The sequence below is a fragment of the Trichosurus vulpecula genome, chromosome 2 (assembly GCF_011100635.1).
Source record: "Trichosurus vulpecula isolate mTriVul1 chromosome 2, mTriVul1.pri, whole genome shotgun sequence".
Lineage (NCBI taxonomy): Eukaryota > Metazoa > Chordata > Mammalia > Diprotodontia > Phalangeridae > Trichosurus > Trichosurus vulpecula.
This window is the reverse complement of record NC_050574.1, coordinates 371,917,789-372,061,967: the sequence shown is the minus strand read 5'-3', so window position 1 is coordinate 372,061,967 and position 144,179 is coordinate 371,917,789. Positions and strand designations below refer to the sequence as shown.

Genomic DNA, 144,179 nt, shown 5'->3' with positions numbered 1-144,179 from the left:
ATTTTTAAACATTATTTTTCTTGGGGTTTTTTAAAAATTTGGTCTGTTTTTTCTTTCACAACATGACTTATATACCAAATTGCTTGCTTTCTCAGTGAGGGGGGAGGAGAAGGAGGGAGAGAATTTTGAACTCAAAATTTTTTTAAATGTTAAAATTTTGTTTTACATGTAATCGGGGAAAAATAAAATACTAAATAAATAATTTTTAAAAATAAATTGCCACTCACTTTGAGTCTTCTTTTTCCTTTTTGTTTAGCATGCTTTTTAAAAACCAATATCATTGCTATAACTGCTAATAATAATAGCATGTATATAGCCCTTAAAGATTTCAAAACATTATATTTATGTTATCTCATTTTAACCTCACAATTGTGAGGTTGTTGCTTTTATCTTTCCCTTTTTGCAGATGACAATTGAAGCTGAGATAGGTTTACTAATTTGTCCTGGGTCACACAACTATTAAGTGTCTGGAGTAGGATTTGAACTTATCTTCCTAACTCTGAGTCTAGCACTCCTACCCACTGGGCCACCTAACTACTGCTGACAGTACTAATAGTCTACTGCCACTACTTCCATAATACATTGAAAGTGGAGTCCAAGGAATGGGATAATTCCCTACACATAATCTGTTAGACCTAGTACAATATTCCAGCAGCCTATAAATTATTCATATAGAATGTAAGATATGAAAATGTTGTTCCACTGATAACATTTATGATAATAGATGTTGCTTTGGGTTCACTGGAAAATATTTCTGATAAACAGATTGAAATTTTCTGAAATATAGAAGGATTAAACATATAACTGTCATATGCTTCTGCACTACATAAGAAATTTTATATTTTAATATTAATTTTAATTTCTTCACATAGTAACAAATTTTTACTAAGTCTATACCTCAATCTTAATCCAACAATAACAAAAATAAAACCACTATTCATTGGTTTAGAAAATCTTGAACTATTAATTACATTCTAAACTTTATTGTTTTAAGCTAAATCATAATCTAATATATTTTATAGGGTTCATGAGGTCATTATGTATTTGGAAACGGTAGATATTGTTTCATTCAAGTATCAAGACAAATGCTATACATAACAATGGATGAGAAATAACATAAACTTGACCCTAATGAATTGGGTGGCAGTTAATTACTGATTACTAGGGAGAGGCGTACCTCTGAGATCAAAAAGAAAAAGGACTAGATTTGAAGTCAAAATATCCCAGTTCAGATCTGAGCCCTGCCATTTATTACCTATAGGACTTTGGGCATATCTCTTGGGTTTCAAGTTTCTTCTTCAATATTATAGGGATAGGGTAGAACAGACGATTTTAAGGTCCTCTTCAACTACAAATCTATTATACTATAAAGAGTATGCATGATCATAGAAAGTTGGAAGAGGTCTAAGAGGACATTTAGCCCAAATCCTTCATTTTACAGATTCGGAAACTGTAACAGAGAAGTTATGTGACTAAGTTACGGCACAGGGTGGAAGTGACATTCAGGATTTTGACAGAGGGTATCTGACCCCAACACCTGCTGGATTTTTTTCTTTCCATTACACCATTGGATGAAGGAAGAAAGGGAGAGAGAGAAAGGGGAAGATAGAGAATGAGAAGATTATGTGTCTTGAAACTAATAAAAATTTTAGAACAAGGTACTTGACCAAGACCGATGTGGCCGCTAGGTGGCGCAGTGAATAGAACTTTGGGCCCAGAATCAAGAAGACTCCTCTTCCTAAGAACAAATCTGGCCTCAGACACAGCTAGTAAACTGTGACCCTGGGCAAGTCATTTACTATTGTTTGCCTCCGTTTCCTCGTCTGTAAAAATGAGCTGCCGAAGGAAACGGCAAACCTCTGCAAGTATCTTAGCCAAGAAAACAAATGAGGTCATGAAAGAGTCAGACACCATTAAAAAGACTGAATGACAACTTGGTCTTATGTATAAGAATGCAGGTTCTCTGTAAAAGAAGTATATAGAAGGTAGTAGTAGGACAATCATGTAGCTTAAAGAAAACTTTCAACCAAGAATGAATAGTAAGGGTGGAATCACCCTCACCTAGGGATCAAAAAAAGAACCAAATATTTTACTGACAAACCATCTATTATATTGCCCTGCTATGGGATTTCTTACCTTTTCCAAATAAGCAGGGAATTTATATTTCCCTTACTGGACTGACCAAATCTGTTCAATATTTTTATGCTGTATTTTGGGAAACTACCCTTTTTCATTCCATCCTAGCAAGCTTCTCAAATCACTCTCCATTCCTTGTGATGGGAGAAGGTAGCTAAAAAGGGAAACTTTTCTTATTTATGCGCTAAATTGTGTGTTGACTGCCCAAAGGAAGAAAACTTGCTTTTTTATCTCTGGCATCTGTAGGAGGTCAAAAGTGATGGAACACACACACACACGAACAAACTACTGGATGAAGCTGAGGGCAGAGAAGAACGGAACTTAATTGACTCTAGTCCAACCACTCTCATTTTAATTTTAAAGATAAAGAAACTTTGGCCCAGGGAGGTGTGACACAAGGAGCAAGAAACATAAGCAGAAGTAGAGCCCGTATCCTTTAACTCCAAAGGGAGTGTTTTTTCCATTGTAGCACACTGACTAGAGCTTCAGGCAGTCTTTGGTCCTCTCCTCAACTTGTGCCCAGAGTGGACATCTACTGAGACTGAGTTGTCTTAACGGAAGTTAATTAAGCCTTCAGAAAGCAGAAAGCCCTGCTTTCCCATCATTATCCAAACATGCCAGTGCTCACTGAGTTAACAACGCAGCTCAGGCTTTCGTCTGTTATTTCCCCGAGGCATCCCCAGGTCCCAGCCCCAGCGGGACTAGAGGGGAAGGGAGGGAAGGAGGAAGGGAGAGTGGTCATCTCTAGATCTTACTGCACTCCCACTCCTGCGCCCTGGTCTTAACCTGTAGTCCTCATTCCCACCCTTAGATCTGTCCCAATCTTGTTTTCTCTCTCAAACTACTTCAGTCTGACTCCAGCCATCTGTCAAAACTTTTTCCTTGCTCTTACTACCTAGGGGTGGTGGGGAAGGAAAGAGAGGTGAAGGGAGGAGGGAATGGAGAGGGAAGAGGGATTGACATGGCTTAACTGACTTCCCATCATGTTGCGGGTAGGAAGAAAGAGTTGAAGAAGAGAGTGAGAAGAGAGACAAGCGGGACTTACCACCGGGAGAGTAAAGACCTGAACAGAGTGAAGAGCCGAGATGCTGCTGCAGCCGCCCTGGGAAACATTGTGGCGGCAGCCAAGGCGCGGGCCGGTGGGTTTGGAGGGGTTGGGTGGGGGAAGTGTTGGCCCCGGGCTCAATGAGTCTCTTTCTTTCTCCAATCATGGATGAATGCAACGACCCAGACTCTCAACTCTTATTACCAAAGTGTAACTTCCAGGGACACTCTGTGTGTGTGTGTGTGTGTGTGTGTGTGTGTGTACCCCTACATGTGACAACTTGCTATATGCTCTATTAATAGCTCAGAAGAAGAAAAAATGTAACTCAAAAATCTTCCAAATAATAGTAGCGAATCTTTTTATCTCTGAAAGGGATAAGAAAGGAAAGAGAGACAGTCTGAAACTGAAATCAAAATTTGAAGGTTTGAGAGGAAGGGGAAGGGGGGGTGGGGAGTAGAGGTGTGGAAGCTGAAAGAAGAGGTGTTGACTAATACTAGTGTTATATGATGTGTTTAATTAAGCCTGAATTTCTTCAATCTAAGTGGAAATCATTAGAAAATAACCTGAATTCCTGAACATAAAGTTCAAAAACTTACAATTTTTAAAAATGTAGATAAAAATGAAAAGAAGCAGAAAAGAAAACAACCAATTTTAACAGGATAAACTATAACCACCTCTTGTTACAGTTGTGTCCATAAAAGGACTGGTGATAGGGGAAGATATAAGTGTAAATGTTTTCCTTCGAGAAGGAAAGGAAGAAAACATGTAGGAACACAGACATATATGTACATATATTTGTAGATACAGGAAGTGTCTTAATGGTATCAACTTTTCTGAGAAGCGGCTATGCACATGCACACAGAATTTTTAAAAATGAAAACATAAGAAGTCAAACTACTCAGATTATGAAAAATTTCCAAAGAACTATCCTCATTTTAAGATAAATTTTAATTTTACAAGCTTGCTTACCTATATATATCTTCATTCATTTTCTGGGTGATGATCATATGATTCTGAGTGATATCCATATCAGTAGTACAAGTTCCAGATATTTCACATTGTCCACCTTCCCGTCCTGACCAACTGAAAAACTAGCAGTGCTAGTATCTGGACCCAAAAAGCCATTAATAACCACCAGAAAAGAAAACTAAAGGGAGAAAAAGAAGGGAAGAGGAAAATTAAGCACTCCTCTAATATAAAGAAATAAAAATAAAAATAAAACTGCTTCGACTTTTAGGCAGAGCAGCATAATCTATTAATTGGTTACTATTAACATGCCTCTTTTTTTTACCTTAGTACATAGAAGTCTGATTGAGAGTGAGGAATGTTTTCAATGAAAGTAGAGTTATTTTAGCTGCAGACATGTTTACATTTCTGTGGTTTAGTCTATAACTTTCTCTTTTTCTAGCTTACGAATTCTGCTCCATGAAGCAAAGCCCTTAGCTCCCAGACATTCCAAAAAGTCTGCCAAAATAATAGAAAAAAAGAGAGAGGAAAAAGCACACACACAGACCCCCAAGTCTAGGTCAAGATCAGAGTTGATTTTGAGTAGTGTGAATAGGCCTCCCTCTCCACTCTCTTTCCAGTGAAGAAAATTTTCAGGGCTCCATTTCCTGTTTGCAAGGGAAAAAAAATAAAGTGGGCCTACATATTGACTTTTTTTAGAATGCCTTTTCTGGGACCTATAGTTCTAAAGAAACCTTTAACACTATAAATGCCAAATATACATGTTAATTAGAAATTCTACTATGCCCTTAAATTCAATAAACATTTGTTGAAAGACTCACTAAGTAAAAAGCCCTACACAGGATACTGAAGACACAGGCAGGGGGCAGGGGAGAGGGAAACCTTCCTTTTTCTAATCAAGGGCTCTTAACCTGTCTGTGTATAAATTTGAAGGCCTCTATGAACGTGGATGAAAAAAATACATTGTTACTTTCACTACTATCCAACTGAAAATTACTATTTCCTTCCATTGTTAATACAACCAACAAACCGCAGTAGTAATAGCAGTTCCTGTGACTTTGTCACAATAGAATCAGAATTTTCATGTGACATCATAATTAAAAACAATCAGATGTCCAATGTGATATGTCGTTTGTCAAACACCACTTCGAAGTTCAATATTTTATTCAAATTAAGTAACAATAGCGTTGAAATCAATGTTTTAAAAAAATAAAATTTAACTTACAATTATCTGCATTTTAGATGCATTTAGTTTAGCTATTTAGTGAAGTAGTAAAGAAGTGAATTACCATATCACAAATTTGTTTTCTAAATATTTTTATAATTATGTATCAATAGGGTTGGTTTCCTTTGCAATCCTAAGCATTTTATTTTTATAATACCAGAGAACTTAAAGAGAGCATCACACAGAAAAGATTAAATATGCCTACTTTAGTTGGAGGATCTCTGTCAATTTTGTAGTCCAGGTGGAATTACTTGAAAGAATAGGAATAGCAGAGTGCTATGAAATAATGTGGATCTACAGCATCTTGGGAGTGTATGACAAAAAGACTAGTTTTAAATGACAAAAATAATAGCTACCTGGCAGGTAAAGTCAACAAATCAATAACTATTTACCATGTGCTAGATACATGTTAACTGGACACCAGGGATACAAAGAAAAGCAAAAACAATCCCTGTCCTCAAGGAACTTGTATTCTAACGAGAGAAGTAACATGCAAACAACTACGTACAAAGAAGATACATAAAAGATAAATTGTACATAATCTCAGAGGGAAGATACTAGCATTAAAGGCTGTTTGGAAAGGCTTGTTGAAGGTAGGATTTGAGCTTAACTCAAAAGAAGCCAGGAGGCAGAAGTGAAAGAGAGCATTCCAGGCATGGGGACAACCAGTGAAAAGGCCCAAAGTCGGGAGATGAAATGTCCTATTCAAGAAACAGTTAAAAAAAATGTTGATCGAGTTGATAAGGGAGGTATAATAGAATTACCTAGTGTCAGTGAGGGCCCAGTTGAGGCTGTGTAACATAAACGAGTAGTGGATCCAGTCAGAACAGTTGCACAATTTTCTCCACTTTTGTTTAGCAGCATGTTTGTAGGAGTAAAGGTAATGAACTGCGAGAATGATCCAAGACTAAGATTTGGTTGGACATAATTAACAATACAATAAAAGGGGTTCAAGAGGGGAAAACAGTATAGAGACGAAAAAGGGTAAAGTGATGAGAAAAAAAGAGAATGCTAGTGTAGAGGAGATGTCCTAGGAGAGATTAGAGGTCACAGTGTGGACAAAGATTATAGTTTTGTAAGGGAAGGCAAAGAAAGAGAAAGAAATCCAATAGATTGTGGTGGGATAAGGGGATTTCAGAAATCTTGAACATAGTGGTAGTACATTTGTGAGTGATAGCAAGATAAGAGTATGACCACCTTTGTGTGTTGCTGAAGTAGGGTAGAGGAGTAGTTCAGGGGAAATGAGTAGGTTGAGGAACTTAGTGGTTAAGGTATTTGAAGAAGAAGAGGCAATTTGCATACTGAAGTCCCCTAATATGAGGGCAGGAGTTGGTGAGGAGAGAAAACTATGATCCGGGAATCACGGAACCTGTGGAGGGGAGTGATGCATAAGAAAAGGAAGAGACCAGCTTGTGAAGGATTTTAAAAGCCATACAAAAGTAATAGGGAGCCACTGAAGTTTGAGTAGTGGGTTGGCTTATACTTGGAGATGATCCCCAACAACTGAAGTGAGAATAGACTGGAGTTGGAAAAGACCATAACGGAAGCAAGGCGATCAACTAGAAAGCTATCATAATAGTGCAGGTATCGAGTGATGAGTGTTCATACCGTGGTAGTGACTGCATAAGGGAAGAGATGTTTTGACAGCAGAATTGATAGGAATTGGAAACAGACTAGATAGGGGAGGTGAGTAACAGTGAATTGAGTTTAACGCCTAGGTTGTGAATTTAAGTGACTGGGAGGATGGTGTTGCCCTCAATAGTAATGGAGAAGTTGATAAAAGGGAAGGGTTTGGGGGAAAATATAATAAGTTCAGTTTTGGGAATGCTGAGTTTAAAATGTAGAGATATCTAACAGTCCCATAGATCTAACAATCATTTGCGTAAAGGTGACAATTGAATTCATAGGAGTTGATTAGATCACCAAGGGAGTTCATATAGAGAAAGAAGAGAAAAGGGCCCAGGCCTTGAAGAATAGCCACAGTTAGAGGGCATGACCTGAATGAAGCAAAGGAGACTAAGAAGCAGTCAGTCAAGTAATAGGACAACTAACAGAAAGAAATGGCATGAAAATATAGAGAGGGAAGAGTATTCCAGAAAAGAGGGTGATCAACAGTATCAAATAGAAAATAGGTTAACTTAGAAAAGGCCATTAGATTTGGCAGTTAAGAGATCATTGGAGAGAAGAAGCCAAGATAACAGTAATAGGACATGTTTTGTCCCCAACACTTCTATAAGTAGATCCAGAAATTGCACAAAATCAAATCTTGAATTGGATATCTAGGACAAAGTCACAGTGAGTCATTTTTCCAGCCCATTCAGCATAGGGAGTCAGAGAGGTCACACACAGAACACACCAGGACCTAGGGAGAGGTTGTAAACCAGGGTAAGAAGGCATCCCAAACCCGTACGGGGTACCTCCAAACCCATACTGGGGAACCAGGATGGAGACAGGTGCCAAATGACAGGTGTGTTGCCCACTCCCCAGTTCTAAATCACAGATCTAAGTTGGACTGACAAGGGGAATTGTACCCTCTTCTGCCCTCCCTCCTAGGGCAGAGCAGGTTCAGACTCAAGCCATATCTGAGTGAGCCAAACTCCAGGAGCAGATAGTGGCCTTAATTCCAGCCTCTTGTCTAGTTTTAAGACTGCAGAGAAATAACCAGGGCAAGAATCCCAAATCAAAAAGGAACATGCAATTCTGTAACTGAAACAACCAAGCTTCCCAGATGGCTGATAGTGGCTAAATAAAGCAGCAAATTATTGTTGTTCAGACTCAAAACCAGATCAGGACTTTTGCAAAGATCAAACCAGGGGAGTAGCAGTCATAATTCACCCTGGATCAGACTACTTTGGGAGCACTGAAAGCTTGCAGGTCCCAGGCCTGGGCCATCTCTGAGATCCTAGAACCACACAATACCCAAGAAAGCAATAGAAAGACCAATCCACATATTCTCTCCAGAACTACACAGTGGGTGGCTCTAACACGAAGTCTTAAGGCAGAAAACAGACTGGAAGAGTGAGCAAACAAAAAAAGAACCCCATCATAAAAAGCTATAATTTTGACAGACACTCAAGACAAGACACAAACCCCAGAAGAACAGAATGATTCTAAAACATCGACAGGCAAAAGCTCAAAGAAAAGTATAGCTTGGGCACAAATTCAACTAGAATTCCTGAAAGAGATTTAAAAAGAGGAGAGACAGAAACAGAGAGAAAGAGACAGAGATCATTATTGATATCTGGAGAGAATAGTTTCAGTTGAATTACGAGACCAACAGACAGACTATAGAATGTATAGAAGATGGTAAGAAAAAAAAAGTAGAGGCACCAATAGTAGATGATTTTCTCAAGGAGTTTAGCCATGAAGGGAGGAGAGGCATATAACAATAGCTAGATGGGGTAGATAGATCAATAGACATTTTTTAAAGAATGGGGAAAACATGGATGTGTCTGTAGGCAATAGAGAAGCAGCCAGTAAACAGAGAGAGACTGAAGATTGGTGAGACATCAGGGAGGATAAGGTTGTAATCTGTCAGAGAAGATAGGATGGAACAGGGTCAAGGGTGCATGTAGAAGGGTTAGCCTTGGCAAGAAGCAAGGCCACTGCTTCATGTGAGATGGAGTAGAGGTGAAGGGTAAGACAATTGGTGTAAACATTTGAGTGATATGGGATTAAGGAAAAGAGTGAACTGTTAGTGAATGACCCTATTTTTCTCTGTAAAATATGATGCAAGGTTCTCACTTGAGGGAGTATGGGAAAGGGTGCCATGAGACTTTTGAGGAAGGATGGAAAGGTGTGAAAAGCTGCCATGGTGAGTGGGATAGTGAATCAATTAGTAAGGTATGAGCTTTGCCTTGATGTAGTGAGGTTACTGATGAGATTATGTTACAGAGATCATAGTAAACCTAGTCCGCACAATATCAGTTTTCTCCAGCTCTTTTCAGTAGTACACAAGTAGGAATTAAGGCAGGGGGTGATGGGAATAATACAAGGTGGGGCTTTGGCAAAGCATAATCAGTAATGGGAAGAGCAGACAAGGGGCTTGAGTTTAGAGGATACTGTAGAGTTTAACTGATTCATCAAGAGTTCGAGATAAGGAAGGGAGGAAAACGTAGAGAATGTTGGAGTGATGGTCTGGGAGAAAATTGAGAAGTAGAACTGGAAATCACGGTGAAACAAAAAAAAAAAACAGGTTTAGAAGTTGTAAGATATGGCTCTTCTCAGCAATGCAAGGTTCTAAGACAACTCCAAAAGACTCATGATGGAAAAAGCTATCCACATCCAGAGAAAGAATTATGGAGTCTGAATGCAGATTGAAGCAAACATTTGTGGATGATAGTAAGAACAAGGGTATGACCATCTCTTTGTGTAGCTGAGATGGAGCAGAAGAATAGCTCATGGGAAATGAGTAAAGTGAGGAACTGAGAAGTTTGGGTTTTTGAAGAAGTATTAATATGTATGTCGAAGTCCCCAAGTATAGGGGCAGGAGTTAGGGAGGAGAAAAAGACCTACCTAGGCATTGAATTCATTGAGGAACAAAGGGGACTGATAGATAACAGCTATCAAAATCTTCATTAGATGATAAATATGGATTGAATGAACAAAACCAAAATTATGACTAAAAGATGGTAGTAGAGGATGAGCCTGGAGTGGCAATAAGTATTCTAACTCCCCTACAAAGACCAGTCAGTTGGGAGTATGAGTTAAAATGCTACTGGTATATGCAAAATGCACAAGGGATAGCCAGGGATTCCATATCATTAGGAGAAAGCTAGGTCTTAGCAAGTAACATAAGAAGGAAGGAATGAGAAAAGAAAAATTAAGCTTGTTATCTATGGAGAAGGCATTTCAGAGAGTATCTAGTGGAGGGCTTAGGTAGATTTGGAGTGGGACAATGAGGGGATAGGGCTGCAGGGATGGAAATAAGGGAGTGAGTGGTGGGAATTGGGGAATAGAGTGTACAATGATAGGGAGGAGTTCGGAATCACTGAGATGGAGGGAATATGATGGGATAGCAATATACTTACCATTAAAGAATGAGTTCAAGCAGATTATCAGCGAGTGGAAAGAAATCCATTGAAGGAAGGAAACATGTAAATTGTTCAATGCTTCTTTGTAGAAGGTGATGACGTTGAGTTCTGTGAGGCCCAGGAGGCCCTATTCTCAGTAAGAGGAGCAGACAAAGGTATAGTCTGGAAGAGTCAGAGCAGAAAACATGATCTAGAAATTTAAGATGGATCTAAATCAAAAATAGCTGTTGGAGCACTGGATATGGCCCTTGGAAAAAACATAGACTCCAGAGGCCTGAGATCTGCATCCAGGGCTGACAAAAGGTATCCTGGGAAGATTCAAAAATGAAGAGGCCACAGGAAGGCAGTCTGGTTCACTACACCGAAGCAATTATTTTATACCTCATACACTACAGCAGCTTTTCCAAACTCCATAATACACTTAAACATTTCCAAAGAAGACTCTACAATTTTTTCTGTTAAAACATATTGCAGTGTTTTAAAACCCTTGCAGTTGAGAAAATCTTCAAGTTATCTAATCTAACATCTTCTTTCTGCAAGTGAATCATGTTCCCTCTTGTTTCTTCTAGTTGTTAGCTCGTTTTTAGTGTAAAGAAAAAGCAATTTTTCACCATCTTCCAGGTGGCCAAATAGTCATTCATGACCAAATGGAAGGAAATTGATTTTGATTAGTTAAGTCAGTGGAGATAATCAAGGAGCCTGGCATCAGACAGTTCATGAGAGTACTACAAGTTCTATTTATTTGGAAAATAAAAAGCAATTTAATTCTATTGCTCCAAAATAGCCACAAAAGAAGATGAAAAAACACTTTATGCATTTAATTACATTTGGATATTTTAAGTGTTTCATATATGAGGTCTTATTTCTATAAGGTATTGCAGCATTCCTAAAGCTTTTTTAAAGTTCCCTTTATCTGAAAGATGGTTTGTATTAATTTAAGTATTTATTTCTGGACGGTGTCAAGCTCATTCTCAATGAAATGTCTTCACTGGGTTGTCACACCTGTTAAATATGTTTCCTTTTCTTTTGATATCCTGAGAAGAGCCTTTAAAAGATTATATGGCTACATAACTTTACCTACAATAAAAATGATTAATACATAATTTTGGATTGTGGATATTTCAAAGATGAAGAAACTATTGAAATAAGATATGAATGTTAGAGTTCAAAAAGTATTTACTTCTAATACAACATAAGAGGCATTGTGAGTTCTAAAGCCCCAGCTATTTTGCACATTGGTGAGCAGTTTGGGGGGAATTACTTTATGACTTGGCAGTTATGTAAATGTTAAAAAATTAAAAGAGTAATGTATTTCTCCACAGTAAAACCTCCCTAGGGAGGAAGTCACCAGTTCTGTTTGTATAGGATATTGGAATGTGCTTATACACTGTAACATGCTTAAATCTTCAATTACAAAAAAAAAAATGTCACATGAAAAGGTCCTGAAAAAAAAGTCATGCTTTGAGAAGTAAAGCATCATAAAATGTTTAGGCTGTTTTGAATCATCTGCAGCCAGGGCTCATAGTCCCCTCTGCTACTCAGGACCACAATGAGACCTGATTCATTATTGTGAGGGATAAGTGGGCGAGACAGAATTGGAAGCATTAGATCGAAGACAGATTTGCACAGTTCTCCTTCACTTTCTCCAATTTACTGCCAGTGTTAAGGCACACGAGTAATTTAAGACTGTGTGTGTGTGTGTGTGTGTGTGTGTGTGTGTGTGCGCGCGCGTGTGTGTGTGTGTGTGTGTGAAATTAGTGCAGCTATTAAAAATGTGGGACAGTGGTCAATAGTTGCTCTCATATTCAACCTTACCATACCTACCCCACACCCACCACTATTAAAGTCCTCCGCTAGAGGCTATAAATTGAAACTAAATGCTGCTGAGTTTTTTTTTCAACTATAATGACCATTTTACAACTATTCAGCTATAATGATGAAGCTTGCCACTGAAGAATGTTTAGAAGACGTACCTCTCCATACCTAGAAGAAGTCAGGGATTTGGGGCATGGAATGTCACATATAGAATCAGATTCGGTTAATAGAAACATTTGTTTTGTTGAACTGCTTTTTCCCTTTTCCTTTTTTTAAATTCTTTTTTACAAGGCTTGGTTTGATGATGAGGGGAAGGGGAAGGACATATGTAGAAATGAAGATGATATAAAACAAAAGGTGCACTCCCCTCAAATTTGAATTTCCATATCACAAACATTTATTAATAATATTACACATTTTGGCCGAATTCCTGTAGGCATCTCAAATTAAGCAAATCCCAAACAGAATTCATTATTTTCCTCCTAAAACTCCCCCCTCACTCCAACCAATACTCTACATAACTACCAAAATGATTTTCCCAAAGTGCAGTTCTTAACCACATCAGTCCTTTATTAAGTAAACTCTAATAACTACTTTCAAAAATCAAATATTAACACATTTGGCATTTAAAGTTTTTAATCAATTTATTTATTTTTAGTTTTTAACATTCATTCCACAAAATTTTGAGTTCCAAATTTTCTCCCCATCTCTCCCCTACCCCCTACCCCAAGATGGTATGCACTCTGATTGCCCCTTCCCCCAGTCTGTCCTCCCCTCCATTACCTCCTCCCATCCCCATTCCCCTTACTTTCTTGCAGGGCAAGATAGATTTCCATACCCCATTGCCTGTACATCTCCTCTCCCAGTTGCATGTAAAAACAATTTTTAACATTTGTTTTCAAAACTTTGAGTTCCAGATTCTCTCCCTTTTTCCCTCCCTACCCACCCTCATTGAGAAGGCAAGCAATTCAATGCAGGCTATACATGTGTAGTTATGCAAAACATTTCCATAATAGTCATATTGTGAAAGACTAACTATATTTCCCTCCATACTATCTCACCCTCCCCCCATTTATTCTATTTTCTCCTTTGACCCTGTCTCTTTTCAAAAAAAAACCCTCCCCCAATCTGCCCTCCCTTCTCTTATCCCTCCTTTATTATCTTCCCCCCTACTTTCCTGTAGGACAAGATACCCAATTGAGTGTGTATGTTATTCCCTCCTTATGTCAAATCCAATGAGAGTAAGGTTGATTCATTCCCTTTCACTTCCCCCCTCTTTCCCTCCATTGCAATAACTTTTTCTTTCCTCTTTTATGGCATTTAAAGTTTTTTTTTACAGTTTTGCCCCCATTACTCTTTTCCAGCGTTACTATACATTTCTTTCATCCATGCATTCTGCTGGTCAGCCAAACTGGTCTTCTTGCGGTTCCTCAAACAGAACACAGCACCATGCTCCCATCTTTGTGCTGGCTGGTGCCCTTGCCTAGAATCCCCCTCAGAATTTTTAGTCTCCTTTAAGACTCAGGTACCACCTTACCTATGAGTTTTTTCCTTGTCCCACCAGCTACTTGATAGTTTTTTTTTCTTTTTCAGTTACCTTGCATCAATTTTGTATATATGTACATATTGTCTCCTCTGTTAGAATGTCAGATCCCATAGGCAAGGGATGTTTCATTTTTGCCATTCTAGCCCCAGTGTCCAGCACAGTAACTAAAATGTAAAAGGAGTTTAATAAATGTTTTCTGACTGATTAATTTTTTGAAAAGACTGTGCAACACAAAAGTATTTACAGAATTAAATATCACTATTTTGACTCTCATCACTATAAACGTTTTAAAAAGTTAGTATTTGGAGTCCTTTTTCCCTAGATGAATTAATTTCATCTAAATTTTTCCTTACTGAAGCACTTTCCTCGCATGTCAAATGTAGTTTAGCTCTTCTGTACACACATCAATTCTTAGTAGCACATGGTGACTACAAACATCTCCACAAAATTGCATAATTCCTATCAATTGCATAATGCACAGAATAAGATAATATAATGTACATTGTAATCTGTCACTGGGCTTTAGCAACAAAGTTTATGCAGAATGTATCGATAAGATTATAGTTATTCTATTTTGTTTTTCACAGATGAACATGCCTTTCTTCATTTGTCTCAAACTGTTCTCCCGACAATGAAGGGTGGCTATAATGGTTGCATTCATTTGTTTAATTCAATAAACACTTCCACCAGTCTAGTGCAGGTCCTTATTAGCCCATGCCTACACTATTGCAATAGCCTGCTGGTGGGTCTGCCTGCCTCAAATTTCTCCTCACTCCAATCTGTCCTCCATTTAGCCATCAAAATGACATTCCTAAAATGCAGGTCTGACCATAGCACCCCTCCTCCCACTCAGTGAACTCCAGTGACTCCTTGCCTCCAAGATCAAATACAAAATGCTATGTTTGGCATTCAAAGTCCCTCGTAGCGTAGCCCCCTCCTACCTTTTCAGTCTTCTGACACCTTATTCCCTGCTATGAATTCTTCGATCCAGTTACAGGGGCCTCCTGACTGTTCCACAAAGAAAAACAATTCTCCCAGGTCAGGGCATTTTCTTTGGCTGTCTCCCGTGCCTGGAATACTATCCTCAGCTCTGCCTACTAATTCCATCTTTCTTTAAATCCCAACTAAAAGCCCATCTTTTACAGGAAGTCTTTCCCAATCCTTCTCAATTTTAGTGCCTTCCCTCTGTTAAATATTTTCTATTTATCCTGTGAATAGACTGCTTTGTGTATATTTGTTTGCATGTTGCTTCCCCACTAGATTGTAAACTCCTTGAGGGCAAAAACTGTCTTTTGCCTCTTTTTGTAAACCCAGAGCTTAGCACAGTGACTGGCATATAGTAGGCACTTAATAAATGTTTATTGAGTGGATGAACACAGTCATTCCTATGGTCATCCGAGGCTCATATAGGCAGGTATGGGGACATTATATTTGCCTACAGATACTGGTCTCTAGTAACCCACTATATGAAAATCTGACTGAAGAATCCTTAGGCATTTCAAGAGTTGCTCCCAGCATGTAGCATGACGGTGTCATTTTGTGGCTCAAAGGAAGGCAGAATAAACATCTCTAGCCCCTTCTCCCTTCACACTCCTCCAAAGGAGTTTTTCATTCTTGGCAGGAGGGTAAGCCAAGATGGCTAGTTTAGCTGTTCTGCTCTCCTTAAAGAGAAGGGGGTACCAGGCTAGAATTATATCTATCTGCTCTCTTAAACTTTATTAATCTAGGCAATGCAGTTTTCAGATTTGATCTAACTTCTGAACACAGCTTCATTACTGGAGGAAAGAGTAGGAACCCCAGCTTTGTATCCCAAATATTAGTTCCACAATGAATATACATAGCATTTAGTCAAGAAATCCATTTATCCAAATCATAGCAAGACAGAAATCAGCAGGAGAATATATACAAAACAATACAGAGTGAAGGTGCTCTCCCATTGGGAGTGAGGTAACTCAGCTCAACCAAAAGAGTCCTAGATCTCACCCAATAGGAAGTTCCCCGAAGTCTCTAGTAAGCTGGGGATTGGGACATGATGCAAACTACCAGCTCCTCTCATGTTGGCTTCTTCCCAGAGTCTTTTCCTTCAACAAATTACCTAAAGTGGGGTTGATAATGTCCACCTTCTGTCTCTAAGCTGGAAGCCAGAAGCAATTCAACTGAAAGCTTGATGAGTCCCAAAGGGGACTGGCACTTGAAGAGTCCCAAAAGGGGACTAGTCTTGAAGAACCACAAAAGGAAACTGGCCTTGAAGAGTCCTAAAAGAGCCCTGAAGTCCTGAAGGAGCCCTGGTGAAGTCTGGAGCAAGGCAGGTCCTTCATCTCCACCAATAAAGGAAGAGTTCCATACCAATAGGCTTTGGGACAGGGATTGCATCTATAAATACTTATTCTACTCCAATCCTAACTTAATCCAGTTCAGTGATTCAGGCAAGGTTACAGGTTAGAACACAAAGAGGCACTCATGGACTATGCAATGTGAAAATAAAACAAAAACAATTTTCCTGATATTAAAAGAATAAAGTTTCTAAAGTTAAAAAAGATATTGACCTGGATTAAAATTTCTTCTCCCCTCTGCCTCCATCATCAAGTAATTTTCTGGTAAAAAATCTTTGACTCCAGGCTGGGCCTCAGTTGGCAAGGAAGCCTCTCATGTCCTTTGAGTACCAGCCCAGCCTATATAAAATAGCTGTCACTCCCGCAATAACATAAGTGTATGTCTGTGTCCATAAATACACACACACACACACACACACACACACTCACACACACACACACACACACACACACACACACACACACACACACACTCTTTGAGGTTCTTAATAAATGCTTTTGAGATTCAAGGGTGAGCCTGCTTGTTATATTCCACATTAGGAAACTAAATAAAAACTGAGATAACCTACTTACTTTCTCACCTTCATAAAACTTTCTGGGGATGACCTGCACTTATAGTGAGGATCTCCTTGATACAAATATGGGAAAGTTCAGACAGAATGTCCCAAATAATTTTATGTAGCAGATCATATGTTTGTAGTTACATAAATGAAAGGTACAGAGACTAGAGAGCCTGCCCTGCTAATTTTCAGTTGAAAATGTTCTTTAAAAATTGACTTGGTAAAAACAAAGCAGACTGAAGGACATGCCTGGCCAAAGATAGACCTCAACATAGTTTAAGATGCATACATCTATTATGTATATGTGTATGTTGTACATAAATGTATTTGCCACTAAATAGTGCTACTAGCCAATATCCTGATCCTATTAAATAGGAGAGATTTTGATCCCTCTTAGGTTGTTTCATCTCTCTGAGAGATATGTAGTTACCACACTGGGGAGATGTTCTGATTAAACTACAAACTGTCCTTTTCAGAGAATGGATGGCTTTCTCTCCATCAATGCCACCTCTTTTTACAGAGTAATATCTACTAATTATCTATGGGGATCATTATTTATTTAACCAATCAGAAATCAACTGTCATGTCCTCACTGTTGAGAGACTCTGCTTCTTCCTTGTACTTACTATGTTCCCTGAGCCCTAGTCAAGTGGTATTGGAGTTGACATTGAAGTAAATTTCCCATAGAAACAAAGATCAAAGAATCAGTCACAGACTTTTAGAAGTGGCAGAAACCTCAATGATGATTTTGTTCATCTTGTACAGCAGCAAGTGATCATCTAATCTATTCTTGAAAAGCTTCAAGGAAGGGGAATCCACTTTCTATCAAGGCAGCCTATCTCACTTTTAGGCAGGTGTAACTATTGGGGAGTTGTCCTGCCATCATGCCCACATTTGAATGCTGGTACACTCAACAAATTCGTCCTGTTTCTACCCTCTGGAGCCAAACAGAGCAGAAAAACAGAAAAAAAAATCCAATACCTCTTCGCCTAAAGGTCCTTCAAATACTTGAAGAAAACTGTCATCTGCATCCTGAACAGTCTCATATGCAGGTTCTTATGTTTTTATATCTAGAACACCTTTCTATACAGATGCACATAAACAGCACCTAATAAGAAAACAATGCATAAAATAGCTAACTATTGACTATGTGTCAATCAGTGGCTCTCCAGAAGTCCCCAGAAAGCTCCAAAAGCTGCTTTGAACTCAGGAGTTCTAATACATATAAAGTTTAGTCCTCATATGAATAGGTAAAAGATGGTACACAATGTAACACAGTTTAAAAATAATGTTCACTCTTACATCCAAAGAAGTAGTCATAAGATAAACTTATTTAGGAGTCTGTAGGAAAACTGTGGTCTCGGGATCGCTCAACTCATCCTCCAAAATAAAGACATAGATTTTAGAGAATATGGAGGTGCTTGTAGTTGGTGTTTTCCTCACTCTTTGCTTTCCCAGAAGATTATCTGACTTCTTACCTCAACTAATCCAGCAGGTGAACGAGTCAAATAGCTATACTGTACAGAGAATTCTGTCCCTTCCAAGTGAGCCTGGCACCTCTTTTATCACTGCCCTACTTGTCATGTCATGTCTTATGGTCCTCAACCAGCAGCCTTCTCCCAGATTGGTAGTTCTAGAGAAGGGAAGATGGAGTGAAACTCTTACATGTCTACCAGAGAGTTCCTTGATCAACTTGATGAGTTGACAGGGTGGCAGGGTGGTGAACCTTGTTCTAAGACTTTCTGGATTTTGGTGCCTTCAGGAGGATGGTTCTCAGTGATTATAGATTCATTGGTCTTCTCAAATGGTTATAGAAGCAGTCATCCCTTCCTTCAGTTCTATAAAATTGAATTTTCAGTTGTAGAATGGGACTTTTCCCTTTTCAGAAGACAAGCCATACACCCGACCACCTTTCCTTCCTAGAATTTCACAGTATAACGCGTACCACATTTGTTATCAAAAGATCAGAGTTTGAGTCCTTGTTTTGCTTTTTAAATAAATAGCCATGTCACTTAGTAGCAAGCTTCGGCCCTGCCATATACCATAAAATCATTTTCCCTCTCTTAGTCCAGTCTCCTCATTTGCAAAATGGGATTAATAATATTACCATATGAGGAGGTTCTGAGTAGCAAATGAGACAATAGATTAACCCCAAAATGAACTCAAGGCAAAGATTATGCCACATGGGAGATTAAGAGATGGAATAAAATTTTGAGTGTAGTCTTGCAACTGGGACGTTCTCTCATAACTGTTAATGTATTTTATACTAAGAGAAACATACAATTTGACTATTTCTGTACTACCAGTAAGATGGTAGGTTGTCTGGCTACTAATTGTTAACGGCTTGTTGTGTGATGCCTCTGCCTCAGTCATTGCTGCTGCAGCTTAGGTTGGGGAGAGAGAGAAAAGGAGAGAAAGAGAGAGAGACAGAGACAGAGAGAAGGAGAGACAGACAGACTGACAGACAGACAGAGACAGACAGAGAGAGAAACAGAGAGACAGAGAGAGTGATAGAGAGAGAGAGAGAGAGAGAGAGAGAGAGAGAGAGAGAGAGAGAGGGAGAGAGAGTGAGAGAGAGACAGAGAGAGAGAGATTTGTGACAGAACCTGGGAAACTGCAGTGGTAAAGATGGAGACAGAGTGAAGACAGAACTATGACATTACAACGACTAGTACAGGATGAGCAGAATTGCATCGTATTTGCCAAATACTCCAGCACTGCTGTGTGAGACTAGTGTTTTAAGACAGACCATTCAGTAGCTGTCAAGCAATTTCAGATACTGGTGAGATAAACTTAGGAGACTTAATTTTACCCTCTCTGCAGTCTCACACCCTACTTCCCTTTTACCTCTCTGATGACATGCAAGGTTTGTGTCTGAGAGCTCCTAATTTGCCATTCCCACCTTTTATTATTTTTCCCACCAACATATTGAGAGTTTTGGAGGAGGAGATTATCAAGCAAAGCATCTTCTTTATACTTATGTTACACTCTGACTTCTTTATAGTTTTTCAATGTGACAGCTTTTTCTAGCTAATTTACCTAATTTTAACAAATCAGATTGCTATACAAACTTTAAACATCTGGGTATTGTGAATGAGTTTAGTCCAGTAAGTGCATATTTCACAAATGAAGGGAGAAGACATAGAAACTTAGAAAAATGTATACAAATTTTCATCGTTCTTATATTTAATAGAAATTCACATTTCTTTTTCACTGGGATAAGTTTTTAATCTTGCCAGCATCATGTGATGGTGCTTACAAGTTGAGGAAAGTGACTACTTGTGGTGAACATTTAGGAATACTGCAACCATTGGGAAAGACTGTGCATACACATTAGCTACCAGCCATGTGACTGGGCTGTGGGCAATGCTACCTCATAGCCAAATTTTATAATACATTCCTTTCCTGATAAATTAACTATTGACAATCTATTTATCTGTATGTCATAGAAATTTGGAAAATGAGCCAATATGAGCAGCTATTTTTGTTGCATCACCAAAGACACTTACCAAGTGAGCTCTTAGTTCACACGACCTGCCACAGATGTAAAACAGTTTCTAAACATCAGTTGTTATGACTGTCGTTGCAGTTAATAACATATTTTTATACTTCCAATTTTTATTATTTGCATAGCACTTTTTATTGAATTTACCCTGCTAAAGGGGAGGGACAATTCAGCATCAGGCACTTTTAACATCGCTTAACAAATCATCCTTGGTCCTTGCATGGAATAATAATAGCTTCTCTGGTTGGCAGAGCAGATTGCTCACAATTTTATTAAATAAAATGAGTTTGAGGAACAATCCTTATAGGATTCCAACCATTTAAGCGTTTCAGTATCTATTTAAATGTCAAAGAGGAAGATAAAGTATATTTTGTGAAGATGCCTGTTAAGTCTAACTTTTCCTGAGCATCCAAATTGGGATATCTTGGCGATGTTGAAACAAGATGAATGCCGAGGCAAACACAAGCACTTAAGGGCCACCTAAGAGTCATAGGGATTAAACTGTTTTCTATAGCTGTATGACGCTTCCCTTACTGTAAAAAAGTGGAGTATTTTATGGTTACTAAATAGAGTAGAGCAACTTGTTAAAAAGGAAAAAGCAAGAAACTGGGGCTGCTTCAAGATTAACGAAGAGTTTTCAGAATGGAAGGACTTAAGCTGGCTTCTATAGTTCTTTGCTAAAGGAATTATCAAGTCAATTATTAGAAATTCTACTTTAAAATAATTGATGCTGAATTAATTTTCTATGATTTCTTCAGTGACATTTATACGGTGTATCTTCAGTAGATGCTATTGATAAATAAACTGCTTCTAGAGTATGAATTCTTAAAAGTTGTGTGTCATGAAGCCCTTTAGAAGTTTAGTAAAATCTATGGACCATTTGCAGAATAATGGGGGGGGGGGTTTTGGAGGCAATTAGGGTTCAGTGACTTACCCAAGGTCACACAGCTAATAAGTGACTGAAGCTGGATTGAAATCAGGTCCTCCTGACTCCAGAGCTGGTGCTCTATGCACTATGCCACCTAATTGCCCCAGAATGCTGTTTTTAAATGCATAAAATCCATAGGATTACAAAGGAAAATAAATATATAAAAATACATCAAATACATCAAAATAATTTTTAAAAAACAAACTCACAGGTTAAGAACTACTGTGAATGTAAAGGATTGATAGACCCATTAGAAGAGGGGAAATGTTTAATACCAACAGAATTATGTATGTTTTTATAGTAATATCTCCCAAATAGTTTGCAATAAGTTCTTATACTTTCAAATGTAAATTTTTTATTTTAATAAGAGGAGTTCATCAGCACGCATAATCCTATTATAGATTGTCTAAAGACAGGAAAGGCTGGCAGGATTTTTTTTTCAAAAAGGAGGAACAAATAACATTATTATCATTAGAGAACTATTATTTTCCTTGAGTCGCTTAACTAAAAACTTTATTCTCTCAAATCAATGTCTCCCCCGTTTTCCTTTTGATTCATTTTGAACATTTAATCATCTTCAGAATTTGAGGTAATTTTGGATTATCATGGAAATGTAGTAAAGACAATAATATTTTTCATTCTTCAATCTCTCCATATTTATTATTCTTTTTATTTGCAAATTACATTTATGGGCAGCACAGAGAAATATGCCTCTCTCCAAATGACTAATGAATTCTATAAAATTAAGCAAAATGATAAGTACAAGTTTAACATCCGCTCCCCAAAATCAGCACTGTTCTTTTTTATTCATACACTTTCACATAAATTAAATCATTTTTGGGCTCTCATCTTATTAACAGAGTTGAAATAGATTTAGTTGTAAGATATTTTTAAAACCAGAAGGTGTCTGAACCAGCAAAAATAGGAATCTTGGTGAGGACAGATCTCTAACAGATGATACATATAACTTATGAAGACAGAGTGAAACAATTTCAACATGGATTAAAAATAGGAATTGTGTAAGAAATCAATGCAGATGACTAGAGAATTCACCAACCAATTTAAATTTTAGAAATATATACCCGGAAGATGGAACAAGTGCAGATGCCAAAGGATCAATGTTAACAAATATTAAGTAAAAGCCTAATATTTGCTGGGTAGTGTGCTAAATGCTGGAGATTCAAAGACAAAGAAATGAAAAAAATCTTTAGATTCTCAAGAAGCTTATATTCTTTATGGAGGAATCCACATATAAATATATAGAGAATGGAAGATATTATTAGTTGTGGGCATCAGGAAAAGTTCTGTAGAGAAGGTGGTGCTTAAACTGAGTCTTAAATTAACAATTTTATGAAGCAGAGGTAAGGTAGAAATGTATTCCAGGTGTAGCAGTCCTTCTGGCAAGGCCTGGACTAGCTAGTAGGTGGAGAGGGGTCTTTCACGGGGGCCTAAACAAATGGGAATTATATTTCCTTGAGAGTTGTATTTCTTCCTAAACCCAGTCTTTTGAGACTTTATCACAGTACTAGTACTGAAGGGCTGAGTTTTCTGCTACAGTTGCAGTTTTTAAAACATCTCTAACTAAAGACTCCAGAGAAGTTAAGATGAGAAAGAGACAGAAAAAGAAACAGAAAGAGAGAGAGAGAAAGACAGAGACAGACAGACAGAGACAGAGACTTTCTTGGAGACTAACTCTAAGATTTGTAATGTTTAGAATATTTTCTTTTCCCTAGCTTTCAGTTTAATTTTTTAAAAGAATCCAGCAGACAGTGACTGAATTCTGACTTCTTGAAGAAACCACAAGAATAATGATGAAGCTACTCTACTCTCCATCTCTCTTTTGTTTTGACATGTTCGGCGGGTGGCAGTGTTTGCTAAGAGTTTACTATTTATTGCAGCATGATTATTTGTATTTTTAATAATGGTATGCTAGATAAAGATAAGAATTTTAATTATATTCAGAGTTTCTGTTTTGTTGTAGAGAGAATTATGGGAGGGGGGACAATCTGTGGATGATTGATTAAATTAAAATAGCTTTGACAACACCCCCATTGATTGGCAATCAACAGATTGTCTGGGGACTGAGACCATTTTATGAATGATATTTGCAATTTGTGTTTTTAAGCTTATTTAGCTCTGTAGAGAAAGAAAGCAGGATGGAACTGAAATTTTCATCCTAAATTAAAATTTTCGTTAATCTTATTATCTTCATGCTGACAGATCCCTATGTTCCAGAGGCCTTTGGCCTTTCTTCCACCCTCCAAAGAGTAGGAGAGGAGAAGTAGAGACCTCAAGAAAATGCCATTTCCAGTGGCCATCACAGTGAGTGGAGAAAAGTGTTGTCAATTTCTTTCATTTTCCCTGAACCAAGAGGCTGGAGAATGTGCTTTATCCACACTGTTCTCCAGTGACCTCTGCTGGGCAACACAGGAATAGAAAATGTCCACTGAAAATATAGGTGACTGGAGATTGAGTACCATATGTGAAGAAGAGAAAAAGTCAATTTCACTGAACAGTGGAATGAAAGGGAGCAATACGTAATGAGACTAGAAAGATAGTTTGAAGCCAGGTTGTGAAGGACTTTCAAAGACAAACAAAAGGGTTCATTTTCACCCAGGCAGCAACAGGAAACCACCAGAATTTACTGGGTAGGGGAGTAACATGGTCAAATTTGTACTTTAAGGAAAATAAGCTTGGCATCTATTGTAATAGTCCAGATGAAAAGTGACGAGGGCTTGTAGGACTTATAGGTTGCAAGTAAGATTGCTGCAGAATAATGTAAAAATAGTTCCAGGAGTACTAAAGTTTAACAATACTAACAAGAAATTTTGTTTTCAACTATATTAGGAGAATGAAGAAGATAAAAGAAAGTACAGGTGTGATGTTTAGGTGGATGGGATAATGGTAATTGATAATTAAGGGAAAAAAAACAGTGATTGCCAATCTCCTGTGTGTGTGTGTGTGTGTGTGTGTGTGTGTGTGTGTGTGTTTCTTTTCTTTGCCAAGGAGAATAACCTTTGTACAGAAATGATGGTACAAAAATGGCTAATAAGTAACTGATACCCAAGAAAAGTGAAGAGGTAGTTGCCCTTGAATTCAAATCATTTAGTTCAGAGGCCTACATCCTCAGTTACGGAAAGAATTTAGAATTAAGATTAAGAAAATGATTGTTAAACTATCTTCAGTGATCTTTGTTTGAAAGATCAAGGGAAATGAGAGATGTACCATAGGACTGGAGAAAGGTGTATCTGGGCCTGAGAGAGAGAGAGAGAGAGAGAGAACAGAATCAATAAACTATAGACTAGTGAGCTTGACTGAATCCTTGGAAAATTCTAGAATGGATCAGTAAAGAAATTGTTAGTGTATGGACTTCACAGCCTGAAAGTCAAGAAGGTTACATTTTGCCCCTTCCCCAGGGTTCTCTGGTACCCTTAAGGAGATTTGGAGTGTGTATTTAGGATCTCTGCAAATGGCTCCAGCCCCTATTGATAGGTGCAGGTCCCCTGAAACCCAGTTCCAGTTAGCCATTTAACAGTCAAATTAGAGGAGTATAAACTTCCAGAAGATATAATCACAAATATACAACTTACTCCCCCAACTTGTGAAAAGCTATAATCTACCTCCTCTCTTTGTACCACTTCAGTCTCTGGAGAAGGGAAGGGGATTATTAGGTTCATAACTTGGCTTGGTTCCAACAGAGCACACAGTCCCAAGTTCCAAGTACAAAACCCCTTTCAGGCTTGTGTCCTAGGAACTCTGGCTTCTCCACGCTTCAGTGCTGGGCTGGCTGGCTGCAATACCTCACCTGCAATCCTAGCTCCAAAGTTACCATGGCTCAAACTCCCAGGTCTGATGGGGATCATCACTGGCACCTAAAACTGAAGACAAAAGAAACAGTGCAAGACAAATACTCATACAACATTTTTTGGAGGCTGGGTAAAAGAAAGGGAGGGCAGAAGAAGGAAGTCCTTCCCCTTTATGTTCCATTCAGGGCACTCTGAGTGAACTATGATCTTCACCCTCTGGATACAGCAGGAAAGAGCATGCAGGCAGGAACACTCTACCCAGAAAAGAGAGACTGTCTCTTAGTCTCACCATTTTTAAGGTAGTCAATCAAATGAGTCTATCTCTGCCTATGTGGTAAGGGATTCAGAGATCTTCCTCCATGTTAGGTAATCTGGGAATGCTCCAAAGACTCCTCAGGGTGGCTCTATGATAGGTAATTTTGTCATGCTCCAAAGGCCTTGTTACACTAGCAAATTCCTAGGTAAGGAAATGGTGAGCCAAGATGGCTTTGTATATATCCTATATATATTTTTATATGTACTTTTTTTTCCTCTTTTGAGATAATGTAAGTTTTTTGAAAGTAGAGACTGTTTCATTTTTTGGTTTTAACCTTACTGCTTAGCAGAGTTCCTGACACATGGTAAGTGTTTAATAAGTTGAAGAAAGTCTACTCTGGAGAAAAAAAAACTTGGTGGGAATGGGAGCAGTGGGGAGAAACATGATAGCTTTCTCCAAGTTTGTGAAGGGCTGTCATGTGGAAGAGGGATTAGATTTACTCAGTTTGGCCACAAAGGAAAGAATCAGGAGCAATGGCTAAAAGTTTCAGAAGCAAATTTAGTCTTCATGCCAGGAAAAAAAAAACATTATTTAATAATCAAAAGTCTCCAATTGCCCAAAGATTGGGCTCTCTTGGAACATGGTAGCTTATTTTTTCTGAGGTAGGGGGTGGGAGGGTGGGGAGAGTGTGGGGATGGGGGTGGGGGTAGGCGGGTAAGGGGAGTGAGGAGTTGGCGGGGAGGGGTGGGAGGGTTCAGTCTTCAAGCAGAGGCTGAATGACTACTTGTGGAGAGAGTTATAGTTAGGACTTCTTTTGGTTATGAGTTGGACTAGATGATTTCCTAATCTCCCTTCAAACTCTAAAATCATTTGATTCTATGACATTTTTAACCAAGGGTATGTATAACATAAGAATCTCATTGTTTTATTATATGAAATATCTATACTTTTGCTTGAATTATAAGCACAATGAACAAGATACATGCCAGGTAAAAAAGTATCACATAAATTTTTCACTCCTCAAAGTAGTCTTACAAGACAATTACACTTCAAAATTAATGACATTTAAGATAACTTAACTAGCTTTTGTTTCACTTCTTTTTCTCCTTATCTTTTCCTCTATCATCTGCCCATCTGACCTGAACAGTACCTCTCTAGAAATACTCATTTTCTTAATGAAAGCCACATTTAAAAAAAATTTACATGCCCTGATGAAATGCCTGCACAGTTTTCCATGTCAGTTTCAGATGGTTCATGTCTTATTGGAAGTCTGGGACCTTATTCTTGTCTGGGCTAGAGAAATCTGCCTCACATCTTTATGAGAGAGAAGGACAAAACTTCTGGTTTGGGTAATTTATATTGGATTCTGTTTTAAGCTAAGAAGGGAAAAAATAGCAACTTAGTCTAGACAGAAGAGACTGGGTTGAAATCTGGAAGCCATTCACCCAGGCTAAGGCAATGGAAGCCCCAGTGAAAGAAAGGATCAAGTTACACTACTAATTACACTCAAAAATGTTTGCATCACTTTTCTAAAATGCTTGGGAAAATAGTTGTTTGGATGACAATTGTGAACATACTGAAGTAGTGGCATATATTGTATATTTTGCATATGTTGAAATGAACAAATACCATTTCAAAAGCATAAGTGTATTTTATAATGTTATGGGTAAGATGGGAGTGCTTTAAAGGGTTATTCATAAAAAAAATCTCAAATTAAATTCTAAATGTAGCAAATGTTCACATTATGAAGAAGATATTTAGATGTTAAAATGGAACATGTGGGATAAAATTATGCCCTCACATATGCTAAATTCTGTATAGTTATATACAATATTAGTGTTAAAACACATATACCAGGTAAGAAACATCCTGAAAACCTCCACCTCTTGAGTTCTCTATCTTTTGAGTGGTTATAGCTTTTTTGCTCTGAAATTACAGATAAGACTTCTTGATAAATAAATTAACAGTTATCTGCTACAATCCCACACTTCTTTTTTAATACAATGTAATCAGTTATCCATTTTATTTCCTGTATTCCTCTCTATCTCTTCTTTTGTCATAAATTCTTCCCACAATATGTTTAAAATGCGATGGGGAAAGTTGTGATGTGGAAGATATAACTATATGCAATGGATAAACCCTAGGAACATTACCAGTGCAAATAGGGGTAAAGCCAGAATAACCCCCCACTTCTATTATTTGACATAGTTCTAGAAATGACAGAAATAGCAATAAATCAACAAAATTAAAAGTATAAACTTTTGCAAAGAGGAAACAAAATTATTCTTATTCTCAGATCACATGATAGTGTATTTATAAAATCTGAAAGAATGAATGAAGAAACTATCAGTCAGTGATGATTAAAAGTTTTAGTAACAACCAAAACAGAAAACAAATATGCAAAAATCAGCAAAATATCTGTAAAGTACCTGTAGAAATCCAGGGAGAAATCACAATAAAATTAGTCTTATTCAGAATGAGTATGAAATTAATGAGTTAAGAATTAGCTAAATAAGACATATACAATAAGTATACAACTACATACAATAAACAACTACAAATGTTCTTTAGAGAAATAAAAGATTTAAAAATGGAAATGTTTACCATTCATGCTTCAGCAATTTCAATGTAATTTATTATGCCATCTATATTAATTTATTAATTTACAAATTTAATGCTATACCACTCAAATTACCTTGGAGTTTTGTTCTTTTTAAAAATAGGACTAGACCAAACAACAATACAATTTATTTGGAAAAACTAAAGATCTTTAATAATCTCAAAGGAAAACATGTGGTGGGGGAGATGAAGTATGCCTACAGAGGGAATCACATTACCAGACATTATACTATATTGTAAAGTAAAAAGTATCTAAAATATTCAGTACTCATTTAAAAAACAGAAGAGATGAAAAGTGGGAAAGACTAGATAAACAAGAGTGAAATCAATAGATAAGTATTTCATAAGCCAAATAACATAAATTACTGGGAGAAGACCTCATTTTTTTATAACAACTGTTAAAAATAAGTGTGGTCAAAATTAGGTTAAGACCAAGAAATTATTACATATATACACCACAATAATTTCAAAATGAAAATATGACAATGACATAAAAGATTGTATTATTTTTAAAAATAGAAGGCAAGTAGAGGTAACTTTCACAACTTTAGTTAGGGAGAGAATTCTAGTTTTTGAAAATTTATTATTTATTCATTTTTAACATTTTTTTAAATTTTAGGTTCTGAATTTTCTTCCTCTCTCTTTCCTCTCTCATTATAAAGACAAGAAATGTGATATCAATTATACATGTGAAATTATACAAAAAAATTCCATATTAGCTATGTTGCAAAAAAAAAAGAAAAGATATTTTAAAAATTATGCCTCAAACTGCATTCAGATGCCATCAGTTCCTTCTCTGGAAGTGGATAGCATTTTTCATCATAAGTCCTCCAGAACTGTTTCAGGTCATTGTTTTGTTAAGAATAGCTAAGCCCTTCAGAGTTGATCATCGTACAATATTGCTTTGACTGTGTACAATGTTCTCTTGATTCTGCTTACTTTACTTTGCATCAGTTCATATAAGTCTTCCCAGGTTTTTCTGAAACCATCCTGTTCATCATTTCTTATAACACAAGAGTATTCCATCACAATCATATACAACAACTTGTTCAGCCATTCCCTCCATTTCCAAATCTTCGCCACCACCAAAAGAGCTGCTATAAATATTTTTGTATATATAGATCTTTTCCTCTTATCTTTGGTTTCTTTGGGATATAAACCTATTAGTGGTCTTGCTAGGTAAAAGGATATGCACAGTTTTATAGCCCTTCAGGCATAGTTAAAAATTGTTATCTAGAATAGTTGGATCAGTTCACAACTCCACCAACAGTTCATTGATGTCACAATTTTTCCACATCCTCCGTAACATTCATAATTTTCTTTTTCTGTCATATTAGTCATTCTGATAGGTGTGAGGTAGTACTGCAGAGTTGTTTTAATTTGCATTTCTCTAATCAATAGTGATTTAGAGCATTTTATGTGACTACTGAAAGCTTTGATTTCTTCTTCTAGAAACTTCCAGTTCCTATCCTTTTACCATTTACCAATTGTGGGATGGTATTTATTTTTATATGTTTGGCTCAGTTCTCTATATTATTGTAAAATGAGATCTTAATCAGAAAAACTTGGTGTAAATCTCCCTTCCCCTGCCCCCAATTTCCTTCTTTTTGCCTAAACATGGCTGCATTGGATTTGTGAAACTCTTTTTAATTTAATGCAATCTAAATTATTCATTTTACATCCCATGATCCTCTCTATCTCTTGTTTGATCATAAATTCTTCTCTTGGTACATAGATCTGACAAATAAAATTTCCCATGCTCCCCCAATTTGCTTATGACCACACTTTATGTTTAAATCATGTACTCATTTTAACCTTATCTTGGTATACAGTGTGAGATATTGGTCTATTCCTAATTTCTGCCAAACTCCTTTCTAGTTTTCCCAGCAGTTTTTGTCACATAGTGAGTTCTTGTCCCAAAAGCTTGGATCTTTGTGTTTATCAATCACTAGATTACTGTGGTCATTTGATATCGTGTATCTAATCTATTCTATTCTAACCCTAATCTATTCTACTTCATTTACTACTGTGCATAATGTACCTAATCTATTCAGCTGATCTACCATTCTATTTCTTAGTCAGTACCAGTTTGTTTTGATGATTAGCACTTTGTAATACCATTCGAGATCTGGTACTGGATTCATCATTTTTAATAATAATAATAACAGCAACTGATTGCATTTTTAAGTTCACAAAGCATATGCTTCCTCATTTGAGCCTCACAATAACTATAGAACAGATACTATGTCCAACATAATGCAATTTTGTGGATAAAGACATTGAGGCTCAGAGAGGTCCAGTGAGATGTCTACTTTCAGGTAGGCAGGGAGCAGAAGAGTCAGGATTTCACCTGAACCTCCCATCCTATCCACTATGTCATGCTGCTTCATAGTTGCTTACAGCGGTAACATATTTTTGCTTCTAACTCCAACATTTAAATGTACTCAAAAAATTTATTTTTTTTAAACTAACCTGAAAGGAGCTGAGGTGACTGAGAAATTTTCTAGATCTAATAAAACCTCCCTTGCTCTGCTCTCCATATTCCTTTCCTGTACTTTTGACTTAGGGAAAGGATTCCAAAATCAACTTTTTGCTCTGGGTGGAGATTTACAAAGGGAGTAGAATCTTACTGATTTACCATTAAGGTTAAAAACATTTTCTCTCATATGTTTCTATGAGCTTATGATGTACTAACTGTCTCTGAAAGGCAAGAAGTTAGGCAGGTTTCTGAAGAAAATCAAAGTTAACAAATTTAAATTCTTTTTTCAAAATATAATAGCTTTGTCATATAGATCAAATTCTCTTACAGCCAGTTGTTGTTCATCCTTCATTTTCAAAGAGGACCAATGACATTATGACAGTGATATCTTGACTTGCATATGAATTGACTTTAAATGAGGCAGAGTTGCACAAAGTCAGCAGCCTCACTCTTCCAGAGTCACAGAAGTCTAGTGTCAGGACAAAAGTCAAGATGAGAGGAGATAGCCCAGGATGCAGTGAATGACCTTGGCATCTTCAATGTCTGACCAAACTCTTAAGCATTACATAGCTTCTGCTTCAGCTGCCTTCATGGCCTTTGGAACAAACTGTTCTCATCAGCCCATTCCCCCAGGGGAAGGTTTCGCATGCTTCGGATAGATAACTCCCTAATTTACCTGTGGGTTTGAGGCTATTAGTTTAAACCTGGTTTAGTCAGTCTGTGGACATGGCTTTACCACAATGTGGTCATTGCACATCCTATAGTTTCTTGAAGCCACAGGTGAGAGGTGGAAACCAAAGGTGGATGAGCAGCCCTAAAAAAGCAAGCCTTCATACCAGAGGTGCTAGTCCTCCCTGAATACCCCATACACTACATAATATTATTATATAATTATATCTATATGTAATTAATAACATTACAATGAAAACTCAGCAAAACGTAAAGATTTTTGAGCCTACATGTCCTTTCCATTTCAAAATTTTCCTAAAGCCAAAGAGTCTATTCAGGCCCTCTGAGTGATCATTGCAATGAGGTTTGAATTACATTTAATTCATTTCTCTTTGGTGTCCTTCCTTCCCCTATACCAGGATTAATGATATATATGTAAGCTGTATATGTATGTAGTTACTGTCTAAATATAAAGATAACACAGCTTACAAGTGGTAAGGATAAATATCTGATGTAACATCTGTCCCACCTCTCTTCAAGGAAGAATGTAATTTCTGCCCATGTGGGGAACAAAAGGCAAATTGTAGTGAAATACTTCCCCTTCCTATCTCCAAAAGAGGTATTGGCTTAGAACTACATTTATCTACCACACCTCAAATATTGGTAGTCTAGAGATACAATATTTTGGGAAATGTCCCTGATCATTCTCAAGAGTATGGTTGGGTGGGGGGATGTGGGTAGAGAATACTTAGTTTATTATCACCACTTTAGCTTCCTTCCTCCAAATGATGGTTATACCAGCAACCATCACAGAAATCTAGTAAACCTCTTTATCAAAGTAAGCAATAAATAGAAATTAAGGAAGTTACACAGATTAGAATAGAACAAATAGGAGTCAATTGGCTTTTGATTGGGGAATGGCTAACAAATTGTGGTACATGAATATGCTACAAAAAATGATGCATATGGACACATTCTCTCCACACACACACACTCTTTTGCAATGGTAGAGTTCCAGGGGTATAGAAAATTGCACATATTTTAATATTTTTCAATCAGTTTTTCTGATTTTTTTTCTCTTCCTTTTTTTATTCTTTAAAAAAAATCGGTATATGGGATGATTATCTGGGAAGATGCATTGGGAGAAAGTAAGGTGATAATAAAAGTCATCAATAAACATTTCTTTCTAAAAATATATATATATTTAAGAGAATAAATGGGCTTTTTGGCTGGGAACAAGATAAGATCTCAGCTCAAACCAAGAAAGAGAATGATATTATTCAGGGGAAATTCACTCACAGCAGTCTCTAGGGTTGCAAGCACTGGAAGTTAAGCAACATGTTGGGGGAGTGGTAGGAGGGATCGCTTCCTCTCTGTGACCGTGAAGTCTCCCACTAGACATTCAAAAGTCAGCACTTGTCTCTCAAAGTCTTCCAAGTGATCTGACAAAATCCTTACTCCAATCTTGTAGGTATGCAGCTTTGCAACTCAGCTTTCTCTTAGCCAATCAGAAATCCTATCTCCCTCTGAGTAAGAAGATTAGAGCACCCAGAAAAACCAGCCCAGGTTTTCATAGATGTGGGATTACATATATATTGGGTAGGGGAAGGAGGTGTGGACTATAAAAATAACAATGTTATCTTTAGAATAATTCTGGAAGTGATTCTTAGACTATAAAAAGACAAAAAGCATCCATACTGAATAACATAGACAGAGGGTCTACATTTTTATGGAATTCAGCATGTGAAAGGCACTGTGTTAGTCTCTGGGAACTAGAAAGACAAAAAAAAAAGAAGTATGATCAGTGAAATAAACTAGATAGGAATGATTCATAAATGATTGGATATTGCAGTCCTTGTTTGACAAAACAAAGAATATAAACAGGAGAATAGCTTCTCTCTGAACAAGCACTACTGGATAAATTGGAAAGTAATTTGGCATCGGTGAGATTGGGACCAGCTTTTACACCATATAGCACAAAATCTTGAAATTGATATATGATCTTAATGTAAAAAGTTACATCATATTAAAAAATCAGAAGGGAATTGAATGAAAAATTATTTGAAATTGAGGGGCAAGAGGATTGTTAACCAAAGAAGGCCTGAAATGGATCTATGATTTATTCATTTGGAAATTCTTTCTGATGATACACAGATTATAACTCATCTATTTCTGCCCATACTGTGAAATTCTTTTCCATGTACTCCCATAAGTTTGTCACAAGAGGTGAGCCCAACATGCTGAAAGCCTTCCTATACATGATGACAAAAGAGAAAATAGACAATTTCAAATACATAAAATTATGTTTTAAATTTTTCTTTATTTTTTAACTTTTTCCAATACAAAAATCCACTTATCACTATCACTAGGCTACTGTGCTCATTTGTTTCTGCATATCGTGTATCCGATCTGTTCTACTGATCAGTCTCTCTATTTCTTAACCAATACCCAACCATCTTCATTATTACTGCTTTGTAGTGTTATTTGAAATTTAGTATGGTTAAATTCCCTTCCCACTTTTTTCATTATTTCCTTGAGACTCAACCTTTTGTTCCTCCTGATGAATTTCATTATTATTTTTTCTAGCTCTACAAAGTAATCCTTCAGTAGTTTGATTGTTATAGCCCTAAATAAGTAAATTAATTTAAGTAATATTGTCATTTTTATTATATTGGCCCAGCCTACCCATGAGCAATTAGTATTCCTCCAGTGATTTGTGGCTCCAAGCAGTTTATCCAATGATTTAGATCTGTCTTTATTTGTGTAATGAATGTTGTATAGTTGTATTCATATAATTCCTATGTGTGTCTTGGCAGGTGGACTCCCTGTATCCCACTCCCCCAATTCCTCTTCATCCTTCTCTCCCTCCTGTACTGTGGCACCTTTAGTCACTTCTGGTATGTGGACAGTGCTCCCCACACCTGGAGTAATCAGCTCAATGGATGCTAGAAGATGCTGGCAGGGAGCATAAAGCAAGTACCAGATCCGGGACAGTCTCATTGTTGGCCAGCCAGTAGACTCTTAGAGTGTCAGCATAATAAGACTGAAATTTGCCACTTAGCAAGCAGAGACTGAGCTGAGGAACAATCAATGGAAGATGAAGGGGAACTAATGGAGTTAGTTAGAATAAAATAAAAGGAGGCATGCTGATGGGAGTGGGAACTGACAGACCTCAGGCAGAAACCAAAGTCTCCAACTCAGAGATTTGGCTGAAAATAATAATGATATCTAAGTCATAAAATTTGAAAATGAGAACAAGAGTAAGGACAAGACTTGAGAACATTAACCAAACATAAGAAAGTCTGGAGTTTATCTTACTAGCTAGACTAGACTAGAGGGTGATTTGTTCCACAGAGGGAGCAGGGAGGGGATGGGTGGGCTTTTATAGTTACTCAGTTGTTTCAGTTGTGTCTGGCTCTTTATGACCCCATTTGGGGTTTTCTGGACAGAGATACTTCTCTAACTCATTTTACAGATGAAGAACTGAGGCAAAAAAGGTTAAGTGACTTGTTCAGGGTCATAGAGCTAGTGTCTGAGGCCAGATTTGAACTCAGGAAGATGAGTCTTCTTGACTTCAGGCCTCTCCATAGTGCCACCTAGCTAACAACAACAAAGGCAAGTGATTTATTCCACAGAGGGAGCAGGGGTGAACTTTTACCAGCAAACAATTGACAAGGTTGAAAGAGTATTTCAGACAGTAGCCTGAGCAGTTGCTGTTGAAGTTTTAGTTCAACAGGGTCATTTCAGAGACACACTCCATGACAAAGTTCCATAGACTTGAGGAGGGTTCCAAAGATTTATTTTTGCAGTCAGCTGAATCAGTTACGTGCTCCACATGGAAAATGCCCTTTGTTGCTTTTTAAGTGGGAACTGTGCATACCTAGTACCATAAAAATGAATTTCCATTGTAACAAGTTCTCTCTGGAAATCTTCTAGGGAGTGGATGAAGCTCCTAAAAAAAAAAAGCGTTTGATAGATTGGATCTATTCAGCTCCACCTCCCCAAGGTTTGACACACCCTATTACCTATTACCCATTACCGACCTGTGAGGGAGGAAGCCCCACCTAAATGGCTGGAGGCTTTAGATTTGGATCTCCCAGGACACACTGCTATACAGTCTTGGTTAATCAGCCGATAAATTTGAGCAGAATAGAATATCCCTGAACAACTGTTGTCAATGTGAATAGGCTCTATGAGGATCAGGGAAGGGAGTACAGAGCCCCCAACCCTGTTCTGTGGGCTATAACACTCTCTCTTAGAAGAGTGAGTTCTCTTTCCTCTGTATCTAAAACAAAAGTTTCATAACAAAGCCTTAACAAAGAAGACTGATGGCCAGCCTATAGGGGTACTAACAAAAGTGTACAGTGAAATCCAAGACCCAGGCAGTTAAAAACTTTTAGCCCCACTCAAGTATAATCCCCTAAAGACCTATCTCTTTTGGATTATCCACAGAGGGATGCAGTTACAGGAAAAAAAAAAAAAGTTAGCTGCTTAAAAAAAGACAGTTCACAAAAATATGAGGGTAGAAGCTGTCTCCTCCTTTTGAACTTTTTAAGCTGATGCTGCCCACTACAGCAACTCAGCTGTGAAGCATTTGGTATATTTGTCCCAATCTTTACTTCCAAAAATATCCCTGTACTCTTAGAAAAGATCCAGCATAGTCCTTTCAAGGTCTTCCATTAGTACCTTGCACCAAAGAGCCCCAATAAAGTCCGTATTGTATATAGTGGCCTCCCAAATGCAACATAAAAAGTTTCTAGCAGTCTCTCTAGCCACAGTTCTCAGATAATTCCACAAACTGAGTCTTTAGGAAAGGTCAATGCCTGCCACAACAAGTGGTACTGATGATCACTGTCACTTCTGTGAGAGATGGGTAAAAATTAGGGAAAGTTAAGTTTCCACAGAAGAGTTAATTTAGTTCCACAGAATAATTAATGAAGTGTCAGCTTGAACAAAGAAGAGAATAAAAATCAACCAGGTTGAGGGTCCCCAGCCAAACAGAATAGAGTTTGCAGTTTTGCAGAAACCGCAGATTCAGGATGTTAGGAAAACTGGTCTAAAGTAGCCAGAGAATGGTCAGGGTTGAAGAGAAAACTGGGTCAAATGGCTACCACACATGCTTAATTGGCTAATTGAATATCACCTTACATACCCACAGGGAGGAGTTTTCTGCCATTTTTGAACATGGGACGTATGTTAAGGGGGGAGAACATACCAAGGAGTTGCATGTCGGGGGTGCATGGGGAAGATTACAACCCAGAATGGAGCAGACCAATCTGTTCTCTGAAGGGAGGTACTGAGCTGATGGTACATCAATCTTCGTCAGCCTAACAGAATAAAGTTGGTCTCACTCCTGTATTCCCCACTCCCTCTTCCTAGAGAAGGGCAGAGTCCACTCCTGGTCAGGAACATTTACCAATTCCTTTGGATTCCTCAATAATAATAAATTGCCCTTGATACCCAAATTTCAGTGTCAAGCATATTTCTAACACTTCCAAATACAAAAATTATGCGAATTCAACCAATAGCAATCAATCTCCTTACTTTCTATGTATAATAACCATAGTCCATTGACATGAGTTGACTCACAAGGAATGAGCAGTTAGATGGCACAGCAGGAAGAGTGCTGGGCCTGAAATCAGGAAGACTGATCTTCCTGAATTCAAATCTGGCTTCAAACAGTTACTAGTTGTGTGACCCTGGCCAAGTCACTTAACCCTCGTTGCTTCAGTTTCTTCATCTGTAAAGTTAACTGGGGAAGGAAAGTATCTTTGCCAAGATAACCCAAAAAATGGGGTCATGAAGAGTTTGACACGACTGAAATAATTGGTCAACAACAACAAGTAATATGTACTGAACCATGAGAATTATAGCAAAAGTCCCTTTGTCAAAGAATATGCCAAGGCACTTAAGCCATTGCTTGATTCTGGTATACTGCAGAGGGATCTTCTTGACAGCTTTCCAATATTATTCTTAGAAACTGGACTGTGTCACATAAGGTAAGACTCACCTGCCTCAATATTCCAATATTCATTGAAAATGAATGGCAGTTCTGTATCTTGCTTCCCTGTAAAGCTGGGCTAGGACTCTACTGGGAAAGAATGTTTTCCTGTCCATGGAAATGACTTCACAGAGAGACAGAGAATCTACTGTGATATGGGGCATTTATTTGACTTCACGTATCCTGCCATTATCAACAAAGCATCAAGTTCATTAAGTTTCCATTAACGTTTCTTTGCCCAGGAAAGATCTATATAAAGGAAATGCTTCCTGTCAATTAATGGAGAAAGAAAAAAATATAATTAGAGTGAAAATACTCACAACTGGAAGATTTATTGTAATATATTAAATCCAAAGAAAGAAAAATAGTCTTGATGAACTACAATTTTACCAATTGAATAGCTTATCTCATAATAAATGGTTTCCCCTTGTATTCACAATATTCAGTTACTAATTAGGACAAATTGAAGAAGTCCTCTAGATGTCCCATACCACCCTTCCTTGTAGCATCAGTCTTCTCCTTGTGGTTGGCATTCCATATTTCAATTGGAATGAAACCATTGAGTTCCATACTAGTTACTTTACTGCAGCTTTGAATGTGCTTTTCCTTTTCAAGAATGTGTTCTTTAGTAAAAACAGATAGGTTTGCTATGGTTCTATTAGATAAAGAATCTTGAACATCCATGTAAAGATCTCCTTGCTTTCTATGTTCATCATCTCTCTTTCAGGAGGTAGACTGTGTTCTTCACTATCAGTCCATTGGAATTTCATTTGACAATAGCATTCATCAGAATTCTTAAATCCTCCAGAGTTGTCTTTATAACATTGTGGTTATTTTATAAATTGTTCTGATTTTGCTCAAATCACTGTGCATCAGATAACACAAGTCTTCTCAGGTTCTTATGATACCATCCTTTTCACCATTTCCTATGGTACAAAAATATTTATTCTGTCACATTCATATACAACAATTTATGTAACCATTCCCCATGTAATAGGCATCCCTTAGCTTTCAGACACTTGCTATTGTAGCAGCTGCTATAAATATTTATATAAGTCCTTTTCTTCTTTTTTTGATCTCTTTCAGGCTTAAAGCTGGTAATGGGATCGCAATGTTGAAAGTTGTGCACAGTTCAGTGACTTTGGGGCAAAGTGGGCTGAGGGAAAGACTAGGTCTTTCTATCTTGTCTAGGTAAAAGTGCAGCAGATACTCACAGACTGATAGCTCTGCTGATCAGTATGGGAGCATTAATCTGCTCCATTTCCAACCTAGGCCAGTTAGCCCCTTCTTAGGCAGCTTAGTGGAACCCCTGCTTCGAGGCTCACAGTGTTGATAATAGGCTTAGGGCAAACACTGATCAATTTTAGTCCAATTGCTGACATCATAGCTCAGGTGATCCATCAGCCTCTACCTCCCCCAGTAAAATGAATTACAGATATGCACCATTATAATTGTCTTATACTTTCAAATAAAACATTCCATAGGCAGTGTTGGGCAAAAAAAAAAAAAAACTTTTAAAGCTATTTTAAGGAACTAGAAGAAAACACATAAGATATTTGCCCTGTATTTCGAATCATATCTCTTTCCAACTTTCATGTTAAAACAACACCCACAATCCCCTGAACTTGCATGAATCAGGCCTGCCAAACTTTACAAAATCAAGATAGTCCTTAAATTAAACATAGTTGGGGTAGAGCCAAGATGGCAAAGGAACGGCAGGGGCTTGCCTGAGCTCTCCCAAATTCCCCCAACCAACTTTAAAATAATGCCTCAAAATGAATTTAGGAGTGGCAGAACCAACAAAAAGATGGGGTGAAACAATTTTATAGCCCAAAAGAACTTGGAAGGTTGACAGGAAAGGTCTGTCTCATTGAAGTGAAAGTAGAGTGCAGTCCAGTGCTAGCCATTCTCAGGCAAACCAGCAGCAAGCCTTGGGGTTTGGGAGGGGTGGGGCGGGAGGGGGGAATGAATCAGTAGCAGCAGCTTCCAGAGCTCTCAGCCCACAGATAATAGGGATAACTGGTCAGAAGGAAATTACAGGGGACTCATTGTTGGCACTGGGTAGGACATTCTATTGCATTGCCCATATGTGGTTCCAAGTTGCAGTCTCAGGGCAAGGAGAAGCAATAGTGCCCTAGTGCTTGTGTCCCCAAGGGATCAGAGACCCTGGTTACATTTCCAGGGTGGAAAAGAGTTCTTGTGGTCACTCACAGACCAGAGCACAGGCCAGCAGAACAGTGACAACCACTCACCCCAGATCAAACCACCTTGGAAGAACTGAAAACTTACAGATGCCTCCCAGAACTAGCTCTGAAAACAGGAGCATGAGAAACCTGAAGCTTGGGACAATGCCCCTCTACCCTGGGAGCAGAGCCTAACTTTAACACAAAGTTAAAAGTCAAGAAATAGGCTGGAAAAGCGAACAAACAATAACAAAAAAGAACCTGACCATAGAAAGCTACGATAGTAACAGGGAAGATCAAAATACAAACATAGAAGACAACAAGGTCAAAACAGCTACCTCCAGAGAGGATTCTGGGGAGATGTATAGTAGGACAGAAAACACCAACCTCTCCAAATTTCTCCCACAAACAAAATGAAACAACACCTCAAAGTAAGCATTGAATGGCAGAAATAATCAAAACTCAGAGTAAAGCAGTTGTCCTCCTAAAACAGCTTGAGAGGACCTCAGAAAAGACCCAACCTCAGGGCAGAGGTTTGGCCCAGGCAGACTCTGCTGAATCAACAAACAACAAACCCTGGGGGCAGCTGGGCTGGGGCAGTCTGGGCCTCAGGAACTTTGGTGTGGGGAGCATGGAAAGACCCTCCACTATTGCAGCATACCAAGCCCAGTTATACTAACACCTAGGCTGTGGCTGTGGACAAGGAGGTGCAAGTACATGCCCAGTGAGTGCGGTAGCAGAGGGACAAGGACCCTACTGACTATGGACACTTGGAGTCCCTGCCTTCCGTTCCAGGCCACAGGGAAGAGCTGAAGTTGCAGCTATGGGAGGGACTGCAGGGAGAAAGAGAGTTTGTACTCACAGTGGTTAGAGGCCCTGGCCATGGCTCAGGGGCAGAGAGAAGTGCCCAAGGTTGGGCCTCCAGACACTGCTTAGAAAACAACAGTACAAAAAACCTGAAGCCTGTGCACATTTGGGACTAGAACCTGACTATAATATGTCACTAAAAAAAAATAATGATAAAGTAAAGAAGAAAGAACCTGATCATAGATAGCTACTATGGGAATAGAGAAGATCTGGGTTCATACTGAGAAGAAAAAATTGAATTTGAAAAGGCTACTCCTGCTTCAAAGAAAACTGTCAAATGGTCACAAGCCCAAAAAGAGTTCTTGGAAGAATTTAAAAAGGACTTTCAAAGTCAGATAAGAGAGTCTAAAGAAAAACTAAGGGGAAAAAAATGACAGCGATTCATGAAAATAAAAAAAAATTATCTGAAAAGAAAGTCAACCAATTGGAAAAAGAAATCCAAAAACTTAAGGAAAAATATACTCCATAAAAACTATAATTGGGCAAGACACCAAGAAATAATAAAACAAAATCAAAAATGTGAAAAAAATAGAAGGGAATATGAAATATTTCATTAGAAAAACAACTGATCTAGAGAACACATCGAGGTCAGACAATAAAAAAAATTTTAGACTACCTGAAAGTTAGGATTAAAAAAAAGTCTAGATACAATATTACAAGAAATCATTAAGGGAAATTGCCCTAAAGTTCTAGAACAAGAGGGTAAAATAGAAATAGAAAAAAAAGTTGGGGTTGCAACCAAGAATAATTTACCCAGCAAAGCTGAATATAATCCTGAATGTTTGAAAAAAAAAAGGATATTTAATGAATTGAAGGACTTTCAAGTATTTGTGACAAAAAGACCAGAACTCAATGGAAAATTTGACATTTAAGATCTAGAAGAAACATAAAGTAAACATTAAAGACCAATTATGAGGAACTCAATAAGGTTAAACCATTTACTTCTCATATAGGAAATTGTTATCTGTATTCTGCAGAATGTTATCATTACTCTGGTAGTTTGAATGAGCATATAGAGATAGAAGGCTTGGGATTGTGTTGAGTATGATGTGTAGGGGGAGGTAAAATGGAGCAATTATACAAACAAGGTGTGAATGGAAGAACTGTTACAGCAGAAGCATGTAAGAATGGAGGGCTGGTAGTGCTGGAAGCTTCTTGTCTTCAGAATCAAGATAAGGTAAAAAAAAAAGTCTTCTAAATTTATAAATAAATAGGAGGGCAGAAATGGAAGGGTGGGGGAGAAGATAATCTAGGAATTCTTAAAGGGGTGAATAGAATAAGGAATAGGAAGGTAAGGGAACAGGATAAGGTAGGGATTCTTTTAAAAAGATGTGGATTCAGGAGGTTAGAAGTAAATCACACCTGTGAGAGAGACTGAGGATAATAGAGAAGAAAAATAGGATACAGAGAATACCCAACTAGTAATTATAATTTTGAATGTGAATGGAATGAACTTACCCAATAGATAGCAGAAAGGATTAAAAATTTAAATCTGATAATATAATGTTTATAAAAAACACATATAAAATGAGAAACACATACAGCAAAAATAAATGGTTGGGGCAGAATTTATTATGCTTCAATGGAGTTTTTAAAAAAGGCAGGCATAGCAATCACGATCTCAGACAAAGTTAAAACTAAAATAGATTTAATTAAAGAGATAAACAGGGAAACTACATTATGGTAAAATGTGCCATAGAAAATGAAGCAATAGCAATACTAAACTTATGTGTACCAAGCGCTATAGCATCTAAATTTTTTAAAGAAAAGTTAAAAGTAAAAAATGTTACCTGTGAAAATAGATATTAACACTATAATAGTGGTGGCTTTAACCATCCTCTCTCAGAATTAGATAAATTTAATTTAATAAATAAATTTTATTTATAATATAAATAATAAATAAATAAATAAAAATAATAATAATAAATAAATTTAATTAGATAAATTTAACAAAAAATAAACAAGAAAAAAGTTAAGGAGGTGAATAGTATCTTAGATAAGCTAGATAGGATAGATATCTGGAGAGAATTAAATAGGAAAAGAAAGGAATATACCTTTCTCTCAGTGGTACATAGTACCTTTACAAAAATTGACCATATATTAGGGCATTAATACTTTATTGCTAAACACAGAAAAGCAGAAATGATAATTAATAAAATCACAATGTAATAAAAATTATACTTAATAAGGGACCATGGAAACATAGATTAAAAACTAATTGGAAACTAAACAAGCTAATCTTAAAGAATGATTGTGTTAAAGAACAAATCATAGAACTGGAAATCGAGGGGATATCCCTCAAGTGGGGAGTGGCTAAACAAGTTGTGATACGTGATTGTGATGGAATATTACTTCACTGTAAGAAATGATGAGTAGGTTGATTTTAGAAAAAACATAGAAAGATTTGCATGAAATAATGAAGAGTGAAATGAGCAGAACCAAGGGAATGTTGGATACAGTAATAAAAATATTGTTCAAAAAATAACTGCAAATAGCTATTCTGAGTATTATAAATATTCAAATCAACTACAAAGCAAGACTCCAGAAAACTCTGTGTGTGTGTGTGTGTGTGTGTGTGTGTGTGTGTGTGTGTGTGTGTGTGAGAAATGTGAAATGGTGGCCTTCTCTAGTGTAGGGTGAGGAAAGAGGGAGACAATTTGGAACTTCAAATGTAATAAATAAACTAATTTAATTTAACTTTTAAAAAGACATGTTAGTTCATGATTGACTGAATGAATATGAAAGTTCATTGGAAGAGACCTTCAATCTACCTATTTGTCTTCTCTTGGAATTGCTTGTAGCTCTGTTTTCCTTATGTTTCCCTTGTGAGGGAAAAGCAAAAAACAGAAAAACAAGTTTTGCAGTTACTTCTCAATATAAGAATTAATACTGAGATTTGCAATGACATATCTGGGCTATTCTTTCTTGTTCAGAGGATCAACCTGAACCACTTAGTTATGAGATATTTTGGCTATAAGCTGATTGGACAACACAGCATTTTGATGAATGATTAGCTGGCTGGGCTTGCCTCTATTGCTCAAAAAGAGCCTGATGCATTCTGGAGTTTTTTGGCTTACAGCAGCTGCTGTAACAATTTTCTAAAACCTTTTTAAGTGTGATCATGAATTTTAAACACTGACAATGATTCGTTGGTTCAAGGCTAGAAGAAAACAGTAATGATCAGAAGGGGAGCAGTCAGCAGAAAAGTATCTCTGTGTGGTGTAGATGTTCCTGAAATGGAATAATGTCAATCAAAGCCTACAGTCAAATTTTGACCTACCTTGAGCACACGCATTATTTTCCCGGTTTCTGTAAGTATGTATCTACACTCTCCAATAGAAGCTAATTATAAGAATAGTAGAAGATGCTTCATCAAAAGTTTTGCTAAAATCCAAGTAAACTTTCTACACATGATTCCTTACATCTACTAGTTTGGTTGTCCTGCCAAAAAAAGGAAACAATATTAGTCTGGCATGATTTGTTCTTGATGAATTCCTGTTGGTGATTCTTCATATTCATATGTACATATTCACCAATCCTTTTAAAAATATTCTGTTGTACTAATGCATTGTTGGTGGACTTGTGAACTGATCCAATCATTCTGGAGAGCAATTTGGAACTATGCCCAAAGGGCTATAAAACAATGCATACCATTTGATCCAGCAATACTACTTCTAGGGCCATATCCCAAAGAGACCATCAAAAAGGGAAAAGGACCCACATGTACAAAAATATTTATAGCAACTCTTCTTGTGGTGGCAAAGAATTGGAAGTTGAGGAGGTGCCCATCAATTGGGGAATGGCTGTACAAGTTGTGGTACATGAATGTAATGGAATACTATTGTTCCATAAAAAAATGATGGGCAGGAAGATTTCAGAAAAAACCTGAAAAGACCTACATGAATTGATGCTGAGTGCAGTGAGCAGAACCAGGAGAACACTGTACACAGTAACAGCAACATGGTTAGATGATCAACTTTGATAGACTTAGCTCTTTTCAACAATGCAATGATCTAAGACCAGGGCTGTCCAACCTTAGGTTTTTATTGAAACAGTAGACAATATATTTTGATTTGCCATTTTAGTGAGAGCTCTGCAGTAGCTCGGCTTCGTTTACTAAAGCATTTATGTAAATTTCTATGCTTGTAGGCGGGTCACATAAATGGCGGGCTGCATTTTGGACAGCCCTGATCTAAGACAATTCAGAAGGACTCATGAACTCAGGAAAATGCTATCCACATCCAGAGAAAGAACTATGGAGTCTGAATGCAGATCAAAGCATACTATTTTCTCTTTTTTTTCTTTCTCATGATTTTTCTTCTCTGTTCTGATTCTTCTTTCACAACATGACTAATGTGGAAAAATGTTTAATATGATTATACATGTGTAGCCCATATCAGATTGCATGCCATCTTGGGAAGGGGAGAAGGGAGGAAGGGGGAGTAATTTAGAACTCAAAATCTTATAAAGGCGAGTGTTGAAAACTAAAAATATTCTGTTTTAAAACTGTCCCAGGTATGAAGGTGATTTTCACTGGCCTATATTGTGCATACCTAGTTCTCTTCCCTTCTTTTGAAAATTAGGACATTTCCTCTTCTCCAGTCTTGTGGAAATTTTCCATTGATCTTTCAAATATCATTGACAGTGATTTTGCAATAACATCTGCTAGTTCTTTCAGTACCTAACGACGTAATTTATCAAGGGTTCCTACATGCTCTCTTATTATGTCCTTACTTATTTGGGATATTATCTATTATTCATTTTTGTTTGTCATTTCTAGCATAAAAGTCATTCTACTTTATAGAGGAAACAGAAAGAAAATAAAAGTTTTGCCTTCTCCCTGTTGTCACTTAACATCATCCTACCCACCTCAAACAAATAAGGATTCCCTTCTTTGATTCTCCTTTTTCTCCCGGTATGTTCTACTGTTTAACTTGATTGCTATTTTATTAAAGGTTTTTGTTGTTAACTAATGCTTTTAATGTCCTCTGGATGACTAGCAAAAGAAAAACACACAAGTGGACTTGGTCAGCTACGGTTGGGAGAGAATTCTGATCAAGAAAGTGCTACTTTTGTGTCTCATCCAGATTATTAATTTTGGAAGTACGATTTACTTCAAGGATTCATCTGAGGATTTTTTTTAGACAATGGACAGCAGAAGAAACACAGTAGATGTATCTGCATTTATAGAGGCCAGGTCATTCTCTTTAATGTAAGTACTGCTTGTGTAAGCCAAAGTGGCATTGAAAAACTACTTTCTATTTTACTGTTAATTAACAATCATAAAAAAGGAAAAAAAATTAGTTATCTAAAATACTGGTGTGTCTAATAGTGCACTTAGAGCCACACATTAGATTGCTAAATAACAGGAAGGATAAGGGCAATGAGAGTGCCTCATATAATACTCTAGATTTTAGGGAGATACATAATGTGCTTACAACATAATACAAGAAAAGAGAATAAACTTTGTGTATTTTCTGTTAATTGTCTGAATTTATTGACTACCTAAAAGACCTGGTAAGAACTGAGTTGAGGAAAGTTTCTTAAAGCTGGTCACTCTAGAGTGTTAGTAGCAGAAAGAGGAAACAGACACAGGAGATATTGTGGCCATAAAATATATAGGAGTCATCAACTGATTGGATGTGAAGATAATGGAAAGGGAAGAGTCAAAGATAAAGAACCTAATTTCCTGGGAAAATGTAGTGTTATTAACAGACACAGAAAAATTATAGAGGAGTAAATTTGCAGGGACAGATGAGGATCTCGGCTTTGGAAATGTTGAATTGAACATGACGGTGAAACATCCAAATGGAAATATCCAATGGGTAATTGGACTAGACTATTTCTAAGGTTCCTCCCAACTCTAACACTATATGATTCTATAGATCACAGGGTTTTCTAGAGCTGGAAGAGACATCAGAGTTTATCTAATCCATTCACTTCGTTTTACAAATGAGACAAGTGAGGTTGGAGATGATAATTGAAATAATCATGATAACTTGGGTAGTAAGTAGCAGAACTAGCAAGGATTTATGATTAATAGGCATATGACATGATTTTAATAGGTTCTAGGAAGGTCACTAGCACCACTCCATACAAGAAAATACCTGAAATTCCATCAGTATAGGTTCATTTATCTGGAATACAGTTTTGTACTCTGCTCAAATGGAAACACCCCCAAGGTATATTTTAATCTTATCAGTGTTTTATATTTTATTACTATGCATAAGCATAGAATATAAGAATGTTAAATGCTCCCCTTCATCTGTGTCCTCCCACTCAATAAATTCCAATAGCTCCCTGTTATCTATAGGACCAATATAAGTCTTTTCTTTGACATACGAAGTTCTTTACAACCCAGCCTCTTCCCATTTTCCAACATTCTTACATTTTACTCGCCTCTACTCACTCCACAATAATAATAATAATAATAGCTAACATTTATATAGCACTTGTTATGTGTCAGGTAGGGCAGTTAGGTGGCACAGTGGATAGAGTGCCGGGTCTGAAGTCAGGAAGACTCATCTTCATGAGTTCAAATCTAGCCTCAGACACTTACTGGCTGTGTGACCCTGGGCAAGTTGCTTAACCCCATTTGCTTTAATTCCTCATCTGTCAGACACAAATGAAACGACTGAACAACAACAACAAATGTGCCAGGCACTGTACTAAGTGCTTTACAATTACTGCTATCTCATTTGCTCTTCACAATAACCCAGAGAGGTTGTAGGTGCTAGTATCATTTCCCCTTTTACAAATGAGGAAACTGAGACAAAGCGAAATGCCCCGAGTCACACAGCTAGTAAGTATCCGAGGCTGGATTTAAACTTAAATCTTTCTGATTCCAGAGCTAGTGATATATCTATTGTTATCTTACATGAGCAGCTAGGTGGTACAATGGATAATGCTCTGGGCCTGGAGTCAGAAGGTCCTGAGTTCAAATTCAGCCTCAGACACTTGCAAAATATGTGACCCCGGGCAAGTCATATAACCCAGTTTACCTCAGTTCCTCATCTGTAAAATGAGTTGGAGAAGGAAATAGCAAACCGCTCCAGGGTCTTTACAAAGAAAACCCCAAATGGGGTCACAAAAAGTCAGATACAACTGAAACTGAAATGACTCAACAGCAGCTACCCTACAGCTAAATTGATCTACTTGCTGGTCTCATCTCTGTGTCTTTGTACTGGTTGTCCTTCATTCCTGAAATGTTCTCTTTCTCCCCCTATGTACATATTAGTTTCTCATGGTTGTTTTTCAGTCATTCAGTCACGTCCGACTCTTCATGACCCCACAGACCATAGCATGCCATGCCCTTCTATCTTCCAGTATCTCTCAACATCTGTCCAAGCTCATGTTTTTTTGCCTCCATGACACTATCTATCCATCTGATCCTCTACCATCCCTTTTTCCTTTTGCCTTCAATCTTTCCCAACATCAGGCTCTTTTCCAATGAATCCTGTCTTCTCATTATGTGGCCAAAGTATTTAAGTTTCAGTTTCAGTATTTGACCTTCCGGTGAATAGCCTAAACTAATTCTTTAAGTATTGACTGATTTGATCTCCTTGTTGTCCAAGGGACTCTCAAAAGTCTTCTCCAGCACCACAAATTGAAAGCATCGATTCTGCGGCACCTAGCTTTCCTTATAGTCCACCTCTCACAGCCATACATAGCTACTAGAAAAATTATAGCTTTGACTATACAGACCTTTGTTGGCAAGGTGATGTTTCTGCCAGTATGCTGTCCAAATTTGCCATAGCTTTCCTGCCAAGGAGCAAGTATCTTTTAATCTCATGGCTACAGTCACCATCTGCAGTGATCTTTGAGCCCAAAAATCTAAAATTTGACACTGCTTCCATTTCTTCGCTCTCTATTTGCCAGGAAGTATTGGGACACTTGCCAAGATCTTAGTTTTTTTTTTAAGTTAAGCTTCAAGCCAGCTTTGACACCCTCCTCTTTCACCCTCATCAAGAGGCTTCCTAATTCCTCATTACTTTCTGTCATCAGAGTTAGTATCATCTGCATATCTGAGATTGTTGATATTTCTCCAGGAAACCTTAATTCCAGCTCTTTATTTATCCAGCCTGGCATTTCACATGATATACTCTGCATATAAGTCAAATAAATAAGGTGACAATATACAGCCTTGTCATACTCCTTTTAGTTTCTCTGGCTTCCTTAAAATCTCAACTCAAATTCTACCTTCTCCTGGAAGCCTCTCTTGTTCCCCCAGTTGCTAGAACTTTCACCTCTGGGGTTCTCTTCCATTTCTTCTATATGTGTCCTGCTTGTATCTCTTTATTTACATGTCTCTCCCCACCCCCATTTGAATGAGAACTCCTTGAGAAAAAGAATATTTTTACCTTTCTTACATCTTAACACTATGCCTGGCATACAACAAGCATGTACTAGATGTTTTTTGCCTCACTGAATATGAAAAATAAATGCACATATAAAAATTCAAGCACCATTTAATACAGTGAAGACTGAATATAGTATGACATCTGTTTAACTCATAAAAAGGAATCCTAACTGTCCACTGAACATTGATTTTGATCTTTAAGTTAAAAAAAGTTATCATGTGGCAGACATCTTTCAAAAAATGTTGACTGGCAAGACTCTATCTAACCTACTTTTCCCCCCTTTACTTCATATTATTTGTCCCCTTAGTTCACATTATTCTCCTTTGTACTTTATATATTCCAGCCAAATTGGCCTTCCAGGTCTTCCCTCATTTTACCTTACTTCTCTTGCCTCTTTATATTTAATTGGGCTTCTGAAAGCCATAACTAGTTATTTTTTCCACATTGGGTAAGAAACATTTTCCCTGAAATGGGAAGGGTAACCAAAAACTTCTCATTTTAATTCATTATTCTTGCCAACTGGATGCTAGTTGGGCCATTGGTTGTCTGGATCAAGGATGTCAAATACATATGTATGGGTGGGAGTAGGTCTCACACTTTAATCCTAACTTAACTTCCTACCTGTCTTTCCTTCTTCACATTTATTGTGGGTAAGGCAAAGGTGTCTCTGAGATGGTTCTTGACAAAGGACCTTATACCAAGGTCTATAGGTAGTTGAGTTGGGAATACCCTGTCAGACCTGATGCATGACAATGTGGTATTGCCTCACATAATATAATTGAGAAAGGAATGGCAATAGGGAGCTTCAATTCAGGAGTATACCCTCCTTCAGATGTCTAAGTATCCTTCAGATACTTACTTGCAGGTATCCCATATGATCCTCCAAAATATTAGTGGATACCACAGAAAGGGAGAAAACATTTACAGCAGCTGAGCACCTATTTCATGGACCATTTTAACCCACCCCTGTTTGGTGGCCAGGCAAACCTTCTTTTTCCCCTTCTCTCTATACTCAAGCTTTCCAATGGAGAGGTTTGAAAGAGACTACTGGCCATTCTCATTCCCATTCCCATGTCCCTCTTTTAAGCCTCTGCTTAGGTGGGCCCACAGGAAAAGGAAATATCTGGCTCCAATTTCCCAGATCTCAGTGGTAGTGGTCCTTTAATAGGCAAACCCAGAGGAGCCAGGCAAGGTCAAGAATGTAAATGCAAGGCATAGAAGAGGCATGATGGCCATTTAAGTCTGGCCCTAACCCTCTCTGCTGTCATCCTCTCATTCTATGACATTTCCTCTTCTGGTTAGAAGTCACTAAATCATGAACCTCCTAAATCAAGCACTTAAGCAGAATCCCAGTCCCCTGATGTGACTCTGAGATTTCTCCCTGAACCTGAATCACACATGTGACAGCTCTGTATGTTGACATCTCCAAGGTCTAGATTGGGTGCTACCTCCTCTATGAAATTTTTCATAATTCTCCTGTCCCTTTTTTATTTTTCCTAGAGATTTTATCTGAATCTTTTTCTTGCCTGTATCACATTCTACTTTATATTATTCTTATTTATGCACATGTCACATCTGCCTTAATAAACTAAATAGTTTCTGAGGACAGACTTCTGTATATATCATATTTGTACACCTGGTGAATAACAAAGCACATATAGTAAGCATTTAATCATTAAGTTGTTGGGTTTATTGATAAAATCTGGATTTTTGCAATACACAACTAAACTTTTTATCTTTTTTCATCTTTTACATTTGTACTGTGGATGTACATAAATAAATATTATATTATTATATCCTTTTGAAATTTTACCTTTTTTCTGTATAAATATTTACATATTGAAGAAGAAAAGAAAGTTTTGAAGCTCTTAAAAAATTTTATCACTACATCTCCTTGCCTTATTCATATGCCTTCCAATTCTTAATTTGTTTCTAGCATCTCCAATTTTTTATCTGAAAGCACATTTCTATCATGTTTAATTTAGTTTACAGTAAAACACAGCGATACTTACGACCAGGGGCCAAAATGGTCAATGATCACAGAACTTCTGTGTATGAAACACAGAGCTTCTATAACAATCAAACAATATCAAATGACAGGTAATAAGAAGAAGATGAATGTTAGGAAAGTGTGATATTTCTTCAGAAATGGTTACTAATATCTAATTAAGGGCATTATGGAATTTTTCTTTTTTTATTCTTTATTACAAGGGATAGATCTCTAGGAAGGGAAGAGGAGAGGAACATATTGGGAAATATAGTTGATATAAAAACAAAAGATATCAATATTTTTTGAAGAGCATATGGCATGACCATATGCCATATGGCCTCAGAATATAGACTGATACTTTTTTTTAACATGGCCAATACCAGAACTTGTTTTAATGAAGGTTTTGCTTTTCCTTCTTTCTCAGTTGGGGGAAGGAATGGTGATAAGGAGAGAAGGTGGATTTATGCTAATGGAAAAATTAGTTTAATAAAAATTTAAAAGAACAAAATAAAAAGAGCACATGACAGCAAAACTTGCTTAGTGTGGAGGCTTCCAGAGGCAGTTTATCTTCATAGAATCACAGAATTTGAGATTTGAAAGAAACTGTCTAGTCTAACATATCTAGTTCCAAATACAAATAATATAGAAAACCTCCAAGGAGAGAGCATCCACCAACCCTCCAGGTAAACCATTCTCTGGCTGGACAGCTCTTACATTTTCACTACTGAATTTCATCTTAGAGTCACTCCAGTGCTTTAGCCTTTCAAGATCCTTTTGGACCCATATTGTCATCCACTGCATTAGCTACTCCTTTCCAGATTTCTGTCACCTACACATTTGATGACCATGCCAACTCTGCCTTTATTTCCTTCATTAGGAAGGTTTTCTTGATATCAAGTCCAATTTGCTGCAGCTTTCACTAGTTCTGATCTCTGGAACCAAATGAAACAAGTCCAGTCCTTCTTTATATGACAGCCCTTCAAATACTTGAAGACAGCTATAATGTCATCTTTTCTCCACACTAAGCATGCCTCATTTCTTCACCTAATCCTCATATGCCAGGTAGTCAAGGTTCTTCACTAACCTTGGTTACCTTCCTCTGGATACTCTCTGTCTTATCAATGCCCTTTTTAAACTTTGGGTCCCAGAACATAACACAATTCTCCAGGTCTTAATAGGGTAGAGTACAAGGGGGCTATCACTATCACCTCATTATTCTTGGAAGTTATGTTTCTCTTAATGAAACCCCAGATCACATTAGTTTTTTTGGCTACCACATTACAGTTCAGACTCATATTTACCTTTCGGTCCGCTAAAGCCCACATGTTTTTCATGTTTTCAAAAAAACTGCTATCTACCTGTGTTTCCTCTATATTATATTTGTGAAGTGGATTTTTTTTTTGCTCAAGGGAAAGACTTGACATTTTCACTACTGAATTTCGTCTTAGAGTCACTCCAGTGCTTTAGTCTTTCAAGATCCTTTTGGATCCATATTGTCTGTCATCCACTGCATTAGCTACTCCTTTCCAGATTTCTGTCACCTATAAATTTGATGACCATGTCAACTCTGCCTTTATCCAAATCACTGATGCAAATCTTAGCTCTGGGCCTAGCATAGATCCCTATGATACTCCACTGGAGACCTTCCAACCTGTTCTGAATCCATTTGATAGTATTATTGTCCGATTCATATCTTTCCTCCACAAGAATATGATACTATATGAAAAGCTTTACTAAAATCTAAGCAAATTATATCAAAAGCAGTTTCTTCATCTAATAGTTTACTAATCCTATGGAAAAAAAAGAAATAGGGTTCATATTCAGGAAGCAAAACCTAGGGCAGCAAGCCACATCAGGAAGAAGGGAGGCAGTATAGGGCTATAGAAAAGCACTGGAGGGAGGGTCAGAAAATCTGGATCTTGATTTTGTGGCTGATTAGACAAATCACCTTAGGCAGTTCATTCACTTCTGTTGGCAGCAGTTTTCTTTCCCACTGCATAAGGTGTTGAAATAAGTGCTATGATTTTAATTATAAAATTCATCTTGTATTACATTTTCCAATTTAGATAGAAACACCTACACACATAAGAAATATTTCTTTTTTCATATTTTTCGCTAAAAGACTTCATAAAATGTTATCAGTGAGACATTCTATAGGAACTTATTTCTATAAAATCTTCTGCTCCAGCTCTTTCCCAACACTGGTTTTGTAAGTCGCATATGATTAAGCAATAGAGGCCCTTGGTGCTGAGTTTACCTCCCCATCCCGAAACTTTCAGTACTTTGTGTGCCTTTGGCTCCCTCCTAGACATCTCCCTGGGTTTGGGGAATCTCAGCTTTTGGGTTTCTCAGAGTGGTCTGCACGGCCATGGACATAAAGACATGGCTCATGCTGCAACTACAGAAAAGGAAGAGTTGAGGGCGGGGAGGGAAGGTGGAGAGAGGCGAAGGATCTGGTCCTGAATAATTGCAGCTCAGGAGTTTTTTTAACAACCTTGAGTTTCTGAACATGATCCAAATCAATCTGCTGGTTTTAGACAACTTTCTCCATTTATTAGCCAGCTGCAAGAGCTGGAGCTGACTGCTAACCACATACGGGAGCCTAGAGGTTTCTGGACATATTCCTAACCCAATCCACCTGAACCTCAGCAGGAATAAAATCAAGGATCTCAATATTCCAGAGACTCTGAAGAAGTTGATGAACTCTTAGAAAGTAGACCTTTTAAAATCTCAAGGTAAACATGCTTATGAGTTCCAGGTCATCTACTTCACTGTCTATAATGTCAATGACAAAGAAAGCCTCCAACTCTGAACGTGTTAAGCTTGTGGTAAAGGGCCCAGAGGATGACTATGAGGAGAATGATAAAGATACAAGTAAGGAAGAGGATGAAGATGAGTTCAGTGCTATCACTGATAATGAAGATGAAAAAGATGTTGATAGAGAAAAGAAGGATGGGGTAGAGGATCAAGAGGGTTAGGAGGAAGATGGAAAATAGAGAACAAGAAAAATAGAGAACAGTCCATCCAGGAAGGGAAGAGGAAAGGAGCAGCAGCCAATGGAGGCAGTGACAGAGATGAGAAAAAACAACTAAGCCAGTCGCTAAACAACTAAGGCAGGTGACCTTTTGGATGTCAGGTTTGCCCATACCTTTTGTTCCCTCAGCTTCAGATACTGTTCTGTTCCAAAAGGGATCCAACAGGAACCTTATAACTAGCCAAGGGATACAGTGACAAAGTTGTCTCCATTTTCAGGGGTGTTTAGTGTTATAATTTGTTGGATTAGTTTTTTTCTAAATCCTTATTTCCAAGAAAAATTCTGGCACTTTCTCAGGATAAAATTTTGATTCCCCCTCTTTTGTAGGGGAATTAAAACCAAATTAAACCAGAATTTAAAAATAAAACTAGACGGCACCTCAGAGTTCATCTAAGATCAAAGATTTAGAGATGGAAGGGGTCCAAGAAGCCATCTAGTTCAACTCCTTAATTTTACAGAAGAGGAAATGAGAACTAGAAGGGTTAAATAATTTAGCCAAAGTTACATAGGCAGTAAGTAGCAGAGCCAAGACTCGAACCCACATCCTCTGATTTTGCTTTACACTATGCCATTCTAATTCTCTTACACTATAGGTAAGAAAACCAAGGCCCAAAGAATTGAAAAAAGATCAAGAACTAGAAGGGACCTTTGGAGTCATTTACTCCGACCCCCTCACTTTACAGATAAAGAAACCGAGGTCCAAAAAGGTTAAATAGTTTGTCCAACTTCAAAAACTATATGATTCAAACCTATGTCCTTTGCCTGCAAATTCCACCCAACACTTAAACTATTGGTGCTAGCATTAAAAAAAAAAAACACATCCTAATTCCCAGTCGTTCCCATCTTTACCTCCCAAGAGTAAATGGACCTTACTCAGTGAGTCAGAGACTAAGTATTCAGTGTGTACCCTAAGAGCACATACTTTATGCTCTATTACACTATACTCTTGCTTTTTATTTTTAGCTAAACTTTAGGTCAATGACTGCATCAACTTCCTTCTTAGGACCTCTCAGGTACAATGATAATATCCAACAGGGGTGGGGAACCTGCGGCAAGGCCACGTGTGGCCTTCGAGGTCCTTGGGTGCAGCCTTTTGACTGTGTCCAAGTTTTATAAGACAAACACTTTTATTAAGGGCATTTATTCTGGGAAGTTTGGATTCAGTCAAAGGGCCGCATTTGAGGGCCTAGAGGGCCACATGTGGCCTCAAGGCCACAGGTTCCCCATCCCCGACTAGAGAAATGGTCATTAAATTTGCAAAAAGAGTCAGTATTTTCTACTATCTTCAAACTGAACTATGAAGCAATTAGATTGACTATAAAACTTCAATATGAGACTCAAGACAAGCACAATAAACTGATCCATATTGCTTATTTCAGTTTGTTTTTAGGAAAAGAAGGTACGTGGGCTTTGTATTAAGATATCTAGAATTATTCTAAATGGCTACATGACTTTAATATTAGATGATATTGTGAAAACACTCCTGAGACTAACGTCTTTTTTTCATGAGTTACCTTACTGTATAGATGAAGTGGACACAGAGTAAGCCTGTTTCCTGAAAGGAGCCAATCAGGTGCCTTCAGTGAGCCAAAAGTCTTGCTTACTCCCAGATGCCTTTACAGGTTGACCTCACTGGCTGACCTATTGGAGCTGCGCCCTTCGAACTGGCTTAAACCAAATTTGTGGTCAACTACTGCTGCAAAACATCCTGCTTCTGTAACCCACCTATTCCCAGAAAAGACTGTCCACTGTCTACCCTGACCCCTCTCTGAACCTCCCTTGTGTGGTTTTCAAGCATAAATTGCCCCTGCCTCTCCTAGGCTGTGGGCTCCATTACCTGGTTGCCCCAGCATGCATGTCTAATATCTCTCCCTTTTAATATATAATTTTGTTCTGACTCAAACAGAACTCCTCCATAGTTGGGGGGATAGGTTTTCACTGTTGACATTCTGGTGCCAGAAGTGGGATTTGACAAGGATGGAGTAGACTACCAACTTCATTCCAAAGATGAGGCTACGTACCAGCAAGGACTCTTTGTGTTCACCTTGTCTCTAGTTTTTGGTTTTGTTTTTTCGGTTGGTGAGTACTGCTTCCCCACTCAAATCTTGATTCCTTTTTGGTCAAGTTACTTATTTAAAGGGAAACCCATATGTCCCACAGACAGTAGGGAAGAAAAAAGAAAAATCTTCATCTCTGAAACTCCCCATCACTGAAAATTTATAAGCCCCTTCAGCAGTGGGGAAGAAATTTATAAGCCCCGAAGGCACGAGGTAGAAAAATCTCCATCTCTGGAAATTTAGAGAGCTCTCAGGTGATCCAAGCCATGTGCCTGAAAGCAAGGACCATTGCCATATCACTACAACATGGCCCAGAAACCTGCAGGTATTTAACTAATTGGCAGAAATTAACCAAAGATGACCCCCATTATTGTTGGACAAGCTAGGGCACTTTTGATTGAGATAAAATAAATTACCTTAAGAAATGTCTCGATGAAGCCAGCAAGAAAATTAAATATCCCAAGAGGAATGCTTTTAACAAATAGCTTAATGGATTAAACAAATGGTTTAACAAAATGAAACTACAAGTAAGAAGCTTAAAGTAATTTAGTCTCTGTTAAAGAAATATCAAACAAATTGAGGAATGAAAAGGAAAAGGAAAATCAAATTTGTCAGCTCCAAAGCAATGTCCAAACTCTTTCTCTGGATAATCAGAATTATATTATTCAATTAAAACAGGAACTCAGGGACTTGCATGCTTATCAAACCAAGCCACCTCTTCCAGAAAAGATTTACCCACCTCTCCTTGGCAAAATTCACCTTTTCATGTACCTGTCACAGCTATGGGTAACAGATATAGTCTTAATCAAACAAGAGATAAAGGCAATTACAAAAGATAAAAGAGATGACTTTATTTGAAATTAAAAAGTTTCTGCACAGACAAAATTAATGCACCTAAGAAGGGAAGTGGTTGAATGTGGGGGGGGGGGGGGCAGGGGGACACAGGACTTTCTATCAAATATCTCTCACAAGAATTTGCTATCCAAAATAATATATATATGTATGTGTAGACAAACACACACACACACACACACACACACACACACACACACACAAGACTAATAGCCATTCTCCAATAGATAAATGGTCAAAGGAAATTAACAAACAGTTCTCGTAAGAAATGCAAAATATTCCCAATCACATAAAAGAATGTTCCAAATCACTAATAAAGAGAAATACAAATCAAACCAACCCTGAGGTTTCACTTCACACACTGCAAATTGGCAAAAATTATTTTTAAAAATGGCAATAGTCAACATTGAAGGGGTTGTGAAAAGATAGGTACAGTAATACGATGTTAGTAGAGCTGTAAATTGGTACAACCATTTCGGAAAGCAATTTGGAATTATGCAAATAAAGTGACTAAAATGTCAATACCTTTTAAACAAGGGGCTCCATTGAAGGCTTGTACTCTAAGGAAGCCATCAATAAGAGGAAAGACCTCATATAAAAAATTTATAGCAGCGCTTTTTGTGATAGCTAAGAATTGGAAACAAAGTAGATGCCCATCAATTGGGGAATGCCTAAACAAATTGCGGTACATGAATGTAATGGAATATTACTATGTTGTGAGAAATTATGTGTGATGACTACAGAGAAGCATGGAAAGATCAATATGAACTGATGCAGAGCAAAGTAAGCAGAGCCAGGAAAACAATATACACAGTAACTACAACAATGTAAATGGAAAAGACACCCAAAAAAAATCAAAAGTAAATGAAACAAAACCATAAAGATCAAGTGAGACTCAAATAAAGAGATATGAGACGAGACCCCCAATTTACCCCTTTGTGGAGATGGGAGGTACACAGGTGTTATACATTATACAGGTTTTCAGACTTTTTTAATGTATTTATCAATTATGCTGACTTTTTTTTTCCCTCTCTAAATAATATTGTTTGTCATATGGGTTGACTCACAGGGAAGTAAAGGGAGGGATACAGGGAACCTATAGTCAAAGATTATCCAGAGACAATTGTAAATAACCTATAATTATATACATATATAATATTTATATACATATATAATATGTATACACATATGTGATATGTGTATACAGACATATAATTTTAAACATCAAATTTTTATAGCTATAGATTAATTGCCTAGTTTTAGAAATAAAAATAATTAACTCAAAGAATCAAACCAAACTGCCTATGTCAACACAGATGATCCTGACGCATGATGAAGAATCGTTGATTGTTGCCAGAAGGGTCTGTGCAGAGGCCTTGATGTTACTAGATCTAACCTCCTGCTCATTGTCACCACCTCATATCAGAAGAAATCTGCAACTATCTAGCGGTATTACCTGTGCTATGGCTCTGGTTTCTGTGGTGCTACTCTGGTCACCACTTTGTATTAGAAGACCCACTGTGACTTCAAAGACTGTGTGACTTTGAGACTTAGTCCTTCTGAAGGAGGGAGAAAAGGCCTAGAATTTCTGGCTTTTGTTCTCCTCCACATTTTCATTATTTTTTGTTTTTTCCTTTTTCCCTTAGTCCTGCCCATGCTAAGAAGACTATTCATTAAGACTTGAAAATTGGTCCTTCAGAAGTGGGGGGGGAAAACTTAAGATTATTGCCTTTTGTTCTCCATGTATTTTTTTCCTCTCTTAGTACCACCCATGACAAGAGGACTGTCCAGTAAGAACACTATAATCGGGGTAGCTAGGGAGTGCAGTGAGTAGAGCATGGGCCCTGAAGTCAGGAGGACCTGAGTTCAAATCTGGCCTCAGACACTTGATGCATCCACTAGCTGTGTGACCTTGGGCAAGTCACTTAACCCCAATTGCCCTGCCTTCCCCCCTCCAAAAAAAGAAAAAAGAACACTGTAAGAATTTAAGACCTTGCCACCAAGGGGTAGTATGTAATAGGATCAGTATTTTCCTAGCCTCAGTTTCCCCAACATAGTTCTCTCCTCCCTCACAACCTCTTCAGCCTCAGCTTCTCTACTGACTTCCCTAGTCCAGCTTCTTTTCCCCATCTCAACTCAATTGGCCCAGTTTCTCCAACCCAACTTCCAGGTCAAGTGGCATTAAAAAAAGGCCCTCAGACTTGGTAGGTACCAGAAAGCATATGGAGTTGCCATTACCTGACAATGTACTAAACAGATTTGTTTCAAGTTGGAGACAAGGGAGTTAAAGGGGCTATGTCCAGAGAAGCTAAGTGCTATGGTAGCCTCGCTGTATATCTTTGCTATGTTATAAGTAAACTTCTTCCTTTGTTCAATGTTCAGTGACTAAAAGGGTGCTAGCCTACAACAAGTGCAATGGATTATTTCTGTGCTGTAAGAGGGAGGAAAATATATACATACATACACATATATAATATATACACATACATATACACACATACATATGTGGTTTTCAGGGCAGGAGAGGGAGGAGGAATACGATAGAAATGTAGAGGATGTTAAAAACAATATGTCAATAATAATGTATTTTGTTTTTAAAAGAATTCCCTCCAATTCATCATCTGTACATCTGCCAATCTGATAGTCCTAAAACACAGTTCTGACCATGAGTGCCCTCCTGCTACTCAAAAATCTTTAACGGCTCCTTTTTGTCTCTAGAAATTATTTTTTTAAAGCCCTCAGTGTGGCATTTAAAGCTTTACACAATTTGGCTCTTCTTTACTTATCCAGTCTTATTTCATATTATGATCCCCTTGACCCATTCTCCACCCAGTCAAATTGGCCCTGTTAGCCCTGTTCCCTGAAAAGGCACTCCATCTCTGGCCCTCTGCTTTCACACAAGTTCATTCATCTAAGTCTGGAATGCAGTGCCTTCTCACCTCCACCTCTTAGAATCTCAAGCTTCTTTCATAGCACAGCTCAGCTGCCATCCCCTATATGATGCTTTTGCTGGTCCTCCCAGTTATTAACTAGCTCTCTCTTGAAATTACTTTGTATAATTTCCTATATACTTTATTTACTTGTATGCATGCTGCAACTAGTCTCTCCTGGTTTTCTTCCTATCTGACTGCTCCTTCTTTGTCTCCTTTGCTAGATCTTCCTCTATATCATGTCTCTAACCACAAGGGTCCCTCAGGATTCCATCCTAGGCCCTCTTCTCTTCTCCTTCCATATCACTTCGCTTGGTTCAGCTCCCACTGATTTAATTACCATTTAATTACCAGATGTCAAACATCTGGAATTAAATGTCCAGTAGATATCTTAAGCTCAATACATCCAAAACAGAACTTACTATCTTTATTATATAAACCGAACTATTATCTTTATTGTATAAACCCTCCTTCCCGCCTACCTTCCTTATGTAACTGTATAGGGCAACACCGTCTTCCCAAACTCTTAAGCTCCCATCCTAGAAGTCATTCTGGATTCCTCACTATCCCTCACCCCTCTCCCCAGATCCAAGCTATGGCCAAGACCTATCAATTTCATCTTTGCAACATGTCTTTATATGCCCCTTCTCTGCTCTGACACTACCACCGATCTAATGCAGGCCCTCCGCACCTCATGCTTTGATTACTGAAATAGCCTACTGGTGGATCAGCCTGCTTCGTCTCTCTCCGCTCGTTCAGCTACCAAACTGATTCTTTCCTAAAATGCAGGTTTAATCATGTCATCCCCCTATTCAATAAACTTCAATGGCTTTCTATGGCCTCCAGGAGCAAACACATAATCTGTTTCACACTCAAAATCTTTATAACTCTGTCTTCTCTTTCCTTTCCAGTCTTCTTGCACCTTATTCCCCAACTCTCCCATCCACTAACACTGGCCTTCTGGCTGTTTCACAAACAAGATGCTCCATCTCTCAATTCCAAACATTTTCCCTAGCTGTCCCACATGCCTAAAATGCTCTTCCCCCCAACCCCCTGCCCCCCCATTACTGACTTCCCTGTCCTCCTTTAAGTCCCAACTAAAATCCCACTTTCTACAGGAGCTCATTCCTAATCCCTAGTAAATCCGGTGCTCTCCCTCTTATTATTCCTTATTTATTCTATGCATAGCTTGCTTAGTATTTGTTTGCATGTTGTCTCCCATATTAGATTATAAACTCCCTGAGGGCAAGTACCATCTTTCGCCTCTTTTTTTGTAGCCCCAGTAATCAACAGAGCACCTGGCACATTGTAGACCCGTAGTGTTTCTTGAATGAATGAATGAACCTCCTCAACTCTCAGTAAAACATAAATTTCTTTGAGGGCAGGGACTGTTTCCTTTCTACCTTTATCCCCAGTACCTAAAAAATACTATACATACAGAGAGTATGTAATAAAAATTTGTTCCCCAGCACCTAAAACAACGCCATATATGTAGTGAGTATGTAATAAAAATGTGTTGAATAAAGGGAATTTGGAGCTGTTTGTGGTACATCATTAATGTGTCGAAGAGGATGATTGTTTGTGGAGAGCACTATCGGAGGCAGTAATTGCTTAAACGAAACATTCGTCCAAAGCGGAATGGAGGACTTTTTGGTTTTCATATTATGTCTCACGATCGATAAGAAAGAAAAGATGCAAGGATGTAAAACAGGAAAGAAGGAAGGAAGGAAGAAAGGGAGGGAGGGAGGAAAGGAGGGGGAGGATGGAGGAGAGAAAGATGTAGGGGAGGGGGGAAGAATGGAGGGGAGGGGAGAGCGGGGAGAGGGAGAGGAAAGGAGGGGGGAGGGAAATTATAGAACTAGATCTGTCTTTGTAAAGACCTGCGGTAACATGTAGTCCAGACGCCTTAACTGGCGAGGAAACCACCCATCGGGGTTAAATACGTCGCCCAGCCCTGCTTGGCCGCGCTCGGTCTCGGGCCGTGCTTTCGGCCGCCTGGAGAGGAAGGAGAAGGCAACAGAGACGCCATTTGAGGCTGTGTTCCAAACAAAGATCACAAGAAGGATCGACGACGTGGAGGACTCGGGGTTCTCAGTCTGGATTGAAGCAGAACAAGTGAAAGAATAAAGGGGAGGGGGATGGAAAGAAAAAGAGGAGACGAGACAGCCATAGGAATCGGGAGGGAGGGAGACTAGGGACCAGAAGAAAAACCTAGCGAGGGAGAGCAGGCCGAGGCGGAAGACGCGGAGCTCCGCCCCTCCCCCTCCTCCTCCGCCTCCTCTTCCCCCTCCCAAGAAGAACCGTAGGAGTAGGTGACGATCGAGTTACTTCCTCCCAGGGCCAGAGCTAGGAGCCCAGCGCAGGGGGCCGGGCTGCCATTTCAGGTCCGATCGCCGGACAGACCCCTTGCCTTGTGGTGCTGACCCGCCCGCCCCCGCCTCGCCCCCCGCCGCCTCCTCGTCTCCCTCAGGGCTGGTTCTCCGCGGGTCCCGGATCGTGCTGTGTGGTGCCTCCGGAGCCCCTTGGGAGCCCCCGGTTTTGAGGCAGGGGTACCCTGAGCTTTGTCGCCCGCGGCCTGCGCTGGAACCTCTCGGCCCCGCGGCCCAGGTGAGTAAGCGCGACTCTCCGCGGCCTCTCCGCTCAGGGTGAGGGGAGGGGATCATTCCTGGGGACGCCGGGGACCGGACAGCCCGGGGCCGGGACTCGGACGTCACCGCCCGGGCCGCGAGCCCGGGAGAAGCTTCGGGCGTCCGGCTGCGGCTTTTGGGCTTCTGCCTCTCCGACCCTGGGGCAGCGACTTGTGCCCCCGGAGAGCGACGGGGAAAGCGGAGCCCGGCACCCCACTTGACGGGGACGAAACTGGGGTGATTGCAGTAGGGGGTGTTGAGGGCCGGGCCATTGACGAGGGGAAGGGGGAGAGCCCTTCTACCGCTGGAAACTGCCCAGCCCCCGAGCGGCCGCCTCCAGCTATGCTGGGCGCGGGGGAGGGGGGGGGCAAAGTCACCCCTCCCCACTGCTGCATTTCCTAGAAGGGTAGTGTAAATGAGCTTCCTCCTCGCGCTCTCCCAAAATAATGAGATGTGGGGTGGACCCGATATTTATTACGCTTCAAGTGTAGACCCTGTGTGGCCAGTGACCAGAAGACTAAAATAACGACTTCTTCACCTCCCGGCTCCCTGCTTGGGAGGCGCTCCGCATCACCTCCGCAGCCTCGCCTAGCTGAGCTGCTTTTCTTGGGTCCCTTCAAAAGGCTCAGCTCTAACCCTTAGCCAGAAGCCCTCACTGATCTCCGCATCCCCCACCCCCCAGTGCCTTAACTAAGAGATCACCTTCCACCTACGGTGTCTGCATTCACAAAGCTTCCGCCATTGAAATGTGTGCTCCTTGAGGGCAGAAACCGCTTTTTTCCCAACTTCTTTGTATCCCTAGCGCTTGGCAGGGAGCGCGTCATGCCCTAAGTGCCTAATTAGTGCTTGTTGACCCATCGATTAGAAGGGGAAGTGGGGCACTAGTGCCTCTGTGTAATCCTGAAGGGTGTCATTCCTTGACGTTTTCCTCGGGTTTTATTTTTTTTAAAAACGTAACGTTGTGTTATTTATATTATCCGTATGGAGAACATTATAATTTGCTCAGAAGAAGGGAGAGGAGAAGATAATGAGAATCTCTGATCTCTTATAGAGCTTGGCCATAAATGGGCTGCAATGGAGTGATTTTAGTCCTCGTTGTACTGGACTTGTTTCACGTAGCGCGGTTTGTACAGAGTGCCGGGGTGGGGAGGCGCCAGATAGGGGCCAGAGAGGGTGACGAAAAGTGCTGGGTTGGCTTTTTTTATTATTATTATTTTGAGGAAATGCGAGCCTAGTGTGTGTGGTATCTGGGTGTTTTATCTGGGATTTCCCCTGGTAGACTTGAACTGCAGTACTTTGTGTAGTTAAAGGATGAAAGTAGGTTAAAATAGCTTTTAATGATTTGGAGATTATCGAACTCTTATCCTATCAGCCTTATGCATATTCATCAGTTAATCAAGAAGCATTTATTAAGCCCCTACTCCGTACTCATTTTTGGGCACTGGGCATACAAATAGAAGGAATAAAACAGCCCCTACTCTGACATCTGACCCTCTTATTGTTTAGAATTAGACCGGATCAGAGCACTGCTATTACTATGACGTCACAGGATGAAAAATGCTTCCCGGATTTGGGAGGCCCCTCCCAAGGCCAGGTTTTTTTTTTTTCCCTCACTTTGATTATGTTTTTCATGAACTAAACGAATGTAATTTTCCATAAACATTCTACATGCCAGAATTACTCTCTCAGGTCCCTACACCACCCTCAGGCTTTAAAATTCTCAAAAGTTTACTTTCTTACCTGGAACCTCAGGTCCAGGTCATTGCCCAAAGAAGCCGAGTAAAACCTGGGCCCGAGTTAATCAGTGTCTGAACCTGTCTTCCCTGCTTAATTCCACCCACACTCCCAGAGAACAGGCTGGCTCGGCAAGGGAGCTAGTGAGGAGCATTAAACCTCTTTCGATTTATTAATTTTATTCTATTTCTAAGAGCCACCCAATCCAGTTAAACTCTCAGTACTTCGGCCAGGAACAAGCCATTTCCTCAGGCTGGGAATGATAGCCTATGAGTGGAGTGTTTTCTTTTCAACAGTGAGACTTTTTAATGTTAGTCTGGGCTAAATTTCAGGTTAAAATGTTTTTGCAGTTAGGAGTTCCTTGAAAACACTTCAGCACCCTTCCTCACCAACCTCCAACTAAAAAAAAACATTCCACACCAACCATGGTACTAATTAGAAAATGCAAACTACTTCAGTGTTGGAGTAACAGTGGGGAGGTGGGCTGGTGGGCTGCTGCCCTCACACTACACTATATGACACATCCAATATAACAGACACCAAAAATTACTTTAGATGCAGTGGATTTTAAAGTTAAAAATGAGAAGTACACTTTTAAGAAAGGAAGCAATTTATTCTGATTCACTAGTGGATCATGGTTAATCAACACAAGTGAAATAACACATTTGAATTGAGAGGACTTCAGTTTCAATCCTCAAACTGTTATTTACTGTTTTGAACAACTCCTAAGAATGATTCTTTCTGGACATCATTCCCCTTACCTGTAGAATGTAGGGTCTGGATCTTCCAGCTTCTTCCCTGCCAGCTCTAGCATTCTTATGGACACTTTGTTTTTCTATTTTTCTCTCACCCCTTTTTTGGGGGATGGGGGAGAGGATTCTTAAGTCTTAGCTTTATGCTAGATTTTTTTTCAGTTTTATAGACTGAGATAGAATCTGGAAGTGTGTTTTCTGGCTTTTAATACACTAGGAGGAAAAGCTCCCTACCACTCTTACATGAAGAGCAATGGTTAGTAACTACAGAACAGAATTCTTTTGTTGTGTAGCTCTTAATGAGTTTTGTAAAACCATACAAAATCAAAGTGTCCTAAGAAATACTTTCAGGTAGACATAATAAATCAAATTACTTTTTTTTATTCTACATTGTAGCTTGTTAAAATATAATACACATCAAGTGTCATCGCATAAATCAATTTTTGTTGCTGTATTGATAACTGCTTTTGCCTGCCCCTCAAGAAAGCAAATGTCTTAATGTTTAAAAATAATTACATTTTAAAGCAGAACAACTGATACTGAACAGCACCCTCTTTGTAACACCTGAATGTACGGTTATATAAGATAAACATTTATTTTTACTGAGTAAATTTGAAAGAATAATGTACAGTACCTTAAGTTTATGTGACATGAATGACTAGCCAAAAAATGAGATATTTAGCTATAGAACATAATGTATTTCCACTGCTTTGCTACAGTATTACTAATCTGCAATGAACTTTAATTTGAGAGATTTATTACACTAATCTGTCTTGTGAATACTGATAACACACATAAATTTCACTTGTGTAGATTAATCATGATCTACTGGTTAATTAGAATAAACTGCTTCCTTTCTTCAAAGTGGACATTTCATTTTTAACTTCATATAATCTACTGCATTGTCATCTGAAATGTTTTGAATAAAAGCCTAGCTGGAAAAACATTCTACCCTGAAATTTAACTCAGACAAACATTTAAAAGTGTCATTATTGAAAAGAAAACACACCACCCAAGGTCTGTCCACCCACTCAAAATAGTCCTGCTCATGCCATGCACCACTCATAGGCTATCATTCCCATCCTGAAGAAATTGGCTGGCGTCTTTGCTCAAGTACTACTAACTGGATTGAGTGGCTCTTGGAAACAGGAAAATTGGTTAATCAAAAGAGTTTTAAATGGAATGGTAGGAATTACTTTTAAGTTAATGAAAAAGTCAAAGCCACAGCGTCGCCTTTCAATTGATCTCCTTTCCAAGGGAGCAAGGTTACCCTCAGTCTAAGTAAGCTCACTTCCCTAGCTAACCTACATACTATGGGAGTGTGGGTGGAACCAAGCAGGGCAGACAGGTTCAGATACTGATTAACTGGAGCCCAGGTTTTGCCTGGCTTCTTTGGGCAGTGACCTGGAGCTGAGGTTCCAGGTAAAGCAAGTGGGCAACTGTTAAACCACTTAAAGGAAAGTAAATTTTTGTGAGTTATAGAGCCTGGAAGAAGGTAGAGGGAACTGAGAGAGGAACTCTAGCATGTGGCATGTTTATGGAAAAATTATATTCATCCAGGTCATGCAACTAGCTAGTGAGAATACAAATAAATACCAGCCATTCAAAATATCGCTCTCACATAGCCTCTTTTTAAGGCTTTCCTGCTTAATCAACATGTCACATAAGAACATTTATACAAAACAAATTGCAAAATCCTTCAATTTGGAGATAATTAATAGAATGAGGAATAATCAGTAAGAATATAGCCTAATAACATTCTGCTTGTATTGTTTATCACTCCCATGGTGGAAAGATGCCCCATTGTAGTTGTAATAAATATGAATTCTAGATTAAACTTGACAATCTGGGCTGCCAAATGTGTATTTTGGTTAAATTTCGATACTTCTTATCTGAGACTGATACATTTTCAATATGCATTTTTAAGCCATTTTCTATTTCATTTTTGAAAGTCAAATCCTGATCATTGTTTTAACTGTGGCCAGTGGGTCATTAGTGATTTAAACCTGGAGCATCGTATTCAGTTCAGAATGCTGCAATGGAGAGTGTCCAGAAAAAGGCAACCAGAATAGTAAGGATCTGGATTACTTGTCATGTGAAGATCCAGTGAAGGAACTAGGCAGGTTTTTGGCCTGGTGGGGGGAAAAGAGAACAAAATGATTCAGGGGAAGACGTGATAGTTCTGTTCAAGTATTTGAAGGACAGATGTGAAGGAGATATTATACTCTATCTGATAGCAGGGAAAACAAAACTTCCTAACGATTTGAACTGTCCAAAATTAAAATAGCTTGTTTCAAGAAGTGGTAGGTTTCCCCACCTTGGTAATCTTCTAGAAGCCGTCAGATAACCATTTGTCATTTGGGGGGGGGGTGGGGAATGCCTTCGTGTGTGAGTTAAACTAGATCGTTACTGAGGTCCCTACCAGCTTTCAAATTTATAATTCTGTGAACTAAAATTTTTGGTAGCTTGCCACAACTTGTAGTTCCCTACTGTCCACATCTAGTATAGCAGATGTGCTTTAATCACAACGTTGCTTATGAAGAAAATCCAACAAATAAACTTAAAAGACTATAAAAAATAAACCGTATGGAAACATGCTATAGGTAGGTTTAGATATGCAGAAAAATTTGAATGAATCCTACTTCTGAAGTCCCTGGCCACGTGAACTCGGGCAAGTCATTTAATTTCTCTGAGTCTTAATTTCCTTATCTGGAAAATGGAAATAATAATACCTATGGCATCTGCTTCACAAGATTGTGGTCAGGCTCAATGAGATAATGCAGTGAGGTACTGCGCAAATCTTAAAGTACTATGTAATTGCCATGTGGCCCTCAGGAATATACTAATAATGCCTATTGTATTATGAGCAATTAGTGTTCTCCAACGTGGTAGAAGCTTTATCTCAACCAAAATTTTGAAGCAGATGGACGTTGAGTAATATTCCTTAGGGTGAATTATACTACTACTAACAATAATTCTGAGTAGTTGGAAATAAACCTAAGTATAAATTGAGTCACAATTTAAACTATTCAACTTCATTCATATGTTTGTGACATACTAGGGACAAAACATTGTACTAGATGCTAAGGGGCATATTTTGATTCTTCCATGGATCCCTTATAGACACTTGTTCCATTTGTGTGTAGCCAAGTGATAAGGTTTTGGAGATCTGTTAGGTTGAAAGTGAAGAAGGAGCTAGCCACTCCCTCATACTTGACCCCTACCTTTGGAATGTGGGTAAATTTGGCCTTGTCCAGCTATTCCCCATCTCCCAGCACCAGGACCTTCTATCTGGTCATTTAGCTCTTGTGGAGTGATTTCCTCTGCATTTCTGTGGGAAAACTATGGAGAAGAAAGCATGACTCAACAATGTATAGAAAGAAAAATCCTTCCTCCTGGAAATTCATACAGAGTTTGTGTATCTTCTTTGTTTATCTCTTATACTTTGCCAGCCACTGCTTCTCCTGCCACCTCCCCACTCTGATTTTCCCTTCACAAATTATGAAATACAAAACCAATTAGGATCAATCCTTTTTCTAGCCAACAATGATACTAACTAAAACAGGTGTAAATTTAACTTTAACGACTCAACTTTGTAACTGGAGCACAGTCTCCCTGAAAGAAGGAAAGAAAACCTGAGAGGTCGGGGGGAATGCATCAGAACCATCTGCTTCAGCAGAATCAAATAGCCAGTGTTTCTCGTCTTGCTCCTTGATTAGCCTCCTGATAATGATAATGTCAATGAGTACTCCCTCCATCTCCTCATCAATTCATAAGTGAAAAGCTGACCTTGAATTGTTTGCACCAAATTGCTAATCTTTGATTTCAAAATTACACCTTTAGCTTCCTCGCTCCTTCCTAGCTTCTCATGTTTCCCACTTGCATGAGCAGGGGGGATCAGAATTGTCCCCATAAGACTTAGAATGTGCCTTCCATCCATAGATCATGCCAACCCAAATATACCAAGAATTACATAAGCAATTTTATCATAACCTTTGTGGTTCTTGTCCATGTCTTCCCAACTCTTAGGGAATTCAGTCTCTTAAGGGAAGTAATATGTACACAAATAACTACAAAACAAAGTAAAATATAATATCTATATACAAGATGATTTTGAGAATTCAGAGGAAAGACAGATTATTTGTAACTAAAGTTGTACTTCTTGGAGAAGTATGTAGAAATGCTCTGCTATGTAACTTTACCAGAATTTTCAGAGTGAGCTATTATAACCAAAGTTACAGACTCTTGTAATATGGTTTCAGAATTCAGATTTTAAAAAAAAAGATTGATTAGTTGAACCACTGAAGTGCTAGGCCTAAAACTTACTTTCGCAAACTTGAGTAAGTAACAGAACCATAACAAATTTGATTCTCCCGTAATTTTGGAAATATGTATTCCTAGAGCTGAAACTCTTACATAGAAGTAGATCGCTCACTTAACCAACAAACATTTATTAAGCATCTATAATGTGACAGGCACTATGCTAGCCTGTGAGAATACAGAGACAAGAGACTAGATAGTACCTGCCTTCAAAGGGGAGAACATAAGTGGTATGGGATGTCTTAGGAGCCCTTCAGGGAAAGATCGGTGGTAATGCTTCTGCCAGGGCGTATCCACACATTTAGTCCCTGCTCTATGCAGTAAATACAAAATATAGTGATAAGGACTGGACCTGTGATTTAATTGGTTTGAGGAACCCCACAGTGAGAAAACTTCATCTACCAATGCAGACTGTCATCTTCTCTGCAGTTTATGGTCCTAGAGAGTTGCCTAGAACATAGGGTCAAACACTAAGCCAGTAACACTCCCATGCGGGCAAGAATCAGATTAAAATGTAGTAGGGAAATAATTTAACAAAATAAATCACAACAGTACAGCATAGATAGTGTTAACATGTGGTTTTCTAGGTTTTCTAAGTCAACATGCAACTTCAGGAATCCAAGGTTTAATCTCCTGCGTTTGTATTTGACTTTGATACCACTGGTCTGCAACACTAGGCCCTTTGAAGGGCCACACTGGGGGAGCTAGAGGGTCATATGTGGACTCGAGGCTGAAGGTTCCCCACTCCTGACCTAAACCTACCTCTTTTTGGCTTTGAGGCCGACTATCTACCATGTCATACTGCCTCTCTGAATATAAATATGAAGTATATTATATTTATATGTAAATATAAAACATATGCCAAATAAATACAAAGTAATTTGGGGGTGGATGGGGTGCTAGCAACTACGGGATGAGGAAAGGCTTCATGGAGATGGATCTTGAGCTGAGATTGAAGGAAGCTTAGGTTCTAAGAAGTTCAAGTGAGGTAGAGATACAGCCCTCACTTGGGGGAAATCTTATATAGAGGCAGAGCCGCCAGAGTAGAGTTGAAATGTCATATGAGAAATAGCAACAAGGCCAGTTTGATTAGAAGGTAAAGTATGGCAGTTATATATAATGCATATGGAAAGACGAACTGGAGCTAGAGAACTTTTAGTTAATCCTAAAAGCAGCAGGTAGCCACTGAATCTTTTTAAGCTGGGAAATAACATAGTCAGACCTTCCCTTTAGTAATATCATGTTGACAGCTATGTGGAGGATGAATCGGAGAGACTTGAGTCAGGGAAACCAGTGAGAAGATTATTTTAATGTTCCAAGCATAAAGTGATGAGGGTCTGAACCAGATGGGCGGCCTTATGAGTACAAGGATGGTGATAGGTATGAGAGATACCATGGAGGTTGAACCAAATAGACTTGGTAACTTGTTGGACTTAGGGGGAGGGAACAGTCAGGGATATGCTGAGGTGCCAGGCCCTTCTGTCCTCTCCAAGTCTGTCCAAGTTTAAATTTCTTGTTTCTGGTACTGTCTATCTGTCTTATCCATCCTTTTCCTTTTGCCTTCAGTCTTTCCCAACATCAGCATCTGTTCTGGTGAGTCCCATCTCCTCATCATGTGGCCAAAATATTTAAACTTCTAAACTATTTGACTTTCCAGTACGTAGCCTGGATTAATTTCTTTAAGTATTGACTGATTTGATCTCCGTATTGTTGAAGGGACTCCCAGAAGTCTTCCCCAGCACCAAAACTAGACAGCATCAATTCTACAGCGCCCAGCTTTCCTTATAGTCCAATTTTTCTGGCCATACGTTGCTACTGGAAAAACTATAGCTTTGACCATATAGACCTTTGTTGGCCCGGTGATGTCCGCTTTTTGGTATGAAGTCCAAATTAGCCATAGCTTTCCTTCCAAGGAGCAAATGTCTTTTAATTTCATGGCTGCAGTCACTGTCTGCAGCGATCTTTGAGCCCAAAAATATAAAATCTAACATTGCTTCCATTTCTCCTTCTTCTTCTGTTTGCGAGGAAGTGATAGGACCAGTCGCCAAAATCTTTGTGGTTTTTTGTTTTTGTTTCAATGTTGAGCTTCAAGAACAGTGGTGCCCTAGTCAAAGTAGGGAAGTTCAGAAGAGGGGTGGGTCGAGGAAAGCACAGTGAGTTCTGTTTTGGAAATAACTGAGTTTGAGGTACCTACAGACCATTCAGTTTGAAATAACCAACTAGAAATAATGGGGCAGGACTGGAGCTCAGAAGAGACTTGTAAAGATAAGTAGATCTGGATGTCATCTTCATAGAGATGATAATTGAACATGAGAACTGATGAAATCACCAAGAGAGAGTAGGTCAAGAGAAAAGAGAAGAGGGCCCAAGAAAGAACCTCGTGTAGATCTAAAAAGGATGATTTGAATTTGGAAGACTTAGATTTAATTCCTGGCTCTTTCCTTTACTGACCATTTAATCTTTCTGAACGTCACTTTTCTTACATGTAAAGAAGAGATAATATACTGATATGAGGGCTGTAAGGTAAAAATGAAGTAATATATAGATGTCTCCAAATATGTACTAGGGCTATGTAAACTAAAGAATTATATGAGCATAAATTATTATCATTGTGCTTCCTTCCCACATTCCTTCCTTAATCTGGGCCTAAGGAGAGCCTCACCTCCCACGGCTGATTGGCCTCCAGGGTCTGTAGCCAACAAAACTTTTTATGAATCACTTTACAAGCACTATAAAGCTGGAACTGAAGCCACAGCTGTATGTCTAGAAGAAAGTTCAGTGACTGATTTGATCTTTACCTGAAGTCATAATCCCAGCAGACCAAAACCAGCAGTTTGAAAATTTGTTTATTTTTTAATCCATTTCCTCATAACTAAACAGCAATTTTACACATTGACCTTCAGCATATTTAGCACAGCTAGATTAGCAGAATCTGTCCCTTTCCTTATCTCTACCTGTTGAAATCTTTCTCTTCAAAGGCCAACTCAGGTGCCACTTCTATCCATAAACCCTTCCCTGATCCTCCTAGCAGAAAATAATCTCCTTCTTAAGTATTCCTAGAATCTTTTTTGGCATTCTCCATTGCCTCTATCACATTCTGCCTTGAGACAGATTTATTTATGCTACAAGTCTTTAAGAACATAATCTATATCACATATCATCTTTGTGTTTCCAGCAACTGATAGGATGTCTTACATGTATTGTAAGTAATCAGTCAGTATGTAATTAACATTAAATGTAATTGAATTAAATTTTTCCATACCTCTCTGGCTACTTTTTCAGTTTGGGTAAAGTAAGCACAGCTGAGGTTATAAGTGAACTCCCAGAATGATCCAGAAAGTAATCCTGAGGTTCTTTCCCCTCCTTTTTTCCTTACCTCCAGATAGTTTAAATAGTACAAACTCCCTTAACTCAGATGTGCCCAGATGCAAAAGACATTTCCATAAGGCTTTTAATAGGACTTAATAAATAAAATTGAAATTGTCACTCTTTTAAAAAATTAAATAGACTTCTTCTTTGCCGTGTATAGTGAGAAACATATTAATCTTAAGCTCATTAGAAAAAATATCTTTTAAATGAGAATTTTCAGTATTTTTGAATTGTATGTTCTGCTGTAGAGCACAGTACTCTTCACATATGTAGTAAGTCCTTGTTAAATGATGTTTGTTAAATGAGTATTGATTAAAAGTTATTACAGTTCTAGAATTGTGCTTGTGTGACCAAGTTATGAGTTCTTTTTAAGTTTTAAAATTTTGTTTGTTTTTAAGATGAATAACTTTGGAGTCAAGAACATGGACCAAGTAGCCCCCGTGTCTAACTATTACAGAGGAACACTTAAGGTGAGTAAATACTTGTGACAATAAAGGAGACAGATAAACTGTGTGATATAAAAACTCTTTCCTTTCTTTTTTCCTCAGTTAGCAAAAAATTTTTTCTCCCACCTCCCCCATTGAAAACAAAAATCATAAACAAAACCCTTGTAACAAATATTCATAGTCAGGTAAAACAAATTCCCACATTGGTCATGTCTAAAAATGTTTTTAATTCTTCACTTTTAATTAATGCTTTTATGATTCTCTGGAAAAGTAGGTGGTCATTGCATTGATAGGAATAGTGGTTGGTTATTTCACTGATAATAAATTGTTCTGTTGGTATTGTTTACTCTTCATCAATTCATACAAGTCTTCCTAGGTTTCTCTGAAACAATCTCTTTCCTTGTTTCTTAGATCACAGTAAGATTCTATTATATTAGCATACCGTAATTTGTTCAGCCATTCCCTAATTGACTGATTTCTAGTACTTTGACATTTTTTAAAAAAAGCTACTATAAAATTCCTCTTTCCTTGACCTCTTTGGAATATAGGTGGAATAACAGGGTCAAAAGTACGCACAGTCTATTGACTTTTTAGGCAGAGTTCCAAATTGCTTTCTAGAATGGCTAGACTATTTCATAATTCCCCCAACTGTGCCTTAATGTGCCTATTTTTCCCCACAGCCCCTCAGGTATTTGTTATTTTCATTTTTTGTCATCTTTGCCAATCTGATGGGCATGAGGTGAAATTAATTGTGATTTGGAACATTTTTTCCGTATAGCTGTTAATAGCAAGGATTTTTTCCTTTGAGAACTTCTAGTTCATATCTTTTGATTATCAGTTGGGAAATGGCTAGAAGAATTCTTTCCAGTGTTTTTTGCCTTCTCATCAAGTGTCTGCAAATGCTGCTGTTGGCTACTTGACCCACCTAACTTCAAGAATAGAATTTTAGGATTTTAGTTATTATAATGGACATAAGGCAGTAGTACCAGAAGGTGGTCCTGAGCTCTAAAACTGATTTGCAGTGGTTGCTTACTCCACAAGGTACATTCAGTTAATGCCTTCTGGAATATAATAGAAATTAGGCCAATATTAGTGCGAAACTCAGGTGTGTGCCAGAATCTCATATGCTTTTCCCTGTTGGTGCATCTTGTATTTTTAGGAGTAAGGGGGAAAACATATTAAAAAGAAAAGAGCCTGCTCTGCCTAAAGCATTTGACCATATTTTCTACTTCATTTGAACATGTTTCTAGTTCAGTTTATCATATACCAGTCCATCTATCTTTGTTGTAAAAATAAAGTAAGACAAACAGTACCCAAGCAATATTTTTAGATACTAAGGAGGTGTAGATGAAAATAGTTCTCATTTTAACATGACAGACTGATTTTAAAAGATTATAATGCAAATGAATTTAAGTAAGTTTTTTATTTATAGGATCATAAATTTAGAACTTGAAGGGATATTGAAGATCACCTTGTCTAATCCCTTCTAGTTACAGTTGGGGAAACTGATACCCAGAGAGACTTAACCAATAACTGATGATAAGTGGCACAGACAGGATTTGAACGTTGTACCTAAATTGTTCCCCAGATTCCTTTGAGAATTTCCCATAATTAGGACCATTGAAAACTAACCTGAGGATTAACATTACTAACTTGCTACGTTATTTTTTCCAAATCTCTATAACAGTAATAATAGTTAACATACAGCTTATAAAGGTTCGTGAAGCACTTTACGTGTATTATCTCATTGGAACCTCAGAACAATCCTGTGACGTAGATGCTATTAGGGTCCCCATTTTTTAGATGAGGAGCTTATAAATAACTTGCCCAGGGTCACACAGCTAGCTAATAAGTATCTGAAATGAGATACCTTCACCTGTGTCTCCAAAAAGCTATAACAGAGCGATCACATTATGATAAAACTTTATCAGAAGATGGTTGAGTGTAATCTATGGGTTTGAGCACTTCACAAACCCATCATGAGTTAGGGAGATGTTAACTGGAATGAGTGGAAGAGAACAGTTTGTACCAACAGCCACAAATGAGGCCAAAGTAGGTTCTGTGGAGCGCTAAGAGCTTGGTCAGACATCACAGGTGCTGAGGTCATCCACTGCATTCTGGGCCACTGCCACTTGTCCTGACTTTTGTCTTGCCAATAGACTGTGGTTAATGACTTTGTGCAATTCTGCCTCACTTAAATCCAATTCATGCTCTAGTCAAGATGTTACCCCAAGATATCATTGGTCCTCTTTGAAAACAAAGGACAAATAACAATCTGAAATGAGGTTTGAACCAAGTCTTCCTGAATCCAGGTCTAGCTTTCTTTCTACTAGACATAGGCTGCCTGTCATTGGAGATTTTCACATAGTTTGCCTGGTTGAGAAGTAGCCTGAGGATTAACATGTCTGATTTGTTGGTCTATATTATTTTTTCCCCAAAGATTTTAGTTAGTTATTTCCAGTTTTTTTGGCTGGGCTTCAACTTTTACTGTCCTGTGATGATATATTCATATTAATACTTTTCTGAAATAAGAGAAAACATAAAAATCTATTTTCTATTTGTTTAATAGCCTTGATGCATCTTTCTTGTAGTTGACTTAACAGATGGGTCTTCATGCAACACATGGTATAAAATTTCCAATTTATGTAGAAAAAAATATGGTCTTTCTAAATGTAAATACTTTTTTTCTTAAATAAGCTAAATTAAAACATTGTCTCTTATGGGAGGAAGAAAATCTTAACATTCTTACATATCTGGTACAATAGTGGTTTCATTTGTATCAGACAATAATTAAAGACCATTGCTAGTTTCTTTTTAATAAACTAAAGGTTTTTATTTAACATAAAGAACCACTTTAGACATTGAAGTGACATTTTAAGATGTACTTAAGAGTATATAAAAGAAAATTTATTAATTTTAGTATAGATTAACAGAAATAGAAATATACCTTAAAATTTTAGTTTCTTGTTATTCTGTCTCAATCAGGAGTCATCTTTTTGTAAGATTAGCCTACTTTGTCTGTAAGTATTGACAAAGTCCCATCAATATAACTAGATGCTTAGTTATTTGTTAACATAAAGCTTTGTACAACACATTGTATTAGGTATAATAGTAATGTAGTGTCCTTTCTCTCAAGGAATTTATATTTTAATGGACAAATATAAAATGTACAAAATGAGTGTAGTACAAGGGAAATTGAGGAAAGAGAAACCAATAACAACTGATGAGATTCCAAGAAACTGAAATGAAGGAATACCTTCTAGTCATGAGGGTGAGTAAATGAGGGCAGGAGATTGACTATTGGGTTTAAGAAACAGTTTGGTGGAATGTAGAGTTTGTAAAGAGAGGCAGTATGAGATTGTGGAGGGCAGCTTGTATTTTATTCTGTGGCAGTGAGAAGTATCTGAAGATTTTTGAGCGGGAGTGACAAGATCACAACTGTCCTTAGGAGGATTATTTTTGAAGCTGTGTGAAAGATGAATTGGAGAGAGGAGAGATTAGATGTAAGAAGTATCCAGAGCAAGATGTAATGAACACTAGAACCAGTGTGGTGGCTGTAAATAAAAGAGAGAGTGTGAGAGATGTCATGGAGCTAGAATACAAAATAGATTTGACAACTGATCATTTGTTAGGAGGGAGGAAGAGGGAAGTATCGAAGATGACTCCGGAGTTGTGAACCTAAGAAACTGGAAGGATGGTGGTGCCCTCAACAGAAATAGGAGTTTGGAGTATAGACAGTTTCAGTTTGAGGGACAGGGGAAAGAGATATAATGAGTTTTCTTATGTACTTGTTGAGTTTAAGGTACCTGTAGGAAATCCAGGAAGATGTATTCATAGCAGGCAGTTGTCATGTTACTGGAGCTCAAATGAATTCATATATTGCTTGATATTTGGCTATATTGTGTGCCATGGGAAATAATTGGGCAAAGTCTAACTGTAATCCTTGAAGAAGCATATAGAGTTAAAGATGAGTAAACTTGCCACTAGATGTATGTCAGTATTTGTTGTCACTAGATGTAAAGTTTCCAGAGTCCGGAAATCTGCATAAAGAAAACATTTTAAGTATATTGGTAATTTACAAATGCTAGAATCTTATGAGTATTTGCTAACAAATAATTTTTTAGTATCTCTAGTTCCTGAACCAACTCTATCTTCACTTCATTTTTAATTCTTTTACAACCAATAATGAAGTCTAATTTAAAATATCTAAATTTCTCATTATGAACTCAACACTCGTCAAAATACTATATTGTTAAAAATATAGAATGAGACTATTCTATTTCCATGTATTTATATTTCTCCAAAATTTTAGCATCTTTTTCCTGCCTCCAAAATATATCTGTTTTGAACCCAATTATATCAAAAGACTCTTTTAGTGTGCTAATATTCAATATTTTATTATTTAGGCTTATTATATATTTTATTTATGATTTCTTATTTGGATTACAGAATAACCCTTGACATTATAATAAAATTATGTCCATCAGTGAACAAGCATTCACCACCTGCTTATGTGTTGTTGAGTTGTTTCAGTTGTGTCTGATTCTTCATGACCCCATTTGGAGTTTTCTTGGCAAAGATACTGCAGTGGTTTTCCTTTTCCTTTTCCTTTTCCAGCTCATTTTACAGATAAGGAAACTGAGACAAACAGAGTTAAGTGACTTGCCCAGGGTCACACAATTAGTAAATGTCTGAGGTTTTATTTGAACTCAGGTCTACCTTATTCCAGGCCCAGAGCTGTATCCGCTGTGCCACCCCGCTGCCCTGCTTACTATGTACCAGGTACATTATTATGCACCGGGGATACAGAAAAGAAGGCAAAACCAGTCCTTGCCCTCAAGGAGCTCACATTCTACTGGGGCAAGGGGAAAATGTATAAAAATAGATACATACAAGATATGTAATAAGAGCCTTGGTTATTTTGGTCTCCTAAAAGCTTATTTAGGAGTACCACATAGTAATGTCAGTATTCCTCATTATTGATTGGTAATTGATCCCCACAGAATTTCATAACAGCCATTGTATTGTCAATTCAGTCATTTTTTGAGGCATGACTAACAGTTTCAAGTAGGTTAAAAGTAAATCAAACATTGTATTTTAATTATTTTTATAATTTACTTTTGCAGCGTCAACCAGCTTTTGATACCTTTGAATGCACAGATTCACTGTTTGAAGGGTTTTTCCCTTCACTAAATGAGGAACAGACACTTCAAGAGGTACCAACAGGCTTGGATTCAGTTCCTAATGGTAATTTCCTGGTCACAATTTGCAAATCGTGTGTAATTTTCTCTAGTTAGGCTAAAACATAGATGTATACTATAACTGTGTCTCCTTAGATATTTCAACTTAGTGAAAATATTGTCATATACATATAGGAAGGTAGATTTCATTGATTTTGATGTTGTAAGGAAGCCTGTGATATTTTTATTTCTTTACATATTGATGCTGATGTATTTAAGCAGTGTTTCTGTCACTGAATTAGCAGATGGAACTAATTGATGGAAACTTCTTTCTTGTAGGAAGTTGATGGTTCTAACCCATTGTCATTTGAAATTTGGTTTTGATTTTGTTATTTGTTTGGTATTTTTTGGAAAGATGATAGGTTGCAATTCATTTACCCTCACTCTGAAGACTACTTTCCCCATGTGTGAGCAGTTATTTTGAGAGACAGATCCTGTTTAGCCATGGGTTCTGGTTTTGACTTTGCCAGTGACTACCTTGAGTCACTTAACCCTACGGGCCACTTTTTCCTAATCTACAAAATGAGTTGAACTAGATGATCTCCCTGTGGCCCCTTCTAACTCTTACAATCCTATGATTCTATTTTGGTATGTTTATGGCAAGTCAACACAGATTCACCCTCATTCACTTAGAGGTTTTTGAAAAATAAAAATTATTAAAATTTTTACACACAATGGCAGTAATCTCTATATCATTTGGGAGGGCCCTTTCACTGATGAATTAGGTAAATGTAATTTATTTTAGGTTTGCAGTAACTTTAGACCCATTGTATTTCTTGAATTACATTAATTTTTATATATGTCTCATATAGAAATTTTGTCTATGTAGACCTAGCACTTTGAGATCAGCTTGAAGGAACTATACAGATAAATATGTTACAGCACTATAAATGCATCCCCTTGTAGAGAAATGGGAAGAGGAAGGCACAGGAAGAAAATAAGCATTTATATAGCATCTGCTGTGTGCCAGGCACTGTGCTAAGTGCTTTTTACAATTATTATCTCATTTAATCCTCACAACAACCCTGTGAAGTAGGTGCTATTATTCTCCCCATGTTATAATTGAATAAATTAGGGGGAAAATAAACCAATGTATATTTCCTATATTCTGATCAGTTTTTCTGTTTTTGTCTTTGAGTGGTTGGCACGTAGTAGACCTTTTACTAAATGCTTATTGATAGATTGATGTAAAAATTCATGGCCAAAACTGCTGTTTTATGATAGGGGGTGTGTGTGTGTGTGTGTGTGTGTGTGTGTGTGTGTTTAATTTTAGAATATTATATGTATTTGTCAGTAAACTCTAATTTTCTATTACAATCTCTTGTGTTAAATGTGATTGTATTGTCTGCTTTCCAGAGCCTACCAATTGTGAATTACCCCTGCTAACTCCATGTAGTAAGGCTGTTATGAGTCAAGCTTTAAAAGCCACTTTTAGTGGTTTCACAAAGGAACAGTGTCGTCTTGGCATTCCTAACAGTAAGTGCCTCTTTTTGTAGACAGTTTTCAGTGTGTAAAGTAAAGCTAAGTAGGTCGTCTTAACCAACTACTATTGAATTAGATAACTTTGATCTGGATTTATTTTAAAAAGAGATGCTTAAGATGCTTTTCAAAGACTAGCAAGTATAGAGTTAGGCTAAAACAATCATTGAGTTGTTGGTAATGATGTTTAACTCTCAGAATTTTCCATAGTAGTATTTTAATGACAGCACACCTTTAAAAAAAATCTATAATAACATGTTTGGATTGTATGAAATGAGTGGTTTACATTACCAGTGAGGAAATTTTAACATTTCATTTATACTCTTCCCACTCCTGCAGTAATATTTATCTAGTACTTCAAGGTTACAGAGTGCTTATCTTGTAACAAGCCTATGAGATTCAAGTAGTATTATCCCCATTTTATAAATGAGATTGAGTGACTTGTCCTTATTCACACAGATAGTAAGTGTTGAAACTGGAATTCAAGCCTGGCTTCAATTCCAATATTCTTTCTGTGCTGTCTCCTATTGATCTTTTTTTTCCCACATGTAGATCCTTGGCTCTGGACAGAGGAGCAGGTGTGCCAGTGGCTTTTTTGGGCTACCAATGAATTCAGTCTGATGGATATAAACTTCCAAAAATTTGTAATGAACGGTCAAGTCTTATGCAATCTTGGCAAGGAACGATTTCTGGAACTAGCACCTGACTTTGTGGGTGACATTCTTTGGGAGCACCTGGAGCAGATGATTAAAGGTACCTAAAGAATGACATGTCTTAATCTCGTATGAATTCTTACTTCAGGAAACAAGTAAAGAGAGATACTGAATCCACATTTTAGTGATAGGTGGGAGAACTCAGGGTATTTTATTGTATTTAAAATAAATTGCCTTTTTAGGAATTATACCAAGAAAGTATCTAAAATGCCCCCTGCTAGTCATTTACTCAAAGAATTTAGTGATAACACAGGAAACTGTGTAGCAGCATTTTTATAGTGGCAATGAACAGGAAACAAAGTAGATGCCGATCAGTTAGGGAATGAAATAAATTGTGGTACATGAATGCGAGAGACATTACTAAATTGTAAAAGGAAAAATATGGGGAATACAGAGATTTACATGAATTGATGCAAGGTGAAGTAAAGAAAACTATATACACGACTGCACCAATGTAAATGGAAAAAAACAACAGCAAAACCATTGAAACTAAGTGCTATTAATTTATAATGACAAGGCTTGCCTCCAAAGAAGAGACAAGTACCTCCTTCGTCCTTCCCTTTATTTGGCTGCGGGGTGGGGGTGAAGGGGGGTGGCAATGGATGTTGAATATTACACAAGATGTCAGATTTGTTTGATACATTAGTTGGTTTGGTTGGATTGTTTCTTCTCACCCTCCTTTTTTATTCATGGCAGGGATGGGCTAAACTCCCTAAGAAAGGTATTCATTTCTTACCTTCTTCCTCTCTTCTAAACCTTTTGTGGTTTGGATTTCATCCTGCTAATTCAGCTGAAACTACTCCCTTCAAAGTTTTCTATGATGGTTGTAATTGCCAAATCTAATGGCCTTTCTTAGTCCTAACTCTTCTTGATCCCCGGGAGAGGAGGAATTGGATTATTTCAGTTTTATTTGTGTGTCTGTGTATATTTTTTGTGTTGTCGTTTATGTACCACCTACTATGTGCCAGGCACGTTGCTTTGTATTTACAAATATTACTTCATCTAATGCTTCCAGCTGTGAGAAGCAGGTGCTGCTATTATCTCCATTTTGTAGTTGAAGCCACGCAAGGTAAAGTGACTTGTCCAGGAGTCTTTAGTCAGTTTCCGAGGCCAGATTTTCTTATTTTGTTTTCCAAATTGTATGTAAAAACAACTTTTAACATTTGTTTTTTAAAATTTTGAGTTCCAAATTCTTTCTCCTCCCTCCCTCCTCCCTGAGATGGCAAGCAGTTTTGTATAAGTTATACATATGTAGTCATGCAAAGCATTTCCATATTACTCATATTATGAAAGAAAACACAAATTTAAAAAACCCCACAGTGGGGCAGCTAGGTGGTGCAGTGAGTAGAGCATTGGCACTGGAGTCAGGAGGACCTGAGTTCAAATGTGGCCTAAGAAACTTGACACATTACTAGCTGTGTGACCTTGTGCAAGTCACCAACTGCCCTGCCCAAAAAAAAAAAGAAAAACCCACAGAAAATAAAGTGAAAAATATTATGGTGCAATTTGCATTGAGACTCCATCAGTTCTTTCTCTAGAGGTGAATTTTTCATTCTGAGTCCTTTGGTATTGTGTTGGATCATTATTGCTGAGGATAGTTTTCATTCACAGTTGATCATTGTACAATATTGCTCTTATTGTGTACAGTGTTCTTTTGGTTCTGCCCACTTCACTTTGTATCAGTTCATGTAAGTCTTTCCAAGCTTTTTATGAAAGTGTCCTGCTCACCATTTCTTATAGCACAGTAGTATACAGTTCATAGTGTAAGGGGGAGGTAATATTCAAATGACTATACAGAAACAAAATAAATCAGATAAACTCAGGATAAAACACTAAGATTAAAGAAGACTGGGAAGAGCTTCTTGGACTAGATGGGAGATTAGCTGAGACTTGAAGGCAGCCAGGAGGCACAAATGAGGAGGGAGAATATTTCAGGCATAGAAGACAGGCAGTGAAAATGCATGAGCTCAGGAGATGAATGCATGAAGTCTTGTGTCAGACACAGCAAGGAAACCATTGTCATTGGACTGTAGAGTATGTGGGAGGAGTAGGGTATAAGAAGACTGAAAAGGTAGGAAGGGGCCAGGTTATTAAGGATTTTTAAAGGGTTTTATATTTGATCTTCTAAGTAGTTGAGAATTACTGTAGTTTATTGAGTAGGAGAATGACATGGCCAGACCTGTGCATTAGGAAGATCAGTTTGACAACAGAGTGGAGGATAGAGTGGAGTAGGGAGAGATTTGAGGCAGGGAGACCAGCCCTTACTGCTATTGTAATAGTCCACGTGTGAAATGGTGTTGTTAGCCTACACCACTGTGGTATTAGTGTCATGTTTTTTGTAACTTTTTTTTTTACTAATCACATTTTATCAATCTTTCCTTACTCTAAAGTATTCAGTTGAATGCATAATCTCAAAATCCCTAAATGTGTGTGTGTGTGTGTGTGAAGATTTTACTTTCTTTTTAGATGTCATACAGTTTGGAAAACTGATTTTTTGCAAACATGACATGTAGACTTAATTTTCTTTCTTTTTGAATATGTAAGTAAATTTGTGCATAAAAATATACATATATATGTGTAAGCCTGTGTGTGTGTGTTCATGCACACACATTATAATGTCTTGCAATGTATGTAGTTAAATTTGAACTTTTGGGTATTCTTGTTGGCTTTTCAGAAAATCAAGAAAAAGCAGAAGATCTCTATGCAGAAAACTCCCATCTCACTTCAATGCCTCACTGGATCAATAGTAATTCATTAGGTTAGTCTAATTGCTTTTCCATTTAAGAATATCACTCTCTCATGTGTGCCTTATCTTAGATTGGGATTCTGTACTATGAGATCTTATCTGGACAATTACTATAACTAGAAATAGAATTTAACAACCTCATTAACCTTAGTCAGAAATTTAAAATCCAGTCGAAAACGAGGAATCAGAATTGTCACACCCAGTCCAGAAAGTCATCTTCAAATATGCTTTTGAGTGTGAACATTTTCAAAAGCCCAGAATAAATCGAAGTCTTTCTTTTCAGTTTATGCTCTTTTTCTACATTAATAAAATCAAATTTTGTAGAAAGAGGAAATACTCCTGTTGGTCTGATCTTAGAATAATTGAATGCAGGACATCAGAAAGTCATCTATTCAAGCCTCTTATTTCCAGTCAGTCAAAAGCATAAATTTTCTAAGACATACCATTGAGATGGCAATCAGCCATCCATTTCCCCTCCAGAAAAATCTATGTAAATGAATATTTCACAAGCTCCTATGAGTTTTCCTTGTATTTTGTAATTCTTAACAGTTAAGAAAGTCTTGATAGTACCAGTATAGTAGCCATCCATTCCAGATCAAAATCACACTGCAGCTACACTGAAGCAAACCTAGCTTACATCATTCTCCAGAAAACTGTATTTCTCCCACAGTAACAGAATACCACCCACCCAGAAGAAATAACATCCAAGTTCTAGATCTAGGGAAAACTAGTTGCTAGTTGCTTTCTTGGCAAAGTCTGCTTTGGATGAGAGGATAAATGGGGTTTTTTTAAAAGGTTGAAAAACCTGGTGAAAACTTTTTCATTTGTGGAACTTCTTCACAAATACCATGGTGTTATTAGATTGTGGCTTTCTAGGATAGCAAATGACAAGATTAAGGATGATATTTGGTTTGGGGTTTTGAAAAGTTAAGACAAAGATGGTACTACTATATGCTGTATCAATACTATTCAATGATATGTTACAGGAGGTAGTATGGATCAGCTGCCATATGGAATGCAAACACAAAGTTGTACCAAAACAACCCTCCTGGATAGTTTATGTCAGTCATCTACAGGACCTAATATTCTTAGTTCTGAGCAGGAGTTTCAGCTGTACTCCAAATCCCGACTTGATACAATAAGTGTGAACTACTGCTCAGTGAATCCAGACTTCCCAGGAAACAATTTGAATTTGCTCATCAATAATTCTGGTAAGATTGAAATGCCTTTTTGTGTAAATATGTTCTGGTTTGGGATTTCATCACTTAAGAAGACGAATTATAGGATTGATTTTCTCAATAAGCATGTTTTGTGGTCAGCCATTAGATTAGGAATCAAGCAGGCACTTGCTGATTTTCTCTCTTACTTTGTGCTCTTCCTGTCACTTACTGTGGCTTAGTTACCAGTTCAACTTGTGTAATTCATAGAGCTAAGGAATATACCACTGAGTCCTTCATTATAAAACACTTGAACATTTTTAAACTACACATCAGTAGGGTTAGAGCATCAACTCAAATACTAAGCCAAATAAAGTGGGTGTAGTAATTAGTGAGATTGATCCATTGTTTCATAAGAATGAAAATATGCATTTTGGTTGTCTTTCAAAAGGTAAGCCAGGAAAACACGATTCTGTTGAAAATGGCAAGGACAGTTTTGAAAGTTCTGATTCTCTGCTACAGTCATGGAATAGCCAGTCATCTTTATTGGATGTGCAGCGTGTGCCTTCATTTGAAAGCTTTGAAGATGACTGCAACCAGTCCCTGTGCTTGAATAAACCTACCATGTCTTTCAAGGATTACATTCAAGAAAGAAGTGACCCAGTAGAACAAGGCAAACCAGTCATACCAGCTGCCATTCTTGCTGGCTTTACAGGCAAGTGTTGTAACCTTCTAGAGCTTGTAGGCTGAGACCTTATTTGCTCTTCTAATTCCCTACATGGCTTTATTTCCATGTTTATGAAGGATGTTTCTAGTTTAAGTACAATATTATTTACATTCCATAGTTTGTATGTGACCAATCACATAATTGAATTCTAAAAATGAAAATCTTGCAGGAATTTTAGGGTATAGAGAGCTAAATGTAATGGATTAAAATGGGTCAGTTGAAAAGGAAAGGTTTTAGGGAGTACTTGGGTACATGGAATTCTCACTGACTCACCCACTTAAAGAATTTCAAAGGAATCGAGCTGGCATAGGGAGGCTACAAAGTCAGTCTCAAATATCAGAGGACTTATTGAACTTTCTTGGAATTAAAACAGTAATCTAAACCTGTTTTAAAGTTCTCTTTTCAAACATTCCTACTTTTGGGATGAATTTTAAAATTACTGTGTTTTTATTTACCATAATATTTCTAATGCTTCTGCATTTCCTTATTTTTCCCTCCTACATGTTTGTTTTCTTCATATATTGTAAGGCACCCTGACTGCCTAAAGTTAAAACATTTTTTTAAAGCCCACTCTGTAGATTAAAATAGTAATTCTCAAGTCACCAAATCTTTTTTTTTTCCAGAAACATCAATCCTATGATTGAGAACAAGAATATTTTGGAATACAATGGCTAGAAAAATATTTATTATGCCCTTAGTATATTCCAAGCATTTTGCTAATCAATGGGGTTATAAATAGAAGAGCAAGATGGTTCTTGCTATCAAGGACCTCTATTTTAAATGGGGAGACTATATACTAGAAGATTCAGCTGCAGGGCAGACAGAAAAGTCTAGTTGGCCTTAGGTTGCTGTGATAGGGCAAGGGAGTTTTTAGGAAATCCAGAGGGCATAGAGGCAGGGCAAATGGTAAAGTCTGTTTGACTTGACATTGATTAGTCAGTTCAGAGGTCTGAAATTTAGTTTCTTCACCTAATCAGCCCAGACTTAGTCAGAATTTATAAGCTCCCCATCCAAAATCACTGAATGACAAAGCAAAAAAAAGAGCTTTATCCATCCAGCCCCCTCATTTTAGAGCACTGGTTACTATCCTATGGTCTTTGTATTTCTAAAAGTATTTTAATGAGTGTACTTAAATAATTTCTTTCCTTTGTAATACTATGTATTTTATGCATTTAAAATGCAATTTTGAGAAAGGGTCCATGACAAAAAGGGGATTGGAGGAACATGCTAAGGAACCCTGGTTTAGAGGATAAGAGACTAACCAGAGAGAAAGGGGAAGTGCCTTCCCCAAAACCAAGACTTGGGTTTAGCAGGGTAAGGTTTAAGGTAAGGTACAAGGGATAAAGTTGTGGAGGGTAGGGGAAGACAAAAGAATAGGGAAACAAATGTTCTCTACCAGGAATGGGGAATACAGTGATGAAAAAGACAAAATTTGAGGTTTCTAGGTCCAATATTTTTTATGCTTTATTTAACATTCATTTTTTTAAAATTTTGAGTTCTAAATTCTCTCCCTCTTTCTAGACTTTCCCCCCAAACCCACTGAAGAAGGCAACAAATATAGTGGTTATGTATGTGAAGTCATGCAAAACATTTCCATATTAGCCATGTTGAAAAAAAACAAGAAAAATAAAGGAAATGAAAGAAATATGCTTCAATCTGCACTCAGAGTTCATCAGTTCTCTCTGGAAATGGATAAGCATTTTTCATCATGAGTCCTTTGGAATTTTCTTGTATCATTGTCTTGATTAGAGTAGCTAAGTCTTTCACGGTTGATCATCAAACAAAAGTAATCATTACAAGCATGTACCACAACTGGTTCAGCCATTCCCCAGTTGATGGGCATCCCCTCGATTTCCAGTTCTTTGTCACCACAGAAAGAGCTGCTGTAAATGTTTTTCTACATATGAGTCTTTATCCTTTCCTTTGATCTCTTTGGGATATAGACCTAGTAGTGGTAATGCTGGGTCAAAGAGTATGCTATGCACAGTTTTATAGCCCTTCAGACATAATTCCAAATAGTTCTCCAGAATAATTAACCAGTTCACAAGTCCACCAACAGTTAGGCCCAGCCATTTAAAGGAATTAGTGATTTTTACATTTTACATTAGAATCCATTGCAACTGTTTGGACAAAACAGTGTACCTCTTAGCTCAGTTTGCCTAATTCAGAATTTTACCTTCATGGAAAGATGTGAGCCTTGTTGTATTGGGAATTGTTTTTAATAGATCAAAGGTTTTTACTTAAGTCACCTCACAGCCTGCTATTTGACTCTTTCTTATATTTAAGTTTATCTAAGGCAAACTAGGATTATGTCTATGTATTTCCTCATTAGCTAATAAAATTACAACACAGCTCTCAACTATTTATTAAGCTCAGAGCCCCAATTTATTAAAGATTATTTAGTAAATTGGAGAAATTTCTAAACCTATAGAAACCTCAAAGGCAGTTGCTAATAATTTTCTCTGTAAGAATCTCTAACCTGCTAGTATTAAGTAAATTTTAAATTTGCTAGATATGCAATTTAACATTCTAATCAATAACAAAACATAATTGTTTACATTTAGCTCTGAAAAAGATTATAGGTAGTCAATTGTACAACTATCACTGTAACTGATTACTCCTTTCTTTTAAAAACAGCCCCCATTTAACTCAAGATACAAAATAAAATCTCTTCTCAAGTTTCTACTTCATCTTCATAGGCTAAAAAGACTGACAGTTTAAAACTGCCGTTTCTATAGCATTGTACTTGGCCTTTAAAGTTACAGTAACATCTGTCATCTCTGGGAAAGTCTAGTGAAGTGTGTCATTAATATTTCCTTATTCATATTTTCTTCTTTCTAGGAAGCGGACCTATTCAGCTGTGGCAGTTCCTTTTAGAGTTATTAACAGACAAGTCTTGTCAGTCATTTATAAGTTGGACTGGAGATGGATGGGAATTTAAACTTGCTGACCCAGATGAAGTATGTAAGCTTTTATAGTATATTCATAGTGATAGGAAAATTTTTGTTCTTAAGCCTCTTGATTTTGTCATTTTATTGATACAAACCAATCTAGCCAATTAGAAATAAAGATGGACTTTATGAATAATCCTTTTAAACATTTTACTTATATGGAATTTCTGCTCTTCAGGAAAAAATTAGCCTAAAAATATTTGTGTATATGAAGAATGTTAAGCTATCCTTACCTGCCATAGAGCCTTCATAGTTAGTCAGCAAGCATTAAAGTGCCTGCTATGTGCCATGCATTAAAGTTTTAGCTATATCCTCTTCTCAATTGCAACTACCAACGTAGCAAAGTTAAATGTTTTGGCTTTGGACCATTTGAAAATTGTTTCTGAAAATTAGCACTTTTTTAGGCAAAATAATAACTTCTGGATACTAAGCCCAGAATTTAAGCATCTGCCTTGATGGGCCAGTACAACCCTATTCAAAGATCCAAGTCAAATTCTAGTAGTGTTATATTTTTAAAATACATTGGCCCACTTATTAACTATTGTCTCAGGCCTAAAGTACAGCAATTTGGCCTCCAGTATGTATCATATCTCTGGAGAGACAGGTCAAAGGAAAGATTCGTTCTAAAATATCTAAGAAATTCTGAAGAGTTCAGTATCCTCCATCAAAGGGTAATCTTAACACTGAGATATAGTGTCCTAATAATGTTCTCTCCATTCATTACACAAGAGGAAATCATTTTGGGGTTGTCCTAGTTCTAAGCTTTCTGGTCTATTGTGGGTTTTCCCCCTTTTAATAATTAGGCATTTGCTAAGATAGGAAGAACTTATTTAGCCCCAGAAAAAATATATGCAAAATCAAATTGGAAAATTTACTGGAAAATACAGTTCTCTTGAATCTAAGCATTCCTTTTCATATCTCTTTTCATAAAAAAGGTGGCCCGACGGTGGGGGAGGAGGAAAAATAAGCCCAAAATGAACTATGAAAAGCTGAGCCGGGGCCTCCGCTATTATTACGACAAGAATATCATTCACAAGACATCTGGCAAACGTTACGTGTATCGCTTTGTGTGTGACCTCCAGAATCTTCTTGGGTATACAGCAGAAGAACTTCACACCATGCTGGGAGTGCAGCCAGACACAGAAGACTGAGCACTGCATGGGTCTGTACCTCAAGTGGCCATGGCCATGCTCCATATATACTGTGAATGGGATGCCACTGTGGACGACCCATACTGACTGACTACTCCAGGAAAGAGCAAGTGCTGCAAAATAAGAACCTTAAAAAAGGAGAAATTTTGTAAGCCCTGGAAAAAAGGAAGCAGTGGACTTCTTTCATCAGAAACCATGGTTCTGAAACAGTCATCTCACTGAGAAACATGGAAGTCAGCACAGCTCCTTGCTTCAAAAGCCCAGTGACAAAATGTTATTTATGTTTCTCTTTAACTCATGAAAGATAAGGTGGGAATGCTTTGCTCTCTTGGGTGAAAGCGTTGCACAAAAGGATTTTATTTTTAAGGCAAAGATGTGCTGGGAAGCCGCAAGCACTTTGGTTTTGCCTTGCAGAACCAGGTGTGGCAAATGCAAAAGCATTTCCTTCAACAGGGGGAGGAAAAAATAATGCCATTTCAGATGATAGTATTTGTATACTGTTGTAATCTTATGGCTCTTCCTGAAAACCTCTAGCAGTGCTATTTAACAGAAATTATATATTGTAATTTAAACTAATTATTAAGTGTGCTTGAAATAGGAACCAGGAAGGACACAGACCTATCCAATGTTTTAATCTTTCATTTTAAAAATACCTACAACATTAGAAAAATATTTAATCTGCCAAGGGCAGGCGGAGGAAATTTGTGAAATGTATTTAAACATACATAATATATTCCTACATGGGAAAAGGTATAGAAGGTTATTATTATTATTTGCCAAGGCTAGCATCTGGCAAATAGTTTGTATATTTGGGCATTTTTACAAAAAACTATTGTATGGGGCATAACTGACCTTTTTGTGGTTTCTATTCTAATGTTGAAGGCTAAGAAGCAGTACTTTTCCTGATGAAATGCTATGTTTTCCACTTCTGTGCATGTCTTTCAATAAGTTTGTATTCAAGACATATTTTTGGTTTAATTGTATTTATCCCATCCTCCCTGCCTCAAACATGTCCTCTCCTATGTGGTTCCCTGTTCCCAATTAATGTTGTTTGATTAAAATAGGAACTCTATTTTTGGAAATATGCAACTCCTTTTCAGAGATCAGGAGGGATTTATGTAGCAGCTATTTTTACTGCAAAAAAAAAATCACTGGAAAATATAATTTGTAAGAAAGTTTTATTTTTATCTTAGCTTCATGTAAAGTTAAATGTGTTATATTATACAGAGCAAGAAGTTCCTGAAAATCAAATCTTTATTAAAACCTCTTGAACATAAAGTGAAATACGCATGTCAAATTTTTGTTCCTCCTTAAGATTTCTCAAGACTCTTCCACCACCAAATGTATTTCTGCTCAGTGCCCACAGTTAAATATCTTTTCTAGTGCTTGTGAAGACCTAGAAACTGTCAAAAGAAAAACAACTGTTAAGGAGAGAATGTTGGCAGTGGCCAAAATAAAAGTTTGTCTTTTGATACCAGATGAGACTTTAATATTGGTTTCAAAAGAACAGTTTGTGGTAATATTAAAGTCCTGTTTTAATAGAAGTTACCCATGCAGTCTCATCATCTATGTAAAATTATTGGACAGCAACATGTAGTAGAAGGAGGAAAGAAAAAGGAAGTTACAGAACCTATTACAAAATAATTTCAAACTACACAGAAGACTATTTTTACCATCTCTGTAAGGATATTTCAACGCATAAACATCGCATAAAATTTATCAGTTGAAAGTCATAGTAGAGAAGTAAACATATTTAAGTTCAGGGAACTGAGGAAGCTGGAAGGGAATCTAGAGGACCAGACAAATTGCTCCTACATTTTGTCATGACAATTACTTTGAAATGTTTATAATTAATAAAATAAAGTTAGGAGCAGACAAATATGAGAAAATGTGTTCTTTTATAGTTCATAATGGTACCTCCTGTTAGGTAAATCATCAAACTGAACTGACTTGCCCAGGAATAAAGCACAACTCAATGTGCATGCTCACTGCCAAAAATAATTGGCTATGTGTAACAAGGTCCAATGAAGAGAAATTTATCAAAATTCCCAAAGATAAGCATTCCACTACACTTCACACTTTTAACATCAGTATTGAAAATATGCAATATGACAGCACACGAAAGACTTGATGAATTTATAATCCTTTCTTCCCTGATATATGCATGCTAGAAACACTGGGTATTACAGAATTTAACACTATGAAGATCCTTTGCCAGTTTTTTTTCCAAGTGTTACAACAGCATGTTAATTTAATAATAGCCACCCTTTCCCATTATTTTACATTAAATAGGGGAAGAGAAGAAATTCTGCCAATATGGGTCATTGTCCAGTGCTACTACTCTTCTTTTATTAATCTTTGAGTGGGAGGTGGACAAAACACTGCAATAGGAGTCATGGGACCTGGATTATAGTCCTAGCAAGCTCTGTGACCTTGGGTTAATTAGTACACCTCCCTGGGCTTTGCCTTCCTTATCTACTGAATGAGAGTAATTTTAAGGTGTTTCTTATCTCTAACATTCTATAGATACATATTTCTTCCCACCTATACCCCCTTTTAAAAAAATCACTGATTCACCCAAAGTTAAACAGTAACCAGTGTCAAAATTAATGCAATCGTTAGTGGAGTCACTAACTGACCTAATCCATTCTGGAGAACAATTTGGAACTATGCCCAAAGGGCTATAAAACTGTGCATACCCTTTGATCTAGCAATACCACTTCTAGATCTGTATCCCAAAGAGATCATAAAAAAAAAAAGGAAAAGGACCCACATGTACAAAATTATTTGTAGTGGCTCTTTTTGTGGTGGCAAAGAATTGGAAATTGATGGAATGCCCATCATTTAAGGAATGGCTGAACAAATTGTGGTATATGAATGTAATGGAATACTGTTGTTCTCTATGACATGATGAGGGGCAGCTAGGTGGCAAAGTTAGTAGAGCACCAGTGCTGGAGTCAGGAGGACCTGAGTTCAAATTTGGCCTCAGACACTTGACACACTTAACTAGCTGTGTGACTTTGGGCAAGTGGATAGAGAGCTAGATTTGGAATCAAAAACAACTGGGTTCAAATCCGAACCCCTCCTAAGGAAAAAAAAAAGACATGATGAGCAGGCAGACTTCAGAAAAACCTGGAAAGACTTAGATGAACTGATGCTGAAAGAAGTGAGCAGAACCAGGAGAACATTGTACACAGTAACAGCAGCATTGTGCAATGACCAACTTTGATAGACTTAACTCTTCTTAGCAATACAAGGATCTAAGACAATTCCAAAAGACTCGTGATGGAAAATGCTATCCACATCCAGAGAAAGAACTATGGAGTCTGAATGCAGATCAAAGCCTACTATTTTCTCTTTTTTTGTTGTTTTTTCTCATGTTTTTCCCTTTTGTTCTGATTCATTCACAACTAATGTGGAAATGTTTTAGAAAAATTTATGCAACCAAAGAGCTAATATTTCTCCCTTAATTCATGAAAGATACTATTTAACACAGAATTCCAATGGAAACCAATAGGAAGGTATCAGTGTGTTTCACATAGTTTTTGCTTTGTGAAAGAAAATTTTCAAGATGATTTATAAGTAGCGCTTGTGTTGAGGTTTTAAAGTTCGTGAAACAAAGTATCTTTGTTCTAATACAAGAAAGGCAAATACCACAAAAGAAACTCCCGCTTCTAGGATTTTCCCAAAAGATAAAACGTTCACTGAACTTCACATAATCATATCACACCAATAAGGCTACCACTCCCTTTGTCCACAATGAGGGTCTGATGCTCGAAAGTGACAAGAGTCTATTACTGCTGAGGCTGATATCCAAGAGGTGAGAAGGAAATGGTGTGAGAGAACTGAAAGAATGTTGCCCAATGTTTCCTTTCCTACTCTGAACAGTAGATTTCAGTAAGTATTTGTTGACGGTTTACTATGTGCAAAATGACTCTGCCCTCAAAGACCTTATAATCAGGGGAGGGATAGAGGTGAGCATAGATAAAGACAAAGTAGTGGTGTTGTTTCTCATCCTTTGCTTTTGAATAGAATCAGTGACATCACAGGGTAATGTCTTGACACACCTGTGAATTAGATTTAAGTGAGGGAGGGTGAAATTATCAGCTTCCCTCTCTCTTCCAGAGTCGTCGTAGACAAAAATCAAGACAACTGGCAATGGCTTGGGATACAGCAGATGACCTTGGGATCTTCAATGCCTAAACAAGCCCATTGGAACAAATAGTTCATATCCTCCTGTTCTGCCAGGGGAAGTCTTCACAGGCTTCCGGCACAGTGCCATGACGGTTCAGAGGAAGGTGAAGTCACAACGGGGAAAGCTTTATAGAGGAGGTGGTATTTAGTTGCTGTGTAGAGAGGACTTTGACAAGTGGAGAAGACAAGAGAGCCCACATGAACAACATAAATGAAAATAAAGGTTAGAAAAGTCAGGACATGTTCCACCCTTCTTTGCAGATAGACACCTGACTATGGAATATTCATAGAATGGCATACTCATTTGATGCCTTGATTAGTTTTATAGAACTGCTTTTAAAAATTTCTTTTTAAATCTTCGTAACTGGGTGTGTGGGGTGGGAGAAATTGGGGTAGGGAAGTAAGGAGGGTTATACTTATAAACAAAGATAATATAAAAGCAAGAGATCATAGGTAAAATAGTTGTATATACATATATATCTCTATGTATGTATGTATGTATGTACACACAGGTATGTACAGGTTATGGCTAAGGGAAAATGAGTACAGTTGCCTGAGTATGGAGTGTGTATATAGGCAGTGTAGGGAAAAGACTAGAAAGATAGGTTGGAGCCTTACTGTGGCAAGCCTTTAATGTCAGGTTAAGGAATTTAGACTTTATAAGTAGTGAGTCATTATAACTAGAATTTATATAGTGCTTTAAAGTTTGCAAAATGCTTTACAAGTATCTCATTTGACCCTCACAATGATCCTGGGAGGTAGGTGATATTATTATCCCAATTTTATAGTTGAGGAACCAGACAGATGTTAAGCAATTTGCACATCACACACCTAATAAGTGACTGCAGCTAGATTTGAACTCGGGTCTTCTTGACTCCAGCTCCAACGTTCTATCCACTGTAACACCTAGCTGCCCGTCATTGAAGGTTTTTGAAAGGGGACTGCAAGACAAGATTGTGCGTTAATAACTGGCAATCACATGATACTTCAAAGTTTGCAAAGTACTTTTCATCCATTATCTTATTCGAATCTTAACACCAGCCCTGTGAGGCGCAATTGACCCCATTTTTTAAATGGGAAAACAGGATAAGAGGTTAAGGATAACAGGTTGGATCTGAAACCAGTTGTTCTTGATTCCAAATCGAGCTCTCTATCCATTTTACTACATTGTTTAGCGTACAAGTAGAATCTATCCTCAATGAAAGCGCAATATAAGTTATCTCAAAATTTTTCTTTCAGAAACTAGGAGGTGGGTGAAACACACTGATGTCCTCCTCTACAGTGTCCACTGGAATTCTTTGTGTGCTAAATAGTACTTTTCATGAATTGGTTAAGGGATAAATATTTGATTTGAATATTTGAAACTTTGATTTCATGGGGGACAACCCAAGTCATCCAGAGACATAAGGAGTGTAGGAACTTTGGTGGGGGTGGCAGAGAAAGAAAGGAATGACTATTAGATTTCAAGCCTGAGTCATTAGGTGGATGATGTTACTAACAAAAATACGGATTGCAGGGAGGGGTGATGAATTCTGTTTTGGACATCTTCAATTTAATCTAACCCTTAAATGCCCTTTTAAGTGCTTTCTAGTGGACAAAGGAAAAGAAATATGTTTATTATTGGAGTCTAATCAAAATTTGCATCCCTCTTTCAAAGCACATTTGTCCCCCAAATGGATCAAAAATGTTGATACTAATATGGTGCTTTAAGATTTACAAAGGATTTTACATATAGGTTCATTTGATTCTCAAAACAACCCTGTGAGGAAGTTCCTGAGGATATTACTATGACAGATGTTATACAGTGTTGTAAAGTTTACAAAATGCTTTACAAGTATCTCATTGATCCTCATAACAAGCCTGGGAGGTAGGTGATATTATCATGATGACAACACTGAGATTCAGAAGCCTTAGGTGATCCTGCCATAGTCACACAACTAATAAGAATCAAGGGTATACATAAATTCAGTTCTATCCTGACTCCAGGACGTTTTGCCTTAAGGAAACTTTTTTCTTGATTTATTCTGGAAATAGTAATTGAGGAAGGTATGACATAAGTAGAAAAATCTGAAGTTTATCCTTATTTAACAGCAACTTGAATCCATAGAATGTCAGAACTGGCTAGGACTTAAAGAGAATCTACTCCAGCCTCTTTATTTTTCATATGGAAAGACTGAGTACCAGAGGTACTCCATGGGCACACAGCCAGGTCTTGGCCAAGACAAGACTGGAACGCTTGCCTTAAAACTCATGGAATAGTGGGTTTTTTCCTACTATCCCACGCTGCCTCCTGCTTTCAGCTATTTTGAAGATAACATTTCTTCTCATTAAAGGCAGAGAGGATGAATCAGTCCTTAAGGTAGCTTATTCTTGTCACCATACAGTTCTTTGGGTCATCCCTATCTGCTAAGCTGATAGGAACCTAACAGCATTTGAGAGGTACAACCAAAGGACACCTACAACTTGACCAATACTATAGATGTTACAACGAACATCATTAAAGTTCTGGTGCTTCAGCATCAGGAATGGCTCCCAAAATATTTGACTTTGGTGATTCTCCAGTACTGGAAGAAAAGAGGATCAATTTAGCCAGAAGTTCAAAAATAGGACAAATATTTTCTTACCACATGAGTGGCATATAGGATATTCCTGGGGAGAAAGCCACAGGATCCAGGTTTTTTTTTTCCTCCTGACCATTCTAAGAATGATCCAGGAAGATGCTCTTTATATGTAATGGCTAGAAAATATCCAGAAAACATCTCAGTGGCATTATCTTGGAATGTGGTGGTCCATGTATGTCACCTATAGCAGTGGTACATTTTCCCAAAAATAACACTCCTATTTTAATCAATTACAGGAAGAGACCATATGGAAAAAGACATGATTGGTACATTAAGGATGACGTAGACTACAAAATAAGTTTTGTATATAAACTGATTGAAAGTTAGAGATGGAAAACACAACATTTATCAAAAAAAGCATACTTTTTAGCTAGTAGATTCAATAATAGAGCAAGAAAATAAACCATAAAATGGTCATTTGTGCTCCATACAATGATTAATTTCTTTTAAAAATGGTCAGATATATGAAGTATTCACCAAATAATAGCTGTTATAAATAATAGTAATAATAACAAACACTCTCTACCACTATTTGACCATAGTAGCAGTATATGTAATCCCATCAGCTGGAGTAATCTAAGCTACATATTAATTTCTACTGTGAGAGTCAACAGAGATGAAATTCAGAATAGAAGAAAAAGGTTTTTATTATACAATGCTCCTATAATTCTTAAACTATGTTTAGACAAGTAGGATCATATCTGAAATATAAAGTTAGCCACAAAAAACAATTTTGGTCATAATAGGACTAATGACATTTTCACAGCTAGAATTTACATGGATATGCTTTCTGTAACTGCCACCAAGAACTCCCAAAGTCCTACTCAGATCTTAAAAAGAAGAAAATTGGAATAACAGCCAACATGGTAGCCTGACCAAGAGGCAAACTAGCCACCTCCCACATATCTACTCGAGCTAAACCCTGATATTTACACAAGAGCAAATAATAATAAAGAAACCCAACGAGAAACTATTGAAAGTGACTTCTACTTCGGAACCATATACAAGACCAGCCACAAACTTGAGGACAATAGGAAAGCCAGCAAATCCAGCTCCAGTGCCAGGAAGTCACAATGCCATCAGGGATAAACCAAAGACATTTGTAGTCTATAAGTCTCAGTGTCCAGAAGTAGCAAATACGTAGGGTTCCCCCCAATGAAGCATTAAAGTGCTCAGAAAACTACAGGAAATACAGTGTAGTGGTGGATGTAATGGCAACATTCACACTGGGACATCCCAAGCCTAGGTGTTTCATGGTCCCTACTACCTTGTCCTGAGACACCAGAGAGGACCTTGAGTATCCAGCATTCTGAACCTCAGAATCTGGAAAAGTGAGGGTCAGTACAGGAACACAGGAGACCCAGAGTAAGACTAAGCAGAGCTGAACACTCCAAAACCCAAAGCCATGGTAGGGGGCAGTCTGACCCTGGCACAAAGCCTCAATTCAGGAACTAAAGCTGGAGAAATAGATAGGCAACCCTGACCAATACTTTAGAATATTGCAAATCAAAAGATTGCCCAAAAGGAAGAGAGAATAATACTATATAACTGCTGCAATCTAAGAATCAAAAGAAAAAATGGATTTTACCAAAAGGACAATATGAAATAAAAATTCTTGAAGAAAAATTAGAACAAATCACTTAGAAAAGAAAGTGGTAGAAAAAGTAATGTAGTCCCTGAAAACTAGAATAAACCAAACATAAATCAATGACTCCAAAAGACAGCAAAAAAAAATAGAATGAAATCAAAATATAAAAACGTCTATGTGCATACCCTTTCACCCAGCAATATCACTTCTAGGGCTCTATCCCAAAGAGATCACACAAATGGGAAAGGGACTTGTATATATAAAAATATCTATAGCAGCTCTTTTTGTGGTGGCAAAGAATTGGAAATCAAGGGGATGCCCGTCAATTGGAGAATGGCTAAACAAGTTGTGGTATATGAATGTAATGGAATACTATTGTGCTATAAGAAATGAAGAGCAGATGGACTTCATTATAACCTGGGAAATCCTATGTGATCTGATGCTGAGTGAGGGGAGCAGAACCAGGAGAACATTATATACAATTACAGACACACGGTATCTATGATGACTAACTTTGATTGACTTGACTCTTCTCAGCAATGCAAGGTTCAAAGACAGTTCCAAAAAGACTCATGATGGAAAAAGCTATCCACATCCAGAGAAAGAATTATGGAGTCTGCGTGCAGATTGAGGCAAACTATTTGCTCTCTCATTTTTTTTCTTTTCTTTTCAATTTTGTTTCTTCTTTTTCATGATTCATTCCTTTGGTCATAATTCTTCTTTACAACTTGACTATTGTGTAAATAAGTTTAATGTGAAGGTATATGTAGAACATACATGGGATTACATGCAGTCTTGAAGGTGAGGGGGAAGGAGGAGGAGGGGAAGAAAATTTGGAATTCAAAAACTTGTGGAACTAAGTGTTGTAAACTAAAAATAAAAAATAAATTAAAAAATAAAAATATCTAGCAATTATGTAGTGCTCTAAGTTTTACAAAGCACTTTACATATGGTATCTCACTTGAGCCTCACAACAACCATGTGAGATAGATGCTATAATTATCATTATACAAATTAAAAAAAACACTGAGACTGAGAAAGACTAAGTGACTTTCTGGGATCATACACTTGATAATTTAAACTTGAATCTTCCCAACTACATGTCCAGTGCTCTATTTACTACACCACCTGGATACCTAATACGAGGGGTGGGGGGAAGTAGGGTGTCAAACAAATTGACCAGTCAAGAAATCATTTAAGAATAATTGAACTTCTGGAAAACCAAATTTTTTAAAAAGCCTGAATATTTCCAGAAATCACAAATGAAAATGACCCAAATTGTTTAGAACCACAAGGCAAAATGAAGATAGATACAAAGAAACTCTTCCTGAAAGAAAACCTGAAAGGAAAAGTCTCAGGAATGTCATTGTCAAAATCCAGAGCTCCCAAATCAAAGAAAAAATACTATAAACATACATAAAGAAGTTCAAGTACCAAAGAACTATTGTCAGGATCACACAAATCCTAGCAGCTTCTAACATAGATGAGAGATGATCTTGGAATATAATATTTCACAAGACAAAAGAGATAGACTCATAATTAAGAATAATTTATTCCGAGGGCAGCTGGGTGGTGCAGTGAGTAGAGCACCGGCCCTGGAGTCAGGAGGATCTGAGTTCAAATCTGGCCTCAGACACTTGACATATGTACTAGCTGTGTGACCTTGGGCAAGTCACTTAACCCCAATTGCCCTGCCCCCCAAAAAAACAAAAGAATAATTTATTCCACAAAGTTATCCTACAGGGAGTTAAAAAAAAAAATCTTACTGGAATAAAGAACTTTCAACTATTTCTGATGAATAGACCAGAGCTAAGTAAAAATTTTCAAATGCAAACAGAAGAATCCAGAGGAACCTAGAAAGGTAAATTTAAGTTATTTGAAAGGAGCTATATGATGCTGTAGTGCTAACATTATAATAGAGGGATGACAAAACAAGTATCCCTTCAGAATCTCCATGTCTTTAAAGGGTATCAAAGGAATTAAATAAGAGAGGACCTGGAAGTGTAAAGATTCTGTGCTGATGGTTTACAAAGAGAAGGAAGGATAAAAGAAATATACTATTACAGAAAAGAGGAAAAATGGAATAGAACCAAGGGTGGGATTCAGCTGGTTCGCACCAGTTCGGTAGAACTGATACCTAATTTTAGGTTTAGTTCTGAGAATCAGTTGTTAGCGGGAGCAGGGCCTGTGCCCCCCACATCAGCTGCAGCAATGGGGGAGGGGTGGAGGAGTGGGGCTCCCTTCAGTTCTGTGGAGACCCAGTTGTTAATTCATTTGAATCCCACCACTGAATAGAACTTGCCATTTCTCATAAGTGGGGTATACAATTATGGGGGAAGAATATACAAACACAAGGGAAAGGATGGGGGAATAAGAATTAAATGAACCTCATTCATCAGAAATGAAGAAAAGAAGGTTGAACATAACACACACAGAATTTGGTATAGAAATATATCAAACTCAGAGGAGAAAAGCATGAGCAGGGAGAGAAATGTGGTTAGGAAGGAAGATAATGCTTTGGAATTGAAGCAAAATGAACTTCCTGACAGGATGGGAAAGGAAGAGAAGGAAAGATATTCTTAATGCAATAGTCTCCAAATTTATTTGATCATGCATCTCTATTAGTATATATTCCTAATATGTATATATTTACCTATTTATAAATTATATATATATATGTACTGCTATATTAATAAATATGTACCTTTAGGAAACTTACACAAAAATAGAAAATAAAAAGAATCTTTCTTATCAAATAAAATAGTATTTGATACTACAGATTAAAGGCCTGCTTGAATTAACCTGTGGCTCCAAGAAGCAGTGGCCACACCCTACTAAACCATTTTGGTAGGCAGGCTAAACCAGAATGAGGGTAAGTGAGGTGAGCTAGGAGGGTATCTACCCCAAACACGTGAAAACTTCCTCTGGCAGAATGGGGAGATGAGGACATTTTTTTTCCAATGACCATGAAAGCCACTGAAGCAGGTGCTATGCAGTGCTTAGAGCTAGGTAAGACATTTGAAAAGTCCAAGGTCACCCACTACATCCCAAGCCATCATCAGTTACCTTGACTTTGTCTTGTCAATGGCCTCTGATGACTCTGGGAGAGACAATGAGGCTTACAACTCCACACAACTCTGCCTCATTTAAACTCAATTTATGGGTGAATCAAAAGACATCACCCCTACCATTTTACCATTTTAACCTATCTCAAAGTACTAATGATGACAGGCAAGTGATGAAGCAGCAGATGTGGATATATTGGGAACTGTAGTCACAACCCTGCACACAGATGGGCCAGAGGGTCATCTTCTCACTGGACTGAAGTCGCAGTGGGATTCAGCAGCCCCTAGGTGTATGAGAAGCCTTTTTGAAGGACCACACTGCTCACCTCCTGGCGTGAGAAAGAGACTAGAAAGGTACCCTAAAAATTGTCTGCTTCACCTAACCCTGACCTGCTTACTGCAGCAGGCAAGGATCCCAAACTGCTATTGAAACACACACACACATACACACACACACACACACACACACACACACACACACACAAATACAACTTTTGCAAAGATTCCACTCATCATCAGTACATGGAATGTGTGCATGTTTGTGGGCAACACCAAATCCAGTAGACCTGAAAGACAAACAGCTCAGTAGGTATCACATCCAAATAGTAGCCCTGAGTGAAACAAAGCTGGCAAATGAAGGCCAATTTACCAAAGTTGGAGTTGGATACATGTTTTTCCAAAGTGGCCACAGTGGCCCCAGTAAAGGGGAGTACCATGAAGCTGGCATAGGTTTCACCACCAAAACTCATCTAATCAAGAAGCTTATACGCCTACCAAAAGTAGTGAACAACAGGCTCATGACAGCGCGATTGTCACTTATAGGAAAGCACCATGCCACCATCATCAGTGCATCTGTTCCCACCAAGACAAACCCTGATGATGTCAAAGGAAAATTTTATGAAGACCTAGACATACTCATCATCAATGTGCTGAAAGAGGACAAACTTATAATTCTTATAAACTTATAATTCTGGTAACTTCAAAGCAAGAGTAGGCAGAGACTATCAAACATGGCAGGGAGTTGCTGGGAGGAGCGGTTAATAAGGGGTTGAGATTTTGAAGGAAGGAAAATAAGGCCAGAGTAGGGCTTTTGAAAGCAGGGAGAGGTGGAAAGACTAGAAGTTTTTGGTGAGAACAGAGTAGATCTAGTAGATCAGATAGAGGAATTTCAGAATTACGAATTGTGGAACATATGTGGGTGATGATGAGACCAGATGTAATCATCCTTATGTGTGGCTGATGTGGAGTGAAAGTATAGATCATAAGAGTTGAAGAGGTTGATGAATTGTAAATTAATGGTATTTAAGGAAACATTAACATGTAAATTTAAGGCAGACTTGAAAGGTCACGTGTGCAAAAGCCCTCCTTGTCTGAGTAATATTCTGTAATAGCTCACAGGCCATTTCAAGTAGAACAGAAATAGTATGGAGAGTAATTTGCAACGAGTGGAAAATCTGTGAAGGTTTTTAAATGTTAGACTGAGGAGTTTGTATTTAATCCTACACACAATAAGGAAACAGAAAACTATTGCAATGTCCAGGTGATAAATGACATCTAAACTAGCCTGGGCATTGCATGAATGCCAAGAAGAGGAAGAAAGCAAGAAATGTTGTTGAAGTAAGATTGAGAAAACTTGGCCACTGATTAGACATGAGGTTTAAGTTAAAGGGAAATGACAGGAATTAATTCAAGGTTTCAAACACAGGTGACTGAAGAGACCATAGGACCCTTAAGAGGAACAGAGGCTATGCTTACTCAAGCTCCGCTTTACTCCTAAACTGTTTTTTTGATACAGAGGGATTCAGTAAAATTACATCCAGATGGATGGAATGAAGTGGACCAGAGATCAATTAAAGAATAATCTTTCCTGGGTGTCTGGCCTTCCCTAGAATCCTTCATGAGAGACTTTCTGATACCTTCCTCCCTTACAAAGTAATCATAGTGAATATAAGGAAGTATTAATAAATTTAGTGGATTCTCACAAGGCTAACAACAGCTGATCATCCTCCAAAAAAAGTTGGCATATACATATCAGTGATTAAAAATTAAAAAGTACAAAACAAAACAAAAGAATACTCTAAGCTTTCCAAACAATAGATCCATGTCTCCACAGCCAAAAAACCACAAGACTGAATAAATGGGCATTCCTACTTTCTTCCCACTGACCCAGAAGGAGAAACAGAACAAAAGCATCTTTGTTCATTTGGAATGAGTTAGCTTATATGAGTTTGTCTTATTGAAGTCTAGGGATTTAGGATAAGATTTTCTCCTCGTTCGGTATGTTCATTTGATTTTTTTTAATTTTTGTCAACTAATTATGAAGTTTATAATTTTTAAAAGAGTTATTCCAGATCTAGGTTTCATGTGCAATAATAAGTACACCTGTCTTTGACATCAACGTTTAGTTCATTGCTGGTTTGCTTCACTTAAATTCTCTCTCAAACTGCCAAGTCAAATCTCCAGAGAAGAGCTACTATATTTCCACAGGATTCCATGGATAGCCCTGAGAGGTTTGTTCTAACACTACATCTAACAAGCCCCCATTGGTATGCTTTCTGCCATAATTATCAGTTTATATCAATTAAATCAGTTAGACAAGCAGCTTCTAAAAAAGAGCATAGCTAGTACAAGATTCTGCGATATTCTCCCACAAGTACCCACAGAGTCTAGGGGAAAGTAGACAAGCTTAGAGGGCATACATGACAAAGGAGTAACACAGATCTAGAAAGTCTTTAGGTAGGAGTCCACAAGATGTTCCCTGCATGTGTGATAGAGCTGTTCTGAAGGACACACTGTAGAGTTTTACATCTATTTCCCCCACCTAGTCAGTCTGTCTGGACTCCAGATGAAGACACTGCTATTAGCTGTTCTGGAGACATTGTTAAATCACTGATGGGTAGGTAAAGTCCCAAATCCTCCAATCCTCAGAAGTGTTGAGGTTGTCTTGGCAAAGAAAATAGAGGCAGGGAGGGGGAGGAGATTGAGACTCAGACCAAAGCCAAGGATTTGTTCATCCTTCCACCAACAGACGCTTTCTCAGGTGATTAACTGGAGGTTAACTCAGGGGGTTGATTTTCCCCTCTCCACTGCTAGGTCCTCTTTTGTTCTGAAGTGGTTCAACAGGGGATAGAAAATGGTGTGAGCCCTATTGATTACAGAAATGCAAATTAAAACAACTCTGAGGTACCACCTCACCTATCAGATTGGCTAATATGACAGAAAAGGAAAATAATAAATGTTGAGGATGTGGGAAAATTGGGACACTAATGCATTGTTGGTGGAGCTGTGAACTGATCTAACCATTCTGAAGAGCAATTTGGAACTATGCCCAAAGGGCAGTCAAACTGTATGTACCCTTTGATCTGCCACTACTAGGTCTGTATCCCAAAGAGATCACACAAAAAAAGACAAAAGTGCCTACATGTACAAAAATATTTATAAAAGCTTTTTTGTGGTGGCAAAGAATTGGAAACTGAGGAAGTACTCATCAACTGGGGAATGGCTGAACAAGTTGTGGTATATGAATGTAATGGAATACTATTGTGCTATAAGAAATAATGAACAGGCAGATTTCAGAAAAACCTGGAAAGACTTATATGAATTGATGCTGAGTGAAGTGCGCAGAACAGGGAGAACATTGTATACAGTAACAGCAACATCACGTGATGATCAATCATGATAGACTTCCCCCTTAGCAATACAATGATCCAAGACAATTCCAAAAGACTCATGTTGGGAAATGCTGTCCGCATCAAGAGAAAGAACTGATGAAGGATAAATGAAGATTGAAGCATAATATTTTCACTTTGGTTTTTTCCCCCCATGGCTTTATCCTTTTGTTCTGTTTCTTCTTTCACAACATGACTCATATGGAAATGTGTTTAACATGATTGCACATGCATAAGCTGTATCAGTTTGCTTGCTGTCTTGGGGAGGGGAAGGAGAGCAAGGGAGGGAGAAAAATATGGAACTCAAAATCTTATAAAAATGAATGTTGAATACTATCTTTACATGTAATTTGAAAAAATAAAGTACTATTTACATTTAAAAAAAAAGAAAATGGTGTGAGCATTTATACTTCGAAATCTTCAAATGTTATAGGTCAGGGTTTGATTTATTTGTTTTATTTCTCAGACTAAAGAAGATGACGGAGAAAATGTTAATAATGCAGATAACATAAAAGTGTATTCTGCCTACATTTTTTTCTTTCAAAGAATTAATTGTTAAACATTTACCAGTAACACCTTTGGATTTTGTCTATTGTTTGGTTAATTGGTTTGGTTCCTCTCCATTTTGACTGTCCCTGATTTAGGTATGTAGATGATATTTATATCATAGAAGGGACTTGGCAGGATTCCATTTTTTCCTGTTTTTGCAGATAGTTATATAATATAGGAATTAGTTGGGGGGTTTTCTTTGCCTTTGTTAGGACTTATGGATTGTTGATTTTATCTTATTGAGATTGAGTTATTTAAATTCTCTATTACTATTTCTATTAATCTGAGAATTTTACATTTTTGCAAATATTCATACAATTCATTTGTTCTATGTTTTATTGATCTATAGCTGATCAAATAGATTTAATAATTTCCTTTATTCTACATTTATTTCAAATTCTACTTTTTCATTGTTGATACTGTTAATTTGGTGTTTCTATTTATTTTTTAGTTGTATTAGCTACAGGTTTATGCAATTTGTTAGTTTTTCAATCATCTACTGAATTTATCAATTCAATGACTTTTTAAATTTCAATTTTGTTAGTCACTTTTTGACTTTTGGAATTTCTATTTTGGCATTCATCCAAATTTTTTAAACTTGTTGATTTCCTAGGGTTTTTAAAAATTGCATTCCCAATTAATTGATCTGTTATTTTCTCTTTCTTTATTGATGAAAGTGTTTGAAGACTTAAGTTTTCCCCAGAGAAGTACCATTTCCCCCAACACAATTTTTTTAATTTAAAATTTAAATTTTTAAAACTCCATATAACAAATATGCATCATCAAGCAAAACAAATTTCCACATTGGCCATGTCAAAACATACACACACACACACACACACATATATGTCTCATTCTGCACCCTGAGTCCATCACCTTAAGGTTAAAAGGTTGTATGCTTCATATTAGTCCTATGGAATCTTGGTTGATCATTGCCCCAAACACAGTTCCTAAGTCTTTCAAAATTGTTTGTCTTTATAATATTGCCATTGTATAAATTGTTCTCCTGGTTTAGGTCACTTCACTTTGCATCAGTCCACAAAAGTCTTCCCAGAGAGGGAATTGAGAGGACTAAAACAGCAAGTGATAGTAGGAATTGAGTGAACCACGCTGAGTGCATCTCGTGACTCAATTCTGGATCTAGCTCAATTCCCTTTCTGTTCAATTATGGGTCTAGTCTAATTTCTGTCTTCTGAGAAAACGTTACTCAATTATGGGAATTGTGAGAAAACTTTATTGTGTTGTTTGAACCTAGCCCTGTATGGCTGGGAAGCTGGACCACCTCTACCTGTTGCTTAGAGACCCTTAACTAAGCACCTACATTAGGCTGACCAGATACCTGGTCAGGCCCAAAGATTGACACGAGGAGTTTCTCACAATTATATATCTCAAGTAACCTGTATGTCTTAACTGAAAACTGGACCCATTACTGATCAATCAGTTATTGTTTCCTTGTTCCTTTGATTGAATACAGACACTTGGCAGGAGCTGGGACACCTCTTTTTCTAATTTCAGGAAATTGCACCTGTTTGCTCTACCCTTCCTAACTTAGAAAGCCCCTAATTCCTCCAATTAGAAATTAGATTACCTAATTTTGTATCCTGGTTTCTATCCTGTTGATTATTTTCTTTTAATGCATAAAAATCTGTCTTCCCCTGAATGCAGGGTCCAATGCCAAGCTGAGGAGGTCTGATCCCAATTTGTTACGCAATCGGCAAGCATTGCTTAATAAATAGATAAGCTCAGAAGCTCAAACCTTTGTTTCCTCAGTCATTTCAAATCAATCCACCTGTTACAAACAAAATCCTAGGGCAACAATGATAGGCATTTACTAAGTGTCTGCTCTTTGCCAAGCCATGAAAATACAAAGGCAAAAATAAAATAATCTCTATTCTCAGTAAGCGTATATTCTACCAGTTAGAAATAACCAAAATATATACAAGGTAAATTCCAAAGGGTGGGGGAGGAGACGGTGCTAACAACTGGGCAGATCAGAAAATAATTCACAGAGGAGGTATTGAGCTGAGATTTAAAGGCTATCTATGGATTCTAAGAGGCAAGAACAAGGACAGTCTGTGCAGGGCTTTGAGTGACAAAATTCTCCAAGATATAGTTGAGACAGGCTTTGTGAAGAAATGGAAGTCAAAAGTGGAATGTCACATGCAAGAGAAAGGCAGTCCAGCTTAGTTGTAATTCAGAGTCTGTGAGGATCTGGGGAGGAGGGGAGGGAGAAAAGGAAAACGTGGGGAGAAGGTTAATATAAAATCAGACTAGATTGTTTGGAGTCAGATTGTTAGGTGCTTTAAATGCCACACAAAGAAGATATATTTTCATTGTAATGGGGACCTACTGAAGCTTCTTACACAGGGAAATGACATGGGCTGACCTGTGTTTAAAAATTTCATTTTTATAACTATATGGACAATAGATTGCAAAAGGAGAGACTAAAGACAAAGATACTAAATAGAAGAATGTATAGTCCAGGTGAGAAATTATGAAAGCCAGAAATAGACTGGTTGCAATGTGTATAGAAAGAAGGGGACAGATTTGAGAGATGTTGTAGAGATAGAAATTTTTAAATTGGTAACAAATGGAACACAGGCTGAGTGAAACTAAAAAGTCAAGGATAAATCCCAGATTGTGAATCTAGGTTACTGGAAAGGACAGTGATTCTCTGAAGAGAAAAAGGAACATAAGAAGACAAGTGAATTTGTGGAGGAAATAATGAGTTCCCATTTTGTACATGTTGGATTTGAGCTGCCTATGGGATATCTAAGGGGAAATGTTTGAATGCAATAGGGAATGAGACAATGAATATAGAGAAACTGAAGATTAAATAAGGGCATAATCAAAGGGATGAATTCTGAAAGGATATTAGAGGAGATCATAGCAAAGAAATAAGTAGAAGGATTGGTTTTAGCAAGGAAAAGGAATATTCCTTTCTTAAAGGCTGTTTGTTGTTCAGTTGTTTCTGACTCTTTGTGACCACATTCGAAGTTTTCTTGGCAAAGATACTGGTTTACTGTTTCCTTCTCCAACTCATTTTACAAATGAGGAAACTGAGGCAAACTGGATTAAATGACTTGCCCAGAGTCACACAAGTGTCTGAGACTGGATTTGAACTCAGGTCTTCCTGACTCCAGGCCCAGTTATCTATTCATTGCACCACTTAGCTGCATACCTTAAGACTGTAGGAAAGAAGAAAAACATGTGCAGGGACATGGGGATGGAGGAGAATATTGAAGGAATTTGACATGTAAGCTTGAAATGAAGAGGGAGCTCAAGACCAATGGCCTCAATTTTCTTGGCGAAGCATGAGGCATGGTCCTCAGCTAAGATGAAGAGGGAAGGAATTTATATAGGTGGCTTAAGGAGAGAAAGGTAGTCTGAAATGGTTGCTTGTGGTGAGTGAAATTGGGAATCAATTTGGAGAAGAAAAAGAATTGGTGTATAGCAGGGAGGGCCCAGGTAAAATCTGATAATGTGAATTTGTAGTGGATCCAGTCAACACAGTTGTGTGACTTCCCCCAGTAGCATACAAGAATGAGCAGAGAAGGCATTATCCAGGTTGAAGTTTGGAAAGAGATGAATAGTAGCAAGACAAGACATCAAATAGAGCATGACAGGAAGATGAATTTATTAATGATGACTTCAAGATTGGGAAAAGAGGAAAGTGATTCCAAGAGTGAGGGATAGACTGGGAAAGCAGGGAAGGGTGGTATGACTAGAGGTTACAGTGAGGATTAAGAACAGATTGAATAGGGGTGAAATATGGGGAGAAATAGAAAGACAGGAAGTTAAAATAAGATAAGAGAAATTTCAAGCTTTGGCTTGTGGAGGTAGAATACCATGGGTGATGATGAGATCAAGGAAATGACCATCGTTACGTGTGGCTAAAATGATGCAAGCCATTTTTTTTTGGATATCTGCCCTGACTGCTTTTAACTCATTGGCCTCTTGTCCTTTGAGGTCCACTTCATCCAAATTGTATTAGCAGTTATATATTTAGTCCCAAGATAATTCTCCTCCTTTCTAAAGGAGAAATTTAGCTCCATGGCCTTTCTTCCCATTACAAAGTCTAACTTTATGCTTGGAGACTTCAATATACATGTCCATGTTCTTTTAAGTACCATGGCTTCCCAATTCATTGACTTTCTGGGTTCAGGAACCATGCTCTGGATAAGGTAAACCTTTCAGCTCTGGAACTCCTTCCCTGTGGCCTAAGATGCCCTGATTGGTGAGAGCTTCGGTATGGCCCACTATTTCTAGCCAACTCTAGCTATGCTTTAATGTATACACCATCCATTTTCTCATTCTGTGACCAACCATAACATGTCTCTCCCCTAGTCCTGCCACTTTAAGTCCTTGAACCATACCTAAATCCATAGCACTACTACTACTACTACTACTGCCGCTGCTGCTGCTGCTGCTACTACTACTACTACTACTACTACTACTACTACTACTGGAAAAGATGCATAAATCTACAAACCCTCAATCTCTACTCACCTTTCTTGTGACTTACCACACCAAAACACCTCTCTCTGGGCATCACTCCTTTATATGTGTTGTCTCTTCCATTAGAATGTGAGTTCCTTTTATTTACCTTTAAGGTCTTATATACCTTCTATAGCAGTTAGCACAAAGTAAATGCTTAATACTTTTTTAAAAATTCACTCATTCATGAATTGCTGAATTAGGAAGTCAAAGTATTTGAAGGAATATGGACATACAGATTACAATTCTCAAGCATAGAAGTTGACATTGGTATGGGAAAGAAGGCCATGAAATAGCTATACTCCTTGAGAAAGGAAGAGAATAATCTTGGGGCTTGGTGGATAACTACTAATAGAAACTTGAAGGGGTAATATATATGGATGGGGTGAACCTCAAAGGACAAGAGGTCAATGAGTGATAGCTACAGGGAGGATAGTCTAGAAGAGGTACTGAGGAGGATATCTACTCTTTCCCCCTCACTTAGAATGATAGAGGAATGGGAGAAAGTGTATCCAGGACTGGAGATTATAACCAATGATGAAATATCTTGTGAGGGGGAGCCCGATTTCTGCAAGTGAAAAAAAGAAAGGAAGATGAGAGGAATAGGTCTAATATGAAAGGCAGTTTGTTAACAAAGGAATAGAGAATCCAGAGAGTGAAATAGAAAGAGAGGGCAGAGCAGGACAGGAATATGAGAATGGCTGCTATCATAGGGTAGATCTGAGATGGGACTCATTGATATCTCATGTTCAAGATTAGATCAAAATAAAGCTTTGGTAAAAGATCTGATGCTTTACAAAAAGAGGTTTATTTAGTCACAGCAAGAGAAGGACATCAATAGAAGGAAAAGATATTTTGCAAGTATTCAGCCTTGGTTCCATGGACCACCGCTTTCCTGTCTTTGGATTGCCTGTAGTGGTCATCATGCCCTTGAGAGCACAGCTAGCATCCCTCATGGCCCTGACCTTTTTAGTATTCAGGTGATCAGGAAACTACATCAATGGCTTAAGCCTTAGTCCCCTGAACCAATTAAGTTTCAAGGACAATTTCAATGGTTTTTAAATAAAAATAAGCCCAACATGTATGGGTAGAGACTTAGGAAAAACAGGACCAGCCTATGTGTCAGGGCCCTAGGAGATATCAAAGGAAGGTTAAGGCAGAGAGAGTCAAGAGATCAATGAATGGTAGCAGGGGGCATGAATTTTTACCCACAAAACTTTTACTCAGAGTGAAACAGGAGTCTGTTAGTCTTTTGGCAAAAGGATGCCACACCATTCTCAATGGTAAGGTGATCTGTGCACTAGATCCCAGCTGAGATCTATAATTGATATCAGGTGGTGGGAAGGAGAACCTGGGCTGGTGAGATACCCTGAATTCTGATGGTAAGGGTAATTCTTATGGCCAGTCAGTCAATTGGAATCTTAGCTACCTCTCTTTTCCAGTCAGGGGGTGATAAGCAAATCAGCCTCAGGTTGATCTCTCCTTGCTGTTGAAAGACAAATAATTGGTGAAAGTGATTGCTAAGTCAATGTAAATAATCTTTTTTAAAAAATAACAGAGAATGGGGAAAGCCAAGATGGAGGACTACATGGGAGCAGTTGTAGTCCGCCCCATTCACAACTATTTCAACAATAATCTAAGAACGATGGACCTAGTAGTAAACAGAAAAATCAAAGAAGAGACGATTATGGGTCATCCTTCGAGATCAAGATCGTAAATTCTACAAGTAAGTGACCCAGGCAGGAACTATAGAACAGGGATGTGCTGGTATCATTGAATCAGTGTCTAATCATCCAATCATCTCAGGTACTTTTGGATCATATGACCAACAAGATAGAAGACTAGATATTTTTTCTGTCCTCATGACATCTCAAAACATGATTCTCTAATACAGAAATTATGTGCCAAAAGGTAAAGCAACTTCAGCTAGTCTAGGATACCAGGAACTCAAAAAACACGTAAGAACTCTGTGAACTAACACAACTCACTCACTCAGCACCCTTTCCTCCCCCGCCAAACATGTTCCCAGTAGCAAGATTGCACTTGTCACCTGATTGATCCACAGGCTTGCAACAAAATGCAACCCCACACCCTGATCCTTCCCTCTCTCTTTGCAGTGCTATGGAGATCCAAGCTCCAGACTGCCAAAATTTATTGAGACCTAGCTACCTAGAGCTGCAGCAATATTCTGTGCTATAAAAGATTTCTATAGGCAAGGAAAAGAAAGAGTCCAGCATCCAAATGGTGCCAATCCTATCCCTCCCAAAGCTCCTTTGGGGCAGATATCTAGGCTAGTGAACTGGGAGTTGCACAGTGTGGGAAGAGGCTGAGAGACTTTGAGTGCCAGTCCCCAGGGAAACTACCATCAGAGGAGAGAGAGTCTGAAAGTGAGAAAAAAGGAAAAATAAAAGAAAAAAACTGAAATTACCAAAGTCTCAGGAGGACAAAACAAAACCCTCAAAGACCTTGCTCATAAGCAGATAAACTAACAGGGAAACCATTAACAACAGAAAGAAATAGGGCCTTCAGATAAATGAATTCAGGCATCAGTAAATAAATATTTCCAAACAAAGGAAAATGATTCAACACTTGATAAGATAGAGGACCCTGTAGATTTTAAGAAGAAAATGGAACTACAACATGCTGTCCCTAAGTATGAACTGCCCAGTTTGAGCCATGATCCTGAGTGATTTAAGAGAAAAGAGAATTGTGAGAGCAAAATTTATGATCTCAACAAGAGAAATAATTGGCAGGATAGAAAAACTTGAATCTGTGGTGGCAAGTCTCACCAAAGAAACAAAAAGAAAGACGACAGATTAGAAATGAAATAGCTATTTAGAAGTAGCTTTAAGGATGTTCCTTAGGCAATAGTCACTCATCATTGGAACTTGCCGTTCAAAGACTTAATGGGACTGTTAACTGACTGTTTTTCTGAGTCTAACTCCGGGTGTGAGTATCAAGCAAGGCTGACCCAAGATGGCAGCAGCCCTGTTGGAAGGCAGGCATGAACTTCAGGTATGGTTTCTTGGCAAAGTTGAGGGGGCAACTGTTCAGCATATGCTGAGGTGGGACCCTCTTGACTTAACTGAAACCTGGCAGACTAAGCCTGGCTCAACGCAGCTTGCAGTTTGACATAGCCTCTGCCTAGAGTTGACAGGAAGCTGGGGAAAATATGGTCCCCTTACTCTAAGTCCCTACTTTCTTGGTGGCAAATTTCTGTAATCAGAAGGTTTAGTAAATCTATTAAAATAATTGATTATGGAACATCTTAGATTACTATAGGACTGGGACTAGTGTTGTTAGGTTTTTTTCTTGGCAATGGTGTGGAGACAATTAGGTCAAGGGCTTGTGAGAATATTATTTTATTTGGTTAATATCATGCTTGTCTAAAGCTTTGTTACAATTAGTAATGTTAAAAGAAGAATGGCTTGTGGTTTATTTTGTAAACACCATCAAAGAAACATGGCATGACTAAAAGTTTATAATGTTATATGTACTGTGTTAAGAATTGGTTATCTAATGTATTTATGTATGTGCTGGAATCTGCTGCTAATTCCTTAGTGAAATATCGTCCTCCTGGTGAGGAAATGTTAATGTAAAGTATGTTAAGTAAAGTATGTAAAGAGTTAATGTAAAGTATGAGGAACTGGGTTCTGATATAAATTTCTTAAACATGGCAATTGGCCAAAGTTCCAATTCTGAATTTGTAAAAATGATCAGGGTATAAGGATTAGAAAATTGTGCCAAGGTAACTTTTGTAGGAGAATGGAAAGAAATCTGGTTCCTATAAGAAGGCAAGAAGAAGATGCTGGAGATGGCTGGAACAAATACCAAGGACCAGAGGACTTCACTGATGTTGTTCCCTGCCAGACAGCCTTATGGGAAGAGACTTTTGAATCTTAAAGGGACAATTGCATTATCATTTTTTTTGGGGTCTCTGTATCTTCATTTACAAAGGGGACTGCCCCCTTTGATTTGTCAATGCGTCGATCAATCCTTCCCATATTTAAAGGGGTGATGATTAAGGAGAAAAATTCAGATGAGAAAGAGAGTAAGGGAATATTAAAAATGTGGAAACAAAAATTTGAATAAAAAAAGAGGGGGAAATTGTAAGAAATGGGAGGAGGAGTTTTGTTTCCACAGAACTAAAGGTGTACTTCCCTCCCCTCCCCCACTCCAGCTTTAGCAGAAACCAGGCCTCAAGGTCAGTCAGGTGAGAGGTCAGAGGCTTGTAGGCATGTGAATGCTTTTTGAGAAGGCAGTCTGGGGAATTAGAGAGGCCAAACCCACTTGAACCAGTTTAAGCTTATCTAGGGTCTGGTCTTGGTCAAGAATCCAGGCCTACTTATTTGCATAATTTGCATATGTTAAAGAGTGAAAGTAGGAGAAGTAAAAGAATATAGTTTAATCCTAAACTAAGACAAGGAAAATCTAATTAACTTCACTTTTGCTTCTGTATCCTTATTATCCTATTTATATAAACTGTATAACCTAGGAAAACTATGTAAAAAACAAAGACTGTAAACTAACCATAACTCTAGCAGGAGTGGAGGGAATGGTTACCGCCCTGCTCCTGCAACTGTATCAGTGTGAGTGTTCCCATGAGCACTACACCTGCTCTCTCAAGGAGTGTAATAAATATGCCTTCCTCTGCCCAAAAAAAAAAAAAATGAAAATACACAGAACTGAGGAATAATTTGGAAGAAGAGAAGCAAAAGGCAATAACATTTAAAAATACTCTATATTTGAGTTCTAAGCTGAGAAAAGGAAAAAAATATATAGAATTATAGCTTGTGGGACTGATAGGGTTTAGTGAGGGTTTTAAAAGGGTGAATCAGTCTTGGGTATGTTTGAGGAACCAGAAGAGAGAGAAAGAGAGAGAGATTAAAGATTAGTGTGGAGAGGGTGAATAGTGAGGACAATCTCTTGGTGAAGATGGAAGGAATGTGATCAAAGGAGAGATCATGGAGAGGTTGGTCTTGTGGAGAAAAAGCCACACCCTCTGCCCCTTCATCAGAAATTTGAATAAAGAAGATAGTGAGGGATAGTGTGAAGAAACTGACAAATGAGAAAGAAAGAAGAGCAATTCAACGCAAAAAGCTTCCATTTTCTCAGTAAAGTATAAGGTGAGATCCTCATATGTGAGGAGGTAGAATAGGAAGACTGAGGAGAGAAAAGAAAGTTTGAAAATAGCTATTATGATGAATACAATAAAGAATAAATTAGGGAGGATTGATACTTTACCTTGCATTGCTTTTGGAATTTTATCCCTTGAATCTTCTATGTTATGGGATTTGTTGTGTTATAGCTGTTTTTTTTTTAATTTACTGTTTTGTTTTCTGTTTAAGGATAGAAGTGGTTGAAGGATCAGGCCTAGCAAAAATAAGGTAGATGTGATGTGAAAATGTTGTGGACGAGATCTCCACATTTTGTTCAGGCTCAGAGATAGAAATTGGTCACTTTGCACCTCAATACCATGCGACTAACTCATCCTTGGATATTCATACACCTTTCTACTTCCCTCAGCCTCCTCTTCGCTCTGATTGTAGGGTTAGAGGCTGGAGTACCAAACTCCTCCCAAAACCTTCTCTATAGAGGGCAGAAGTTGGATTTCCAACTCACTTCATTCTCCATGTATAATTCTTTTTGGTTTTAATTCTACAGAACAAGATGCCCCCCTCCTCTTCTGAATTCATTTTGTGTATTATCTTCCCCTATTAGATTATAAATTCTTTGAGAACAGGGACTGTGCCTCACACCTATCACATTGACTAATATGACAAAAAAGAAAAATGATAAATGTTGGAGGGGTGTGGGAAAACTAAGACACTAATACACTACTGGTTAAGTTTGAATTGATCCAGCCATTCTGGAGAAAAATTTGAAACTATGCCCAAAGGGCTATAAAAGCATGCATACCCTTTGATTCAGCAGTACTACTGCTAGGTCTCTATCACAAAGAGTGTTTTTTAAAGGGAAAAGAAGCTATTAGTACAAAAATATTTATAGCAGTTCTTTTTGTGGTGGCTAAGAATTGAAAATGGAGGGGATGCCCATCAGTTGGAGAAAAAGTTGAATAAGTTATGGCATGTGAGTGTAACAGAATATTATTGTGCTGTAAAAGGATGATTTCAGAAAAACCTGGAAAGACTTACATGAATTGATACAGAGTGAAGTGCACAAAACCAGGAGAACATTGTACCCAGGAACAGCAACATGGTATAATGAAGAATTGTGAATGACTAAGCTATTCTCAGCAATACAATGATTCAAGACAAAACCAAAGGACTCACGATGAAAAATGCTATCTGCCTCCAGAGAAAGAACTGATGTTGTCTGAATATAGGCTGAAGCACCCTATTTTTCTCTTCCTTCCTTCCTTTCTTTTGCTTGAGTTTTCTTGCACAAAATGACTAATATGGAAACGTGTATACATGATTGCATATCAGATTGATTCCTTTCTCAAGGAGGGGGGAAAGAAGGAAGGGAGGGATAGATTTTTAGAACTCAAAATTTTTTTAAGTGTTAAAAATTGTTTTTTACATGTAATTGGGAAAAGACAAAATACAACTTTTTAAAAGTACTTAATAATTCCAAATGTTATTTTCAAAATTGCCCTGATTTTTTGTGCTTCCTTCTGATCTTCCTTCTGTTACCTTCAAGGCCATTTTTAAAATGTTTCAATGACTTTCTCTCTTTTTTGTGTGTCACCACTACTACTAATGTTTCCTCTCCTAAACAACCCTTTCCCCCTATTAAAAACTGAGAGAAAGAAAAAACTTCTAACAATAAGCATAGTCAAGCAAACAACTTTACGTAGTGGTTATATCTAAAAATGTAAGTCTATATCTTGAATTCAACACTTCTCTGTCAGGAGATCAGTAACTTAATTCATTGTAGGTCCTGTGGAGATATGGTTGTTTTTCTTCACAATGTTGTTCTTATATTAATTGTTCTCCTGGTTCTGCTCACATTCTGCATCAGTTTATACTTCCCAGGATTTTCTTAAATTTCATCACCTCTTACTGCATAGTATTATTTCATTACATTCATTGATTAAACTTGTTCATCCTCTGATGGTTGATAGACACTCCCTTAGATTCTAATTCATGGATTTTCTTTTTTTTCTCCTTTAATTTCCATGCCCCCTCAGGATCAGGATCAGGAATGTGTTTTACTTGTAACTCTTGACCATTCCTGTCCCTACATTATTCACCTTTTAAACCTTACATCCTGTCTCTGCTTTTTTTTTTTTCCTTTTGAGCTTGATTTCTATACCAAGCTATGAGTGTTCAACCTTTCTTTGTCACTCAGATAAGGGTGATAATCATCTGGTGCCTCCTGTCCCCACCCTTTCCTTCATGTTTATATACTCTGCTCACACACTCCAATTATGAGAATTAGTAAGATTCACACCCCTCTTCCTCTTTTCTACACTAGTGTAATTCCTTTTACCTTCCCTTCTCTTTCACCTTTTAACATACACAGAACAGAATCAATCCACCTTCTAGGTCCTCTTTTTGTTTGTTTGTTTTTATTCCACTCCTTCAATACTCTTTGAAGATATTAAGGTCCTGAAGGAACACTTGTTTCTTCTCGCCTTCTTAAAATGTTACTATTGGTCAAAAACCTTTGCCTTTATAGGTGTCTCTTGACTGAAGTATTTATATTTTATAGTTCCTACTCAATGCTAGTCTTTTCATCAGAAATTGTTCAGTCCTCCTTTCCATTAAAAGTCTGCTTACCATGCCACCGCCCCTCCCCTTAAGAATACTCTCTGCTTTTTAGAGTAAGATATTGTAAGCCCATATCTTTTGCCTTTTGGAATATTGTATTCCAAGATCTCTCTTCCAGGTCTTATGTGATCATGACTTTTGGTATTTGAACCTGTCATCTTCTCCATCTTTCTCTGGAAGCTCCTTTCTTTGATTCAGAAGCCCTGGAATTTAGCTATGAGTTTTCTGGGATTTTTTTCCTTTTTCTTTTCAATATCAGTGGATTCTTTCTCTTCCTACTATTTCCTTTAGTTCTAATAGATCTGGACCATTTTCATCTATTATTTTGTGAAATATCATGTCTAGGCTTTTTAAAAAATATCATGTTTTTCAAGGAGGCCAATGATTTTAAACTTCTCTTTTGACCTCTTTCCCAGATTAGGAAGTTTTGGTGTGAGGTACCTGACATTTTCTTCTATTCTTTCAACCTTTTGTTTTTGTTCTAATATGTATTTCATGAAGTCACTGATTTCTGTTTATCTATTTTAATTTTCAGGGACTCCATCACTTGGACAAAATTACAACTTTCTATTATTAGCTATCTCTCTGTCCTAACTATCCTTCAGAGCTTCTATTTAATTTTTAATTATATACATATTGCTTAATTTCTTCTAGGTATCAATACAGTCCTTGTGGAAAATACATTTTTCCCTTGAGTCTCTATTTTTAGTTGTTATGGTGATATTCTCTCTCCTTCTAGGCTAGGGATTTGTGTAGTTTTGGACTTCTAATATATATTTATAGTGGTTGGTTTTCTTAGGCTAACTTATTTCTACAGCTTTAGCTCCTAAGTTTGTCAGAGCCAGGCTCTGCTCCCTATTGCACTTTTGGGTGGTGTGTGTTCCTGCTTGTTCTCAATCTCATTCTCCTCCATTTCTGAGCTGACCTCTATATTCCTAACCAGGACAGGGAAAGGTAAATGCCTTAGCAGAGAAGTTCTTCAAAACTAGATATACATGAACTACTGTACTAATTATTTATGTACATTATAACACAAAAGCAGACATTTAACAAGCATAAAATTAAGATGAAATAACATTTTATCCTACAGTTAATAGGAAATTGCTGTAGTAATAGAGTGCCATAGTCAGAATTATACTTTAGGAAAATCACTTTGGTTTCTGTGTGAAGGATGTGTTTGAGAAGAGAGTGCTTGGAGCCAAGGAGACCAATTAGTACTCTTGCAATAGTCCAGCTGAGCATTGATGGAGAATTGAAATTGGGCTTTGCCTAATTGAGTAGAAAGAAGGGGACAAATGTCCTAAGCATGGGCCTGCTTGGGTCCTCTATGGGATAACTTCCAAAACTTGTGGTATCAATGCAAGTATAGGTTCTAGAACTACAAGGCAACAGCATAATTCCATAATGCTTGTAGTGGTAATAACTCCCTTTCTTTACACTATCCTCTCCTCTGTCCTCTTCTCCTCTCTTCTCTTCTCTTCTCCTCCCCCTTTTTTCTTCTTTTCTTCCACCTACTCCTCCTCCTTCTTCTCCTCATTATCCTACACCTCATCCTTCTCATCTTTCTCCTTCTTTTCCTCCTATTTCTCCTCATTTTCCTCCTCCTCGTTCTTCTTCCAGACATACATAGAGTTGGGTGGCATTATATTTATGGGAATAGATACTTTAAAAATTACTTTATATATAAATGCACTTATTTTTAATGCCAGCATATTCTGCTTCCTATGGTCATTATATTGACGTAAGTGAAGACTAATAGGGTACAACAAAGCTTCAAAGTCCCTGATGGACAATAACACACAGTTAATATAAATTTCAAACTTGTTATAAGGACTAACAAATACCATCCAGGATCTGAGAATAGCTGAGTCATTCACTAATCATCCATTCATTCAACAAATATTTACTGAGTACTGTCTATTTGTAAAGCACTAGTTCTAAGCAGTACAATTTGAAGAATTTGGATAATTATTGTGACATGTTTTTCAAAACTACTCAAGTTTGTATTTTATCATATTTTGCTAGACCAGTGATATTTTTGGCTGAAAAAAGATAAATTATCATTTATATTTTTTATTTTTAAATTTATTTTTAATGTATTTTAAACTTAAATACACAATAAGAAAAGAAATATTTTTACAAACTTAAATACAAGATAATAAAAGAAAAAAAAAGCATTGCCATGTGCACAGCAGATAGTAAGAGAGGATTCAAAATATACAGCAATAAATTTCCGTTTCAAGAAAGCCTATGTAATAAATACTACATGTTGTATTCAGAGCTGTGCATCTTTTCTTTGCTTCCTTGTGAGTTTTCTTTTGTTCTCTGCTGTGTATTTTTTGCCTTGTTCTTTTTTCCCCTTCCCCCTCCAAGAAGGCTACGATTAAGTAACAGATATATATATAAAATATATAGACAGAAATATATATATACATACCTATACACATACAGACATACACTTACATCACATACATATACTTAGATATCTATAAACACGCTTATATATGGACATATACATCCATATGCATCTATTTAAGACCATACCATACTTATTTCTCTTCTGTTCCCTGGGGGAGGATAACATCTTCCTTCATAAGTCCAAGTCTTTTCCATATTTTTCTAAGTCCACCAACTTATCATTTTCTACACCATAGCAATTTTCCAACCTTATACAGTCTAGTTATTTTAAATAGTCTAAAACAATATTGATTATGCAAATATATACATATATACATACAATGTAATTTCCCTGTTTTTCTCTTTTGATTTAATCTATTTTAGCTTTAACTTTGTCTGAGATCACAAGGTTTTTCCCTAATAAATTCTACTCCTAAACTTCATATTATGTTTGTGTACATCTCTTATTTCCTGTCCCTCTTGACTCCTCTACTTCTACCTTGCCCTCCTATTACTTAACCTAACCCCTCTCCAAAGATCCCTCCCTTATCTTTTCCCCCCAATCCTTTCCCCTTATCCTCTTGTTTCTATCTGAATTTATAAGTATTTTATGAACTTCCAAATATATATGTTATTCCCTTTTTATCCCATTCCCATTAATCTATACACCCTTTTATACCACCCCCCTTATCCTATTCCCTCACCCTCTTATTTCTTTATAAATTTAGACTTTTGTTCCCTTTTAAATGTATATATTGTTCTCTCTTTAACCCAGATGTGATGTGAGTAGGGTTCCCTTTAAAATTCCCTCCCCTATCCTCTCCCCACTCCCTATCCCCTTAGCTTTATATTTCTTCCTGAATTTAGAAGATTTTTATACCCTGCTAGATATATATGTATTATTCCCTCTTTAACCCACTCCCAATGAGAATAGTGTTCCGGAACTACCAGCCTTCCTCCCCCATCTAATTCCTCTGTGTCAATTCTTCCTCTCTCACTTCATTTATATAAAATAATTACTTTTTTTTACCTTTTCCTAAATGGTTTTACTTCTTAAAATCACATCATACTCAGGCCTACCCCGATCTTTCTTTTGAACTACCCAATTACTAATAACAATCTAAGACATATGTTTTACATTTCCTCATATAAAAAGTAAACAATGTGTCCTTTTTGAGTCCCTGGTAATTAGTCTTTGATGTGTACCTTATATTTCCCTTGTATCTTATATGTCAAATTTTCTATTAAGTTATTTAATTTTTCATTTCAAGAAATAGTGGGTTGGTTTCCCATCATTGAAAGTATTCCAGAAGAGGCTGGATGACCACTTGTCCAGTATTAGCAAGGGATTCATTTTCATCTATGGGTTATACTGCATATGTGTGGAAATTTTTTTCAGTTAAAAAATTCTATGGTTCTATGATCATAGGTTCTCCAAGAATCTGAGATCATTTAGTCTAATCCCCTCACTTTTCAGGTGAAAATAAAGAGTAGCTAAATGTCTTGCCCAATGTAGTAAGGACAAGTTATAAGCCCAGGTCTTCTGACTCCAAACCCACTGCTCTTTCCACTGCATCATGCTATACAGAAAAAAATAAACTACAATAAAAAAAACCAGTTAAATTATTAAAAAGGTCAGTTTCAAGTTTAATTCTGGTAAGCTGAGAGAAAAGAATTTTGTATTGAGTATTCATTTTTGTAAAGATAGAAAAACAATTTTAAAACTTCCTAACCTGAATTTTAAATGAGAGTTATGAAGACACAGAGAACATAAAAATGAAAGAATGCTCGTTTCAGCTTCCCTGCCACTCCCTTCTGAAAATATAGCAGAATATTGGGAGTCAATGAGCAGTTGATGACAAGTCCTGTCAGGTTGCAACCACATGACTGGAGATAATTGCAGTGATATACTGGAACTGATGCACTCCTCACCCACACGTAGGCAGCTTATCTAAGGGCTCATTTTGGCTTCTCAAATTTTTAATCTCCCAGGAGACATTTTTAATGAAACATTCACTATTTTTATTCTTTAATGAGGGTAGAAATGAGCAATGGACACCACCAACTCTATTCTACTTGTAAAGGCTTGTTCTGTGATCGCAAAATTCCTTATTGCTCCAAGCAAGTGAAGGAGCAGGTATGCTGTTGAATTGTATTGAACCCATCAACAGGATCAGACTTGCTTCTAAAGCAAAGGCCTTACATGAAATATGTACTCAATAAATATTTGCTGGAGGGAAAAAAGGTATTAAAAAACAACTCTTACAACAACCCTAGGGGGTAGGTGCTAATATCTCTATTTTACAGTGGGGATACTGTGGAAAACAGAGGTTTGAGGTCACCTAGCTAGTTAAGTGTATAAAGCTGGGTTTGAACTCTAGTCTTTTTAACTCTATGGTCAACATTTTATCCACTGCACCACTTGGATTCCTTCCTTTGTGGACTGCTTGTTAATATCCTTTGATCTACTGGGGAATTGGGTGTAATTTTTATATATTTGAAAAGGCTCCTTAATATGTCTTCGATAACAGACCTTTATCTGAGAAATTTGCTCCAAAGATTTTTTCCCATTTAACTGTTTCCCTCATAATTTAAATTACATTGATTTTGTTGTAAAAAATATTTTTTCATTTTATAGAATCAAAAATTTTCATTTTATATTCTATGATTCATATATGTGTGTGTATTCACAAGGGATATAGACAAATACATTTATGTATATATACATGCATACACACGTATATGAGAATACAAAAGTATACACATGTGTGTATATGTATCATAAGTCTCTTGTATGGTCATGAATATATATGTGTGTGTGAATTGTAGAATATAGAATGAAATTTTTTATTACAGATATAATTACACATGTGTGTGCATATATATCCATTTTATGTTCATGAATTGTTCCTCTATTCATATTTAGGAAATATATTTTCTTCCTTTTTCCTATAATTTTTATGATGTGAGATATTATATTTAGGTCACGTATCCATTTGGATCTTGCTAAATTGTGTGCATACTTGATCTAAATCTAATTTCTACCAGACTGTTTTCTAATTTTCCCAGTAGTTTTTGTTGTCATGAGTACTTTTTCCTATAGTTATGATCTTTAAGTTTATTGAATACTATGGTACTGTAAGGGGCAGCCAGGTGGTGCAGTGGATAGAGCACTGGACTTGGAATCAGGGAGACTCATCTTCATGAACTCAAATCTGGCTTCAGACACATACTAGCTGTGTGACCCTGGACAAGTCACTTAACCCTATTTGCCTTGGTTATCTGTAAAATAAGCTGGTTATCTGTAAAATAAGCTGGAGAGGGAAATGGCAAAACACTCTAGTATTTTTGCCAAGGAAACCCCCAAAAAGAGTCATGGAGAGTCAGATACAACTGAAAATAATGATTGAACCAAAATGGTGCTATGATAACTTGCTTCTTTATATTATATAATTAATTGTTCCATTGATTGGCTTACCTGATTCTTTAGTTAGACATACACAGGACATTTTGTTGTTGTTGAGTTGTTTTAGTTGTGTCTTGAAGAATCGAGTCACCTTAGAACCCAAGACATGCTTTATCTAAGGTGAGTGAAGGAGACTTCCTGGACATCTATATGATTATTACAGCACTTGACAATAAAGGAATTCATAAAAGGGACAGAGATTTTAGTGGGAAATGTTTTGATCTTCACAAAGAAATGAAATTTAATATTTTATTTTAGCAACAGAATATCCACTATGATTCTCAAGACAGTGATGTATATAGATATTCAAAAAGCTCCAACAACCCAAGACATGGAAATAGAAACTTGACAGAAGAATCTAGAAAAAATAATCAACTGGAAACAATGGGTATGACAGCAGTAAAGCATGGACAAGAATATATGGACTATCTATTGTACATCTCCAACAGACTACATGGTAGATATCTTCAGTTTAATATGTCCCAAATTGTACTCATCTTTCCCTTAAAATCCTCCCCTCCACCAATCTTCTCTGTTACTATTGGAAGCATCACAATGTCCTCAGTTACTCATGCTTGCAATTTGGCTATTTACCTCCTCATAACCAATCTATTGCCAGGTCCTTATCATTTCTACCTTCACAACATCTCTTGTATATGTCTTCTTCTTTCTGACATAGCTGCCATCTTGTTACAGGCCCTCATCACCTCCCTTCTTGACTATTACAATAGCCTGATGGATCTACCCACCTCGTGTCTCTTCCCCACCCTAGTCTAGCCTCTACTCAGCTGCCAAAATGGTCTTCCTAAAAGTACCGTTCTTACATATCTCCCCCCACCCCTAAGTAAGCTTCAGTTGTTCCCTATTACCTTCAGGATCAAATACAAAAACCTCTGTTTGACATTTAAATCTTTTCATTACCTACCTTGTTAATAGCTTTCTAGTGTTGCACTTTTCTGCATAATCTACCATCCAGTATAAGTGGCCTCCTTGCTGTCTCTTGCACACTACAGCTGCCTTTTCATTTGATATACATGGACTGCTCTCCCTCCTTATAATTGCCTCCTGGCATCACTGTCTTCCTTCAAAACCTGGCTCAAATCCTGCCTTCCTGGTCTTCCCACCATCTCCCCTGTCCCCTGTTAGTGCATCCTCTTTGAGACTGCTTTACATCTACTGTGTACATATCTTTTTCCATGACATTTTGACAGATCTACTATCTGAAGAGATTTTTTTGAAGTTCCAAGGCTAGTTCATGAAGTCTTTCCTTGAAGTATTAAGGGAAGATGCTAGGATGTTCTAAGGCACCGAAGATACTAGATTCCCCACAAATGTTCCATAAGTTCTTAGTGATACACCAATTTCCCCCTACTCAACCCGGAAATCCATAAAAGAACCCTAGATCCTACAGAGTTCTGGGAATAGACAAGCTTCAGGTTGAGAGTGCACGGTGGAAGGTGGAGCATGAGTAGCCCCTAGAGCCTTTGAGTGGGATCCAGCACTCTTGTCCAAGATCAGCAGCCACTTCACATGTGGAATGGCAAAGGGGAAACACCTTGGGGAGTGGAGGAAATCCAGCCTCTGCTCTGAGCCTGAGCCAAACAGATCCTGAGCTCAGAGTCTTTTCAATGCCTGTGGCTATAGGAGTTGACCTTGAGAGAGAGCAGCCTAGGGCGTGCAAAGAAGGTCCAGCCCAACACTTCTAGCACGAGCCAAAAAGAGACTAAACCCAACCAACTGCTCCTGAACACAGGCCAAACCCAGCTGAGAACAGCATTGGGACATTCCAGGAAGGATCTAAAGGTAACCAATGGCCCCAGCACAGCTGCAGGAGAAAAGCTTTTAGCAAAATCCCAGCAAGAATAGTCCCTAAAACCAGTGGTGGAAACTAGTATGAGCAGTCCCTGAAATCAGTGGTGGAAACCCAGCAAGAGAGTAGCATTTTGGCAGCAGGAGAGAACGCCCTAAGGTAGGGGAGAGTTCCTGGAGACCTGTGAGAAGATGGGGCTCCCAGAAATAGCCCAGCACTGGAGCAGTCTCAGGGTCCCTTCCGGGAGGACCTAGTCATGTCCACCATACTCAGGACCAGGCGGGTCATGCTCATACATTCAGTTTTGGAACTTGGTTCATACACAGCTTTCTTCTGTCCCTCTCCACCACCAACCTAGATACTAAGGCAGATAAGATGAGTGAACCAAGAAAAACTTCAAAGAGATGCCTGGGTGGAAGGTAAATTCTTAGGAAGTAAGCAACCCCACAACAACTTCAGGTAACAATTCTAAGAAGAAAAAAATCCTCAATACAGGGAGCACCTCAAAGAAATGAAACAAGAGATACAGAATGGAAAGAATGTCAAAGAAAACTAACACTTTAGAACAGACAATGGAAAGCATAACTCAAGAACTGAATGTCCTGAAAACTAGAGATATCCAAACAGAAAACAATGAGTCAATAATAAAACAAAAACTAACAAAACAAAAATCCTAAAATAGGAGAAAATTTAAGAAATATACTATTAAAGAGTTGCTAGCCACCTGGCAACTACCCATCAGCTGTCAATTAATTTTTTATCTTGTAAAAAAGAGAAATTTAATATCTTAAAAAACTAACCTAGAAAACAAGTCAAGGAGAAACAATCTAAGAATTAATAGACTATCTGAAAACCATGATTTTTTTAAAAGGTCTGGATTCCACATTTTAAAAAATTATAAATGAAAACTGGCCAGAGCTCTTGGAACCAGAGGGCAAAACAAAAACTAAATAGAATCTATTTGTCACCACCAGAAAGAAAATTCTGAAAGTACCTAGAAATACCATAGCTCAAATCCAGTGTTTCCATATCAAAAAAATACTAAAAAAAAAAACAAAAAAACAAAAAACAGAAGTTCAAGTACCAAGGAGATAAAACAAATTTTACCAAAAATATAGAAACTGTCATTATAAAGGGAAACTTGAAATTTGATAGCATAAAATGTAACATAAAAATTTACAACCAAGAATAAGCTATCTAACAAAACTAAGTAAAATCCTATGAGAGGAAAATATACTTTTAACAGAAGAAATTATATCCAAGTATAACTGAGGAAAAGGCCAGATATTTTGAAATGGAAATGTAAGTATCAAGAGAAACATAGAACAGTATACATGTTTATATACTTGAAAGGGCATATGTGGGGATGATAAGAAACAAATGTCTTCTCAGAATCCCAATAACTTTAAGCGTCGTAAAGACCAAAATAACAGAGAGTCTGTGGGTGGTTTTATTATGGCTTTTAGGAAAAATAAGTTGTTGTTAATATCTGCTGTTTTGTTTATTTTTACATCATTATTGTTATCCTTAGTGTTCTTTCTTCTCCTCCTCCTAGAGAATCATCCTTTAGAACAAATAGTATTTTTCTAGAGGGAAAAAAATCAGTGCAACTGATTGATACATTGAAAAAGTCTGAAAACATGTGCAATGTGTAACACATGTAAATTCCACACCTCCTTGGAGGGGTAGGTTGGGGACATCTCATATCTCTTCATTCAAGTTATGCTTGATCTTTATAATTTTATTATATTCACTTTTGATTTTTTGGTGTGTGGTCACTTTCCAGTTTATATTGTTGTAGTAATTATGTATATTGTTTTCATAACTCTGCTTACTTCACTCTGCTTTAGTTCATGTAAACCTTTCAAAGTAAATAGAAATTCATGAAGCACCTACAATGTGCTTAAGGCACTTAAGTGCTGCTGGCACTGTGCCAAGTGCTTGGGATATAAAAACGGTCTTTGCCTTCCAGGAACTCCTGGTATAACTGGAAAAGACAACACACAGAAGTTGAAAAATGCATGTGGAGGGGAGAGAGTGGGGAATATTACCCTGCTCTGGACCATGATGACATCCTACATCTGGGGAGAGAGTAATCTAAAGGGGTGAGAGTTTCAGAGTTGATTTCCTTTTGTGGAATGATTAATTTCTAGAGATCATGAATACCAAGAAAACAGCCAGATGGTAAATGATGAGATGATTTCTCAGAATGTCTTCCATATATGTTGGAAGATCAGGGAGGAAATCTTTCCATGCTTCCCTGTATTGAACACATACATAATTTCTTATAGCACAGTAATATTCCATTACATTCATATACCACAGTTGTTTAGCTATTCCCCAACAATGGACATCTGCTCTGTTTCCAATTTTTGCTATCACAAAAAGTGTTGCTAAAAATATTTTAATGTATGTGGGGACTTTCTTTTTATTGGCATCTTCCTTGAGGTACAACTCCAGTAATGAATTCTCTGATCTTTGTCACTTTATTTGCATAATTCCAGGTTGCTTTCCAAAACAGTTTTACTATATCACAGTTCCACCAACACTGTATTAGTGTGCCCACTATTCCACAACTCATCGAGTATTGCCATTTTTTTAGGTCATCTTTGTCAATTTGTAGAGTGTAAGGTAACACTCAAGGTTGTTTTGATTTGCATTTCTCTTATTAGTGATTTGAAGCATTCTTTCATATTGCGAATACATTGTAAATTCATATTTCACGTATGAATACTTTGTAATTCTTCTTTTTAGAACTACTTGTTCATATCCTTTGACCACTTGTCCATTGGGAAATGGCTATCAGTTATTATGTATATGCATATGTACACATATACTAATTGTTTGTATATCTTGGATACCAAATCATTTTCAGAGGTATCTGATACAGATTTTTTTTCCTATCTGACTACTTCCTTTTTACATCAGGTGCACTAATTTTGTCTGTGAAGAAGCTTTTCAGTTTCATGTAATCAAAGTTATTTATTTTATATTTTATACTTCCTCTATCTCATCTGATTAAAAATACATCTTCTATCTGTAGCTGTGAACGGTATAGGATCTGCTTCTCTTTTAATTTTCCTATTGTCTGATCATTAATATTAAGGGTGTGTATCTACTTAGAATGTATAGAGGAATATGGCATAAGGTGATGGTCAAAGCCTAATTTCTACTAGACTGCTTGCCAGTTTTCTCAGTACTTTTTATCAAATAAGAAGTTTTTCCCACCTAGATTTTTTGTTTTCCACTATATCAAACACAGGGTTATTGTTTCATTTTTTTCTGATTTTCCTTTATCTAATCTGTTATCTCTTTTTTTAAATGAGTGCCAGATGATTCTGATGACTGCTGCTTTATAATACAGTCTGAGGTCTGAAAGTGCTATTTTCCCTTTTTTATTTCTTTTCAGCATTCCTCTTGATATTCTGGATCTTTTTTTTCTTTTACAAATTAATTTTGTTATTTTATCAAGTTCTATAAAATATCTCTTTAGTAATTTAGTAATTAATTGGCAGATCATTAAAAGTATAAATTAATTATAGAAGTATAGTCCTTTTTATTATATTGGCATAGCCTAGCTATGACCCCTGAAATATTCCTCCAACTACATAAGTTTTTCTTTATTTCCTTAAGGAGCACTTTGTAATTGATTCTATATGTCTTTTGTGCACTTTGGTAGTTCAATCCCCAATTATTTTATCTTTTACATAGTTATTTGGAAAGGGATTTCCCTTTATATCTTTGCTTCTTGAGAGTTGTCATTATTACATAGAAATTCTTTTGGTTTTAGATAGATGCCTTTTCTAATACTTTTTAAAGTCCCCCTATGCTTATACTTTCTGGGTTTTTAGCATAAAAGAGTATTCCATTTTGTTCTGTAGTCTGACAGGATTTTGTTTAAAATTTTGGAGTCAATATGCATTAATCTAATTTTCTTTCTGTGTTTAATCTTTCCATGGTTTAGATATTATGACTCTGTCTCTTAAAAGGATTCTAACAGGGTTCTTTCCTTCTCGATATTTGAGAATAATTTGTGAAATATGGGTGCTAATTGTTCTTAAAGTTTGATAGAATCCTCCTGGGAATCCCATCAGGACCAGGAGTTTTTTCCTTTGATAATTTCATAATAGGGCAGCAAGGTGGCACAGTGGATAGAATGTTGGGCATGGTGTCAAGAAGACCCCTCTTTGTGAGTTCAAATCTGGCCTCAGACACTTACTAGTTGTGTGACTCTGGGCAAGTCACTTAACCTGGGCAAGTCATTTCCTCATCTATAAAATGAGCTGGGGAAGGATACGGCAAACCACTTAGGTATCTTTGCCAGAAAAACCCCAAATTGGGTCATGAAGAATCTGACACAACTGAACAGCAACACAGTCGCTGTTCAGCCACTCCCCGTTGGATCAGCATGTCCTCGGTAAAATCCCTTTATAGCTATATCTATTTCCTTTTCCGAGATAGCTTTATTTAAGATGTATCCAGTCTTCTCATAGTTTCAATATTTTATGTTTTTAAAAGTATTCCTCTATTGTATGTTCCCAGTTTTGTTACCATATAAATGTGTATAATAGGTTCTGATTTTTGTTTTTATTTCTTCTGGTTTTGCTGTCATTTCACTTTGTTCACTTGCTACTTTATTTTATTTTCTGCCTTTAAAGCTAGAGTAGTTAAAAGTTTATCAATTTTGTTAGTCTTTTCAAGAACCAGCTTTTAGTATAAGTTATTTCTACAGGTTTTTCCAATTTATCTATTTCTCATTTAATTTTCAGTATCTCTTCTTTTGTGCTTATTTTAGGTTTGCTTATTTGTTGGCTTTCTAATACTTAAAATTGCTATTCAGTTCATTAATCCTCCCCTTTTCTATTTTGTTAACACAGGTTTGTAGAGATAGGATTTTCCCTTGAAGGCTACTTTAGCTGTATCCCAGAAATTTTGATATTTGGTTTTAACATTATCATTTTGTTTCATATAATGATTGTTTGTATGATTCGTTCTTTGATTCACTCATTATTTAGTAATTTATTGTCACATCTCCGTTTGGATCTATGTCTTTTGTCTTTGGTCCCTGAACCAATGACTATTTTTATTATGTTATGATCTGTAAACAATGCATTGACTAGTTCTTCCTTTTTACATCTTGTTTGCAACACCTCTGTGCCTTTACAATTTTTGTAAAAGTTCCGTATAATGCTGAAGAAATACGTAAAAAAAATTTGCTGATCCATGTAGAGGATGCCATACTGTAGTTTCTCCAGCTTTCTCCATTAATTCCATATTTTCCCTTTTGTTTACCTTTCTGGCAGACTTATGCAAAACTGAGAGGGATATTGAAATCTCCAGTTACTATTGTGTTACTGTTTATTTATTGTAGCTTATTTAATGTTTCCTTTATGAATCTGGATGCTAAGGAATTTGAAGCATATGAGTTTATTACTTCTATTGGTTTATTCTTTATGGTTCCCTTCAGAATAATGTAGTTTCCTTGTTTATCCCTTTTAACATTTTGATTTCTTTTGGGCTTTGTCATATAGCATGGTTAAAATTCTTGCTTTTCTGGATTCACTTGCTACATTAGCAAAATTCCCCATACCACCCCCATTCTCTTAGAGTTATTTTGTATCTTTCTTCTGTTAGCTGTTTCTTTTAAGCAATCAATTCAGGATTTTGTTTTGTTATCTAAACTGTCTATCACTCGTTTTTCACTTGAATTATGTAATCTATCACATTTTAAGTTGTGAGTTATGTTTATATTTTCCTCTGGTTTTCTCTAAAGTTATGATTTTCCCCCTTCTTTTGTAAACACAACACTATATTCATTCAATTACTTCAGCTTTTGTTTTTAAGGTAGCCTTATTTTTAATAACTCCCTTTTCCGCAACCCTGATCCCTTCCAATTAGTTACCCCTTTCCCTTTGGGATTTTTCTTAATAGGTTTTTTTTCTGGTTTTATCTGGTTATTTAATTATTCTCCTCCACTTTTTCTCTCCCAATCAAGCAGATTCTTCTCTTCCTCTTCTCTTTCCTCAGCTAGCCCTGTTAATTCATTTTTTAAAATTTTATTTTTGAGGCTTTCCAGAGAGGAATTTTCTCACTTTTTTTGTCTTCTTCTCTTCTTGTCAACTCTAGACCCTGACACTCTGGTTCTAGACACCCATAATTGTCTAGTTTCTCACAATTTTCTATATTTCTCATAGTATCAAAACTTTGAAGGTATTCATTCTGGTCTCCTCTGCCATTGCTTTATAGAGCTTGCCCTAAGGATTCCTTTTTTCTTTTGGGCCTCATTCCCGTAACAATACCACCTTTCAAAGGTGACAAATGTAGGATCCCATGGTAGGTTGAGAGAGGACTTAACTAGTAGGACCCCACTTTTCACCAGGTTGGTAACTATGCAGTCCACCACTGCTCCCTGCTCTCCCCTTGGTTACTTTCTTTTTACCTTTTGCCTTAAAATCTCCTCTCTGGGTCTATGCTTTCCCATGCTCCCAGGTGCCAATAGGAGTTCCAACTCCTCCTATCTGTAAGTAGGACATGATCTTTTTGAGCATTAAATTCTGGAGAACACAATCCAACACTAGATCCCTAACTCCCTTCACAGAATATATCTCTTCACCCATATTAGCATTCACCAATGTTCATCCACATCCATCCTATTACCAGAGCAAGGCCTCCCTCTTTCCCCCTACTTTTCTATCCTCTTCCCCTTCTTCTCCCCCACTCCCCTATAAATTCTTCTCATTTCTAGCCCTTAATCTCACCCATGAACATCACATATTCCCTTCTATCTTCCTCTTCTCCCCCTCCTCTTTCATGCTCCCTCCCATTATCAAAGCAATCGAAAGTTAGACAGAACCCCATAGACAAACAATATTAAGGGAGCAGACAGATATACTTCTAGCCTAGTACCCCTTCTCTCTGGGGAGAGCAGAGTGGTAGCCGCTGGTCCCCAACTTCTTCTTCCCCTCTTGGCAGGAATGAAACCCTTGAAGAAGGGTGTGGTAGAAGAGGCTAGAGACGTCTATTCTGCCTCCCTTCGAGCCACATAATGATAGTCCCTCACCACCATATGTAGACCCCTCTCTATGTGTACAACTTACATATAGTTTTTTTAAAAATAATATTTTATTTTTACCCAATTACATATAAAAACAATTTTTAACATTCATTGGGTTTTTTTTTAAGTTTTGATTTCCAAAATCTACCCTCTGTCCCCTCCCTCCTTCGTGAGATAACAAGCAATATAAGCAATCATGTAAAACTTCTAACACAAAATAACTAATATGAAAATGTCTTACATGATTGCATATGTATAACCTATGAAAGGAAGGAAACAAGGAAGGAAGGAAGGAAGATAGATATTATGCTTTGGTTTGTATTCAACCTCCTTCAGTTCTTTCTCTGGAGGCGGATAGCATTTTTCATCATGAGTTCTTTGGAATTGTCTTGGATCACTGCATTGCTGAGAAAAGCTAAGTTGTTCACAATTCTTCATCGTACAATATTGCTGTTACTGGGCACAGTGTTCTCCTGGTTTTGCTCACTTTACTCTGTCTCAGTTCATGTAAATCTTTCCAGATTTTTCTGAAATCACCTTTGTCATTTCTTGCAGCACAATAATATTCCATTACAATCATATACCACAACTTGTTCATTCATTCTCTAGTTGATGGGCATCCCCTCGATTTTCAATTCTTAGCCACCACAAAAAAAGCTGTTATAAGTATTTTTGTACAAATGGGCTCTTTTCCCTTTTAAAAAAAAATCTTTGGGATAGAGACTAGTAGTGGTATTTCTGAGTCAAAGGGCATGCATGGTTTTATAGCCCTCTGGCCATAGTTCCAAGTTGCTCTCCAGTCTGGTTGAATCAGTTCACAACTTCACCAACAATACATTAATGTCCCAGTTTCCCCACAAATATTTTCCCTGTTTTCAGCTTTCCTTCTAATTTGAACACAATTATATCCCCCCTTCCCACAAATATTTTGGCAGACAAATGCAATAAACTCACAGGGAAAGAAGAGGGAATAGAAACAAGAGAGGGATAGCAAAAAGTCAAAAAGAGAGGGCAGGATAACTGAGGGAAATGTCATAAGCAAAACATATTGGAATGTTAGAGGGAAGAAGATAAAGAGAGGATTGGAATCCTCTCCAACATTTATCATTTTCCTTTTCCGTCATATTAGCCAATCTGATAGGTATGAGATGGTACCTCAGAATTGTTTTGATTTGTATTTCTCTAGTCAATAGTGATTTAGACCATTTTTCATATGACTATAAATAGCTTTTATTTCTTTGTCTAAAAACTGCTTATTCGTGTCCTTTGAGCATTTGTCAACTGGGGAATGGCTTGTATTCTTATATATTTAACTCAGTTCTCTATATATTTTAGAAATGAGGCCTTTATCAAAGATACTTACTGTAAAAAAATTTCCCATTTTTCTGCTTTCCCTCTAATTCTGGTTGCATTGGTTTTGTTTGTGCAAAAACTTTCTAATTTCATACAATTAAAATTATCCGTTTTACATTTTGTAATGCTCTCTAAATTATTCCCTTATCTATAGATCTGACAGATAAATTACTCCATGCTCTCCTAGTTTGCTTATGGTATCACCCTTTATTTACATATGGGTTTTTGGGGGTATCCTGTTGTGTTCTTCTGGGAGACCCATGATTCTTTGATTTTACTCTATACATCCTATCCTTGAGCTTGGTATGTTTTGCCAGCATAGAGAACATATTTTCTTTTAATATTATTGGGGTTTTTGTTTGTTTGTTTGCTTCTCTTGTTCTAGATTGTCCTTCATTTTTGTGTATCTACATTCCCAAACCATTGTTCTTTCTTTGGTCAAACTTGCCATTTGCAGATTCCAGTTTTCTTATTCTGTCTATTATTTTTGCTGTGTAGGCCATACTTCTTTTTCTCTTAATTCTTGTTTCTCTTTCAAACTATTTAGGAACATGCAATGTGGTTTCATATCCTCTTCAAATTCAACAGGGTGCTCTATCTCATCAAGTGTTGGATCATTTTCTTTTGTTTTGCTGTACTTATTCATAGATGCCTGAACTCATTTTCTAGATATGGAAGCCCTATTTTCTTCTGTTGTTAATGTTTTCTCTGCTGATTTATCTATTTATGTTTAAGATCTTTGAGTCTTCCTGAAATCTTTTGTAATTTCATTTTTCTCCTTGTTTTTTCCCTATTGTTCACTGTTCTGTTTCATTTCTTCTGATGGTCATTGTCTTGTGGCCTTAATCTCAGAGCATCCCAGCTTCTGCCCACATTGAAGTTCACTAGCCTAGGGCTCTGCCCCAAATGACATTTAAGAGTGTAGAACTAACCTCAGATGAATGTTGGGCTCTTTCTTTCAGGTTTAGTGGAGTGAGGCACAGCCTCTGCACATACAGTTACCAGAGTCCTTTCCCAGTGTCCTGTCCTTCTTCAGTTTTGGCCCAACACTGACAATTCTGAAAGCTGATACTATTGGGTTGATTTCCGTAGTTTGGATCTCTGAGGCTCTGGGAGGAGGGTGGAGTGCATCGAGGTGGGGTTTTGAGTTCTATTTAAGTCTGGAGCTCATTGCAGCACAAGCAAATTTCCACAGGGTGGAGATAGGATTGTAAGGTCACTGGAGAAAGGGAAGGGAGCCTAAGGTTTGGGGTTGGGTTTTGTGGTAAGCCTATGTGTTGAGTCTTTGGGTTGGCTAAATGCAAGCATGGGAGGTTGTGGTGGTGGGGAGCTTAGTGTAGAAGTAAGTTTCTGGGGGTTTTTTAACCTTTTTTTTACTCTAGTGTCCTAAATTAAAGAGACAGCTGTCATTGCTTTATATTCATCTTATAATTTCTGTTTCAAAGATGGTTGGAAGGTCAGGGTAGGGCTATCAGAGAAAATTTGTAATCCTTCATCTTGTTGGTCACATGAGCTGGAAGTCAATTTTGTTCTGTTTTAATAGTCTGGGGAGAAGACAAAAAATGAGAATAAAAGGGAAAGATATGGAACAGAAAGGGAAAATACGGGAAAGGATGAAAAGGGGGAATGAAATTAATGTTTCCTAAAAGAGGTGCTTAATAGAGATAAACAGAAGTTCATAATGGTGATGAAAAGTACAGAGTTATAACAGAAGTCAAGGAAGGGATAGACATTGCATAAACCTCACTTTTATGTGACTCGAATAATGAAAGATTGGATACAATTACATCCCTTTTCCCACAAATATTTTGGCAGAGAAATGCAATAAACTCACAGAGAAAGAGGAGGGAACAGAAACAAGAGAGGAAAAGCAAAAAGTCAAAACGAAGAGTAGGATAACTAGGGAAATGACATGAACAAAACATATTGGAATGATAGAGGGAGGAAGATAAAAGGAGGACTGGAAGGAAAGGAAAAAAGTAAAAATCTGGGATCTGGGGCAAGTTAAGGGCAAGAAAAGAACTATAGAGATAGGAAGCAAACTCTTTCACTTGTAAGATAACAAGTGTCAGAAAAATCCCTCTCCTCTAACACCTTATTTATAAAGAGTTAGGTGAGAATCAAGAGAAGGGGAAAAAGTACAAGAGGAGAGTATGGAGGGAAATAATCAATTGAAAATCATAACTATAACTATGAACAGGATGACCTCAACCATAAAATTGAAGAAGATAGCAGATTGGATTGGAAAGTAGAATCTGACAATATATTGCTTAAAAGGAAAACATTTGAAGTTAAGATTCACATAGAATTAAAACAAATAGGGGGAGGAAAATCTATTATGACTCATTTGATTTTTTTTTAAATAGGGATAGTAATCATGATTTCTGATAAGTCTACAGTAAATATAAATAAGAAAAAGAAAAAAGAGGTATTATATTATGCTTAAAGTTACAATAGAGAGTGAATCGATATCAATATTTAACATATATACATCTAATAATGTAATATTTAAGTCATTAAAGGAGAAATTAATTTAATTACAGGATGAACTAGATAGTAAAAACTAATATTAGGGGCCTTAATATATCCCTTTCAGACTTAGAAAAATCCAAAAGCTAAATAGGAAAGAAGTTAGAGATCTGAATAGAACTTTAGAAAAAGCTGGGATGACAGAAAATATTAGAGAGAAAAATAAAGAGAACCTTAGAAAAAACAAATCTCGGCCAATTCCTGAATGGAAATAGAAATAAATTTGCATATTTCTAAGCTGTACTTTATAAAAAACTAACTATGTAATGGGACATAAAATGTCATCAAATTAAGTAAAAAAACAGAAATGCTTAACACAAACTTACTGTTCATTATCCCATAAAAATTCAGTAAAAGGTCCTTAAAGAAAGTACTTAAAAGTATTTGGAGACTAAATAACATAATTCTAAAGAATTGGCAGATCAAATAACAAATCATAGAAACAACAGAAAAATTCCTCAAAGAAAATGACAATGATAAGACAATATATCCAAATCTATGGGATACAGCTAAAGCAATTTTCAAGGGAAATATCTATGTCTCCAAATACCTTTCAAGAAAAGAGAGAAAGAACAAATCAATGAATTGGAGATGCAAAAAACTGAACAATATCCCCCAAATCCCCAACTAAATAACATCGTAGTCACCATGAAAAATAAAGAGAAAAATAAAATTGAAATAAAAACACCATTGAATCAATCAATGTCTTGACCTAGTCATGAGCAATTAGTGAGGTTTTTTGTTTAAAGAAAAAAAATAGTTAATTAATCTGATTTTTAAAATAACAGAGGAAAATCAAATTTTATATAGGAAATGAAAATGAAAACACAACAATTGAAGAAGAAATAATGGAAATTGTTAAAACTATTTTTACCCAATTATATGCTAAAAATAATGTGTAACTCAAAGGAAATAGATATATACTTTAAAAATAGTTATAAAAATATAAAACAACCAGGTGACAAAAGAAGGAACAACTATTAGGTAACTTAGAATCAGTGAAAGAAACTGAACAAGGAATAAATGAACTCCTAAAGGAAAAAAAAAATAAACTCCAGGAGCAGATGGATTCACTAGTGAATTCTATGAAACAAACAAATTAATTCTAATAACACACATGTTATTTGCATCATACCAGTGATACAAATATTGTCTTGATACCTAAATCAGAGAGATAAGGCAGAGAAAGAAAACTATAGACCAATATCCACAAAATAAAATATTATCAAGGCTACAATAAGATATTAGAAAGATTATACACTACGACCAAGTTGAATTTATGTTAGGGAATTTGGAGTTGGTTCAACATAAGGAAGACTATAAATATAATAAATCATGTCAATAATGTAAATAATAAAAACCATGTATATCAATGTATGCTTAAGGATTTTAAAGGATTTTGAAAAAACATCCAACAGCAATTTCTTTTTGAAACTCTAGAAATCGAAGGCATAAATGGACCTTTCCTTAATATATAAAATATTATTTACATAAATCTAGGAGTAAATATCATATCTAATCAAAATGTATTAGAGACCTTTCCAATAAGATCAGGGTAAAGTAAGGATTCTTATTACCACTACTATTATTTAACAAAGTATAAAGTCCCCAAAGATGACAACAGAAGAAAATAACAAATATCACAGATTCTGTGGGAAGCAGACCCTCCAATATATCCTGTGCAGATCAACCATTTATATAGAACCTACTATGTGCAAGGCATTGTGCTGAGCATTCCACAACCCTGTGGGTAGGCACTGTTATCACCTCCATTTTATAGGTGAAGAAACTGAGGCAAAGAGTTAAATGACTTACCCAGGATCACACAGTTGATAAGTTTCTAAAGCCATAATTAAGCCCAGGTCTTTCTGACCCCAGAACTAGCCCTCTATACAATGCACCAACTAGCTGCCTTAGAAGGTAATACTGAAGAGTATTAGTACTGACCAAAGACTCAGTGACCACTACCAAATGTAGCAGACTACAAGAGAACCTCTATGCAAAAAAGGTAGGAGAATTGAAACCAGAGGCAGCTCCTAACCAATTTAATACCTCAGTTGTAGAGGCTACTAGGGAATACACCCATAGATATTGCAATAACAAGACAGCCACCCATAAAATTAATATTTGGACTAGAGATTCAAAGATCTCTAAATGTTGATACTGAGTCATCCACAAGGTCAGGAGGTCAGAGTAGGAGGGCCTGGACCATTTGGTCAATAAACAGACTTACTCGTGATTAAAGAAAAATAGAAGTTATTATTCATATAGTCAGATGAAATTCACTTATAAAACATGTATTTCACCACCTCACGTGAACCCTGCTTAATTAACATGAAAGAAGTGTTGATATGCATGTTGGTATATGACATTTTATATTTACTATTGATATGTTCCTCTGATATGTATTCTAGAATGTAGTGTTATTATAGACTATGTACATGTGTTCTGCTTCTGCATGTGACCTATATACTTAGTTTCTATATACAATTCTATTATATATATATATATATATATATATATATATATATATATATATATATATATCATAAATGTGTGTGGCATTGCACATATGCAAGGTTTTCTTGTAGACTCTGAATGTCATTTATTAAGTACTGGAATTGAATCTATTAACTATGCTAGTCTTATAAACAATGTCAATTATATGGAATACAATTTTGCATATCCATAGATATTTTGGTATTTACCTAATGATTTGTAGAGACTGCAAATTTTTCACTGGCATTGACCAGAGGATTCCTGATCAGTTGAGTTCTCTCGATAAACCTGACAAAATTACTGGATGTGAGGGATAGGTGGCAACATAATGAGTTGTTAAGGTTTCTACCCTTTCAAACTTGATTGCTGCTTCATAGCTCGTAAAGTCCATGACACCTTGAGTGATTTACATACTCAGTGAACTATTTGTAAATTGTAAAGGATATGAAACTAGGAGAGGCATATTCATGCATGAGATTTTTATGGGCCTAGGTAAAGTAATATTATTTATTCCTTTTATTCTTTTAGGAGGTATAAAGAAATTCCTCATTTAACTTGATGGATTTAATCAAGCTAGGGAAGCTAGACATTGGCTGTCTGAAGGATCAACTATACTCCTGGTGGTCTTTAAAAAGCGAGCTAGATAGATGTGCAGTGAGTTGAGAAAGAGTTATCGTGTGCAGTTAATTGAAAATTTTGCTGTGGGCACCCAGGCCTAGGCTCAGGCCCAGGTAGTAGAGATGCTATACCTGGAAATAGCAGCATGAGCCAAAAAAAAAAAAAAAAAGACTAGTAGTAATCTTCAGTATTAGAGGTGTAAGGTGTGTCAGCTAAGTACATTCTGTACGCGCGCACTGCTGAATCAGTGTCCCCTACATGTGTTTTCTTTCTCTGGGTCAATAGGGAATTCCCAAATTAGGAAAGCTTGGCTAAACCATTTTTAAAAACAGAACATTTTAACTGATGGTTGTAGTATGGTTGTTATGATGGTTTCAGGGTAACCTAGAAAATGGAGCCAAGGAGAGGCAGTGATTAATCCTCCCACAGAATAACAGAGGGTGTGATGAGAAATAATCTTGATTACGTGATACCATCAGAATGCTATTGAAGTACAAATCATTTGCCTCTCCCACATAAATAGGTATGGCCACCAGTAGGAGGCCCCTTGTTATAAACAATAAGTTATCTAACTGGGAAGGTAGTCATAGCTCATTTTTCAAAGTCAGCTTTATTTGTAAGCCAAAGTAGGTGGCCACCTATACACCTATGGTGAAATACTTGTGGTATTTGACCGTGCCCCTACCCCTACTACATATATAAACTTTATAATGGTAGAATTGGGGGCATCAGTAGATTAACATGTATATGTATGTATCATATATATGCATGTGATTTACATACATATGGTTTATATATATATATATATTTATATACATACATATATATTAGGGAACCATACCATAACTCAAAATAATAACTTTATAATGGTAGATTAAGGGGCATCAATAGATTAACAGACATACATGTATATGTACACATCCTATATGTGCATATATATGCACATGGGGCATAAAAAGATCAACAGATATATGTGTGTATATATATGTGTGTGGACATATATATATAAGATTGTATATATATATACACATAGGATATACATATAAAAGGGTGTACATATACATACATATCTTCATCTATTTATGCCCTATATATATCAATATGGATATACATGCATGGATATCAACCTATGTATTTATCAATATATATGTACACACACATATATCTGTTAATTTATTGATGCCCCCCAGTTCTATCACTATAAAGTTATTACCTTGAGTTAAGGAATGGTTCCCTATTTAAATGCAAATATCCCACGGGAGGAGTAATACAATAAACCATTATTAATCATTTATGCCTTAGTCTGAAGTGGTCAGATCTGTGAGGATAAAGTTTATAGAGGAAAAGGAGAGACAATTGTTCTTATTAGCAACTTGAGATCCTAGACTGAGTTTTTGAAGGGGCTCAAATCCCTCCAATTACTACTAGAAAGCTCCAACTATTATTTCAGAACTAGTAAGAAGACAGTGATATTAAAAACAAAAACAAAACTCATATATACAACAGCAAGCTGCTTGACGTCTCCCACAGTGTATTGTATATACCATACCCACCAAGCCATATGATACTCTTTGATAATATCTTCTTCCACCTTCTTTTTGTCGGGCAACACTGGGAATCCCAAGAATATTCCTTGCAAGTCTAGTATACTGACAATTTTTTGAGGTCATTAACTTCATTTTATGTATGTAACCTTTACTGGATGAAGTAAGAAGACTGACAAATTGAAATTGCTTCAAACATCCTATTGTTCTGTATCTCTTCTCACTATAATAGCCAAACTCCTAGAAAAGGCCGTCATTAACTCTCTTTCCCCGAGGCATGGAAATTGTTCCTTGCCAAGTCATCTATGATGTCTTTATTTTTAAAATAATTTTTATTGATATATTTTACATCCCAAAATTTCTTCCCATCTCCTCTCCAGAGGACCACTTGATTTAAGAAATAATTTTTTTAAAGAAAAAACAGAAAAATGAGCCAAACTAGTCAGCACATTCAAAAAAAATACCTGAAATTATGTGCATTATACTATACTTATGGACTTCCCAAGGAGTGAGATTAAAGTTCATTCTCATGTGTCTTTTTTGGAACTTGCTTATTCTTTGTAATTTTGCCATGGTCATTTTTTTTTGGCTCATGGCTATTCTTTCCATTAACATTGTTATAGTCATTGAGTATATTATTTCCTTGGTTCCACTAATCTAATTCTGCATTAGATCGTGCAAATCTTTCCATGCTTCTCTGTATTCATTATAGTCATCACTTCTTACAATACAGTAATATTTCATTGAATATTATTGTTTATTAATATGGTACCATTCATGTGTAGGCAGCTAGGTGGCTCAGTAGATAGAATGCCAGGCCTGGAGTCAGGAAGACTCATCTTTCTGAGTTCAAATCTGGCCTCAGACACTTACTAGCTGTGTGACTCTGGGCAAGTCACTTAACCCTATTTGCCTTGGTGTCTCGTCCATAATGTGAGCTGGAGAAGGAAATGGCAAACCATTGTTGTATCTCTGGCCAAGGAAACCCCAAAAGAGGTCACAAAGAGTCAAACACAACTGAAACAATTGAACAACACGTACTACAATTTGGTTAGCCATTCCCCAGTATTGATCATGGGGTCATCCATTTTGTTTCCAGTTTTTTGCTATTACAAGGAGTACTGTTTTGGTTTACAGGGAGACCTTCTTCTCTTCTGCCAAAGCCTTAGGATATATGCCTCGCTGTGGCATCATTAGGTCATAGAGTACAGACATTTTAATCACTTTATTTGCATAATTCCAAATTGCTTTCCAAAATGGTTGTACTGATCCACAGCTCCACCAACAACACATTAATGCGCCTATCTCCCCACAACACCTCCAGACACTATTCCCATCTTTTGTTAATCTTTGCCCATTTGAAAGGTATGATGCAAAGCCTCAGATTTTATTTGATTCAGTTTGCTTATTATTAGTGATTTGGAGCATTCTTTCAAGTGACTGTTCATATTTTGTAATTCTTCTGAGAACTGTTTGTTCATACTTGGTTTAGCATACATCCCATAGCTATGAAGGGTATATGAGCTTATTCTTATCTAACTTTTCTTCGTCGTATGATCCATTCAATTTATTGATGAATATCATTTAAGTTGTTGGTCTAAGCTTAATTTATGCCAGACTGCTCTTCAGTTTTCCCAGCAGTTTTTCTCAAATAGAGAGATTTTTCCTAAATAATTTAAGGGTTTTTTTGTTGCTTATTCAACACTGTGCTGTGAAGTTCCATTCTGATTCTTTCTTTGGCTAGTCTGTTTCACCGATCTCTATTTTTTTAACCAATGCTATAGATGCCTATAATGCTCTACTTCCATATTTATGAACTCTAAAATTCCTTTATCTGATCACAATCTATTGTCATTTCACTTCTCCCTCTGCTTTGCAATTCCAAACCCTATTCTGAAGTCCTCTTATGGCCACCAACCCCTCAGTTCTTTCCCAGGTAATCACCCCTGCACTGTCTACACTCTTCTTCCTTTCCCAACTTGACCCCTTAGCAAATTAGCTCAACTCTATACTGTCTTTTTCTCTTGAATCACTTGCCTCCATATCCTATCACCAATCTTGTCCTGCCAAACCTTAGTCCTGCATCATTCCCACCAGCCCATCCACTGCCTTCATGCCAAACAAAACATGAAACCATGCTTGACTACATCCACTAAAAATTTATGTTACATTATCTCTACTGGGCCTTCACTACAGCGAAGCAATCCTTTTACACCTCCCTAAATGGTTCACTTTCCCACATACCACTGCAGCTTTTCTGAATCTTTTCATCTCTCCTAATACCTCAACTGGCTTCTACTCCCCCCATCCCCTAAATTGAGAAACATTTCTTGTTTCACTATAAAGGTGAAGCCATTTGTCAAGAAGTTTCCTCTTCTCTCCTTCTCAATGCGTATCTCCCAGATGCCTTCTGCCATAATTTTCCCCTTAACCTCTGTTTCACATAATGAGGTGGCCCTCCTCCTTACCAAGGCAAATCCCTCTACATACACAAGCAATCCAAGTGCATCCATCTTCTCCAGCAGATTTTCCCCTCTACTATCCCTACACTCTCATTTATTTTCAGTTTCTCCCTATCTACTAGCTGCTTTCCTACATGCCCATGTCTGTCCCACTCTCAGAAAACTGCACTTGACACATCTATTCCCACTATCAATTTTCCCATATCCTGTCTGCTTTTTTGTGGCCAAATTCCTTGAGAAGCCCATCTGTAATATGTGCCTCCACTTCCTTCCTCTCAATCTCTTCTTAACTCTCTACGAATTGGCTTCTGAACTCATCATTAAACTGAAATTTCTCTCTCCGAAATTACTAAAGATTTCTTAATTTCCAAATCCAGTGGGGTGTTTTCCATCCTCATCCTTCTTGATTTCTCTGCAGACTTTGACACTGTTGATGACCCTCTTCATCTTGATATGCTCTCGACTTCAGGTTTTTGTGATGCCACTCTATCAGTTCTCTCCTACTTATCTATATTGTTCTTGACTTTTCAACCTCTCTCACCCCTCATATCCAATCTGTCTTCTCTTGAATCACTTGCCTCCTTATCTTATCACAGATCCTGGTCCATCCAAGCCTCAGCTTGGATCACTCTCACCATCCCATCCACTGTCACTGCTGATTCTCTAGGTCTGCCGAGGTCTGTCAATTTTACCTTGTAGTATCTCTGGGATATGCCCCCTCAGAAGAGGCATATGACAATGCCACCCCTCTGATGCAAGGCTAGTCACCTCACACTTAGACTATTGCAACAGCCTTCTGGATGGTTTCTCTGCCACAAATGTCTCCCTGCTCCATACTCCACTCAGTTGCCAAAGCAATCTTTCTATAGCTTAGGTCTGACCATATCACTCCTCTAGTCAATAAACTCTAGTGGCTTCCTATCACCAGTGGGACCAAATACAAGATCCTGTTTGGTATTCAAAGCCACACACCCCACTCGCTAATCTTTTTACACCTTATGCTCTTTGTCCCACAATGTACACTTTAATGACACTTGTTTATTGTTCTTCCTATAAGTCCCTCTAAATCTCAAATCTGGGAGCATTCACTCACTATCCCTTATGCCTGGAATGCTTCCCCCCCACCCATAATTCTAGTGCCTCCTCTCTGTTGATTATCTACAATTTATCCTGTATATAGCCTTTTTATACATAGTTGTTTGAATGTTGTCTCCCACCTTAGATTGTGATCACCTTAAGAGCAGTCTGTCTTTTTTTTTATCCCCAGTGTTTTCCATAGTGTCTAGCATATAGTAGGTGCTTAATAAATGTTTATTGACTGAATACTGCATTATTATATAATTTGAGGTCTGAAGTGCTATTCTCCCTTTATCCACATCTTTTTCCCCATTATTTCTATTGATATTTTAGATCTTTTGTTTTTTCAAGTGAACTTTGTTATTATTTTATAGAATTCTGTAAAGTATCTCTTCAATACTTTGATTTGTATACCATTGAATCTATAAAGTAACTTTATTTGCATTTTCATTACACTGGCACAGCCATGAGAGCTGAATAGTTCTTCAGCTCCTTAAGTTATATTTTTCAAACAAATTCTTTATGATTGAATCTATGTAAGTATTATGTATGCTTTGATAGATTCATCCTCAAGTATTTTATGCATAGTGTAGTTATTTTGAATAGCATATCTCTTTTTATTATTACCTCTTTGATTTTGTTTTTATTATATGGAAAGGCTGTTAATTTTTGTGACTTTCCTAGTCTTTTTTTAAAGCTGTTAATTGTCTGCATCAATGTCACTGCTGATTCCCTGGAATTTCCTAAGCTAATAGCAGGGAGAATATAGGTAGCAGGTAGATTTTTTTTATGATATTCAAAAGGTCTTTCTATTCCTATCCCTTTTGGAGTCTTTTGTTTTTTGT

General features: G+C 37.3%; 1 protein-coding gene across 2 annotated transcripts; it reads left to right on the top strand.

Annotated features, from left to right (window-relative positions):
* Positions 1–61,158: 61,158 nt before the first annotated feature.
* Positions 61,159–89,885, top strand: ETS2 (ETS proto-oncogene 2, transcription factor). 2 transcript variants are annotated; one of them, XM_036745924.1, is made up of 10 exons: positions 61,159–61,802; positions 72,396–72,467; positions 77,570–77,690; positions 79,040–79,159; positions 79,715–79,915; positions 82,550–82,633; positions 83,608–83,832; positions 84,230–84,493; positions 87,347–87,465; positions 88,392–89,885. In XM_036745924.1, exons 2-10 carry the CDS (start codon positions 72,396–72,398, stop codon positions 88,605–88,607), a joined length of 1,422 nt encoding a protein of 473 aa, XP_036601819.1. In that variant the 5' UTR covers positions 61,159–61,802; the 3' UTR covers positions 88,608–89,885. The 2 variants fall into 2 exon arrangements, with proteins under 2 accessions (XP_036601819.1, XP_036601820.1); XM_036745925.1 differs by lacking the exons at positions 61,159–61,802; positions 72,396–72,467 and having other exon boundaries at positions 77,582–77,659.
* Positions 89,886–144,179: the final 54,294 nt, after the last annotated feature.

What these genes read in the sequence shown, in the direction of transcription:
- ETS2 (XM_036745924.1), top strand. Translation starts at nt 72,396, where the DNA reads ATGAATAACTTTGGAGTCAAGAACATGGACCAAGTAGCCCCCGTGTCT. An exon ending in CTTGGATTCAGTTCCTAATG is followed by an intron (nt 77,691 to 79,039) that starts GTAATTTCCTGG and finishes TCTGCTTTCCAG; the next exon opens with AGCCTACCAATTGTGAATTA. An exon ending in CATTCTTGCTGGCTTTACAG is followed by an intron (nt 84,494 to 87,346) that starts GCAAGTGTTGTA and finishes TCTTCTTTCTAG; the next exon opens with GAAGCGGACCTATTCAGCTG.